The 126,028-nt window shown below is 40.3% G+C and overlaps 4 protein-coding genes across 10 annotated transcripts; 2 read left to right on the forward strand and 2 right to left on the reverse strand.

Moving 5' to 3' along the window:
* Window positions 1-462: 462 nt before the first annotated feature.
* Window positions 463-3,006, reverse strand: SMIM8 (small integral membrane protein 8). 2 transcript variants are annotated; one of them, XM_053974823.1, is made up of 3 exons: window positions 2,948-3,006; window positions 1,767-1,908; window positions 463-814 (listed from the first exon to the last, which is right to left on the reverse strand). In XM_053974823.1, the coding sequence occupies exons 2-3, from the start codon at window positions 1,884-1,886 to the stop codon at window positions 656-658; spliced, it is 279 nt and encodes a 92-aa protein (XP_053830798.1). In that variant the 5' UTR covers window positions 1,887-1,908; window positions 2,948-3,006; the 3' UTR covers window positions 463-655. The 2 variants fall into 2 exon arrangements, with proteins under 2 accessions (XP_053830798.1, XP_053830796.1); XM_053974821.1 differs by lacking the exon at window positions 2,948-3,006 and adding an exon at window positions 2,387-2,480.
* A 3,732-nt stretch (window positions 3,007-6,738) lies between these two features.
* On the forward strand, window positions 6,739-19,689 carry GJB7 (gap junction protein beta 7). Of its 3 annotated transcripts, none has more exons than XM_053974818.1 (3): window positions 6,739-6,811; window positions 13,037-13,093; window positions 18,468-19,689. In XM_053974818.1, the coding sequence occupies exon 3, from the start codon at window positions 18,486-18,488 to the stop codon at window positions 19,287-19,289; it is 804 nt and encodes a 267-aa protein (XP_053830793.1). In that variant the 5' UTR covers window positions 6,739-6,811; window positions 13,037-13,093; window positions 18,468-18,485; the 3' UTR covers window positions 19,290-19,689. The 3 variants fall into 3 exon arrangements, 2 of the variants coding, with proteins under 2 accessions (XP_053830793.1, XP_053830794.1); XM_053974819.1 differs by lacking the exon at window positions 6,739-6,811 and adding an exon at window positions 11,263-11,342; XR_008436600.1 differs by lacking the exons at window positions 6,739-6,811; window positions 18,468-19,689 and adding an exon at window positions 13,205-13,556 and having other exon boundaries at window positions 12,501-13,093.
* Window positions 19,690-24,444: 4,755 nt separating this feature from the next.
* Window positions 24,445-75,441, reverse strand: ZNF292 (zinc finger protein 292). Of its 4 annotated transcripts, none has more exons than XM_053974813.1 (8): window positions 75,236-75,441; window positions 48,484-48,638; window positions 47,931-48,009; window positions 46,451-46,586; window positions 39,130-39,332; window positions 36,244-36,380; window positions 34,923-35,064; window positions 24,445-33,181 (listed from the first exon to the last, which is right to left on the reverse strand). In XM_053974813.1, exons 1-8 carry the CDS (start codon window positions 75,293-75,295, stop codon window positions 26,009-26,011), a joined length of 8,085 nt encoding a protein of 2,694 aa, XP_053830788.1. In that variant the 5' UTR covers window positions 75,296-75,441; the 3' UTR covers window positions 24,445-26,008. The 4 variants fall into 4 exon arrangements, with proteins under 4 accessions (XP_053830788.1, XP_053830786.1, XP_053830789.1 ...); XM_053974811.1 differs by lacking the exon at window positions 75,236-75,441 and adding an exon at window positions 74,534-74,695; XM_053974814.1 differs by lacking the exons at window positions 39,130-39,332; window positions 46,451-46,586; window positions 47,931-48,009; window positions 48,484-48,638; window positions 75,236-75,441 and adding an exon at window positions 38,055-38,144.
* A 17,841-nt stretch (window positions 75,442-93,282) lies between these two features.
* On the forward strand, window positions 93,283-98,337 carry CGA (glycoprotein hormones, alpha polypeptide). Its single transcript, XM_053974820.1, has 4 exons — window positions 93,283-93,347; window positions 95,247-95,353; window positions 96,276-96,460; window positions 97,903-98,337. The coding sequence occupies exons 2-4, from the start codon at window positions 95,254-95,256 to the stop codon at window positions 97,978-97,980; spliced, it is 363 nt and encodes a 120-aa protein (XP_053830795.1). The 5' UTR covers window positions 93,283-93,347; window positions 95,247-95,253; the 3' UTR covers window positions 97,981-98,337.
* The last annotated feature ends 27,691 nt before the right edge of the window (window positions 98,338-126,028 follow it).

A 126,028-nucleotide genomic window follows, 5' to 3' on the forward strand; every position in this document is an offset into this window, starting at 1 on the left:
GTGTGCTCACTGATCTGTCATATAATACCAAACAGGAAAGACAATGGCTGAGCTCTTCCTACCTTTCTCTTAACAGAAGCACTTGGTTCACTTTTTCTCCTCTATGTGGTACCGATTCACCTTTTTTTATTTGTAAGGAAGAGTATATTACACATCCAAGGATTATTTTGGCCAGTATTTCACAGTTACCTTTATGAAATAAAACCCTTCACCAATTGTTTTATCAGATCTTCCTTGCCTTAAAATTAGTTTACTTGCACCACTGTTATCAACAGTACTTTTCTTTTCACAGACAATATATTACTCATTCTGTTTAAAAAAATATATATATATATAAACCCCTGACTTCATTTAATGAAAGCAAAGAGAAAGCTGAACCATCATATCAGTTTTTAAGGCATTTACCAGTACTGACTGGAGGTCCAAAGAGATTTTTTCTGACAATGATCTCTGTGAAGATCATAGAGGGCAATTCTTAAAATCACTTTTATTTTCTTTACTGCAGTTTATTTGTACAGGCACAGCATTTTATAAAGGAACTTGGATTAAATAGCAAGAGAGACATTTATCCATTATTTCAAAGGAAAGAGGAAAAAAAGCAGTAGTTGCCTTGAAAGGTTCTGTGAGTAATTTACTGATCTCCTTTCTTACATTCTCAGTCCCACTTGGAAGTTTTCCTCCTCATGTATCTGGACCCCTCACTGTCGATTGCTTCGTAGAGGTCCTTTTTATTCTCTGCTGTTGCATGCAAATAACCAAGGTAAGCCACACAGAGGCTAATTGCTATCAGTCCAAATGCCATCACAGGTTTGTTCTGACAAGAAAAAAATGTGGTAAATGTTTTTAGTCAAAATAGTTTTCATTAAACTCAAACATCGCATTCGTCTATCTTAGCTTAGAAACTGAACAGTAAACTACTGTGATATCTGCAAAAAATCATTACTGCCGTCTTGTAGACTGAATTTTCTGACAGCAAAAGGAATTCCCTCTGGAAAAGAAGATTCCTTCTGGAGACAGAACAGCACATTGCCCAGCACTCTCTATTTTGCTGGTTGGAAATGCTGATTATGAATAAACCAGACAAAACCAATTACTGAAGGTCTCCACTTCAAACTTTTAACAGAATTCATCTGGATACACTACTGGGACAATGCACTCTGGTCCTGCTTGATTACAATCCTCTAAACCACATTTTGTATTCTTATCACAAAATCTACTTTTATTATATTAAATCTATACTTATTATATACACAAAATTTCAATCATTGTTGGGTTCTGCAAATGCAAATAAAACCTGAGTATCATCAACTTAATTATAAAAGCAAGAAAAAGGAAAATTCAAAATATTGAAAAGCTGCCAAAAATCAATTCACTTCATACCAATAAAATTTGCATTCTGTGATTTGTTCCCTTCTAAATATTAAAAACAACTCCTGTTGTTTTTATTACTCAATATTATTTAACCTGTCAAGTTACATGGGTAATATACCTCTAAACAGGTCTTTCTGAAAACAACTTGGCTAGGTACAAAAGAATCAGACAGTATAGCAATGAAATAAAAGCTGCAATAAGCAATGTAATGTTCTGCACTCTCCACAATCAAGAGCGGAAAAAAGTAAAAATATTTTTAAACCATTTTTAAAACATTTCTGTTTGGTTTGCATAACAAGAGGTGATTATATAATGCAGAGAGAATTGTAATGATCACTTTAAAGCAACCGTATCTCTTCAAGCATATTTAGTTTCTCTCAGAACGACTGTCTTACAGGTTTAATGAAAAGCTCTGGGTTCACAGCTCGGAAAAGCATAGTTGTCTGAACACTCCTCAGTCCTGGTTTTCTCTCTTTGGGTGTTTCATTTTCATTTGGAGGTTTGGTGGAAGACATGTTACTTAATGTTGAGTATTTCCTAGAAGTAGAATGAAAATCAGGTGTAATTTCTGTAAAAAAAACTGGAAGAGCTATATTCACTGAATGCAAATTCACACTCAGTTTGTCTTACAACATCAACTTTAGCTAGTGTAAATATTACTGATTACCTCCAGTGTCACCTAACATTCCCAGCTTAAGCACAGTGATTTTCAATCTTGTTAATTTTGTGCATCCTAAAATTAACTTTAGGAGATTCACATCTTCATATAGCAAATCTAAATCTTCTGTTGATGGGCTTAGGGTTTTTAACTTGCCTTTGGCTAATGCTTTAGCTACCTGTGGACCAAACACCATCAGTCTTCAGACCACTGGCTAAAAAGACAATCCTAGGAAAACATTTTATTTTTTTAAAACTTCTACATGACAGGCCAGCCCAAGCACCACTGTAATGCAGTCACTTTAGCCACCCACCCCAGGCCCAGCACTCGGGTCTCACTTTTGCACTCACAAGACACATTGCAAATGCCTTGTGTTCAAAATGAAAGAGCGGAAATTTAAGCTACTTAGAATATGCAAGAAAATCTTTCTTCTGGGGGTAGTGAGGCACTGGAACAGGATGCTCAGAGAAGCTGTGGATTCCCCATCCCTGGAAGTGTTCAAGGCCAGGCTGAATGGGGCTTATGAGCACCCTGGTCTTGTGGAAGGTGTCCCTGCCCCTGGCAGGGGCACTGCAACGAGATGATTTTTAAGGTCCTTTCAAACCCAAACCATTCTATGAGCACATGAGCAAAAGTGGAAAAACACGCCCTTGGCTACCCCTGATTACTGAGGGGCAGAGGAGACACGGTGCTGGGAATCCCCTGGGAAGGGAAGGGCAGCGCAAGGGCAGTCGCACAACCCCATTCCGGGCGGCGTGGGGCTCCTGGCGGGACGAAGGGGGCAGTTTGGCCCCAGTTTGGAAGAGCCCAGCAGGAGCTCCCGGGACACCGGAGACCCCCGGGACCCCCTCACGGCGCGGCGCGGCGGAGGTGAGGGGGGGACCGACACCGCGCGCGCCACCCGCCCCCGCCACTCACCGCTCGCAGCCAGCGGCGCCTCCCGGCGGGGCGGGGCGGGGCGGGGCTGCGCCTGCGCGCTGGCGCCCCCTCGCGGGCGGAGGCCGGCGGCGCGGGCCCTGCCGCGCCGCTCCCCTCATAGGTGTGGCGGCGGGAGGAGCGCGGTCTCCTCGGCAGGGGCTGTGGAGCTGTCTGCCCGAGCCATAGAGCTGTCAAGGCTGGGAGAGACTTTTAAGGTCATGCAGTACAACCGCCCACCCGACTCTACCGCTGTAACCTGTAACCACTAAATCACCCAGCGCTAGATCCAGAGGCCTCTTGTACGCCTGCAGTGGTGGTGACTCCACCACTTCCCTGGGAAATATTTCAACACCTGACCACCCTAACAGTGAAAAAATATTTTTCTAATGTCTAATCTAAACGTCCCCTTTCTCAGTTCAAGGCTATTCCCTCTAGTCCAGTCACTGCAGGAACGGCAGAAGAGACCGGCTCCAAAAACTTTCTTCCAGGGAGTTGTGGAGAGGGATAAAAGTCCCCTCAGCCTCCTTGAGAATAAACAACCCCAGCTCCCTCAGCTGTTCCTCCTAAGACACGTTTACTAGACCTTTCAAGAGCCTTCTTGCCGTTTGCTGGCCACATTCCAGCGCCTCAATGTGCTTTATAAAGTGAAGAGCACAGAAGACAGTGCAGTATTCAACAATAATAAGTGGGAGACGGGGGCAGGAGCTGGCTGCATCAGATGGGCCCTTCACCGCTGAGCCCGCTCCTAGCACCCGGGCATGGTCACAGCCAGCCCGGCTCCATCTCTCCGCAGCGTCCCTTCGGATACTGGCAGGTGCTGTTGAAGCCCCCTTTTAGTGTTTCATCTCCAGGCTGAACAGGCCCTGCTCCCTCAGCCTTTTCTTGTAAGAGAGATGCTGAAGTCCCTTAATACTCTTTGTTTCCTTCCACCGGACCCGTTCCAGGAGCTCCATGTCTCTGCTGTACTGAGGATCCCAGAACTGTCTGGTTGATCCCAAGTGCTGGAATGAGGAAGGGGTGATTAATGTGGGGACGGTCTCTGGAGTACAGTCGGCTGAGCAGGGAAATATGCTACAATTTAAGTGTGCAACTTCTGTTGTGTAGGTCCAAATCTAAGATTTTTGGGTGTCTGGAAACTCCTGGTTACGTAAATGCTGCTGTGGGGTGATGTTTTGTTTCCTTTTAATTCTGAACAGTAAAATTAATAAAATTGCTTGAAGTCCAGAGGAAAGAAAGCCGATGTGGTTGCCTCTGACTGCTTGTGCCTCCCTTTTTACCTTCACTGACTTCAATGCCACTGGGCAGTTTCAGCCGCATTATAAAATATGGGAGAAAATTGAAATTTTGGAAAAAATAATACCTGGAGGACACAGATCAGTGCTTCCTTAGGTAACTGGCAGGCAGAACTGAGATGTGATGGATGGTATTACACTTTTAGCAGCAGTGAGCTGCTGGATTAGCACATGTAGCTCTGGACTCACCAGCCCCAGCTCACACTTTTCGGTACCTGGAGGGTGAGTGAGAGGACTTTGGTGGAGTGCCTGGTTATTGCAGCCAGGGAGGCAGGAGAGAACAAACAAAAGTCTTGGCCAACAGTGGCTGAGCACAAGCTGGCAGTGTGCCCAAGTGGCCAAGAAAGCCAGTGGCATCCTGGCTTGGATCAGCAATAGTGTGGCCAACAGGACCAGAGCAGTGATTGTTTCCCTGTGCTCGGCACTGGTGAGGCCACACCACAAGTGCTGTCTCCAGTTCTGGGTCTCCTCACTACAAGACAGTCATTGAGGTGCTGGAGTGTGTCCAGAGAAGGGCAACAAAGCTGCTGAAGGGTCTGGAGCACAAGTCCCATGAGGAGACACTGAGGGAGCTGGGGTTTTTCAGCCTGGAGAACAAGTGGCTCAGGGGGGACCTTATTGTCCTGTACAGCTACCTGAAAGGAGGTTGTAGTGAGGTGAGGGTTGATCTCTTCTCCTAAGTATCAACTGACAAGACAAGAGGAAATGGTCTCACGTTGCACTGGGGAGGTTTGGATTGGGAAAAATTTCTTCATTGAAAGGGTAGTCTGGCATTAGAACAAGCTGCCCAGGAATGACTCAAAAGGCATGTGGATGTGGCAGTTGTGGATGTGGTTTAGTGCTGAAAAGTGACCCTAGGTGTGCAGTGGGACTTGGTAATCTTAGAAGTCATTTCCAACCTTAACCATTCTATGATTCTATGAAATGTAGAGGTATCTGGGCTCACAGAGCTTCCTGTTCCTTGTCTTTATTCTGCAATAATCAAACTGCTTTTTTTTTTTTTTTTTTTTTTTTTTGAAAGACAGCAGAGTAATAATAAATTGCAGGTTAACTTTTCATGTCTAAATCCAGATGGAGTATCAATTTTTTTTTTTTTTTCTTGTTGTAAGCAAATAAAATGAGGTGAGAAAAATAATAGGGAAATAGGTTTAGGTGTCAAGAGAGGATTGAGTGGTATGTCTGGGGTTTGTGTCAACAATTAATTCACAACATACCATCTGCTAATCTGGTAGCTATTGTTTTGGTGGCATATGCCACGCAGCTGGTTTTGTTTAGAAACTATTGAGTAGAAAATCTGAGTGAAGCTGCTTTCATTTGTTTTCATGTTTGTCTAATTGAAAGAAGCCAATACGAGGTTTTTGCAAGAACTTGGTTTATGGGAAGGTAGCTTGGTTTTCTTGACGGGAAGGGGAATTTTTTTACTGTAATATAGGAGATGTTCTGCATACGGCTCCCAAGCAATTTTTTTCCCCCACATTTTGGAAACCAAAAGAATTACATCAACAGAGAGAAAGTGCACTCACTTATTGGCTGATGTACCCCTTCCCAGCAGTTACAGCACCCATGCAGATAAAACTTCTGATCCAAAGTCAGCCAGGGTCATGACAGTTTTTTCCAGATTTTGGTAGGATGGGTTTATGCCAGAACAGATTTGCAATATATTGGTGGCAAGGACTGTTAGGTTGCTGCTTGTTCTCTAGCACTTCCCATCTTATAAAGGACGGGCATCACTGATAGGGAAGATCCTACACTGTACAAAAAACACCACTGGCTGAAGAGAATATACTCTCCATATGAAGAGCTGCGGGAAAAGGCTTTGTGTGTAAAAAGAGAAGCAGAGAGGGATGTAGAAACGGGCTTAGGCTTTGATGTGAATGCTGGTACTTGGCATATGTTAAGCATGTGCCAAGTAACCCGATTAACTGTGCAGTGATGAAAGGCTTGGACTGCTTGCTGTTTCTAGTTTTGCTTTATGACTGTGGGAAAGTGTTGTATGTTATCTTTAATGTGAATATTATGTTGCTATCATCCGACCCAAAAGGGTGTTGAAACATTCAATCCATTAAGGCTTATGAAGTTGTTTGGTCTATTTTATAGGACAGGCTCTATAAAAGTGTAGAATAGTAAACATCTGTGGCATTTCTGAGTCACCCATCCTCTTAATATCTGAGTCTCTCTCCTGAAAAGAAATCACACAAAACCCCCTTCCTTTTCTAAACCTGAGCCTGTTACTCAGATTTATTTTCCTTTCAACTAAATTCCTTTGGGATTCTGCATTCAGTATTGTGCTTTGTGCCCTAGCCATTCACAGCCTAACAGCAATTTCTGCTTTTCTTGAGACTCGCATGCCCTTATCATTTGAGCTGCAGAAGAGCCTCTGTAGAGAACAGAGCAAAGGCGGTGCTGTGCCCTGCAGACATGGTTAGCATGTGACAACCAGCCTGGCACGGTCTGGGGAGCAGCACCGTGCCTCCTGCCCTTGCTGACTGACCTCACAGCTCCTGCTTATTTCAAGTACTGCACAAGAACAGAGCTTCACATTGTCTTCAGAATAAAGACAGGGTGCCTCAAGGTACTGATAAGCTTATCCTTGCTTTAGAGACATAGTTACAGAGCTGTTGTGGGCAGAAAAAAAATCTTTTTGCAGCTACACTGGCACTTCAGCACTGGTACGACTTGTTGTGAGAGGGGCAACTACCATCACATGTTTGTTAGAGTTTTGATACATGAATGTGAATTTCACCTTTTAAAATTATTTTTAAATGTTTTCGGCACCATGAGTTTCACAACATTTTAATTGGAGTTGAAAACTGGGACTTTTTTTTGTTTTGTTTTGTGCTGAACAAATCTGGGGGAGAAGAAAAAGCAAAAATTAGTAATTAGAAGTACTTTTTTCCTCCTTGCTCAAAGCTAATGATGAGAGTAATCATTGTTGCACTGAGGCATGTGAAACAGTATGGCCATATTAAGGACATAAATGCATAAGAAACAAACAGACCAGTTAGAAAGGGGTGGCATTGAGGGTATTGAGGGTTTTCTGTGTGGTTGTTGCTCTGCTCGTGTCAGTCTCAAGAGTCCTTATGCTGATTTTCAGCAGCTTTTGCTCCTTTGTGTTGTTCCCGTTGAAAGAAAGCTGTTTTCAGACAGCAGCATGCGCTGTTTGGGACCCTACCACTGACAATCCAAAACAGTTTTAAGGCAATATGCATTTTAAAACCAGGACTCTTCCATGTTTCATAACATAGTGTGTATGTCTTCTATAATATTTGTTAGCCAGCTGTGTCTCTGTGAGACAAAACAAATCATCCAGCCGTGCTTTCCAGCAAAGATTAAAGCAGTTGTTATTCTTCAAACACTGATCAAGCTTATAAATCTTTTTCAATTTAATTCAGTATGGAAGGAAAAAAGCACTTTATTTGGTTCTACTTTCATTTTGAGTGGGTAAATTGGTTCTGACTGGGAACAGAATATAAAAACTCAAAGCATCCCCTCTAGAAAGAAAAAAGTGATTTCTACTACAAAAGAAGAGCAAAGAAACATGTGCAGCACTGAATTTTCTCACTACAACAATATACAGCCAGATACCTTACAGTGTGATTTAAAGACAATTTGAGCTAAGATTGCACCTCCAAAAAGGAAGGGCAAGGGGAGACCTTTTTTCACTTGTAATTGCTCTGGACTTCTTTGCATGCAATGTCATCATTGCTCAGCCTTGCAGTATGCCAATTTTGTTCCCTGGTCCATTGCCAGAAAAGAAAAAAGAATAAAGTTTGTTTTTCAGTTGGATGAGCAATACAGTCTAATGTAAGCAGGGCAATGCAGTTGGGAAGGCAGTTGGAAGTGGAGGCACAGACCAGGACTAACCTCTGCCTCTGACATCAGGACTCCCAATCAGTTTAAGGTCTGAGAATTTTAAATCCTTTCTAATGTAGGCACCCTTTCTAATCTCAGGCAGGGAACACAGCTCCTAAGAAGACTACAGAGGGTAGAAATTTTACCATTTCAACAGAACAATCTCTGCTGTAAGGGAATCTGACACACAGTATTCTGGAACTCTTCAGATTTTCTGCACCTTACAGTTGTCTTTCAATATATAAATACCACCACATAGAATAATAGAATCATTAAGGTTAGAAAAGACCTCCAGATCATTGACCCTGAGAGGAGCTCAGCTGGTTAGAATGTGGTGCTGATAACACAGAAGTTGTGGCTTCAATCCCTGTATGGGCCAATTACTTAAGAGTTGGACTTGATGATCCTTGTGGTCCTTTCTGGTTTCTGTGATATGTGAATTCAATGTTTGACTGAACACTGCCATGCCAATTAAACCATAGCACTAAGTGCCATGTCCAGTCATTTCTTTAACACTTCCAGGGATGGAAGTGTTGATTGTTGAACCTTATAAAATTTGCCTTATTGGCCAGCTCGTCCAGATTCCTCTGCAGATCCTCCCTGCCCTCAAGTGGACTCAGGGGTCCACTTGTTCTCTCCTGCCTCAACACTCCCACCCAACTTAATGTCATCCACAACCTTACTGAGGGTGCATTCTATCCCCTTGTTCAAATCATTAATGAAGAGGCTAAGCAGGACTGACCCCGGTACTGATCCCTGTGGGACACCATTAGTGACTGGATGCCAAATGGATGCAGCACCATTCACCACCATTCTCTGGAATTGGCTGCTCAGCCACTTTTAAAACTGGAGAGGAGTGTGCCTGTCCAAGCCATGGGCTGCCAGCTTTTCCAGGAGAATGCCCTGGGAAATGGTTTCAAAGGCTATGCTGAAGGTCAGATAGGCAACATCCACAGCCTTTCCCTCATCCACTGTGTGGGTCATAAAAGGAAATGAAGTTGGTCAGGTTGAACCTGTCTTCCCTACCCCCAGGCTGGCTGGGTCTAATCCCCTGGTTGTCCTGTACATGCTACATGATGGCATTCAAAATGTTCTGTTCCATTACCTTCTCCAGCACTGAGATCAAGCTGATTGGCCTGTAGTTTCCTGGATCCCCCTTCCAACTGTTCTTGTAGATGAGTCACACTGGCCAACCTCCATCTCACTGAGACCTCCCTAATTAGCCAGGGCTCGTGATAAATGATGGAGAGGGCCTTGGCAAGCTCTTCAGCTCCCTCACTATCTTTGGATAAATTCCATCTGGTCCCACAGACCTGTGAGCCAAATGGCTCAGCAGTCCACCAGCTACTTCCTCTTGGAGTGCAGGGGGTCTACTCTGCTCCCTGTCCCTGACTACTAGCTCAGGGGGCTGGTTGCCCTGAGGATCATTGGTCTTTCTGTTGAAGACTGAAGCAAAGGCATCAAGTACTACAGCCTTCTCCTCATCTTTGGTTATAGTGTTCCCCTCCACAATCAATAAGAGATGGATATTCTTTTTGGCCCTTCTTATGTTGTTAATGTATTTATAAAACCACTTTTTATCATCTTTCACAGCAGTGGCCAAATCAAATTCTAGATGAGCTTTTGCCTTTCTTATTTCACTCTTCATGACCTAATGACATTGTTGTGCACTACCTGAGTTTCCTGCCCCTTCTTCCAAAGGTCATAAACTCTGTTTTGCCTTGAGTAAAAGCTTCCTATTCAGTCAGGCTAGTTTTCTTCCACACCTGCTCATCTTCCAGCACATGGCAATGGCCTGCTCCTATACCTTTAAGATTTCTTTCTTAAAGTATGTCCAGCCTTCATGGATCCCTTTGTTTTTAAGGGCTGTTTCCCAAGGGACTCTGTGAACAAGTGTCCTGAACAGACTGAAGTCCGTGCTCTGGAAATCCAAAGTAGAAGCTTTGCTGATCTCCCTTCCTTACTTCACCAAGGATCAGAAATTATTATTTTGTGGTTGCTGTGCCCAAGATGGCCATGGACCACCACACCTCCCACCAGCCCTTCTCTGTCAGCAAGCAGCAAGTCTAGCAGAGCACTGCCCCAGCAGGCTCCCTTCCCAGCTGTGTCAGGGAGTTACCTTCCACACACTCAGAACTTCCTAGACTGCCTGCTCTCCACCATGGTGAGCTGCCAGCAGATATCTGGGAAGCTTTGCATTACCTGCAGTCCAGCTCCAAGCTTTGGCATCTTCAGTGCCTCTGAAGGCATCAGCTTCTCTGGGGAGAGAGAGTACCAAGGTGTAGGTTCTGGCACATGTGTAAGTCTCTGTGATTGCTTCCTCTCTATAGAACTACTAAACATTCACATGTAATTCCCAGATAAAAGCCATAGTAAGTTTGAGCTAATTAAATTATACTATGAACAAATTATAGTGTGAATAATTCATTTAAGAGGCAAGGAGTTCGGTATTTCTGCCTATTTTGTAATGTTACTCAGCAGCTTTCTGCCTATTTTGTAATGTTACTCAGCAGAACAGCCACATCCCAGGTAAAATTGTCACCAAAGCCCTGATACGAGATGCATAAGGCAGGACATAAACACTTATTCCATTGCTTAGTTATTGAAAATAAGGTTATAGGCTTCCTGCTGGGGAGTAATTCAGCTGCATAGGCCAGTATGGGAACTGATTAGCATGTGCAGTAAACAAAATACATTTCAATAACAAAATCCAGGCTTCACTTGCTTGGGAAAACCACTGTATGTTAAAATTCTAAGAGAAAGGCTTTTCTGAGTATTTGTGTAATGTATTGTTGGGACTCACGTGTGCCTGAAAGAATATGTGTGTTTTGTGGACAGCTGACTTGCCCAGGAGAACACAAAATGCAAATCTGATGTAAAATGCCAAAGGGCAAAAGGTGTGAGTTAAGGCTCACAGCACATGTCTTCAGGCTGTGCTACTGTGAAAACACGGAGTGCAGCATCTGAGCTGATGCCAATGAGTGCTCAAAAGATGAAAATAAATCCTACATCTTCAAATAAATGCCAGTTTCCTCATATCTTTCTGATGATACAAGATGTTTTATGGTTCTGGTTTGAGCAGTGTGCCAGCAGAGAGGATCAGGTTGCACTAATTTAGTTTGTATTACCTAGGAGATAAGCAGTTCCCATTTTCCAAACATAAAACAGTAACTCCCTTTCTCAGAAATGAACTGTTGATTCTTAATTCCACTAGAGAGCTGGGATTCAGCTGTAATCATTCACTGAGACAGGTAAGTTAGATTTTCTTGTTATAAAATACAGTTTCATTGAATGAGAAATTGATTTTCTAATATTAAATAGGATTGATAGTAGCCTCATGCAAGTGTCCCATCAGCCAACATAAACCATGGACATAATCCTGTTTGTTGCATTATTGCAGGACTTCATAATATTACAGACTTATAATCTCTGTGATGTGGCCAGTGACAATTTCTTGTCCAAGTGGAAATCTTTTGACTTAATCAATTCCTTGTATTATTTTCCAAGTTGACTAAGGTGTGAAAATAGCAACAGTAGCCTGAATGGAGCAATAATATTTATTAATATTGAAGATCATTTGCTGTGGAGGGAGATTTTTGTTTACATCAGGAGAGTATGGTAGAGATAGGTTATCTGTTTGGCACAAAGGTGATGAGAAATGAAATTGTAGTCGTAAAGGTGAGATAAGGATATCATCACTTTAAAAGAATTAAGTAATTTTGGCTACTTCTGAGCTTAATTTTTTAAAAAGACATCATTAACAAAGTAACAAAGAAAACAGTGAACTGTTTCTGCCCTCTCAAAACCCATTCATTGCTGCAGAGAAGAGACCACAGCAATTAGCAGCTGGCAAAGCATCACACTCAGCAGCTGCTGGTTTTTTAAGTGATGCTTGTGGTTTCCCTGAACACAAAACAAGATGGGATTTTGCCATAGTTTAGAAGTTGTATTTTCAGGAAAGTGAATGTTTGGCAACTAAGATCCTGAAGCACAGGGAAAAAAGGAGTTTTACCCCAAGCTACTGCAGAAACCCATGTGGGAGTCAGATGTAAAAGCCAAATCAACCAGCTCCAGCATTGTGCTAAATGACCAGCTAAGCCCTCTTCCATCTAGTGTTTCCTTCTCCTTCCTGTAGTTGGTTGACAAATAAGTATCTAGGCTAATGTCTTTACATACCACATATCTATTTTAAGCCCTATTTGTTTCTGCTTTTAATATCACAGCAGTTAGAGCTTTATCTTCCAGTGGACCAAAGAGCTTTTTTCTTGCTCCAAAGAGTTAAAAGTAAAAAAAGGCATGGAACAGTGAGAGATTAGAATCAGCAAGCTAAGTCAGGTGAAAGAAAGAGACTGGGCTATGAAAGACCATGGTTCTTTTCTTAGCTCTGCCTCTGCTGTGCTGAGTGATGCTGGATAAACCACATCTGCCCCTTGACAGCACGTTTTCTCTGTCTAGATTGACAGTGTTTGTAGGAGAGGATGCCCTTTCTCATTACATGTTAATGAAGGGTTCAATTCAATGTATTTCATTCTAAAGTGTCTATAGTGTCTACTTTTTGTCTGTGCATGAGAAGAGCACGCTATTGCCAGGTTACCTCTGCCATTTGAGGGCCTCTCCTTCCTCTGGAAGCACCTGAAGGATGAACTAGGTGGGAAAATTTTGGCTCACATCAGCCTTAGAGCCATGGGCTTTGCTGCACTACCAACGACTAGCAGTGGTCATGGCAGAAGTGAACAGCTTGGCCAGGACACAGACCCGGCAGGGCTGTGTTTGCTCATGGGTTTTCAGGCTCTACTAGGCTTGTTTTTGCAGAGCCTTAAAAGACAAGTGTCACTACTACATTAATGTTATAGCTTTACTTATTTTATAAAAAGAGGTGAGTTGTCTGAAGAAGGCAAAGTTAATTTTTATGTCTTCTGTTTTCTCTTGCTGACTCTCTCATAAGGACGTGGAGATCACCGAGGCACTCTCACCATTTAACAAGAAGCAAAGTCATTGCAAGGTTAGTGACTTGTAGCAAGAGTTTTTCAGCTCCTATTGCAGATATGCAATAGTTTGCACAGCTTGGTAATGTGACTCTGAATCAAGTGATACTGTTCCTTGGTGTTCCCAGGAGGTTTCCTGATCCCTCCTCTTCTCTAGCAGAGCAATAGAATAGATGCAGCATGCTGAGGGGACTAGTGGAGCAGCCATCAACTTAAGAATAGACTGAACTGCCAGGAACAGTTTCTGCACAGCTAAGCCTTTTCAGGGCCAGAGAGCAAAGCAAATCAGTGTTGCTCGGCGTGTGGACATCACACCTCTGGTAGTCAGTAAGGAAGCAGTAGGCAGTCCATGAAACAGACTCAGCAACCAGAAAATGGATGCATTGCCTACTTATATCAACAAATAGAAAAGATGAGGGCAAAATGCAGTTACTAAATGAACACCTGAAGATAAGCTTCATTATTTGTTTGGCTGTTTATGGAAACCATTGTGCCAGTACTTGTTTTTTCTTTTCCTCATAACACTGGGAGGATCCTCGGTGTTTGGGAAAAAAAAAAAAAAAAGGGCTGTGGTGATGTTTTGATTAAAATGCAAAAAATAAAGGAGATAATGGGCTTAAAGATTGTTACCAGCTCTGCTTTTTTATGGTCCTGTATCCTCTGTGGTTTCTACTTCTGCTCTCTTCTTTATCATTTTTGTCACTATTTATGGTTCTCTTTCTTCCTGTTATTAATAAATAAATAAAGATAAGTTGTAGGTGAAGCAAACACTCCCCAGCAATGTTTAGATCAGAAAAAGGAGCTCTTCCATCTCTCAAACTGTGAGGATAATTTAGCTTGCTTGTATTAGAATTGATAGATCAACTGTTCAGAGGCTTGTGTTCTTTCTCTTATTTCTCACTATTCCATCTCCATTTCCCAAACTACTGTGCCTTCTTTCTGTAATTTGCCAGCTCTTTGAGCTCCAAGTTGTCTGCCCTTTGTGCCTCTAACACTTAGGATGCTTCCCCACTTCCTCTCCAGTTATTCAGTTTGTTCTTGCATTTTCTTACTTTCCTGTCACTGTCTTCTGCCTGCCATTTTCCTCCACACAAAAATACCTTTTCTGCTTTTAAAATAATTGAATTAGCAGAGCTGATTGAAATCTAGGTGAAGTAATTCTCTGAGCACTGTGCTTTTCAATGGATGCATTACTCAATGCACATTAGCCAACCTCTTGTAGGCGTCAGTGAATGACAGAAATTAATATTTGATGAATATATTCCACAACAATGGCATTATTCAATCACTTTACTCAATAAAGTACATTCAGCACACTCACAAGTTAATGGTGCATTCAGGTTACTCTGTTTGCTCAGCAGAACACGTGCCCAACCCCAAGAGGGAAAATCAAGTCACTGATACATGTGAGGGAAACAGGGTGGAAGCCTCTTCTGGTCATTTGTGCCTTTCATGAGCAGGACAAAGTGTATGTGTATGTTGATGGGGGTGTTTAAATCCCATATAGGGAATAAAGGATGTATGTGATGAGGAAGAGAGATTATGTGCTCTATTTCCTAACTGGCAGATCTTGTTTTCATGCTTATCACTCTCACTTCAGCTAGAAATGAGGAAAACAAATCAACATATTTCCAATCTGCAGTTTTGATCAAACTGCAGTGTGCATGTGTTTATTGAGCAGAGGGTTGAAGTAAATCTAACCACAAATCCCTGCTTTTCACTTCTTGCTCCATTTAATGTTTCCTTGAGTACTTGGTGCAAATAACTTATCTTCTACTGTTTAAGACTCTCTAATGCCTCCTTGGTAATTTCCAGTAGAGACCAAGTCTCTTTTGTGGTCTTTATGTCCACAGTGCCAAAGAGATCCCACTTTAATGCTTTTGTAACTTTTTTTAAACTTTGAGTAATTTCATTTTTAGCTTCAGCATTGGACATTACCCTGACACAAATTGATGTCATCTACATTTCCCACAATCTACTCAATTTTTTTAGCTAGCTTCTCTTCGTGACTCCCTTTGTTTCTTTCTGCACAAAATGAACCTTCTCCAGATTCTAAGGCTGAAATCTCTCCTCGGCTGCAAGGATTTGGATCACACTTTTCCTCTCTTGTCCTTAGATTAGCCAGAATATAATTTTGCTAAAGCATCATGTCCTGACACTACTCAGCATCTGCTGCCATGTGTGCTGCCACTTCTTTAAGCGTTACAAAATACCACTGCCATATTTTTCCTACTGCCCAGCTATGTGCTCACTAGATGATTTTTCTTTTTTTTGTTGTCTGAATCCTCACCTTCCTCTGAATTTCATACAGCCCACTTAATGTGTCCTCTCTAGCCTGAGCTACTTTGACCTCTCATCAGTCTTGTGCCTGTGCTGTCCCATAAATCATTTTTCTCTTGTTTACCTGTTGAGTAACTCCTTGTCTTTGAAGTCTGTTTTATTTTTTCCATTCCATATGTTCTTTGCAATGCTTCAGTGATTTAATTGTATCTTCAAAGGATGCAAAAGCATTAGTTAACATCCACATCTATAGCAACAGTGGTCATAAAGCAAACAACCTTTCCAAAGCACACTTGCAGCTCCTTTGAACAGGGGAGCTATGCTAGTTACAAACAATGCTACAAAAGAGGTTCTGTGGCCCTTTAGGTTTGAAGCTGAAGGTTGTTTTCTACAGCCATTTCTCATTATCAAGTTAAGGCTGCAACTGGAAAAAAAATAACCAAAGTTCTGCAGACCTCTGGCTACAGAAGCACTGTGGGCCACAAGACCTACCCTGCAGTCCTTCAATAAATTTCAGTTTCTCTTCAACAGAGCACACAGGCCAGGAACCACTTTCAGTTCTGTGGAATCCCTGATGCCTCATTACTAAACATCTAGGTAACAGAATGTGTTGCTCTCTTTCAAATTAGCTTTGCAGGAATTTCATCCATCCAATCTGCTGTCTGGTTAGAATTTGTCCCTTGCTCAGGATCTGCTGACTTTAGTCAAATTTTTGATCCCTGTTGTCTTTGGTCAGGACTTCTTATTCTCCTTTACATTGTTCTTGACAATGTGGGATTGGCAAAGAAAGTGTAAAGTTGTTATTTTCCAATCCTTCTTGCTGCTCAGTTAAGGAAGTAGCAGCTCAGCTTTGGGAAAAAGAGACCTTGAGGTAAATTTCTCAATCTATATTTAGGTATAACCATGGCCTGATTTCCACCAGTGTTGGTTCCCACTGATTTTTGTGCCTTGCTGGTGACCCAGCATGTCTTTCGTTTCTGTTCACCAGGAGGCTCAGAACTGGTGTAACTCCAACCATGGACTGATAGGTGAAATCAGACTTTTTACATTAAAAAGGGATGGTGCACTTATAGTGGCCATCAGCAAAAGTCTCCTTGCACTTGTTTTCCATGGAATAACAAAATTCAGATTTCTCTCCAACAGTCCTTGTGCACATCTTAAAGCCTTAGAAGAGGTCTCTTGAGGTTTTCTTTCAAATCTCCAGAGCTCAGCTAATCCACAAGATACACATGAATGTGCTAACATTGCTCAGTGAATGCTTTGTTTCCTTGCCTGTGATTTATTACATAGTGGTGTGTTCATGTTTGCTCTTCAGCTCCTTTGAGACTGTTGTGACTGTGTGTTGCTTATTTAGAAAGCATCAAAGCCCTGAAGCTCGTGTCTTCAAAAGTTTGATTTAAACTTCTGCTTGAACTCTCTTTGCAGACGTGGAAGACAGAAATAGCTCTATAATGAAAAAGTAACCACGTTGCCAAACATATTTAAAAGCATAGGAGCATATGTCTGAAAGGAGATAAGCTGGTATTTCCCTGTTATCTTTTTTATCTGCAGCATAAAGGAGTAGCTTGGTAACCATTCTTGGCAGTATAAATCAGGAATATATTAATTTCTGCAGCTGTCCTTCAGCTCCTCAAGCTAGTGCTCAGCTCTAATGGTAGCAATGCAGGAATATCCAAATAACTTTGCTTCCCAGTGAAAGCCTGACCTTAGGCAGAGGTCATGAAGGGCTGAAGAACTGAGGGACAGCAAAAGAAGCACTGAGCTTTCCATCTCTGTTGAGCCTTACAGAATCACAGAATCATTTAGGTCAAAAAAGACCTCCAAGATCGAGTCCAACCTTTGACCAGTGTTCCACCTCATCAACTAGACCATGGCACTAAATTCCCCATCCAATCATTTCTAGAACACCTTGAAGTGATGGTGACCCCACCATCGCCCTGCACAGCCCATTCCAATGCCTGAATACCTTTTCCATGAAGCTTTGTGATGCTCTGGCCTGATTACTCCTCAAACTTGCAAGCAGATGAACTTGTTCATTCCATCAGCAGTACCTGCAGCTACAGCAGTGTCAGTGGGATTTGCATGCCACTGCAGCCACAGAGGGGTACATTTCTCTCCTGCTAGGCAAAGCTTGCAGGAACAGAAGATGGGATGAGGACATTAAATGACATAACACACAGAAACTTCTGATTTCCCTTCTCACCTCATGTCTCCCAGCCATTCTGTGTGCTGGGAATACGTCCACTCTTTGCTCTTACAGAACAAAGCAGCCTGATACCCCCAAAGATCCAGTCAGACCTGGAGATGGGGCCAGGTGCAAAGGTGACTGTATATTCTTGGTGGATACATCAGGTCTTCTTTTGACTGTGATAAGTCTCACTGCCAGTGGCTCCTTAGGCAGCTTTTCCAAAAGAAGTATTCTAGAGTTAGGACAGGGGAAGACTTGTGCAGATAAAAAACTGTAACACACACACACACACACACACACACACAACATATGCACACATATTTTGGAATAATGATAAGAAATACAACAAATAAAATCCAGTGAAGCAGGAAAATATTTAAAATATTGCACAAGTTTACCCAAAAGTTAGACCACAGACAAAAAGCAATCTATTTGAATTTTTGTAGTCAGCTTAGTATGGGATGCTTGGCTCCTATGCATAAATTTGAAAGTGAAATATAGCTTGACTGTGTGTAGTATTTGCATAACTGACAGGGCTAAGTTGAGTGTAATTCAGTGGTAGTGTTGGCCTGAACTTGCCAGAGAAAGCCCTACCTGACAGTCAGGAGACCCTCAGGGAGAGCAGGCACATTTCTTACAAAGGACAGCTTAACAGAATGATTAGACTTCAGCCTAATTGACAAAATGTATTTAAAGAGCAAATAAATTTTGTTAAATAGCCTCAGAATGTATCAGAATTATTAAATTATCAGAAATAAGAACGGCTTGTTCTTATTTAAATGCTCAATAATATTAAATTACTTCTAAATGCTTAATAATTTAAAATTGTTTCAGCTACTGGTTATATTTTTTGTTGAATGAATGTCTCATTTGTCTTCGCCCAAGAGGATGCATCTCTCTGACCTTGTGTTTCTTTGATACAGCATTTCCTTCTTTCCTTGATGAGAAAAATGAGCTGGGTGCTCCTACGTGATCTGCTGAGTGGAGTGAATAAATACTCAACAGGAATTGGAAGAATTTGGGTAGCTGTTGTGTTCCTGTTCCGCTTACTGGTTTATGTTGCTGCCGCAGAAAACATCTGGAAACATGAACATGATGAATTTGAGTGCAATATCAAGCAGCCTGGTTGTGAAAATGTCTGCTTTGACCATTTTTTCCCCGTCTCTCACATCAGACTTTGGGCTCTGCAATTAATCATGGTCTCCACCCCTTCACTCTTGGTTGTCTTTCATGTTGCTTACAGAGAGAACAGAGAGAAACACCACAACCAGAAACTTTACAAAAATCCAGGAAAGACAGATGGTGGATTGCTGTGCACTTACCTTATCAGCCTCATTTTAAAAACAGGACTTGAAATATTTTTTCTTGTTCTGTTCTATAAATTGTACAACGGATTCAAAATACCACGCCTTGTGAAATGTAACATAAAACCATGTCCCAATACTGTAGACTGTTATATTTCCAAACCCACAGAGAAGATGATTTTCCTCTATTTTCTGGTGGCAACTTCATGCCTATGCATCGTATTAAATGTAAGTGAACTGAGTTATCTGGTGTTCAAATACTCCATAAAATGTTATCTGAAGAGACACGTGAAGAACGAGCAAGGCTCAAAAAGCAATTGCTGTGAATCAGAACTCATCAGGCACAACAGAGCAGCAGCTGCAGGACGACTCCACAACAGCTCATCATCTTTGCCTCTGAATATGCAAGATGAACATGAAAAACATTCCCCGCTGACTTGAAAGAAGGCTGGAGATCACCCTCCCATAGCACAAGCTGGTTTTGACAAATTGCTTTTCCAATCAGTGCTTTGCAGAACTATCCTTTGAAAGGACAGTTACATAGGAAGTGCTGTTTCTCTGTTAGTTCCCCATTACTTGAGCTGATAAATTCGGTTACGTTATGTATGTCGAACATAGAATCACTGAGACCTTTTCATGTTCAAATAAGAAATGCAAAAGTTCTGAGAATTCCATGAAGCTTTAATATAAACACAGATGCTTATGATAAATCATGCTGAAACAATTGCTCAAACAGTTGTGTACTGAATATTACACAGAATTGCTTTGGTACAAGCAAAAATAGGCTTTTTATTTGCAGAGATAGGAAGAACCTGGGATTGATTAAGATGAACAGCAAGGGGTGTACAGGATTTGTCAGGTGGGTGGATCAGACCTGGTAACTGCTGAAATGGCAATGGGAAAGTGCTGGCATAGAGTGATTGCTGTGCCTTGAGGTGAGCTGGATACTCACGAGTCCATTCCATTGTACTATAAAACATCTCAAAAAAAATAAAAAAACAAGAAGAGGTAGACACATCTAGTTTAGCCCATGTGATAAAGACAGATTTGGTTATTTAGCTGTTTGTGGAGCACCTCCAGGAATTATTTGTGCCCTTAAAGCTGTTAGAGTGTTAATCATCAAAAAGCATCCTTTAAGAAAGGCACTTGCTCAAACTTGTGCAAGCAGCACGTACCAGGGTATAGAGTTAACTCCTGGTCACCTGCACCAAGCAGCTCCCATGTCATTAGACTCATCTTCTGCTCTGTGGTAGTGGCATTTAAGTGAACAGATCATTCCCTCTTCCCTAGGATCTGAATAGAGAAATGCAGACCACACAATTCAGCAGAACAGTAGCCAGTAGTCCCTAGTATTAATTAGCCCACAATCTGGTCCCTTTAGTAAGGCTGAAAATATGCTACTCCTTCAGTAAATTTCTCTGCTGCAGAAGAACACATGAAATCTAAAAATATGAAAAGCCTCCAGCAGAAACAAAGTGAAAAAGAATCACCTGTTCCCTCCCCCAAATTTCAAAGTATCTCATAAACACCACACACCTCTGCTTTTTGTTATCTGTGTTGTTTGGGCTAACAGGAAAGGGACAGAAGTCAGCTAAGACATGTCTTCTGTTGAATCTAGGCTTCTAAGACAATGGAAAGCAGTGCCTTAAAAAACTTCCTTTGGGGTAGTGTTCTCTTTCTGTTGCTGGAATGAAAGACCTTTGGACATACATCTGGTACTGAGCCTGATCAAAATGCACTGTTTAGAGAAAAACACCAGCTGAAGTGGAGCTGCCGGAATGGTGAACTAATTTTATTGTTTGTGTCAAGATAAGGAGGAAGAAACAGTGGCAAAAGCAGGTTAACTATTTTTTTTCTCTGAGGCCCCCTCTGGCCCGTGGCTTTGGTTACAAAGCATTACATTTAACGAGTGGCAGTTACAGAGCAAAACTTAGCAACTAATGAACAAGCTATGAACTTTTGATGGTGATTTTCCGGGTAGGGTTTGTTGTTGTTGTTTGGTTTTTTCCCCCCTAAAATAAACCTACTTTTATAAAATATGGGAAGACATTTGGTGCTGCTGAAATTAGCAGCAACAGCAGTCCCTCAGATACCAGCTTGCCAACTTGTGGCCAGTAAAGTTTTAAATCTTGACTGATGCTGAATCAGTGCTTATATAGAGACAGGGTGTTTTATACAAATCAGAACATTTTCTGTTAAACCTCTACATACACAGAAGGTGGCTCATGACAGAAATGCAGTTAGAAAGTCTTTTCCTGGACAAAACCCATCAAAAATTCCGAAGGGAAACCGCCCGTGAACCCTGTGAAACTGCAACTGCCGCAGCTTAAGTAACTGAGAACAAACCCCAAAATTATCTTGGCCCATCTGGACCCTCATGCATCATTTTATTAAGACAAGGGCAACACTGTCAAAGAAAAAAATGTTTCTGAAATATCTGGGTTTTCATAACTGCAGACAGATATTTAAGAGCACATTAATGAAAAAATATTTATTCATTGTTTTTAAAGTAAGGTTTATTTGATAGAAAATGAAGAGAAGCAAATAGAAAATGAAAAGAAGCAAACACAGTTTAGCCAGCACAGGTTTCTGATAAAATCAGTGCATTAGCAGCTCTCTAATAAAAAAGTTAAGTCAGGGCTTGAAGGGTTTTAGAGACCCCCTAAAGCTCTGTGGCTGGTCAGAGATTACCACTTAGACGAAAAATTTTCCCATCAGACAAGAACTCTAATTCTTTGGAATGGATATTCAAAGTTTTATTTTTAATTCTATCTTCCAACAGCCAAGAAATTGTAAATAAACTCCAAAATCGATGTTTCGAGTCTTGGAGGATACTTCAGATTTGACAAAGCCAGTACCTTACATGAGAAGTATTTTGAAATATTATTATGGACAAACTCCACATAACCCAACTCACTCACAGCAAACTGCCAAGTAGCCTTCACATCATGTGCTGCAAAATTTGAGTGTTTGACATGGCTACTAATGAAAAGGAAATGAGCAACACTTAACCTGAGAGAACAGAAACCAATTCATCCGCTTTCTGAACCCTTGCTCTTGGCAACCATTTGGTCTTCTACTGACTCCTTCCCCACTTTTATATGCCTTTGTTCTCCAGTTTAAGTTTTGCTCATCCATGCACCCCTGAAGGCATTTGCTATTACATTTTTGGTTCAAATGAGTTTACAGGTTTGATCCCTAAACTTCTGAATCACTCAGACTAACATTTTAAAAAACTGAACTCAAGTGCTATGTTCTGCAAGGATATAAGCAATTGATAGGAAGCTGATCTGAGCCCATACTGTAATGGAGAAACAACATAATCACTGCATGCACATTCATACAAAAATATTTACCTCATTAGTATTTCAAAACATCCCTGCAAACATCAAAAGATCTGTGTCTTACATAGACTCTCATTTTCCTTAAAATCCAAGTAAGCTTCTTGCCTTGGGACAGAAGAGGTTTGAAAAAAAGACACAGACAAAATATTTCCCTATTTGCTGATAGCTTCTTTCCTCTAACTCCCTTCTCCAGTACCAGTGGCACCATTTCCTATCCCTTTAATTGTATCATCTCTGTACCAAGTCTCCAGGCAGGGCTGAGCAGTGCATGAGCAGGAGCTTCTACAGCTCGAGGACCTAAACCCCAGTGCAGCCTGTCCCTGCCCCTGTCCCTCTCTCCCCTGCACACAGGTGGGAGCCCCAGCCAACCAATTCTTTGGCACAGAAATTAAGTGAAACAATTAGCCAACTAGCCTCTCACCTGACCCAACAACTGATTCCAGTGTTATCTGTACAAGCATTGCCCACTTACTATCCAGCATCCTAGACCAAATGTGCCAGCATAATGCTCTAGAACCAACAGTCCCCCCATCTTGCTGAGAAGGCCCACCCTGAAACATGTGGGGACAATCCCACTAATCTTATTTACACTGAATTAGGGCTCAGGTAATAGCAGATTTCTTTACAAACATAGTTGAGCACCAGAGAAGCTGACTGTCACTTTAAAGGTGTCTTTTGATGACAAAACAGTCCATGCTCTGCATTCAGACAGACCCCTCAATTTGGTTGCTTCCCCATCAGCAACACCTGCTGCTTTAGTCAGCACATTCCTAATGGCAACAAGGGGCTTCAAAGAAAGCACCTTTGCTTGAATGCTCCACAGTTAATGGGTGACAATTCTGGAAGGCAGAGACATAAAGGAAGGAGAAAGAAAAGGCAGAAGACAGAGGACTGGGCAGTGGGGCCAAGAGCACCTTTGGGGCACCCCACAGGCTGAAGTGCTGCTGGTACATCTGGCTTGGCCGCCTCGGAGCCCCATCCCACCCAGCAGCCCCAAGGGCAGGGGTGTTGCTTCAGGCCCCAGAGAAGCTGCCCATCCAGCTGTGCTACAACTGCTAGGGTGGGAAGTTTTCTGTATCACCCAAGGTAAAACATCTGAATGCAAACACCACATTTATTTCTTTGGGTGTTTCTGTAGGTGGCTTTACAAACCAGAGTGCCCTCTGCAGTCTGTGACATTTTAAATCAGACCCTGCCTCTGGTACCCCATTTTAAGTTCAAAATACTTCTGTTTGTTTTTTAAAAAGGAAACAACAAACCCCATACTAGCTTACCTGTTGGACAGGCCTTCAGTAACCACCTAAAAGGGAGTGTACTAACTATATGGGTACAGCATCTGCTTTAATTGGATTGATTGGGATGAGACAGTATTAAATATTTTATTCTCAGAAATTCAGATCCAAATCAGAAATTGCTTCCTGGATATTTATGGCATTGGATTTTTTAATCAGTTTCTCTTTTTTTAAATAGCATTCTAGTATAACACTGTGTAGCTAAATAGTTGTATGCTATTCTCAGTCCACGAACTGCAAATGATACAGTATCAATCATTTGGAATGTTGAAACTATTCAACTTACACAACACAAACATTCTTCTAAAGACTAACAGTTGCGAGGTCTGTTGATAGTGACTGAAGTGGTTAGGTACAGCTGAAAACAAGAGAACTCAGGTGAGCTTTGAGGATCCTCTCCAGAGGATCTCTGCCCTCTTCTCCCCTGCAGAAGTTCCCTCTACAATCACCGTGGCTGGTATCCAACAGCAGCTCCATCCAGGGGGACCAGCGGCCTCTGGCAGGTAGAAAATGGCACTGTGTACTTGTAATGATTACAATGATCGCTCTTAGAGTCAAAATGCAAGGGTTTGTTTTGGTTTTATCATTCTCAGACTGCACCTTTGATTTACTAACGTGGCATAATAAGAGTTTGGTCACTTGGGAGGGATGGAAAGCGAGAGGAGCTGACGGGCTCTGTTCAAATGGAAGCACAGGCTTTCTGCGAAGGTAAGCAATTTAGCACCATGTAGCAAACCAAGGGCTGGGCCCGAGGTCAAATGATGTTGCTGTTAACACAAAATCCTCACTCTCGCAACAAGTCATTTCATTTGGTTGTAGGAAGGTGCCCTCTGCACTGATATTCAGGAAAACTATCAGAGATTCCAGGTGAATAGCTTACAAGCAGTCAAATCTAGCATTTAATGCAAAAGCTTTCCACAGCAAGACAAGTTTATAGAAAAAAAAAAAATCAAGCCAATCTCACCCAAGATAAAGACTGTTTTATATTACTGAAGGTAGGTCACATCCAGTAACGATAATAATCTAAGAAAAGTTTTTGGTACCACACAATCCAGCTAGCTGAGTCAAACATAACCACGCATGAAAACCAACACTGAAGATTCCTGGGTACTGACAGCTCCCACCAATGCATTCACACTTTTGGTTACTCAACAAATGGGATACCTGTCATTTCAGTTAGCAGCATACAGAGGAATTGCTCCAATCCCGGGCTCTACAAGCAGCACCACTTCTGAGGCTCATTCCAGTGTGGAAAAGAGAGGTTGTGACTGGTGCCACGAACAGTCAGCGAGAGGCAGAGGAGCGCAAAGGGAGCCTATGCCACCAACAGAGCACAACCACCGAGTTTATCTGTAAGATCACCATCTCACTTCCCTTTCAGAAAGTGCCTTGTTTATTTAGTTTTTAATGGTATGGCATAAGGACTCGTGTATTTTATAGATAGATACCAAACCGGTATTATCAAAATAAACCCATCTGTTTTATAAACCCACTATTTACAAAAAACGGTTTCTGAAGTTTTTTTGTTTTGTTTTGTTTTTTTAACAAAAATTAAACTATACACCAATCTAAGTTACAGAAACAAAAATAACCTTTATAAGATCACATGTATAAAACAAGAAATGAAATGTGTTTTTATTTAAGGCAATACTGGGCTACTTCACAAATCACCACCTCAAATATATACACTGCTCCACACTACTAATTTTCTATCACATTCACAACGGATTCTTTAATACCAAATATTGTTTTAAATCTTCAATTTAGCAAACTATTTTTATTCACATTTCCATTTTTATTATGGAATCATAAATGCTTTGTAACCAATTAAAAGCAATGAAAAATGTAGCTATAAGAAAACTATTATATTTATGTGTTAACTACATATGAATATCATCCATAGATACTGGATGTTAAAATTTACAAAAATGAGAGTGTGTCAGTACGTTTAACCTATGAAATGTGATCTTATCCAGCTTTTCTTCTGTAAATAAATGTTTTATGCAAAATAAACTGGATATGATAGACTTAGCTAGCTTTAGTTCAAAAGTTCTTAATTTAAAATGATTAAAGGACAGTTTTAAAAACTTGCTCACTTAGTTACAAATTAAAATTCCGAATATAAATGTGTCATTTAATAGTTTAGACTTACAGACTGCTGGTGGCAGCAAATGATTTACAATAATAAATATATACAAAAAAATGTATCTACAAATAAAGAAAACTGTTATACATGAGAAGTAACCTGGTGAAAGATACCAATCACAGACAACTCACAAAGATTTAGTTTATGGAAAAGGACAATCTGATAGAAAGTTGAGGTCTTGATCAAGTATTTACAAAACTGAAGCAATTACTTTCTTCAAGTCCCATAGGGATAAAAACAAATAAGACATTTACATGACTAATGTCATGTTTTTTGCTAGATTAAATCACTTCAAAATAAAAGAGCTCCACAGTTACTAGCATGCTTGATGGCTTCCTATTCAAAATAAATTCTATTATGGTTAAACACATTAGGTTTTCAGGACTTTGATTCCCCTTCCTCAGTACCCAAAACAATTACTTTTGCAGCTATAACCTCTGGATCATCCTCCCAACGTCCTTCGAGCTTTCTCAAACTGACAACAGGTTTCATTTCCTGAAGCTGCTTCAACACACGCTCAGTGCAGTCTTTAAGAGTCTTGTCTAACACTATCTTTACATTATCACCACATGGAAGCTGTGATGGGTTGGCAAATAGTACCAGGGTTTCAGTTTCAGAACACGACCAGGAGACGTTATCGCTTGCTACAGGGGCCTTCTCGCTGGCTTTCCGAGAGTTTGAATGGGATCCTTTTTTGGTTCCACCGCTATGGTATTCTCTTTCAGAGTTCTTCTTTTGCTTCACAGCAGATTCTTCAAGGAACTTGAGGAACGACACTTCAAAACCCATTGGCTTGAATGAGCTCCAGTCAAAAGCTGCAGGTTGCTCCTCGGCCGTTTGAATGGCGACAGCAGTCTCTTCCTCCTTGTGCAGGCTACTCACGCCACTGGGCAGAGCTTCCTCTGTTTTCTCAGCTCTCTTTCTCTTACTCTGAGAAACATTTTTTTCTTTATTTGCTCTTTTCAGGTTATTTGATTTTTGCTTCTCTGAGGGGCAGGAGCTGGTCTCCTGCAAATCACTATTTACATTGGAAGAGATTTTTGCTTGATTTTCAACAGTTGAAGAATCCTCATTAATTAGTTTAGTAATGAATAGTTCTGTCAGTTCATCCACTTCATCCTTCTCACCTTTTTCAGTTTCCTTTTGTGATAAGGTAGTTGTGCTTGAATCATTATTGCTCGCTGTCACACTCGGTTCAGGCTCTTTCACATCAGTTTTTTGATCAGTTTCCTCCGGCTCACAAGAGGCTTCTTTTACTTGGGTGACAGAGTGTTTTTTAGATACAATAAGAAGATTCCTGTGTTGGGAAGTAAAAGCTTTGGACAGTTTGTGACATTTATAATGCCTTATTATGTTACTTTCACTTGTGACTACGGATGAACACCCTTTTATCATACATGGATACTGAGTTATGAACCTGCTTGTACATTCCGACAAGGCATCGTTTCTGGCCTTTATAAAATACACGTACTTGCCACGTTTCAGTGAATAACCCTTATTTTCCTGAACCTGTATTCCTTTTGAGTTTTTGTTTTCCAAGTTCACATTTTTCTTTCGTTTTGTTTTCACTGAAAGCCTGTTACCCTCTTTTCCTGATCTGTTTTTGAGTCCTCTCTGTTTAGACTTCAAAGGTTTCTCCTGATTTGCTTTGCTCGAAATATTTTCCTGGCCTGGTGTCAGTCTCCTGGGTCTTATTAGATGATCTTTATGCCTGTCATTATGTTTGTTAAAAATATGCCTCAAGAGGTTAGACCTAGTAGCATAAATACGGTCACAGCCTTCACAGTCACACTTGAACATGCCATCATCTTCTACTTTGTTTGGCTTTATATCAACACTGTGCTCCGTCTCAAGATGCACAACATAATTAAGATATGCTGTAAATGAGGACTTACACTGAGACTGGTCACAGAAAAACCTTCCCACCTCTGGAGCGGATTTCATGCTTCCAATTTGCTCTGGGGTCATGTCATGAAGCTTCATATAATGCTGTATCAAGCTGGTAACCTCCTGGAAGATGCGAGAGCAGTCACTCACCTCACACCTGAACTCTCTGACAGCAGGTTTGGTTTCCACCTCCTCACGTTCCTCTTTGCCTTGCTCATTCTCCTCCTCCACTTCAGCAGAGAAAGCAGGGAGGTCTGATTTGTGCACAGCTTGGTAATGAAGAATTAGGTTTTGTTGTATTGTGAAAGCTGCAAAGCAGCCCTGATGGACACACCGGTATGGTCTGTAAGGGCTGTACCTAGTGGGAAACTCCAGAGATTTTGTTACGGGCTTCCTACCATTCCTCTCCTCTTTCTCCTTCCTGTGCTTCCTAGCCTTGCGTACTTTGGTTTGTTCCGGTGTACTATCAAAAGATGCTGGATTGTGCTGCTCCAGTGGAACAGAAACCACCTGTGGAGGTTTTTCCAGTCTTTCAGGAATATTATTTTCTGGCAGAAGTTTTTCCAATACTTTTACGGGCTCTACAACTTCCTTTATCTGAGTTTCTTTGACCAATGGAGCTACAGTTTTGTTTTCTATTACTAGTGTCTGCACAGTTTTTATTTCAACAGGTTGTGGGGCTGTGTTTACAGTTTCATTTTGAGACCTTCTGCCATAAGGCCTCTTAATTTTTAATTTTACCATCTCCTCTGTTGTAAAATGATGTACAAGCTGACAGTGTGCTCGGAGATTAGAGTTTCTTGTGAATGTTTTTGGACAGGTAGCTACAACACATTTGAATGGGGCATACTTCAGTTGGTGTTTCTTTATTTCTAGTATCATTTCTGCAGTGTACTGATGGATCTTGCCATAGTGTTTAAACAATGCGTCTTTAGTCATAGCACTGTAACTGCAGCCAGGATTCTGACATACAAAAGGTTTATTAACTCTATCACTAAACTGAATGTTACTTGCCTCTGCAGATAGCTGGATGAGAGGTTTATTTTCAATTGATACAACAGGAACTGCTGGTGCTAGCTTATCTGCTGGAGGACACTGAGAAACAGTCTCAGAGATGGGAATGGGAGAATCATCTTCTAGCTTCAGTTTTTGCAAGCCTTCCAAAATTTCTGACATTTGGGTATCATCCTTTTGAGATATCTCATACTGAGCAGAGCTACCCTTTGCAGCAGCAACCTTCCCTGTGTGCACAGCAAACTGTGTAGAAGTGGGTAGTTTTACACTGTGTGCAGAATTTTCTGAAGCAGCCTGGGCATTATTTACTTGCAAGTTGTGTCCTGAAGCAGCAACAGTATCCTGAATTTCAGTTTTCACGTCAAGCACCTGTGAATTCATAGCAGTTTTAATTATTTCCAGGGTTTTTTCAAAGTTCTGCATAACACTGTCCTGTGAAATCTGTTCTTCCGAATTTGCCTGCACACAAGAATTTGCAGCCATCATTTGGGAATCCCCATTTTCAGTTTTTACTGTTAAAGGAGGCAGAACTGTATGAGCCTCAAGATTTGTTTTGAAATTCTCTTTGATACTGGCCATGAATAACTGATTGTCAACATTACTGAGTTTCTGTGCAAGGTTTTCCACCACTGTTTGAGAGCCACAATTTGCCAGCAAGTTGGACTGAAAATTTTCTCCCTGTATTTGCATGTTTCCTTCAGTGCTTTTGGTTAGAAGTCCCATTACTGTTGCATTGTTTACTGCTAATTTCTGTGATGTATTGGGCACAAGCAGGGGTGTAGGTGTTTTTCTCTTCCTCTTTGAAGAGCTGGTTCCCTTCTTATTCAAGTTACTTGATCCCGAATTCTTGGGACTACTGATAACTGAAACTCGTGAACTGTTCCCTGCAAAGTTTTGTGCTGCTGCAACAGTGTTAGAATATGAGCTAGGACACAAGCCATTTTCAATGGTCTTTAGCATTAAGTTCTCTGTTGCAAAAACAGGCAAAGTCTTGCATTCGTTTAGTGGAGGAATTTTGGCATTGAGGGTCCTGTTTTGGTCTGTCAGCAGGGTACTGGGGTTACAGACTGTCTGCAGCAGAGAGGGCGTGGCTGAGCTGGGGAGAACAGCTGCATTTATCTGAGTTGTTCCGGAGACACAGCTTGTAACCACACGTGGAAGTGCTTCTGTATTATCAAAGCTACTTGGGATGCCTGCAGTTTCCAAGGCTTGCTTTATAATTTGATTACCTTCCTCATTCCCACTGGTATTAAAGTTAGTCACATTGGCCCGTGGAAACATAGGCTGCAGTGCAGAACGATTTTCAGCTGCAAGTAACTGGAGGAATGATGGATCTTTAAAACAAGTCTCTGGATTGAAGGCAGACTCCTGAGGTTGCTGCAAGTTTAATGAATTTGAAGAAAGAATCATACTGGCAAGCAAAGACTGTCCATTAGCCTGTAGAGCTTCTGGAGAAATTTCTGATCCTTCAAGAGGCTTACAGTAAGACCTCTTAGATAAGTGACCACCAAGTGATCTAGGATTAGTAAAAACTCTGAAACACCTGCTACAGATAAATTTGCCATCTCTAATTATTGCTGGCCACTTTGCTCGCTTGTTATGTTTTGGCTTCCTTTCTTTCCCATTTGAGCCCCTGCCACGATCTTTTTTCACCTTTTCTGAAGCTGGGTGCTGAGAACTAGTTTCACTGAAGTTATTTTCAGTACTCAATTGTGAGGGAAATATTTGATCAACACTTTCCTCTTTTGGGAAGGCAGAACTAGTGTTTCCTTCTAGTTGCAAAGAAAAGCTATTTGTGTTATTTTCCTGTTGTGAGAAGACTGAATTTGGAGGATTCTCTGCTGATGAAGGAAAGAGAGACATTGGACCATTTTCCGCAGGCAAAGGAAGAAAAGGATCTGAACCACCATCAATATTCAAAGGCATAACTGTTTTTGCCAGATCATCCAACTGGGAAGGTAAGGTTGTAGCAGACAAATTTTCCATTTGTGAACACAAAACACTCTCCGGCTCGCTTTTAATACGAGTAGACAAATTTGGATTTATGACGCTTTCCACTATAGGCAACATAGGATTCGCCAGATTTTCTAGGTGGGTTGGGAAAAGAGTACTTGAGACATGCTGCACTTGACTGGAACAGGTGGGATTCAAATTTGATTTGTTCTGTGCAGTAAAAGCAGCATCACTGGGATTGCCCACTTGTGATGGCGTAAGATATACAATCTTCTCATCATTCGGCACATTTTGCAGATTGCTGGATTTTCGCGGTTTCTTATTCTTACGCTGCATTTTAAAAGCAGCATATTCATCAGGGTGTGCTGCCTTCATGTGTTTGCCAATGCTCTGTGACGAATTGTACGTTCGAGTACACCCCTCAACCTGACAATTAAATTTCTGAACTGGGGCTGCTGGTGACACAGCTGGAACTAAAGAGCTATTTATGTTAGGCTGTGATGGAATAAATGTAATACTTTCTAAAGTTTTTAAAGGCAGGTTGTATAGATTAGCTGCAGCTTTAATACTGTCTTCAATTTCAAGTTTGGAAATGGGTACACCGTTTCGATACCCTGTCTGATTCTGCATGCTGAATGGATTTACAATGCTCACTTGTCTTTCTAAGCTTTTTGATTCAAGGGCTTCTGGTTTTAATGTGTCTGAGGTCACAGAAACAGTTTGAATATTCTGAGTCTGACTGAGACAGCCTTCCTCCTTTCTCTCTTGGAAAACTGGAAGACAAGAGTCAACTGATGGGCACAACTGCTGGACTCCAGGTTTAGTAGTATCTACTTTACTAGCAGTAGCAGCCAATTTACCTCTTTTCATGAAGTTATCTCGGATCTTCTGGTTAACAACAGACAGCTTAATGCTGCCTGCTGGAACTGTTTCTTCTGTTTTTATTGAACCCACAGGAGACTGCTCTGAACCAGCATTAGGCAAGGAATTACTTTGCTGCAGTACACTCACCGATGCATTTACACTTTCATTCCCTACTGGCTCTGATTTGATTTGGTTCCAGACGTTTTCTCCTTCAATGAAACTGCTTCGGTTTTCAGCTGGAGGAGATGTCAATTCCTCTTTAACTGCAACTCCATCAGTACTTTCATTAGCTTTAGAAGGCTGACTAAGATCAGGCTGATTAGTTTGGTTTTCAGGCTGCTCTTCTTTCTCAGTCTGCTTGTTGTGATCCTCAACATGCTTCTCCAGTTCGTTCTGTGAGCGGTACACCTTCCCACAGCCTGTGACTCTGCAGGTATAGGTATTATAGTGTTGTGCTTCGTGATCATAGAGTAAATAGGCTTCAGAAAACACTCTGCCACATTTGGGAAACATACACTTAGCTCTGAAGACTTGATGCTCTCTCCTATGGGTCAGCAGCTCAGCATAACTGTTAAAGCCAGCCTTACATTTCATCTGTATGCAGATATAAGGCTTGCTGCCACAGTGCATTTGTAAATGATCGTTCAGGTGAGTAACACTTACAAAATGTCGTCTACAGTACTGGCAAATCACTTTTTTGCTCTGCATTTCAAGGAAACGTTTAGCTTCTTCATTATCTTTATGGCCCTTTGCATGTGCTATTAGATTTTTAAAATATTTAAAGCCTTTTTTACAAAGTGTTACAGGGCAGGTGAATTCATTAACAGGGGGTGGCTTTTGAACTGGCACTATCTCTGGTATGTAAGGTTTATCTTTGTCATCGTTTTCATCATCTGAGCCATCATTATCATTAAACACAATGAAGTCTGTTGAATAGAGGCTGTTCTTCTTAATGGGTCGTTGCTCCTGTTTGGATACAGAATTTGTTTTCTGATTCTCATTGGCAGTTGCTATTTTAGGAGGTCTTCCCAGTCGCCTCAGTGGTTTCATAGCAGCCAATCTCTCCTTGCTAGATTTTTTCACATGCAAAGTTACATGGGGAACAAAGTTTTCTTTAGAACTAAAATTTTGGGCACAAATAGGGCAACTGTAAATTCCATCTTTGTAATGTTTCTGTGCATGCCTAACTATTCTATGACCTAGGAATTCCTTGTCACATAACACACAATACTGCATGTAAGCTTGCCAGTTCCTAAATCTAGCTGATATGAACCCTCTCTCTCTGAGTTTTTTGATTTCTCTTTTTTTCTGCTTTTCATCTCTGATACCCCTAAGAAGGCTGGTAGCCTCATCAATGCCAGCAAGCCCATTCAGAGAAGTTTCTTTACTATCTTCTTGGCCATCCTCAACCTTCTCATAAACTTCACTATCATTTAGTTCGTCTATGGATGACACGATGGATGCCTCCTCTCCCATAAGTGCCAGACACTGACGCTTTAGAGTTTTCCAGTCCCAGAACTCTGGATCAAAAGGCCACTGAGTTTTCAGTACAAGTAAGAGCTCACAGCGCAAAGAATTTGGTATTGGAAGATTCTCTTCATCATACTTCTGGTCAGGCTGATTATATAGCATTTCAACAGCATAATATGCATCCACAGTGGGTTCCAGAAGAAATTCACTCAGCTGACAAGCACGTTTCACCTCCAAATCATCTGGAAGTAAGCAGGAGATAGTCTTGCAAATAGATATCTTGACATCTGCATTTTCACTGGATTCCAAGCGCAATGCTTTCACACACAGTTCAATGCACGTCGCAAGTCCAGCACCATCAATCTGTAAAGCAAGACTAATTTTAGTAAGCCATTTTATCTACCTCTTTCTATACTTTTAAGTAAAAGATGTCATTATTCAATCATAAGTGTCAGAAAAGCACCTGGGATTCACAGTAATACTTTTTACCACAAGAAACAGAATGGATTGTCTTCAGATGCTATTCCTTAAGTTGCATAATTTGTCTTCATGCTACTAAGAAAATGTTGAAGTTTACATTCAAAGACCAATTAATTATATGTTCTGTCTAGTTTGAGGACTTTTGGACTGTATGTTAGAGGTGTTCAGTTTATATTAGAGTAATATTGAGCCTTTTCCTTGGAATAAAGCCTATCAGTTGTGCCACAGGTATTTGAGATGAGCTTCTATGAAACATCAACTTAACACTGGGTAGAATTCAAATGGTAAAAATTGCTGCAGTTAAAGAAAAACACGTGATCATCAGAAAGATCTATAATTTGAAGATCACTTAAGGTAAAAGCTCTACTTTTATTTTTAAAAATTATGTCACTTCAAAGTCAACTGACCTCAAATGAACGCATGGCTTCAGTCCAACTGAAAGCAGTAAGTATAGTTAGGTTTTGTTAAATATTCCATCATTTGAATGTTCTAAAGGTCATGTGGCCTTTACTCATTCATACCCTAAGGAAACACCATTTACATTTACATTGACTTTACAAGCTCTTTATGCTGCCAGGGATGCACGAGAAGAGACTGTGGCATACACGAGAATAAAGTTCAGCAAATTTATGAATGTACAAGTCTACTACCTACATGGTCTCCAATTTCTGCCAACAAGTAAATGCTCAAATGCTCACTGGAGAAAAATCAATATGGCACAGAGCAGAGATCTTACTATCACAAGACTCTGTGAAAGTTATTTTCCTCCCCCTCTCTAATTCCAATTTATTTCACATCTGACAGAGGTGGGGGGGGGGGGGGGAAATCCTTGAATTTAGAAGCCCATGATTAGCCATACCAGAACACTGAAAAACAAAACCAGGAATTTTTATGCTTAGAATTAATTTCCCAACTTAAAGAAATCTTCACAAGAGCTCAATTTAGCTATCAATATTAAATATTGCAACTACTAAAGAAACTAAGAAAACTAGATGACAAGGTTAGCTGAGAAAGATGAGCAGGGTTTTAATGTAACATTGGATCTAAGCCCACAAGAGACAAGTATTTAATTTATCAAAATAAACTGCATTCATAAGTGGCAGTTCAAAAGATTTTGAGTTGTAGTTTTGGGGTTTTTTTGTGTAGTTTCTTCTTTTCTTTCTAATTTCCTGTAATTTTACTTTTCTTATATATTAACATACACCCTTAATTTCCTTTCCTCATAAGCTGGTCGTCTCAATTTTCTGTAATTTTTGAAATATGGAAAATAATAGTGAGGAATGTTAGGGCTTGCTTACAGAAAATACCATATTTAGGGACACAGGCAAATCTAGAGGCCATAACCTCACCTTTAGTAATTTTTTTCATCTCAGTTGTGGCATCCAGCTTTTCTGTTTAATCCCACTCTTTTTTTGCAAAGGAACCAAAGTTTTAATGATTCAAAATAAATCAAATTATAATTTACCTGCAGAAGGAAGTTGCTATGGCCTTTCCTAAAACCAATTAGGATTGCCCTGAAACTGATACTATACAGAAAGACAGGATGTCAAAGAAGTTTTCATAAATTTTCCTGATTACAGTTCCATTGAAAGTCCCAAAAATATTCTTTCAGGAGTATCCTTACCTCTGAATTAATTACTTTAATCAGGAAGAAAATGTGATAAACAGTCTTAGTTAACACAGAAAGTTGACGACATCTCTCTAGATACACTTGAATAGAAGGCTCTACCCTTTGCTGCAGTTTACTCCAGAAAAGAGTCAGTTCCCTAGAACAAGAGAACAATATTTCAGGGCCATCAATGCAACCACTAGTCTTATAACAAGAAATGCAAGGCTAAGAACAGTTTCCATTTTGACTTTGGGAAAGGAAAAAGCCTGAAATTTATTTACACCTTATCTTTTATTAAAATACCCACACTATTAAGTGTCTAAATTTCAAAATTATGACAAATCCAGAAGGACAGTTCAGAATAAATCCTGTATTACCACAATTCATACTACATATTTTACTCATTATGTGGCCTTGAAAAAAAGAAGTGTCCTGCACAGTAGTTTACTATTCACAGACTGGAACTGTATACTTCTGAACTCTTAGTAATTACTCACACCTACAGAAGATTGGCTTTTCTCTGTGGTAGATACACTTTTTCTAAAGCTACTCTTCTTTAAGAGCTGAATCTTACTGTGATTTAGCAAGAAATGAATCCCCAAAGCCAAAGAATATCACAGTATCTACATTATCTTATTTGTTCATTCCTCCTCAGGTGCAAAGAGCCAAGAGTAGCTAGTACCTTGTGGAATGCTATAACACCCAAAACTTTACCAGAATCTCTTAAAGCAAAATCCTGCATAAGCAGTTTTCTCCTGCTGCTGCACATAAAACAGAGATGCACACACAAAGCAAATCCTTTAGGAATTATACAAGTTTGCTAGTTAGCATGAGGAAATTAAAACTCTAACAGCTCAAATATCTGCCAACAAAGACCAGTTACTTGTTCCCACATTAATGACAGCAAGCCCTAAACAATAAGTATCTTCATCTAGCTTATTATTGTAGTTATAGTAGTAGTAAAGAGCTTCTTCCTTTCTAAGTTTGTTAGAAAGAGAAACACTGTGTTATTACAGGACAGAAAGAACAGTACTTACTCATTAAATGCTGACATAATGCTGACCAGTTGCCTGCAGTTATTGAATTTCTTATTTCTACAGAAAAATTATTAACCAGCTATTGGCATTTGCCTCATCATACAGACACCCTTCAAATTCCTGTAATGGATTCTTATCTTCCAAAATACATTTCTTTTCTTTTTCAGCTTTCCAAGAGTCTTATCTCCTTTCTGTTTAGCTCACAGATTTTATCAGCTAAACAAAAGTTAACTTATGGCTTATGTATCTTCCCCAGACTAAATTTTTGTTCTTAGATAGAAAACAAGATTCAAACTCACCAGGCACAGTACATCTCCCCTTGCTGCAGCTGGCGAGATAGAAATGCTGCACATAGAATTAGAGCACTTTTTTCATCTCCATCAGATTCCAGGTTACAGATCATTTCTAGTGCATCCTTGCAATCTACTTCTGCAATCTAGAAGAGAAGAAAGAGAAGAACAAGACTCAGAAAGTGGTTGTATTTTCAGACACACAGTCACATTAGCCTTTGCAAGACAATAATTCAGAACTTTAATTTAACAGTTGGATAGAGATGAGCTTGAAAGCATATTAGTATATTTCTAGACAGTATCAAAACTCATCATGCCACCAGAAAAACTGTTCTATTAGAGTGAACATAAACCTTTTTCTTAGACATGACTTATTTGTATCTAGTGTCCCAGTCACCAAAGAATTTTAAAGTATATTAATTATTCACATATACCACATACATATGGTAATAGTGATATGAAGACTTATAACTTTAAAATGCAGCTTAACACAAAAAAGAAAATTACTTGTAATTCTAATCCAGAATTGCTACTGCTTTAATACAATGAGCTGGGGGGTTAATGAATCTGGGGTTTAAAATGACTGTTCTAGTACTTTTTAAAAAATCAAAGATATAAAGAAAAGGAAAGCTGTACAGTAAGAAGCAGGTCATCTGAATGCTGATCTAGAAAAATGCTACAGTCTGTACAATATAAATTATTTGTCAAGTACCAATTGAAGTACTTAGTTTTATGGCAAATCACAGTTGCCCAGTACTACTAGACAGCTATATCAGTACTGAAGCAGTGCCCTTGCTGTAACAACTACTGTCTAATTTGATTCTCAGTAGACTGGTTTGATTACCTCAATTAGTGTATCTTGCAGGACATGCTGGTATTTATTCTTTGACACCAGCAGCTGAAGAGTAGCTTGACTATGACAACAACACTGTTGGAAGTCTCTCTTGAGAAATCACAAGACCACCCAAAGCAAGAAACAGAAGTGCTCACCCAAACACCCAGCTGGTCCGGCACTCTGGGTAAGGCAGCAGCACAGCTGGGTTGGGCACCACGGTATCCAGCAATCAAACTACAATTTTGAATAGTACAACTACTTATTTTCACACCTCTAAATTGACACTTTGTAAATATACTAATAGCCCTTCACTGAATGTCACTGGATGTTTAATAACCTCAAAGTTATCTTCTAAAGAAAACGGCATTTCTTAATATGGAACAGTATAAATGTAATAGCAATTTAGACTGAAGATCTGCTTTGCTCAGTGCCCCATCTCAGATAGGGACCATCAATGAAAAGCTTAGAGAAGAATACAGTGAACTGAACTTATTATAAGAGAACTTTCTTCATTAAAAGCTTTTCCAGCCTGTCACACTTCCTAAGGGACCCTGTTTCTAACAAAGGTTTGTAACATCATGTTTGTCAGCATAGCATTTCACATACTGCAGGTTTGAATTCTTCCATTATTGAAGGAAACTATTAAACTAATCCATGCTGAGAACTTGCTTAAATGTTACTTTCCTGCCTAGTCTGAACAGATATAAAAATTTCCACACTGATAATATACTTTTTTAGACCTTTTTTTTTTTCTTTTACTATTTTCCTGCCGTTCTCACAATACAAAATGACTGTCCTTCTCAGTTTGTAAGTCCACCCTGACATGTTAAAGCTTATCTGCCTTCTCTTGGGGTAAGACATGATCTTTCCAAAATGGTTAGCAATACTGCAAACAGTTAGCTGAAGCTGCTAATCTAAGCAATCCAAAGATCAGAAATACCTGAATTAGGTTCTCGCTGATAACCCAGTATGAACTTATCTGTACCTTATGGCATCCAAAGAAACAAGGTTAACCCATTCCTTTTGTCCAGGGGATTCACAGTTCATTCACTGAACCAGCCCATTCTGTTTTAGGGCTGAGTAAGGAAGGAAGTATGTTTGCAGGGTCAGAAATTCCAAGTTCCATTGCGTGTCTCCAGCAAACAAAGGTAAGATTGCACAGCCCTGTCACAGCCCCTCCTAAGCCTGTTCTGACAGAGTCTGCAGCAGCCAGGGCTGGGAGGAGAGCAAGACTGATCCAATTCTACTGAGTATCTGAAGAACATGCTCAGTGAGAAGCTGTCATCTTAAAATTTCACCTGTATCTAGAGCAGGAAAGTTTTCCAGCTCTATTCAATGCACAGCTCTTATCCCTTTATGTTCAATTGCAATATGCTTAATATTTAACATAAAAAGATGACAGCAACAAAAAGACAGCAGAGACATTGGCAGACAAGAAAAGTGACATTTGCAGTTAGTTTGCCTTCAAGGAGGGAAAAGGCTCAGCTAAAACTTTGGAGTGGGATGAGAAATGAAGATGCCACCCAAAAGAATGCAAAAGAGCAAAGCTGTCATCTCCCCTCTGACTTCTGTATTTAAATTAGAAGGATTTTCTATTACAAAGCAGATCAAACATCTGATTTCACCTTCAATTGCACCCAGGAATTTGGGTGAAGTTACATTTATTCTCTGAATTGCAAGCAGCATCTAAAGGGCCCCATTCTATGTACTAGAAAAAAAGCAATATAGTTCAAGTAATAAGAGTGGGAAAATTATTAACTTCACTTTACTAAGGAGATCCGAGGCACAGTTTTAAAATAGTTCAAGCAAAATCAAACACAAAGCTGTGGCACAGCCAGAAAATGCCTATTAATGACCTAATAATACACTTCCATGAGTGTTTTGAGTCACTACTACTCAGTTTAAAAGTGTCATGAATGAAAAGAAAAAAATACCAAAAATATTTTAGATCATATTTTAAAAGAAAAACCTCTTCTATAGAACACCAGATTATGATTAGTGACTTTACTATCATTAAAGAAATAAGTCTAAGAAAAAAAAAATCTGCATTATTTACTTACTTCTTCCATTAGCCTTTCATTTGGTGATCCTGAACAAAGACAGACCAGGTAGGTTTGTTTGAAATTGCCTTTCGCACAGATTTCTGGATGGTCAGAGCAGAGTTTTGCCAGGGCAGTAGCTTGCACTAATTGCTTTGTTTTCATTAGGTGCTTAATACGCATATCCAGCAGGACAGGGCCTTCTGACATTAAAAATTCATTCACTTAAAAAAAAAAAAAAAAAAGAAAAAAAAAAAAAAAGAAAAAAAAAAAAGCCAAAACATTATATGCATGTTACAGAGTTAAGAGACTGCATTTACTCATCATGGTTAACCCCTACAATTTACACAAATCAAAACAGATATAAAAGATACAAAGCAAAGATGAGGGAAAAGTTTCTTGGTGAACTGCACTTCTTTATAATAAAGATTCCCTGTCACAGACCTTTTATACACTCGCAGGTTTTAATTCATTCTAATTTCTTGGCTAAACAGCTGCACACAAAACAGACTGAGAGACCATATAAATATTAACATATTTAGATACCATTTAATTTTAGTTCTACAGAAAGACAACACAAAGCCACTACTCTCGCATCCTTTGTACGCTTGTGCTACACCTTTGCTACTGTTGCCTTTTAAAGATTTTGCTATTGAAGTATATATGTGACAAGTGCAAAAGTTTCTGAACCCTTTTTTATTGGTGTGAAATGTTTCATGGAGTCAAACACTTTATGGTTCTTCAACCAAAACAAGCTTCCTTATTTGAAAAAAAGAGGCATATCTTGTATACATTTGACTGTGCATAGTTTAAAACTCAAAAGAGATGGGTACTGGATATTTCAAACATGCTCCCACCAGAGCTAAACTTTGTCTACACTAACAACTCAACTCTTAAGTTCCTCAGTGGAAGGCATAAGAATTCTACAAAAAGGGGTAATACACATTAATCATCCAAATCTTAAATATGCATCTCTGGTCTCATCCAGATCTTCAAGATCAAAATTATTCCAGCTTTGAAGCATGAAATTTTATTTCTACCTCTAGAACATTTAAAGCCAATTATCAAAACTAGACACATAGACAACCAATTTTCTCTAATCCTTTTGATATCATCCCCTCCCTGTTTCCACGTGGTAGAAACATACTGCATAAAAAAATCAACATGGTTTTCAACTGCTCTCACTTTAATTTCATAACATACTCTCACATTTTTTAAAAAAGCGGATTTTTTCTACTGATTTTTGTTTCTTTTGTGAAAACCAGCACATTCATTATATGTTTTCAGTATTAGGAGTAAAATCTTGATCATTTCTGAATGAGATTTTTTCCAGCCTTTGAGTATTCCCAAAACCTTCTGGTCATCTGCAGTTCTGGTCATTTCTGACACATCTTGATAGGAATGTTCATCATATTCCTTTTAATTGCCTCATCCTGAATTTCACCTGAATCATGTTGCCCATTCACTTAATTTATATTTTCTTGACTTTTCAAATTCTGTTATGATTTGATGAAATAAGTATGTAAATATGTAAATGTAATACATTTACATATGTAAATATTTGCATTTACATATGTAAATGTATTACATTTCAATATGTTAAAAATTAATTCTCTCTGTAATACTTGAACTATTAGAATACGAAACATGGTTTACTTAAAAAAAAAAAAGCTCATCTCATTCTTTACTTCTTCTCTTACTACTTATTGTATGTATTACTGTATGTATTTATATACTATTCTTCCCATACTATCTATTATTTGACTCACTACTGTCTTCATTTCATGATTTCTCCTTCTTCAAGCTGCTTATATAGAACATTACTAAAAGTCCATCTTGAAATTGAAATCAGGTCAACTGTTTTCTTTACCACTTTAGTGCACAAGGCGTTAAGGCAGAAAATACTGCCTTTGCAGAAATTGGGCCTGTTAAACCCCATCATTATCTTTCATGCATTTTCAGATTTATGGTTGAATTATCATTTCAACCAACCTCTCAGTTATTTGTCCATATCCTTGTACCCTGTTACAAATGATCAGCAATGGCTAACTGATGTGTAAGAATATTCAAATCAAATGAGCTCCTTCTTCCTTTCCCCATGGCGATGAAGCTACAACCAGATTTGTATTTATGCAGGAGCAAAGGAAAATCAGAGCACACTAACAGACAATGGGTAGCCAGTAAACATTTTTTGTATTTATTAGAGGCCATTCTAAGCAGCAGATAAATGTTCCTTTAATGTCATTACCAGTGCATTATAAAAGATGCTCATACTCCTGCCAACCCACAAATGACCCTGTGACTAACCACATTCAGTAGCGTAGCCTTGCTCTTCCTCTACCAGGTACCAATAATCCCTTCGCCCACAACATTTACTCCTGGATAATCTGCCTGGAATAACATTGGAACATTTTACCTTATTTCTGTAACAAGATACAGGAAGACCTCAGACTTTAAGATATATTGGTAACCCAAGATGTTTCACTCTGATTTATTACTATAATTGCTGTATTTAATATTGTAAACACTACATTCTATCTGCTAGTTCTCCATAATCCCCTTCCTTTAGCATTTACTGCTTCAGCCAGCCTACCTTGCATAAGCATCAGCACATTTTCTGTTATCTTCTCAACAAGACACAGGAAGACCTCAGGGTTACCAGTTACATATTAGCTCTTCAGCCTTTATTCTAATCCCAGTGATTATAACCATTATGTTTAACATCTGAAAGCTCATTCAAAACATGAATTTTAATACATTTGTTTTGTAACTGAATTAAAGCCAATATTTTAAGACAAAAACCAGTACTGGGGTTACAGGACTAAGTTTATGGTGTAGAACAGTCTTAAAGACAAGATTTTGAGGTTCCTGAGGTTTTGTTTATTTTTAAAATACTTGATAAATGTATTTTATTGTGCAATGTCAATTTCAGAAGTATTGTGGACAAATTGCTAGCCTACCATAACAATTGTAATTTATAAAAATGCTTTGAGACACAAGTGCTTTTCTAGAACAAATCACTTAACCTTTATGAGTGTAAACCCTGACATTTAATGGGAACAATTATTGGAAAAAATATTAAATGTCATTTTTGTGCAATGCTCCCTCATCTACTAAAATTCACAAACATGTTTGTGCAAGGCATGCATAAAATTCATATAAAATTACAGAACATGAGGGAAAATAAAGATGTGCAGATAGCATCTGACAGGTGGTACTACAATCTACTAAATCTAGCAAATTAACTTGGACAGACTGTGATCTAACCTTTTCGACAGTTTCCCTCTTATTCTCTTGAATTCCATAGCTGGCATATCAGGTCCTACTACCAAGTGATTCCCCACCAAGTTCTCAAGAAGGAGTATGAACTTTTATTATGGGTATTACTTGTACCATATATGGGCTAAATCAGAGAAAATGTAATCCACAGATTAGCGGCACATGAGAGCAGGAATAAGCTCCAGGCACTAACAGGTTCTCTGTAGAAACCAGTCCAGATTAATGCCACGTTTTAGCAGACTAGAAGGCTTAAAGAGAACAAAGAATATTTGCCTTACAAAGCACTCATAATCCTACTACCAGACCCCTCATCAGATGTAGTATAGGTACAGATTAATCCACCACCTTTATGTCTTATCAACCTTGCTTCAGCCAGGGACGATGAATCCAGGAGGTGAATATACACATGAACAATCCATCTACAAGAACTTCAGTTGCTAGTCAGGAAACTAATGTACTGGGTTTGACTGGGGTAGGGTTAATTTTCTTCACAGCAGCTGGTACAGGGCTGTGTTTTGGATTTGTGCTGAACACAGTGATGACCATGTGGAAATGTTTTTGTTATTGCTGGGCAGGGCTTACACAGAGCCAAGGCCTTTTCTGAATTTTGTGCTGCCATGCTGGGGAGGGGGCTGGGGGAGCTTGGGAGGAGACACAGCTGGGACAGGTGACCCCAACTGACCAAAGGGACATTCCAGACCATGGAACATCATGCTTGGTATATAAGGCAGAGGAAGAAGGAGGAAGGGGAGGATGTTTGCAGCGATGGATTTGTCTTCCCAAGTCATCGTGAGGTGTGATGGGGCCCTGCTCTCCTGGGGATGGCTGAGCACCCGCCTGCCCACGGGAAGCAGTGAATTCATCCCTTGTTTTGCTTGTGTGCGCGGCTTTTGCTTTCCCTATGGTACTGTATGGTACTGCATGTGAGATTTCTACCTTTGCCCTTCCTATTCTCTCCCCAATGCTGCTGGGGGGGCATGAGAGAGTGGCTGAGTGGGGCTTGGCTGGGGTTGAGCCATGACACCTCTTTAGTCATCTTCAAATGTTAGTCTACATGTGCATTCACACTATGGGTGACTCTGAACTGACTTGATGCTTTCCATATCTACCAGGAGCTGGGACATAGAATCCTTCATGCAAACATCTCAGCACAACTCTGCTGAATGCAGCATCAATCCTGGATGCCTCTGTGGTGGCACAGTGTCTGGAGAAAGGGTAAAAGAAGTTCCAGACGGCTGCTTTGAATATATCCAGGATGAAAACACATTTTTCTCCTCTCAAAACTGAGGCTGCTGGTGTTCTTCAATTTGTGGTGACAGGTGCTCTAATTACTGAAAATAGATCCACGTTGGCTGTTACATTCTGCCTGTTACATATCCACCTTGCCAGTCTCTGGATAGTGATGGTTATATCCAGATCCTCTTTTCAGTGAGATATTCTTTAGATGCCTCCCTACTACATTTAAATTTACGAAAAACTCAAGAACCTAACTCTTGGCATGCAGGTTTAAATCTCTAAGGATAATTAGAATTAGACACCAAAAAAGCAAGAGCAGCCTGGCTTTTTGTAAGGTTATCGAAGATCCTTTTCCTCTAGACAGTTCCTCTACTCCCCCTCAGTATCAGCTGAGGAGATACCAGTGACAGCTTTGAAGGATTATACCATCACTACAAAAAAAGGGTAACCTTGAGGATGGAAAAGCAGGTTTATGTTAAAGAGCACAAGCCACACTGATAGAAATTGAGGATGGAAGTGCAGTGTTTTAACATTGCATAGGCTATGGCATAACCTTAAACACTTTGGTGTACTTCAACTTTCAGTCTTTGGCACACTGAGCAATAAGGCTGCACAGACACATGACTTCAGGAAACCTAATTTTCAGTTGTTATTAATTCAGATCAGCTTCAATTCTAGATTAATATCAGCCCTGATCTCACATTAAGCTATCTGGCAGTTCAGGAGGAGGCAGTATGACAAAAGACCCACTATGTTGTGAGAAAATTAAGACAACATTACTAAAGTTTCCTTCTGTAACCAATTAATGAAGTGGAGAAATGTAGAAAATTCCTCTCTCCAATACAAGTGCTTCTTGTCTATCATATGCAATCCTGAGAAAAAAAATGTCATGCAGGTGAAACCTGAAGTATAATAGCAGGTCCAGTCACCATGTAAATGCAATGCAATGTCTGATAGCAGTGCAGGACCTGTTCCCATGGGACTCTTACAAGAAATTCCTTAAAGATGCTAAAGTTAGCTCTCCTGAAGTCCATGGTCACAATCTTACTTACTGTTCTGTGTCCTCCTTGCCCAATACTGAATTCATGAGCAAGTTCTTAAAAAGACTCAACTATAAGGCAATTAAATATTAATTAAACCTCTCTCTTACAAGTACCTTACTGTTACAATGGCTGCAGTGTGGTTGAGAAGAAGCTAGTAAAGGAGTACTCTGTGGGACTCTGAGGACTACATACAAATCCAAAGTTTGTATTAGGTGTATAATAAGTAATTAAAAGAAGCAACAAAATGCAAATCTTGGGGAAGAGTAAGCCCAACTTCTAAAAAAAAAAATTGAAAATCATATTTTACATTTATTGGACTTATCCAAGGGAGCTGTAGTAATTTGAATAAAAGGATATTCAACTTATTTTCTAAAAGCACTAAAAGAAGTCTATCAAATCCCTAAAGATACCACGCTCTCTTGGCAGTAAAAAGAAGAATCTTGTACAGATAAATTATCAGTTAATAGAAAAAGAAAAAAAAAACCAAACAAACAGCGGGTTTCTGTAGGATCTGTACCAGGGACAGCCTACATCCAGCACTTTTATAAATACCTGGAAAAGGGCAGAGAACCATGATAAAATACGCTGACAAAAGTAGGGTAGTAAAAACATGCCAACAGTCCATAAAACAGCGTAACAGATAAAATTAAAATGTTGATAAAACCCCCAAAATTATTTTCATGGAGGAAAAAAATACAAGCCTAAGTGCACGTACAGGCATGATGGGGGGAAATCCTAACATTTAAATAGGTACTAGTCCTCAAGAAAATGTCTTGTTTAGTTCTGATTTAAGAAAACATTGGTTCAATACTCAGTCAAGAGAAGCAAGGCTAATGTTATGAAAGGAATATTATTATTATATATTAAATATTATGAAAGGAATGCTGAAGGAAGCAGAAAATCATATTGACTGCTGAATAAACCTTTAGTTTCCCATACAAGGAATGGGACAGTAAATTTGAAAGACATGTAAGACAGTACAGAAGAGATATGACAGCAGTCTGTCGAATCAGGTCTTGTGACGCATTCATTAAAAGACGTGAGAATAGTTAACTTGTTAATAGATAGAAAATATCATAGGAAATAAGCAGGCACCAGGATAAAAGGGGCAGACACTAAGAGAAACTACTTCATTTGATGTAAGAACTGTGCAACTTTGCCACAGATGCTTATGTGTGATGCTTTATACAGATTCTAAAACCATTTAGGCAAAGAATCAAAAAAACAACTAAGATTTATTCACACAAGGATACCATTTCTGGATTGCAATCACCAAAACAAAAATAACATATCAGGGCACTATCCTTGTAAGCCTCTGCTGATCATATACTCTTCCCTATGCAACTCTGTTAGCCATTCTCAGAACTCAGGTCTAAATGAATATTCAGTAAAGGTCCTCTTGGCATTTCATAACTGAGTAAATGATATTCCCATTTAAAAATAGATATGCAGTTTTTATTTTTTTGGGTTTGTCTAATAAATTTTGCATATTAGTATTGAACTTACCCCATCAAAAATTACCTGTATGTAAACTCCTTTTACATAGCTTATAAAGAAAATGGCAAGAGAATTTGAGGCATGATTATGTTTTATGCAAAATACCAACATTCAGTTATTTGCATGTTACCATGAACATACTATCTTAATAGTTCAGAAAATGCTACATGCATATTTATTAATACAGTTTATAAATTACCAGAAACTATATAGAACAAAAAACTTCCACTGATCATAATAATATTTCAATGTATCATAAAATTGAAGTAAATAACTTTAAATTTTACCTTTATCTGGGTCCAACTGTTCCTGGGACAGAATACCACACAATATTGGGTTCTTCCACACTCCTTTCTCTTGTGTAAGTGTTGTTAAAATGTGCAGTTCCTGGCTGCCATTTTCCATCAAGTTTTTATGAGCCACCTGAATAATATATTTTACAAAACAAGGTATTGTTTAAAAAAGACATAAATAATGTGTCTTTCATACTCCTTTATAACTTATGTTATCAAATCAATGCCTTACCAGATAGAGAGTTAAATGTATAATAAAACAATCTTAACATTCAGCCTATATAGGTTTTACTTCTGCCTCTGTTGCCTAATATATAAGCTGAGAAACCAAAACAACTGAGTACTTCAAATTCACCTTGAGATTTATTAACAGGGCTACTTCTGAAATTTCTGAAACTAAATTTTGAAATAGGCCTCTCTTTTAAAAATGGATGAGCAATTTCTCTAGTCCACATATTGTACTGGTACCAGTACAAAACCATCTTCTCAAACTCTTCAGCAGCTCAATTTCTATGTACTGAAGACACTGAAAAAAATATTTTTATAATGTCGAAAGATTTTAGCTGTTAAGATCTCTCTGCATAGTTCTCTGCAAATGTGATGAAACAGTCTGGAGTCTTAAAATCAATTAAAATATCATCCACTGCACTTATATACTAGAAAAAATTCTGTGAGCAGACCTACACTTGGGAGCAAACTAAATACCTAAAAAATCTGTGGCTTAAGTAGCAATGTACAACTTACACTGGTCCTTAAAATAATCAAAACACTAAAACAACAAGAAATAGCTAATTTTTCTTTTATTTTTCCATCTGCTCTCACAGCTGTGGAACCCCTCAGCATTAAACATATCTCTTCAGAATTGATTTATATAAGGCAATTACTAGTCAAAATTCACTCTAAAAATAATCAGCCTTTCATCTTCCTACATTATTTAGGCTGTGAATCCTGAGGTAACTCTATCTGGTCTTTTCATTATTATTCTTTTCTCCTCTCCCCTTCTTACTTTTTTTAAAACTGTAGACTGGACCTCCCACTACATATTCCTGATAAATACAAAGAAGCACAACTTGTTCCAACACTCTCCTTTAATGCAGTGCTCTAACCTTAACCAGCCAGTGCCCTGTGAGAGATCTAAAAACCCTTCCGTATCAACTGGCTTTCGTTCATAAGTTTCAAACATACAACCATATATAGTAAAGAATGACTTATATGGTAATATTTCATTTCTAAGTGTGTTACTATTCAACCATATTTTAAAACATGAATTTTCTTTCAATAATCTGTAACTAGTTTTTTTCTCCACAGCTCCTGCATGCAGACAAATGATATTACCTTGAGCAATTACTGCAGAGTACGTAGGATTTCCAGCTGAAGGCCTTGCTTCTGACAGACAGGCTACATACTTAATATCCCTAGATTTCCAAACCATTCTGAAAAGCTATTCAGTCTTTATTTTATGAATTAAACTCACCTGTACAAAAGCCTGAAATTCTTCCCATTTATTTTCAGGTAAGTCCAGAGGCAGACACAGCAGAAGTTCAATACAGCTTCTGGAAGTCAAAGAGAAATATTATTTGAAGACATTTTTAATGTTGAAATTGTATAATCAACAATTCCTTATTCTAATATCAAAATAGTTGTTTGAAACACCAGCCACAAAACAGCGTGCTTCCTTGAACACATAAAGAAAAAGAGGTCATGAACATGCTTGCAGAAACTGTAAAAGCAAGTTTTCTACGAGACACCATAAAAAAAAAAAAATCACTGCATCCAACTCTGTGCAAATTGATGCACTTTCAGATAATATGCAGATCAATAATAGCAAAGCATTTCAAGCCAGGAATGTTGGCTTGTCCTAGGTCAGGAATCCTTCTTGCCTCAATTCCAACAACCAGATATTCTCCCTTATATACAACGTCTACCATGAGGAAGGCAGGTGCTGAGAACTGGATTAGGAAAACATTTAGGCAATGAAAAGTTAATACCATACGGACTGGGTTTAGTAACCAAAAAAGCATACTCACAGTGCTAAACGTTCAAGCACAAAGGCTACGTTTTCACACTCAGAGGTAAGGTAAGGTCGTGCTTTAACGTAACTTCGGATAGCCACCGTGTACACCTCCAGCAGAGGCAGAGGATCTTCTGATGTCTTCCACTTTTCTGCATATTCCAACAAAGTCTATTTAGGAAAAGGAAAAAACCAATCCAAAAATCAGGAACAAATATAAGTTTAAAATTTTTTATTTCTCACTTGTAGATCCCTTAATATGAATTACATATTCTCAAAGCATACTTTTTTGCCTTAAAATTAACTGTTTCATTAACAACTGACACTTAAGACTCCATACACAATCATTCTCTGACCATATAAAAACGTTATGATGGACACTTCCTCCCTGTCGTAACATCATATGATTCATTTTACATTCCTATTTTCCAAATCCAGAAGCCTGAAGAGCATATCATAGTTAAGGGACTGAAAACTCATTTTTAGACATTCATCTCTACAGTTCAGCTTCTAAAGCAAGTAAATTTGAAAGTATTAGTCTTTATTTTAACTTTTCTACTTCCAGGAACAATTTTACTTTTCCCCTGCCTTGTCACCTTGAAGACACAGGTGTCTTCAGGACATTGATTTTTACATGGCTCTGAAAGGAGTATGTTCTATGCATTTTAAAGATACCATTTGTACATCAAAAACACATTAGTAAAAAATTTGTTTTCCTACTTGCCAGATGAATACCTACAAACAATGATTTTAAACTAAAACTCATGAGAGTGATGAAATAAACATCAGCAACCAAAGTGCAGAAGACTTCTATTCATTTCAGTCAATGCCAGGAGACTCAGAGACACATTTAGGCAGAGTATCCAGTCAACATCCCAACCACATCTCCCATGGATCTCTGCTATCATGCCTAGGGTAACTTGATGGATTGCAAACTAATTCCTACACCATGGCAGGTTGCATGGAGTCTGTCATATTACAATGACCAATTTTGCTGTTTGCTTCTTGAGGGGCACAACACACAGAAAGTTGAGAGTGAGAGAGAGCAGTTTTGGCTGAAAGCAGGGCCATTATAATATACTGTTTGGAGGAATATGTTCATGGAGCTGTGTGTATCCTGAAGAACAGACTCTACAGCCTTTCTGGGCAACCTGTTTCTGAGTGTTTAGAATTCCATTTATTAGGATTTTCCTCCACCAGTAACTAGAGAAGCAGTCTCACAGGTTCTCAACAGAGGGATTAATCCCACTCACACTGGTGCTTGCACAGCTGAGGGTGTAGCAGGTGCTCAGCCAGGGCACACTGGAGCTGCTGAGGAGAACAGCTGGGCTGCTGTCCCAGAGCTGGTCCCAAGCTTCTGCTGGTACATGAGGCTACACTCCCTCCCACCCCTCCAGCTTTGTGCTCACCTTAGCCAAACTACATGTCAGTGCATTCCCCCTGGATGCTGAGCTCCCTCCCAACAGTCTCTCTGACCTCTCTCTTACCTTGCTTGCTCCCACCAAATCACTATCATCCACAAAAGTGCTGAAGATGCACTCTGTCCCCTCATTCACTTACTAATAAAGGAGAGAATATTTGCTCCAATATTGAGCTTTGATAGGAAGCCACAAGTAGCTGGCTGTCATCTGGGCTTTGTACTACTAAGTCTTTGGGACCCACACTTCAGTCAGTGGACTATTTCATAGTTTTGTTTATAAGAATACTATGGGAGATGATGATACTAGGACCTGATGTCTGGCAGAAAAACATCTGCTGAACCTTGTCTGCAAAACCACCTACTTCATGGAAGGAAACCAGGTTTGTCAGCGTGAAAGCATGTTACAGAGCTCATTCTGTCAAGGACATTTAGCAAAAGTCATAGTTCTCCTTTTTATTAAGGTCAGCTGTAAGTAAACTAATTTTGACAACATTGTTTCAATTCTGACAAGGTTTGTTCTGGTAAGGAAAATCAGAGCCCTCTGAGCAACAAAGCTCTTCTGCTACAGAGTCCTCCACATACCTGAATAAGAAACAGAACAAAGTGCTTCTCAGCTCATTTAACATCTAATGTTGAAATTTTGTTTAATTTCTAACATACTAGTACGACTATCTGAAAGAACTTGCTATGTTTGGGATACAGTGAAACTCAAATGATAAAATGGAACTTGGTGCAAGTTTATGTATCGCAAAGTAAGAAAACCAAATGTTAACTATTGTGGAAATGCAAGCCATCTTATTAAAACCAAGACAAAACAAAACTAGGTTTATTCCTGTCTTCAAATCTGCTAAGCTAAGCTTAAGTAAAATTCAGCATTGTCTATGTTAGCTGCCTGTACTGAGTTAGACAGTGGTAATATTAAGAACATACTTAAAATTCTTATATTTCACAATATCCAAATAAATCCTCTCAATAAAGAATGTCAGCTATACTGAACTGAATCAGAAATCTGTTTCATGTGGTCGTTTGCAATTACAATACCATCACATTATATATCATTATATATATTCACCCAAAACCAAGACCCAAAGGTATCTCATTCAAGGACATAACAGGTAAGAAATACGCAAGTTTTGGCAAAGTTCTGCATTAAAGCCTGGTTTGGTTTTAAAGGAGATCTTACTACACAATCAATATGTAAAGAAGTTACATAGTCTCTCTCTTGCAGCAGAAGATGCTTCTGAGCATCTAGTGCATCCTCCTTGGACCTTGAACCTGACTGGAATATTGTCTGTTTTACTCTAACACTCAATTTGATGCTCTCCTAAGAGCAGCCAAAAAGCACCACAGATCATGGCAGAGAAATCAAGGAAGAGCAAAACAGAGATGAAGCACGTAAGAAAAACAGAGGAGGACTGGATAAACAAGATGACGATATTAGCAAACGTGATTTCAGTACCACTTGGCAATTTTGCTCAATGCACTAGAATAATCAGATCAGAACAAAGGAGTTGCCTTCAAAGAATCTTGACAGAAACTCCAGCGAAAAGCCTCCCTTTGTCCTGATACTCTCATAACCAGAAGTACTGTGATTTCCATTATTGACTTGTCACATGCAACATGTTTAAGGATGCTCGTGGCAAAACAGCAAAGCTGAACAAAAAACAGCCCAGGAAAGTATACTTTATATTCTTCACTTTTTGGGTCTTGGAGCAGTGTTTTGGATAGAAAAGGCAATAACTTCTTCACTTTGTCCAGCTGATATAAGTAGTCACATTAAAAGAGTGAATAGCATAACCTTCAGTTTATGTGAATGCCACAGACCTGTAAAAGTAACCTCTCTCCTCAAACTGATGCTGTTTCTTGTTAAGAATTCACTAGAGCAATCAATACTGCACCTTTCACGGTACAGTACTTGCAGAAAATTTAAAATAAAAAGCACGGTGATATAATTCTTTTTCCTTATGGAGTAAACTTTTTCTTCTTTTAAGTGCTTTGGAATGACTTGCATTTTTGTACTAGAAAAAACACCACATAAGTGCTTTTTGTTAAAAGAGTATTACAATGTAACCAATTACACACTTGCTTAGAAGATAATTCTCCCTGTAAAGGGAAAATGTGAAAACAAGTTGCTGGGGAGACTGAATAAAAGAAGGTCAAACATGGTAATCTAAAATTCAGCATAGCTACTGTTCATATTGATTCATAGATATGCTGGGAAATTTATTTGCATTAGTCTGGAATGCTACTTAGCTCAGACAATTAGCTTTGTAATTGGCGATAAAGAGTTAAAACAACACTGTCACACAAAATTACTTCCCTTTCTGATTAATTTGAAAAAATGTACTTCTCTTTTTAGACAAAATATTTATTTAAAAACCCCAAACCAAACCACAACAATAACCAATCTCCCAAGTGGTAGCTAACATGTAAGACCAAGGCAGTAACAGCATAAACTACCATTCAGTTTTATGCAGCTTTTATCCAGGTTGTCCAAACTTGCTACAGCTAGCCTATAAATAGCCAAATCTGGCCAAGCAACTGGTCAGTAAGGTAAGTTGATATTTAGGAAGTTGATCTATGAAGTCATGAATCCTGACTTTAATACCTGAAACACCATGTTATTAGTTGATGCAAATTTCATTTTGAATATGGCCCACCTACTTTTACTCATCTCCTCTTAAAAAGACCACAGCAAACAAGATTAATGTAAGCTTTGGTAAATGAAGGACATTTCCAACTAAGTACCAAGCCAGGACAACATATCCTGGAAGTGTCTCAAAGTGTTGAGGAAGCAGAGGAAGAAGAAGGGGTAAGAGAAAAGGAGGCATGAAAATATAACTAAACAATTGGTCATCTAAGAAGTGTGACTAAAGAGTATCAAGAATATTTTCACCTGCCAGTGCAAATACGAGAACCTAAGGAAGAAACCAACAGGCTCAGTAGAGAGACACTGATTCATAACAGGACAAATGACCTCTGAGACCTGTAACAACAAGATCAGGAGATCCCAAGTTTCATGGTAAGTGGTCAGCATGCTAAAGAACCACCAGCTAGGCAGTATCACCATCCAATCTGCACATGGGGGGATACTAAAGACTGCTGACCCAATATGACAGAACCAAGCAGGAATTCTCCCAGACAAATAGGAATTTTGCAGAAATACCGTGTAGTCATTAATACCAGAAAATTGGATGAGAGAAGAATTATAAAAACACTGGCAGATACTATGACAGTCCAATGAAGACCACTACAATCCACATTCAGATTATTAAGAATAAATTGAAGCAAATAAAATCTCATTTTTAAGACATGAAGTTTATTAGCAGTTAGTCAAAATAGATGTAATCAACAGATTATTAGCAAATTCTGAGAATACACCATCTAACAAAAAGCATTCAGAGTGTTGGTGACTTGTTACTACCATCTTTTAAAAGCAGCAAACGCACTGTAAAAATGAAGAAGTTCACACTATAACATAGTGGCACTAATTTCAGCATTAAATAGTGCTATTTTTATCTCATATATATAGATCAGCCACTTCCAAGCCATTACATGAACTACATTAAGGACGTACACCCACCACACCCTTCAAAAACATTTGTTACTATGACAGATTTCCTTGTCTGAATGTCTCTAGACTGTACAGCACATTATACAAAGAAAATCAAATTCATTCTGCTTTGCTTAATGAATCAGTGTTGTGCTCTGCTTACAACCATAAAAAGAAAGAATTTTATCCCCAGCCCTGGGCCTCATTAAGTTATTTATCTCCCTAGTTGGGACATGCTTGTTAATCAAGCCAAGTACTGTATTCCAAGCACAGCAGCAAAAGTTTTGTTCCTCTTTGAGACTGAAGCAGGCATTTTATTTTAGCAGCAGCTTACATAGTCAAGAATCCTCCAAAAGTGGAATAATCTTGACCTCTACAATAAAAAAATGCACTATACTTGTGATTTAAACTGCAGAAAATGTATAACCACAGGTAAGATTCAGACAATTTTCAATCTTTATCAGAACCCTTACAAGACTGTTGCTGTAGCAACCCACCCACCAGAGGATGTTTTTACTGAACAATCTTCTTTGCTAAAACTAGCCCTACAACAGCAAAGCAGTGGTAAAATATGTTTCATATTAAAAGGCAGCATTACCTGTTACCAGGAGTTACACGTGTATGGTCCACACTTACATGTTTCTTCAGCTCTGAAGAAGAGATTCTTACCCTGAACATACCTGAATAAGGGTAAGCTTACTTAAATTTATGTAAGGACATGCCTGGGACTGTTGTTTTCATTCCCTGCTACACCCAAAGGACTAAGAGGCTGGGAAAGTGACAGAGAGTGGTCACACAGGTAAGCTGCACCTCTCAAGCAACTGCAGTAAGTAGCAAAACCTTTATTTCAGTGACTTTCTCCAAGCACATCCACACAGGAGGAAGTCCAAACAACAAGCTTGACACAACTGTATTATGTGGAGATGAGTCTTAGGGAGCTGCACATAAGGAGTGGCTGAAGGAACTCCCTCCATGAAATAAACTCCACAGGTAGCAAAGCAATGACAGAGCTCCATGCACACAGGCAGGTGCAGGAGCTGCAGTACTTCTCAGTGAGATCACTCTGCCACTTGCTGTTCCCATGGAGCATTCCCACAGAGGCAGGGCTCCCCTTGTACCTGCCAACAACCAACTGATACAAAAGAGCAGCTGCTTTCAGAGGAACTACCAATGGCCTGATTCAAGAAAACAGGTCAAGCTTTATTCAAAGCTGGTGAAAAATAGCTACAGTTCTGCTATCATGAACAAAAATTTCAAAAGAAGGTGAGGGTTCCAGTCAAGAAAGGGTAACTGAAGAAAACCAGTGAAGCAAGTCTCCCATATGAACCATGCACATGATTTAAGATTTTTTTTTTTTTTACTTAAGATTCTTCCCTGTAAAGGTGACAGGTATGTTCTAACAACCAGACACAGCTTGTGCCACTAGATTATGGATCATGAGGAAATGAAAATGAATTGGAGATCCTGAGTTTGGTAACATCATACAGAGGAAGATGCACTGTAATGAGCCTGATAACATAACCACTTGAATCAAATAAAGTTCCACTGATTGCTCTGGACTGGTTTAGAATTGGATGCTTAGGATTAAAGGTACTGAAAGGAAGAAGACATATAATATATAGAAGTGTCCCTGAGGGCTTTATCTTGGGACCAGTGCTTTTCAGTATCTTCATCCATGACCCAGACACTGAGATCAACTGTACCCTCAGCAAGTTTGCAGATGATACAAAGCTGAATGTTGTAGCTGACATGAGAGAAGAAAGGGATTCTATCCAGAGTGACTTGGACAAGCTTGAGAACTGTGTATACAAGAACATGATGAAGTTCAACAAGTCCAAGTGCAAGGTGCTGCCCATGGGTCAGGGTAACCCCAGATGTGAGTACAAACTGCAAGAACTCATTAAGACCAGCTCTGAGGAAAAGGACTTGCTTGTTCTCATGCATAAAAAACTGAACAAAAGCCAACAAGGTGTGCTCACAGCCCAGAGAGCCAACTGCATCCTGGGTTGCACCATAAGAGGGGTGGCCATCTGGTCAAGGGAGGGGATTCTCCCCCTCTACTCTGTCCTTGTCAGACCCAACCTGGAGTGCTGCATCTGCAGTCCTCAGCACAAGACAGACATGGACCTGACCTGGTTGAGCAGCTCCAGAGGAGGCCACATAGATGATCACAGGAATGGAGCAGTACTCCTATGAATAAAGGCTGAGAGCTGAGGTTGATCAGTATACAGAAGAAAAGACTTTGGAGAGACCTCACTGTGACCTTCCAAGTATCTTAAATGCACTTATAAAATGGAAGGGGCGAGAAATTTTGTATGGGCAGATAGCAACAGGACAAGGGGCAATGGTTTTAACTGAAAGCAGTTGAGTTTAGGTTAGATGTTAGAAAGAAATTCTTTACTCAGGAGGTGGTGAAGATAGATGTCTCATCCCAGGCACTGCTCAAGGCTGGGCTGGATGGGTCCTGTGCAACCTGATCTACTGAACAGCATCCCTGTCCGTGGCCTGGAACTAGATGATCTTTAAGGTCCCTTCCAACTCAAACCATGCTATGATTCAATGAATTTTGTACAGTCAGGTTCCTCAGGTGGTCAGGAATCTGACCTTCACTTAAGAGCAATTTTGACCTCCCAGTCCCTGACATATGGTCAGACAATACATAAAAATGATTTGTGGTATTTTCTTCTTCCTTACAAGATTATAACCTAGAGAAATTAAAAAGCAGGGGAAGAGATATGATTTCTTTCAGTATTTGAATATCTGAAGTTTGTCTGTTTAAGCCTGCAAGTTTACTAGACTAAAAAGGAAAGATCTCACACAATTATTCTTGCCAAAGCTAGTTCAAAAACATCAACTGCCAAAATCTTTAGCTGTCCTTTTCCAAAAAGTGCATGAAAGTACACGTTTCTTGTCAAAATCATATTTAATTTTTCAGATACTTTTAAAACCAGGCAATTCTCTAAATTTAGTCTGTAACAACAGATACACACATCATAATGAATTAAGTCAATGGTCAGTTCATAACCTGAAAGACATGGACTTAGGTTTTTTGAAGGAATAAATCAGCTTACCATGGCAACACTATTATCTGACAATAAGACTTGGGGAGTGAGATATGATTTAAATGGATGTTCTTTGTGAAAAGTTGTCTTCTACATTAGATCATGTTAGAAAATCAGATCTAGTGCCAGATATTGTCTGTTAAATACATATAACAAAAGTGAAAGGAACTATTTTATAGTACCACATACTGTTTCTACCACATATGTACTGTTGAAGTACTACTTATCATCTAGAAGATGTTTTCTTTTTCCATGCAAACTGAGGAAAAACAAGGCTGTATGTATTTCCCTCAGGTCATTAAATATAGTGCCTGTGGTCAGCTAAAGAACAGCACAAAAAGAGAATGGTAATTCTAATACTGACCTTTAAAAGCTCCACACTACTGCCTGCTTGCAATTATTTAAACGCTTGCTTCCTCCAATTTCTTGTGTAATACTACACATGAGCAAGAACTACCTTTCAAATATAGACAGCTGTATTTTAAGAATGTAATGCACAGTAATAGTCTTACTCTTGCTTGTCAATGTGCAAGTTACTAAAACATGCAATGATGAGCCATGAGAAGCAGGCAAAGCATGACACTGGAGCAGTAATGCTATGAAAATACTGATTGTGTCTATTGAAAGTCTTCCTATGCTATTTGACTGCTGCTGAATGTGAAGAACACCAACAAAGCAGCCATGCTGACCTGTGAAGAAAACAGAACAGAAGATGCCTCCTGGTTTTGTATTACCAGCACAATCCTCTCTTTGTATTACAAAACTAAGTGTAGCCCTGAAGGTAAGCTATAAGACTCTTACCATTTAAAACTAAACTGAAATTAAAATGGAAATGTGTCCCAATATTCTGTACCCTATGCAGTTACTTGTTCCTGAACTGCCATCTTTCTGCTTTTGACACTTTAAAAGTTTTTTTACTGAAGCTTAGACAAGTGAGATTTACTAATCTCTACCAAAAAATGTTTTCCCCTTCATGATTCTGTACTTCATTTTGTATGGTCACCTTTTGTATTGATCTCCCCACCTTGAAGATAATCACTAAATGAAGATATGGATTTAAAATCCTGACTAGTAGAGGCCCAGATAATTTCTGTCTGCTGCATTTCTTCTCCAAAGGAGCTGTCTACTATTCAATTACCAAAATAACCCAATTAGTAAGATTAAATACACCTCCCCAAATCCTAACGCCAAAGGTCTATAATCTTAGGTTGCAGTTTTGGAAGTGAAAACTGACTTATCTGCTTCTCTCTGAAAAAGTATTTCCCACGCATGCTCTCCACATTGTTGACCTTTCAGGTATGGTAGTAACAAGCAACAACTATCTGCTTACGTTTAACTATTACTCAAAAGAAAACAGAACCAGATTTGAAACTGCTGGTTGAACTTGCCTTTCCCAGTAGAGTTAAGAGCACCATGAAACATTCAATAAAGTTCTCGCAGTATCCATAGTTCCACAAGGACTGCTCAGCAGTACTGGAATGTGCACACAGACACAACTCTCTGCTCGACCTTGAGAATCTCCACCAGTCACATATTGCCAGTAGATAAGCTCACTGACAACCCTTGTGTCCATGACCAATATCTTAGAGGAAATCCTGAGGAATCTCAGATGTGCAGCACTCCATTGCAGAAGCACGCAAGGCAGCCGTGCACAAGCACAGTTCCCAGATGGTGTCACATTAAGGGTGTGCATGCATCCTTATACAAAGGCTAACCAAGTATTTTGAGGTCTCACTACAATTTGGGCCATCAGACACAGAAACTTCCAAAAACACTTCATAAATATAAAGGTTTATGCAGTTGCTTTGAGATATCCAAGATGAACACATTTCTTTAAAAAAAATGAATATGCTGGTGCTTTTTAATACCAATAAATTCAATGCTGAAATACCTACATATACAAATATATATACAAATCTACACATATACAAATCTACATATATACAAATATAGATGAACAAAAAGTTTTTTGAAAAAATCTGTGAATTATATTGTCTAATTGCAATGTAAAAATAAAGCTGTTATAAATAAATTTATTGTACATGCATAAATTCCTCAGACCAAGAACAGAACAATATATTGAGAAATAAAACACCTCTAAAAAAAGCAGTCAAAAAATGCTGAACAGCCACTAAAACACTGCTCTCAAGGAATAAAAACAGAATGAAATGCTCTCTAGTCTTTTTAGGATAGCCAGGAAAAGAATTCTCAAATTGCATACAGAGGTAACAAGCCCTTGAATGGCAACAGATCATGGGTATTGGAGAAAGTGCTAGACATTGCAAGACAGCTTAGTCCCTGACAAAGGCCCTGAATCCTAAGAGATGAAACACAAGAAACATGCTGACTTGATGTGGATTCCTGATCAAGCAGCTAGGTATAATCATGGTATTGATGCTATCTTCTGACCCTTACAAAAACAGAATAAAAAGTTTTGGTTTGTTTGGGTTGTTTTCTAGGAAACAAACCTATTACACTGAGTCTTGGGCTGAGACTATACAATAATCTCATTCAAGATAAGTTCATTTTTGAAAGCTGTATTTTTCAGAGTAAAGCTGTGAGCCTGAAGCATAACCTCACTGACTGCTACAACCATTAAAGAACTGAGCATAAGATGAAGACAGCATTGTTCAAATTCCTGGAAAGCTGATAACAGTCTACTTTTAAGGTCAATTTATGATAGTTTACAAACTATGCCAGGCTGCTGGCCTTGAGTCTTTTGTGTAATTCAGGCCCTGCGCTAGTGTCATTACCGAATCACATGAAAAGTCACAGAACTGAACTGGTAAAATAGAAATGAACCTGTAAATAAGTGAATGGATCTCTCCCTTCCATGTGGAGCATCAGTCCTGGTTTGCAATAGTAAAATCATCCCACCCCAAGAATTCAATGTAAAAGAACTCAATTAGAAGATGACTAGGATGATAGCAAGCATGACCAGTGAGCACAAGACCATGTACTGGGCAATTGTCCTCACAGCTTCTAAAAAGGAATTGCTTCAAGAAGCATTTCAAGACCATCAGAATTTAAGTGAACACAGCAACATTGCCTGTGATGCATCTCTCCTGTAAGGAAAATAAACAGACTAATTCAGAATAGCTTTATAACATTTGCTCTTTTTAACTAAGTATTTGAGACACTAAAAATAAATGAGAAATCCAAATTTAGACATATCCAAAGTCAAGAAGATTTCCTACCAATACCTTAGTACCAGATGATGTCTTTGTGAAGTCTCACAGCAAAGTTACATCTTAAAGGGACACAAAAAAAAAAATCTTTACAGTGTTACACTACAATTATTCTCAGCTTTGATGATCTAAAGCTTCTAGAGATGAAAACTATCTTTTGTGATTTCTCTCCTCCTTGTTGTTCAGTGTTTTACCAGAAGATGGAGAACAAGCCCTTCACCACATAAAATGCCAACTGCTGCAACTCCTTTTTTTTTTTTTAAACTGTGAGGTTAAGGTTCCTATGGAAGGTTCCCACCTTATTTGAGGAAAGTGGAGGCAGCTAAGGAACCACTGGGGTGCAATCAGCATTTACATTCACTTTGTATAAGGACAAACTACCCAGCTAAGATGTCAAATGAACAAAGTATTCAAGCAAAAAGTTGAACATCTCTTGAACTAGTTCTGCATGTCAAAAACCCCTTACTTCTATGTCTAATTTAAACCAAGTCTACCTCAGATTGCCCATGACACTTTACCATTAGTCATTAGAAATAAATACTGTAACAGATGATTTTTAAAGCATTTAAGAGTAAACTAAATAGTATAAACCCCATCTCTTGCCTATATAAAAATACACAGGGGAAAATGAGGGAAGAAAAAAATATGAGTATCTATTGCTTTTGTTGTGGTATGACAACCTTCTGATCAAGACATTCTCCACATCACCATGATCATAATCAATCTCTATTTTCCTTTCACCTTTGTGTCCAACAGAAAAGCTCAAACATAAATTACTTGTTTCCATTTTGTTTTTCAGTTGAGATACCCTACAGGCTATTCTACAGATTTTTAGGTTGGAACAAAACTTGCATAGAAAAACACAGGTATTTTAAATCTGTCCACAAGCATCAGACAGAACCGCACCCATCTGAAATACTGCTATGACAGATTTGCCATAATAAAATCAACAAAAGCAATTTTTATTTATTTAGAACTGTACACAGAGAGGCCATTTTACATCAAAACAACACAGCACTGTACTTCTAAATAATTTCCAAAGCAGTTTAATGATGCAAATTAAAAGTGGCACTACTTAACTGATTCAGTATTTGTTTACCAAGGCTTAGCACTGTTACCTTGATTCTGTAGTTAAACAAGTGCTGCAAGAATATTAGCTCTTACGTGTTTGTTATTATAATACAAAACAATCCAGAATCAAACAGCAAAACTCCAGCAGGCACACAGTATCAGACTGCATATACAAAACTGTGGATGACATAATCTAATGCAACTGTATTTTCCACAGGACAAGTACTATTTAAATTATGGTTCTGATCAAAGAACATCAATCTCAGTTTGTACTCAATTTTCATTTCTAAAACCTATCAAGATTTTAAGTTGATGATATGCTGTTTTTACCTGAATGCGTCTTCTGAATTATTTCACAATAAAGTTGTTAAGCAAAGTATAGATCTAGAAAGTCAAAACTCCTTTGGCTGAAGAATCAGATGATGACGTTTTAATTCTAATGGAGATATTGACTTGTGCCCAGAAGAGAGAACTGAAGCCAGACTCTTAATTCCATCACTTAACACAAGATTGTATTTAAGCAATTGTTTTCACTCTCAATTTCTGCAGGCATGGTGCAGAGCTATCCAATTTTTTCCCTATTACACTCCTCCACTGACAGGCTGCAGTTTCAATCTTTTCTGTTTCTCTCCCTTCAAACAGAAAACTCCAGCTCCTTTCACACTTTGCAAAGCCATCCTAACATCACTGGCTTCTGTACCCTCCAGCTGAAAGCAAGGGAAAGTCATGTCAAGATTAGCAAGTACTGAATCAGCGAGTCAAGACAGACTCATTCAGAGATGAAGCTCAAAACCAGGATCTGAGTTTGCCAATTAGGCTCTGGTCCACAAAAAGCTCACAATGACTATACCATTGCACATGCACAAGGAGTGGATAATACAGAAGAGGGTTCTGAGAACCCAAGTCTCCAGTGAACCCACCACTAGTGGTCGTATTTCAGACTGGCATTCAGCTGGCTCCACTAACGGGATACCCATTAGCAGCTGAAGTAGACTTCTGGAGCACTGCTTCTGGTTTAGTTTCATCCAAAAGACATTACAATTTCCACACTACAAAGCTGTTCCACAATGTAGAAAGAAGTGTGCTAACAGGGATGATCAGATCACTTTCAAAGCAAACCCTGTGTCTGATCCAGAGTATTAACATATAGGAACTCACTCTTTTGGTTCACACATATCTTCTGAAACTGTTCTTTCAACCACTATCTCATTCATCTACTGAAGAGAGAATTTTAGAACACTAAAAGCAAGTTTTGTTAGACTCTATGAGCAGCTGTTTTCATACTCTTGTCTGTATAACAGTGTTTCTCCTTCCACAGGCATAAAAAAGTCCACCTATGAAGGAAAATATAAAAAGATTCCTACCTGACTCACCCATGTATTTGAAGTACCACCTACAAGGTAGCACTGTTTTTTATAACTGGTGCCTTCAGAATTCAGATACACAGGTGTGCACTCTGTGATGTAGATACCCTTCACTTAGCAAGCACTGATTTTTTGCTGTTATCTAAACAAAGAAAACATGAACTCAAATACCTTCAAGTACTAGTTTCCTGAACAGTTCTAAAGGTAATCTGTAAAAATGTTACAAAACTCTATCCATCTACAAGCCTGTTTTTAATAAACATTCTCCCCCCACCATCCTCTTAATTTTTTTATCAGACTAATCAAGTAAATCTAAAATCTTGTCTATGAAACCAGAAAACAAAGAAATAACTGCTGTATAACTGAACTTTTTTTTTTTTGTAGCAAAACTGGAAAAATTAACTGGAAAAATTAATACACATCTAGGTTTTATGCTCAAGCTCCACCAGAAAAGGAGCTTCACAGAATCAGCAAAAAATCAAAACATGCAGTAACTTATTCCTGTGTTCATACTTAAGGAAAGCTATACTCCCTGGAGACTTTTTAGAGACAACAGTTAAGTTCAGAACACAAAGAGAGAACAGATAATTGTTAAAGAACTGATACTACTTGCTGACTAATTTTGATTTGTTAGAAAGAATTAGAATACTTTTGAAATAAATGTAACAAACTACCCTGCAATGAATGATTCATTTTCTCGGCCTGTTCAACCACTACACATTCATACATATATCCAGTAGCTTATAACATAACTACATATTATGTGCTTTATCGTTCCACAAAAATTAGAAAATATGAAAGCTGAACAAAGATAAAAAGTTAGTAAGAATTACCATTAGCTGCTTTTTAACTCTTGCCTAAAGAGATTCTCCTCAAATAACCACTTAGGTCACTTCTGTGGATTTTTTTTTTTCATATAAAACTCATTGCGGCTCTAGTTACCATTAATATGCAATTACTAAACAGATTTCAACAATTCTGAAAATGCAAGAGTGCACCGAGTATTTGATCTTCCCTCTCCCTACATATATTTCACCCCCTGACCTTGATGATTTCTTACAACTCCTTGCAGCAACTCTCAGGGCTGTATGTCTCTACCCGAGTTAAGATGAATTGTGCAAAGAATCCATGTCATAATCTTAAGGGTAAGTTTCTTCATTGACTTCTTGAGGATTTTTTTAACTATTGTTATAATTCAATTTTTAGGAACATTAGCACCCCAACTCTTTGGCACACAAACATAAAAAGTTAACCATGCCTCTAATCCAACTATTTATACATCACTAGGCAGATAACATAACAACAACAAAAAAAATCTCAGGTTTGTTCTCTAATGCATATAACAGAGTAGAGGGGAAGTACCCACCACCCTCATTTTATAGATACAAAACCAAGAGACGTAACTATGCTGTTGGAAAATGTATTTATATTTTTAAGGCAAAGTCTGTCCTGGAGGAAGGTTTGAAAAAAAGCACCTCAGCAGCTATAGAAGCAGAAATAGAAGAACAGCTTGAGGGGCTCTACTACAACTCTCATAGTAATTATGTCATACACCATCACCCAGAAAGTTAAAAAAAAAAAAAAAACACAGGAAGGGGAGACAACTGAAAGTTAATTACTAAACACAGAACCTTCTCTCAATTGACAGAGAGATGTTTCTCTCCCCAAATATAAGTTAAAAGGCACAGGCAATTTGCATGTTTTTCATCTGGGCATGCTGAACACATACTGAAGGAGCTCAGCTTGCTAATTATTAAACTGGAAGAGGCAAAACAAAAGCGAAATTACCTTGGTGTTATTTGTCCCATTATTTTTTAGGCACTATTTTTCTTAGAATTAACCCCAGCTAGTTCTAGAAAAAGACCTAGAAAAACCTAGGAAATTAATGGAGAACCTCTAGTTACATCCATAAACTATTTTAGAACAAATAACTTATTTAAAACACCAGTAAATCATTTCATTAAGCCTCATGCTTTATCACATACAGTACCAGAAATTACCATTTTTTAGGCTTGCCTTTAATCTTTCAACATTTTGCATTTAACAGGCTCTTTCTGATCTGGCTATTGGTATCTAATTTCTCTCTTGCATCTTAACATAAGTGAATTTGCTATAGTTCTAGGCTACATTTCTCTCTATTCAGATATTCAATCATGTCTCAATTCAACGTTGTCATCCCAACATTCATATTTTAGTCTGTTTACTTAAAAAGAGCATTCAGCAGTTGGCTATTAAACAAGCATTTCATGAATGTGGCAGGATGTTCATTACAGTAAACTTTCATCCACTGCCAGGAAATCTAATTTACCTATTCTTTTAATTATCAGACTGGCATATGGGCAGATTAAAAATAGGAAGACAGCCAGAAATAACTGTGTCTAATCTGGAAATATGTATATTTCCTGCAGCATAGGTGACTTAAACTTGCTCTCTCATCAAGTGAAATGAGACATTACAATATTTCTATAGTTCAACTACATTACATTTTTGTATTAGCTGTCTACATCAGACGAATGCAACTTCTCCCACTGCTACTTCTGATGATAATGTAATTGATAATCTTCATCTTCAGTAGAAAGGTTACTCAATTGCCATTTTAAACTTGTCTACTCAGCACAGTCAAATTGGCATCCCAAAGGATGCCTTCCATCTGATTAATGTTTCTGGTGAAAGAACAAGACAACATCTACCATGTGTTTAATAACCACCAGTGTCCTTTTACCAGTGTCAAAGTACTGCCACTGTGTCCACGCGTGGGAAGGGAGAGGAGCCAAGGCCATACTTTCTCCTGAATATACTGGCAGACCTGAGCAGAACTCTTGAGTTCCTGCTGTCACACTGACATGATGACCAACTCTGGCTGGGTATCCAAAAGCAGGGTTCAGTCGCTGCACAAGTTTCAACGAAAACATTATGCAAGTTCCCAATCTGTAGAATGGGGATTATGAAGTTTTATCATCTTAACTATTACAGAGTCATCAACAAAAGTTACTTTTTATCCCTGCAATTCTCTTCATAAGACCAATCCTCCAATGATAAAAAAAAAAAAAAAATAGTTCAGTTTGTGTCTTTTGTGATTCTGAACATGTAATCTCTTCTTGTACCCATCCTTGTGTTCCCTGTGTTATAAACGAGTATATTTTAAGAGGCTCCTGAAACACACGGTCTGTTACAGGACCAGCATTGGTGGATAGTGTTTGATGCTCTGCTGCACTGACACGCTTGTCTCCAAATTGGAGAGGCTTGAATTTGATGGATGGATCACATTGTGGATAAAGAACTGGCTGATGGCCACATGCAAAGAGTTGTGGTTACCAGCTCATTGTCCACACAGAGACTAGTGGTGCCCCTCAGGGGTCAGTACTGGGGCTGATTCAACATCTTTGCTGGTGACATGGAGAGTGGGACCAAGCGCACCCTCAGCAAATTTGCTGACGACACCAAGCTGTGTGGTGCAGTCAACATGCTGGAGGGAAGGGATGCCACCCAGAAGGACCCTGACAGGATGGAGATGAGGGCTGTGCAAACCTCATGGAGTTCAGCAAAGAGGTGCTATTGGTGCAAGGTTCTACCTGGGTCGGGGCAATCCCAGACACACCAACAGGCTGGGCAGAGAAGCGACTGGGAGAAGCCCTGCAGAGAAAGACTTGGGTGCGATGGTTGAAGAAAGACAACATGAGGCAGCAGTGTGAGCTCACAGCCCAGAAAGCCAGAGGGAATCCTGGGCTGCATCAAAAGGAGCATAGCCAGCAGGTCAAAGGAGGTGATTCTTCCCCTTTATTCTGCTCTTGTGGAACCCCATCCACAGTACTGCATCCAATTCTGGGTCCCAAGCATAAGAAGGACATGGAATTGTTAGAGCAAGTTCAGAGAAGGGCCATGAAGTTGACAAGAGGACTGGAGCACCTTCCCTATGAACACAGGCGGAGAAAGTTGGGGTTGTTCAGGCTGGAGAAGAGAAGGTTGTGTGGAAACCTCATAGCAACCTTCCAGTATCTGAAGGGGCCTACAGGGAATCCAGAGAGACTCATCATCAGGAACTGTAGTGACAGCACAAGGAATAATGGGTACAAACTGAAATCAGGGAAGGTTAGGTTAAATATTAGGAAGAAATTCTTTTCTGTGAGGGTAATCAGACACTGGAACAGGCTGCCCAGGAAGGCTGTGGATGCCAAAAACCTGGCACTGTTCAAAGCCAGGCTGAATAAGGCCTTGAGCAACCTCTTCTAGTAGGAGGTGTCCCTGTCCATGGCAAGTGGGGGTTAGGGCTAGATGATCTTTAAGTTTCATTCCAATCCCTTAACATTCTATGATTCTATGAATCACAAGACTGAGGAACTCCTTATTCATGATTTAATGCCCAATCACTGAATGCACTTTACTAATTCACCAAAACAATATTTGGTCTGTTAGATATACAAATACCAAACAGGATTTTTCTATTCGACAGAACCCATTCACTCCATCATTCTGAAAAGCAGAAAAGGAATCCTTCCAGATTCTGGGGTGGTTTTTTTTGATAAACAGAACACTGAGTATGCTACACCAGCTCAAATGAAAACTGCTCTATTCAGCCAAAAGACAACAGAGAGTTACAAATAAAGACTGGTCTTTATCCTAAAGAATTTTACTTCAGGGAGTTAAGGTTCTCAAAGCAACAAATGCACCTGTCCAGCAGTTACGAGAGAATGAAAGCCAGGAGTCAGTGTTTGAAGATGGATGGAGCTTTGGTAGCTGTCCATGTAATATAAGAACAAAGAACTATATGACTAGTTCAGAATGAGTAACAATCAAGTGAGAGTTACATTAGTTAGCATAGGATTTACCTATTTCTCTGATGAATGTTTAATTTACTTTACCTACATACAGGAAATCATAAAGCTAGAAATATTGTATACCAGAAAACTGTACAACAGTTACAGAAGAGGAGATGGAAAAGACATTTGATCAAACTATTTTTACCAAAAACATGCACACATTTTTGCAATTTTGGTCCAATTACCTACTGGATCAGGTCTACTTTCAGACAATAATTTTATAAAGCTCCACTGCCTTTTTGACATTCCATATATCTTCTTTCTGAAAGTCTTTGTTCTGCCAAATACCAGGTGTTATTAGATTAACTCTTCACAAATTAAAGCAGTGTACTTCATCCTTAGAGATGAAAGACCTGAGAAATAATACCATGGAGTTGTCTTTAATGCATATTTGGAAAGATAAACAGAAAAAAATATTTCATACCTCAAAAAAAAGACTTTCATACTTCCTAAAACATGACACATTAAGTTGTTAACCAGTGCAAAAGCACAGACCTAATAAAATGGGAAATGCTATCTCAAAAGACAGTTTCAAGCCATACTGTTTACCCGTTATTTAAACTAAAATTGTTGTACATCATCATTGTAAAGAAGCTGGCGGCCTAAGAACCTCATGCTAATTTCCCTCATGAAAACTACAGAAATAAACACACTGTATTATAATTGCACAAGGATACGCATGGAGGCCTTTTAAAAACACCTATTTAAAATTTTTGACCTGTGAGTATTAACTTTTCACTAGAAGTGTTTCCTAGAGAAATGCTGGTTTGCTGATAGAAGGGGTTTTCCCTGTAACTTCAGTAAAAGCATCAAGAAACTTAACTCTGCAAAATACATGCATCAGGGTAACTATGAAACTAAGTATCTATTTGCTGAAGTTATATGGAAAGAAATTACTTACAAAACTTACATTTTGTCATCTTCTTAACTGCCTTAATTTGTAAGCTTCAGAGAACTACCACTTTTCTCTTGAATACTTGCACTTGGAAGGAGAAATGTTTTAAGTTAAATTCTAAGTCTTACATAGACTGTCACCTTCTTATCAGATTGCTACCTTCCCTGCAATTAAGAACTCCAAAAATCCCATACATTTGAAGGATATAGCAACAAAGCAAAAAGGAAGGGGGGAAATAGGAAAAAATTAACATCAAGAACTGCAAAAACTGTTCTGAAAAGTAAAAAGTAGAAAAGAGCTGAAAATAGCATTGAAAATATAAGAGGTACTTCCAACAGAAAGAGAATATGCTACTTTTCATTATCTACAAGGGATACAATAAATCACAATAGTCTTAACCTGCAACAAGGTATTAAGTTGTTCTGCAAGGGCAGGCAGAAGAAATTATCGAAGGCAAAGAAAACTGAACTGAGATGTATTATGCAGAGTTTTTTTGAATCTTTTTCAATGGATAGTTTTGAGAACAGACTAAACAAGCATTCATAGCTATAGCCTACCAATAATCAATGCTGCTTTGGAATCATAGTCTACCTGGCTTACTTCAATACAGGAAAATTTATTAATAAAACCTTATAGTACACATCTCAAAAGTTCTAACAAAGACCAGCTCCAATCTAGTATGATGCTGGGGCTTGATGCCATTATTGAGGACAAGGATTAGAACATTTATGCTCACTCATTACATTTACCCTAAACAGCAAGAGCGCTTTCTTCTAAAGATTTTTGATGCACATTTTAACTGGATAGGTACACACACTGTTTTATTTGACAGCAAGACCACTTCCCCAACTCCATGTAGCTTAGCTAAAAAAAAAAAAAATCAGAGGGTTTTGCTTCTATCCACCTCCCCAAAGAGATAATGTGACTGTTTGACATGGAAGGTCTCACAGTGATGAAGTAGCACAAAAATGCCTGAGGCAGCTGAAAGTCTGCATGACAACACAGTGATGGCAGGTGTTTCTCTTTATGCACTTGGGAATCTGTGTGGTGTACTATATTTTAGCAGATTCCTTGCAATTTCTGGCAGCTGCACATCTCTCCCCGAATAGCAGAACATCTGGAGGTCACAAGTATGAAAGTAAAATTAAAAGTATTAGAAGTTATGATGGGAATCTTGCACTCATGGTAATGTATTTATAAAAAAATAGGAACTGTGAGACCAGAAGCAACACAGAATGGTAGAGCCAAATGTGTAGAGACAGAAATATCGTAACAGAAACTTTTAAGTGTTACCTCAGTGTAAAAATCATTCACTGGATTCAACAGAAAACACTTTTTACTCAAAGAAGTAGAAGCTATGGAATCCATGCATACCCAAAAGAAGAGAGACAGACTTGATTAGACAGGGCATAATTGAACTGAAAGCTCAAAAAATATCAACTTACCAACAATTACATTCCACCAGTTTGTGCCTGTATTATGTAAACATCACTGCTAGCTGTTGAGCTAAAGAAAAATCTAAGATGAACATCTACCTATTCACTCAGTGAAGAGTTTGACAAAAGTTGTCTGGAGTAAGAAATCAGGTGTGATATTAAGAAAACAGGAAATGTCTTCTTACTTCTATTAAAAAGGCACCTGACATTTTGCTGGTGGTGTTTCTCACCATCAGTGAACGCTAATCTTATGGTCACATCACAACTGCAGGTGTTCAATGAAATAGCAAAAAAACATCCTTCATAGGCTGTTGAGGTCTTTAGACACAGAATTACTCCTGGCAAGGGATCACACTCTAACTCCTGCAGGAAAAAATAAAGCAGCCTACTGAAACACTTCCTTGTCATTAGATCAAGACAGACTCTGGGTTTGGATAAATCCAGAACATATAAGTAACAAGTTTAAGAAACGTTTTATTTCAAATTTTATGGATAGAACTGAAGATTATTTCTGTCATTTTGGGTCTGAAGAGGAAGTTGCGAATACAGAGATTAAAAGTGAGGAAGGCAATGACAGTTGAAGAGGGTGACAGCACCAGAAAGTTGTCAAGTCTGTGAGGTATAAAAACTGAATGCCAATTAAAGTAAGACTAATAGGAGAATCTGTAAGAGAAAACATAAGACTAATCTCCAACAGAGACAAATAATTACCAAAACCTTGTACTATACAGTGATTACAAATATGTAATAATAATAAAAATATTTTTATGTAGAGACATGCAGGTCTGCTTTTAGGAGGGATGTCTTAGATTATATATCCCTGAATATTACCAAGATCTGCTCTAGCATGACAGCACAACCTAAAAAAATAGGGTAAGACCATAAGGTCCTAATATTTCACTAGAACCTCAACACATGGTAAAAACCAGCTTAAAACAGTAAGAACAAACTGTACAGCCAGAGCAGTTAAAACCGATTTTTCTTTATAAGAAGCTTTGGGGCATCTTTTGAAATGCCCAAAAATTTTCATTCTCTCCACTGCGTTTTTCTATCACCATTTCACCTTTTCTGCTACTAGTGTTAAGAAGATGCTGGGTAAACTGCCAACACTAGAAGGATATTAATGTGTCTACTAACAGCTAAGCACAGTTTTAATACATGATCTTTCTCATAACAGGCGGACATGACAAGACAATCAAGAAATGAACCAGAAGTGCAGACAAAGTCATTGAGGAAAGGCCACACAACCATCCAAATACTATCTTATGCTTCTAACACAGGCCACTTTATGCTCACAATTTGTACATTAGTAGAACAAACCTAACTGCTTTACACTTTTGGAGAATTTGTACCACAAAGTACAGCAGGAGAGGAAACAAAACAACCCTTAGAAGCAGATTTGGGAAAGAGATGATGTGTCAAAATAACAAAGGAGGGAAGACTCAAAACATGTCAACTACAGAAAAACAGTCAGAAGAGGTAGAAGCACCACAAAGATTTCACAACCACCTAGTGACAACAGAAAATCTGTTACCAGTCTGCAATCTGTTTTTATTTCTACAAAACAAATTTTAAAAAACGGGGTACACTGCGCAATGACAACTAGAAGGGAACACAGCCCCTAGTGAGGAGCTCTGATATACCCAACAGCAGCACATTCACCTAGCTCCCAAGCACAACAACCTGAACATACATTTTGGTCTTCTCCAACTGAATACAAACAACTGGTCACCTTTAAGAGCCAAGTCTGAAAATAATCTAATCAGCCACCACATGGTGACAGGAACAGCAATCTTCTTCAGATCATTCTGACTTCTTGCAAAATTTACACTTGCAATTTTTAGGCACTACAGTTGAAGATACTTGTTTTGTCTGCCACAGTCTGCACTCTTATAGTTGGTGAAAACATAACCGTTTGTCAAGGATTTGCTCATTACTGAATTACAACGGAAGATTACAAATCACAATTAAAAAAACATTTTACATATACCCATATGGACGTGAATTCCACTTGATAACAATAAAAATAATGCTCTCTATTGCAGGCTGACAATGGAGAACAGAACTACAATCACACAGATCTGGTACAGATTAAGGTCCAGTCTATAATCCCCTCAAAATTTAAGAATAATTGCACTGTTCCACAGAGCAATCAGCAGCAACACATAAACATATTTATAGCTAATGAAATGCTGCATATAAAATACATCAAAGTAAACTTCATTCTTACAAGAGAAGAAAACAGGTCTACAACATTTTCCATCAAGGTACAATAGTCTTGTTTTTCTGTGTTTTTAACAGTTGTTCTATACTGCTGGGTTATAAACAATAAAATATTTCAAACTGAGGTATTTCAAAACCAGATAAAGGACTTGGCTGTACAGCTCCCACTTCATTTAATAAGAACAGAATACTTAAATCCTTTATTTGCCTTTGAACATAAGGATCTTTCCACGCTTTACTCCACATTCTTTAGCTTCCATCAGTTTGAAAATAAGCTTATTTCTTGAATACTGTTACCCACTCCATTAAAAAAAATAAAAGTTAATTTATGGCAGCAAGTTAGGTGGTTGCTGCGCTCCAGAGTAACTACCTGGCAAAACAAAACAAGGACACCAGACCTTTCAAGATCTGTGCAATTATTACATGAATAGAAACTAAGCGTGAAGGGAAAAAAAAAATCAGGTGAAATCATACTGAGAGAAATACTAAGACATTACTTCATTACTGAGTTTCTAGACCCAAGATATAAATAAGTGATATATATTCAATTTTTATATATATAATAAATAACTCTCAGTTTCATACATTTGCCCAAATCCTTCTTTCATGCATATATTTTCAAAGATTTCATTCTAGAAAGCATGGCAGATACCTTTAAACTGTTATTTGAAAGAGATTTCTGAGATGGCTTTTATATTACATGGTTTTTCTACAACCTGTGTCATGCAGTGCAAACTAAGTAGCTAAACCTACTCTCTGAATCATGAATACTATTTTGTGTTAGCCCAAATAAAGGATTAAAACTGCAGAAGAGGCTGGATAAGTATTCTGGCACCACAAGCACAGGTGAACAGATTTTAAAAAACGCCTGCTGAACCAGTACAAAAATACTTGCCTACCAACACTTTTTAATATGTTAAGCATCAGTTTAGACGTCTGTTCAAAATTTGAAAAAGCAGACTCTTTCAGTGCTGAATAGTGCGTCTCAACCCTCAGTGTTACACATCAACCTGCAAAAACCGATACGGCTGTACTATAAATCTTGGTATGGAAGGAACAGTAACTCATTTCAAAACAGCATGATTTCTAAGTCAGTTTCTACACAACTGATTTGCTCAGTGAAACTTGTTTTGAAAAAGGGCATGGTTAAAAAAACCTAGTAAACTTGGGCCTTGCAAAAGACTTTTGTAACAGTCATTGAAGTAATAAGAAGAATATTCCTATTTGTTAAACTTTAAATCAATCAATCAACTCATGAAGCCACTCACTAAGAACATGTAACCATGATTTCAGTGATAAATCTGCTTTAGACATCAGTAATCTACTCTGTACATGTCAAGGATGGTGTCTTCATTCCCACCTACCCAACACTACTTCAGTTCAATGAACAGCTCATTCACAAGTCGAGCCGGAGCCAGGAAAGGCAGATTTCCACCTCTCAGTGTAAGAAGTTAAGAAAGTAGGCACAAAGATAAAATAGACTGAGAACACACTGATCTGAACCAACATAAACCAATCTCCCTGTGCTTAAACCAATGTTTCTGTGCATCGACATGGACATCTAACCAGGCACAATATGATAAATTTTGACCAGAGAAAAAGGAACGTGACATATGAATTCTGTATATACAAAATAAAACTATGCTTAAAACATTTAGTAGCAAATCTTCCTGGTTAGTAAGAAGTAGAGACCAGTTTAATCCAGAAGCGACAGATGTGAAATTAGCATGCTACAATGGCCATCAAGAATCAACTCCTTAAGAAACCAAATACAAAATCATAAATAAAACATATTTCAAACCAACCATGTGAATTCACTCTTATCCATTCCACCTCTTAACAATTTGCCTGATTGTCCATGAATGGGCGACAGCAATGTGTAAACAGACACTATCACTTGTATCACCCAGACTATTAAACAAAGTAAAGCTACAGAAGTAGCGGTTTAGAACATGTGGCCTAAAATTTGAGAACTTGTTTTATACGTTGGGCTGCACCTAATGCTGTCCAAGAAAGGATATCTAAGAGAAATCAAGGCCAGGTATAGACATAGATATGACTAAAATTGTCTGCTTTTTTAGCAGTCTGTGGAGCTAGTACCACAAAGTTTGTTTAGGAACGAATACTCAGCAGGTTCACCAGCTCAGAAGAAACACCTGCAAACAAACCCTGCCTTAGGACCAGCCCAAGCTCCGGGAAGCGGGCCTTTTCCCGACGGCTGAATAATTACACACAATGGTGCTTCAAACAGTGCCGGCTCTCCCGAGGTGGGATCGCGCTCCCTGGATAGGGCAAGAAAACGGGGAGCAACACCACAGACCTGCCATCACCACCGGCGACTCTGTATAGTCCACCACCACCTCCACCTTCCCAGCATGGCAGAAACTCCACTATCCCTCCAGTGTACGAGATAGGGAAGGGAGCAGCGGGGAGGAAGAGGGCATGGAGCAGGAGCCCCGCGCCGAGGGATCCGGGACGGACTTCCAGCTCCTGCCCGTCCCCTCGGAGGAGCGGCGGAGCCCCCACCTCCCGGACCGCCGCCTCCCTCCCTTCGCCCCCAGGGGAGGAGGGGTGTCGGAGCGACGGGGACGGGGGGGGCCCCCGGTCCGCCACCGCCAGGAACAAAGGGCCCTTCGATAAGCCGAGCCGCAGAGCACAACAAAGGGGCCTGGAGACCGCGAGAACCGGGGCGGGGGGAGGCGAAGCGGGGGATGGGGATTACGGGCCGGGCCGGAGCGGCAGCGGGCGCCGCTCCGCCTCAGCCCCACAACGAGCGGCGGCGGCGTCGATCGCCCGGCCGGGTCCCGAGCACCGAGTCCCCGCTCCCCCCCTCCCGCTCCGACCGCAGCACCGGGCCGCCGGCTGCGGGTTCCCCGCGGCGGGGGCGGCGCTGGTCCCTCCCGGCGCCCGCGCTCCGGCCTGGCCAAGCTCACACACACACACACACACACATACACACACCCTGCCGGGGAGGGGAGGGAGCGGGCGGGGGCAGGGCACGGAGGAAGGGAAGGGAAAAGGGAAGAGGCGGCCTGACCTGGCAGAGCTGCTTGCAGTACTCGGTGGCCGCCTGCACGGCCGGCTCGCGGCTCTCCCGCAGCCCCTTCTCCAGCTCCAGCAGCCGCTCCCGCAGGCGCCGCAGCTCCAGGAGGTCGCCGCCCGGGCCGCCGCTCTCCCGCTCGGCCTCCTCGTCCGCCATCTTCGCACCCCGCTCCGTCGCGTACGCAGCCCCCCCCCGCCCCCCTTTCCTCCCTGCCTGCCTCCCCCGGCTCCCCCCGCTCCGCTCCCGGGTCACGTGATTACACAATGCCACGTTCCAGGGACGGGGGGTCACGTGCGGAGGAGACGGAGACGCGCGGGAGCGCGCGGGGCGCGCGCGCGCGCGCACCGCCCGCCGTCCCCCCGCGGCGCAAAGGACCGGGGCCGGGGAGGGGGGCGGGGCCTCGCCGCCTCACGTGACGCGACGCCACGCGCGCCGGGGCGCGCGCCCCCGCGCGGCCACGCGACGGGGCCCTCCCCCGCCCGCGCGGCGACGCGTTTTTGGCGGCAAAGCGGCAGCAAATGGCGGCGGCCTCGGCGACGGTGAGGGCGGGTCGGATCGGTCAGTTTCTGCCGCTGTCCCAAGAGTTCAGAATCGTGGAATCAATTCGGTTGGAAAAGACCTCTCAGATCATTGAATCCCACCTATGACGTCAACTAGACCATGGCACTAAGGGTCACATCTGACCCTTCCTCCCACCTGAGAGCGCCATGTGGCACGAGCTGCTGCTGGACGGGCCATGGCCGACACCACTGACATTTTGTGGCTTGTTGATTGCCTCGCCTTTCTTCCTCTGCCAGAAATGTGTTAGCCTCAAGGGTGCCACTGAGGTGTCTTCACGCCTAGATCATCCTGCTTTCATAATTGGAAATGGGAAGTGCGGCTTGGCTGTTCAAATGAAGCAGGTGAGATCTAGAGGTTCTGGAGGGCTTTGTTGCCCTTGCTTGCTGGGCCAAACACGCTCCAGTGATGGACATTGTACTTCCCTGCATCTACTAAATTAGCTGAGGAGACTCCTTCATCGGTCAAAGGTGTTGGAAGTACTGGAGATGGGCCTGAGGCATTGATTCTGGTGAGAAGGAAAACATGGATCTGATGGGCACTGAATTGGCATGGATACATGTTTTGCAGTCTTATAGGCTGCACAGGTCGACGTGTGTTGATGGCTTCACATTCTTCATGTTGCCATTGAGGAAGAGTCCTCCTCATTGCGGAATTGAGGAGGAAATGTGGTACAGCAGCGAGAGCCCTGCCTGAACTGAACTGAATCATTTCTCATAGCCAGCCAACACTGTCTTAAGCTGGGCATTTCACATCATCTGAAAAATGAGGAGCACTGATACTTTACACAAACTTGAATTGGGTGTAACGGTCTTTTGACTAGAAGAGACTACCAGCAGACCCCTAAATATGCCTTTCAGTCTTGCACTGACCCAGGTGCAACTCAATATCCCATACCCACTACCTTATCTTGTATGACCATGGGATTGATTTGATGTTCTCTTATTTTTTGTCACAAAAGACAAATGCCACTACCTACTTCTTGCATGCAGTTCAAAGCTGAGGTGTATGGTGAAATGAACACTTAATCAGAGCTGGGGAGAAAAGAGCTTCTTCCAGGACTGCACCAGTGTTAGTGTGCAAGTGTAGACATTCACAGTGATAGCCCTGAATATGCAATGTTTTGGAGACAGATCTGGGAATCTGGTCCAAAAATAACCACATTTTGGGTCATAGCAGTGAAGCCAAAGTGATATGTTTCTTGTTTCCATACAAGCATCCAAGTAGATATCTTATTTGCAACTTGTAAGCCCGAAACATTTTAAGTTTCTTGACTTTTATTGCACAGGAAATCCATTCTGTTACAAGCAGAAGACTTTCAGCTTTTCCATTTAAGGTTAATATAGTACTGGCTAAATCTGGTTTCTATATGTCCCTCGCTACTAAACCACCTATGACACCAGTACTAGTCAGTCATGCAAATGCTAGAAACAGTGGCATGAAGACTTATTTATTCTTCCTCAATCACTTAATATATTTACAGGATCTAAAATACCTTCTTCTCTGGATAACCCTGTCCTATACTGTGCCGTTTGCAATTATTTTCACTTAAGGGTGAGCCACAATACCCCAGCTGATAGTCTGTCCTTGCTTTAGCTTGCTGTATTGTTTCTGCCTTGCCCAGGGGGTGTTCTGAATTGAGCCCAGGCCAGGAAGGAAGGAAGGAGAAAGGGAGTGTGGGTTTCTCGATCATGCCAAAGGTTAGCACTTGGAGAGGGTAGAGTAAGTGTTGTTTGTTTTGTTCTCCTCAGGGTCAAGAGGAAAATAGTCTGTCCTTCAGTTGTGCTGCCCTGAAGAGGACTAGCACTTAAGCCTCCAGGGGCCTTGTGCAAGGGAGGAACTCCTGTCTTTAATCATGACTCACAGGCAGTGAATTGCAAATCTTATATCTAAGAGACCCAGAAAATAATTATTAAGAGAAGGAATGACCACAAACAGTGGTGAATAACAAAGGAGTTATTTTTTTTCTTTACAACAGTGAGAATGTGATGACAACAACTGATTCAAGCGTGGCAATGGCCTGAGAAAGGGGAAAAGAATAAAGAGCAACTACGAGGCCTTGTTGTTCATCCTGTATTTGACTCCTGGCAGAAGCTACACTGTGGTGGATAGAGCTCATGGAAGAGAAGAGCTGTTGCTTAATGTTGACAGGAGAAAGAGATTGTGCAGAGAAGAGGTTCTTTTCAGATACCTGTTTTCTTCATGGACATGTGGGGCAGGCTATGTGACAGTGGAAGAATGTGAATATAAGAGAGAGGAGGCTTACATTGCAAAAGAAGAATCATTGACTATAAATGTAAATATAGTCAAGTAATTCACTTGCTGTTAGAAGGGAAAATACAGAGAAGAGAGAAGCAGATGAGGAGGATGCATGTATTAGGAAGGACAGTTAAAAGGAGGGATGAAAAAAATGAACTCAACCAAAACAGTCCAAGAACAAAGACTGTGAAGATGGTGAGAAAGAGCAAAAAAAGGATGGAAGACTGGAAGGGAAAGGGACTTTTACACCAGTTCAAAGATAGAATTTTTTGTCAAGAGGACCTGAAAGTCCTTGACTTGAGTGTGCTAGAAATAAAGATTTAAGATAAGGGCTTATAGCAGTAAATATTCCTCACCATCAGAAATTTATTTTCAATTACACTCTTCCCTGTTCTCTTATTCTTCAATTACACTCTTCCCTGTTCTCTTATTCTTGCTGCTTCCTTGACTGATTCATTATTTCCACAGTGTGGTGTTTTCCTAGCTCCATACTTTGATTCTCATGTCCCAAAGCTGTCATTTAGAGGAGGCACATCACATACTCTTTATGTTTTGGGATGCAGGGCCTGGTTAGAAAGGCGCAAGAGATAAAGGAGTCTTCATGACCTAAACTCCCCTGTATGTGGGTTATTTACCTATCAGTTGTTTGAAATAGCTTTAAATATAGAATAAAATTAGCCTCCCACCATTTGATTTTAGGTAGTGGAAGAGGGAAATTGAGCAAGTAGCCCAAGAAGTATCAGAGGTTAGAATGGTGACAGCGAAGAGAAAGGGTTGGAATAGTGATGACAGTGTAGCTTAAACTGTATGTAGCCAGGAGTTGGGAAGAGGACTAACTCTTCCAGGGAGAATGTCATGTTAGCAAGAAACAGCTGTGATATTTGTATATCACTGGAGCCCTGGCAACAAAACTAGATCTTGTAGGGATAACAGAAGATATGACAGAATAAAGATTAGGATGGGATCACACAAATATTAAAACACTCATGGTGTTTGGGAAGTTAAGGGGATTAATGGAGGATTAGAATTTGCAGCGTGGTAGATATTTAAGAAACAAACAGTGACAGGACAAATAAAGTAGAACTTGTTTGAGTTGGTATTGGGAAAATGTGTCAAAGAACTTCTCATAGAGAGTGTGAAGATGTGCTGGAGATGTTTGGCTTCAAGTCTGGAGAGAAATAGTTTTTGGAAGAATAGTTAGGAAAAATACTACTTGGAACAAAAGTAGGTTGATAACTAAGATTCTTAATTTCAAAGGTCAAACTTCAAGAAATTAAGGGAATGAGCTGGTGATAACAAGTGCATTGAAGTGGTTGAGGGCTTGCTTGTGGAAAAAGTTTGGCAGCTGCCAAATCTCTCTGAAAAAACATATCTGTAATTCAAATCTCAAACAAGAGTGACAGTCAGTCCCAGCTTGATAAATAGCCACTTCAAAAGGGTTATTTGGAACAATCAAAAGCTTGAAAGAAATGGAACAATATGATTACTTGAAAAATATTAAGAAGGGTAAGAATAAAGTGAGAATTTTGAGACGCTCAGCTTCCTTTACAAAGGAAATTAAAGCAGGGGCTAATGAGAAAGAAGATATGAAAATGAATGTTTCCACATTTGAGATGAAAGAAAAAAAAACTATCACATACCCATCTAAAACATCAGAAGATCTTTATTCATCCAGAAATCTCCATTAATGGTGTAGGGGGGAAAAAAAGAGCTATAATAAAGAAATGTGCTGATGATACAAAATACTGAGACAATTTCAATATGAGAAGGATCAAGACTAGATGACCTTCCGAACCTTAATAACAGAATGGATTAATTTTAATAACACAACATGCAAGGAGACTGATAGCAATGCTTTCTGCTGGGGAAGAACCTCATTAGCTGGAAGTAACAGTGGGTAGGAAGTGCTCATTGCATTAGTTGAGGATGGCCAACTCATAAATATAATCCAGCTGCAAAAAAAGTTACTAAAATCACATGACATGCCAGGTCAGCTATTTCCATTAGATACTGCAGATAAAAAACATTGGTCTCACCTCATCTGAAATGATTTATGCAATTCTGGTCACTATTATTCAGAGAAGATGAAATCGCACCGCAGGAGGTACAGGGAAGGACTCAAAGAAAGATCAGTAAAATAGAGAATCTGTTTCATGCGAGGAGAGAAAAATGGTTCATTTAGCCTAGAGAAACAAAAGGTGAAAAGAAGTGTAATTTCAGTCTGGAAACAGTAAAAGTAAGCATCAGTTAGGACAAAAGCTTTTCAAGCTGAAGGATGGTAGTGTGTGAAGGAAAATGGGTTAACTGATTATTGAATATGTTGAAACAGACGTAGCTATCATGTTAGACAATAAATAGTGCCATTTCTGAGGCATGTAAGTGTTTCTTCACAAGGTTACAAAAGAAACTTCATGAAAATGGTAGAATGGTAGATTTGTGCAAAGCGATCTGATAATGAAAATTAATTGCAAATAAAACATAAACTCCAAAGGAGGCAAGAAAATTAATCTTGTTTAGTCACATCTTCCTTAATGATGCTGCTGTCTTCTGTCAAGGCTGGGCTCACATTCACCTGTATTCAAAATCACTGATATAGGTCTATATATTACTCAGTAATCAACATAACCTATATGTCTAACAGCAAGAATAAAACCAACTGAGCAGAGCCTGGTCTTAGGTTGTCTTTGCATAAGCTGGGGGAAGAAATGGAACAAGTTTTTGCAATATCCATTTTCAGGTTGCAGAAAGGAGCAAATTAATGATGAAGGAGAACAGCACATTTGAAAATACAGCCTGGGTTATGGCTTGAGCTGTTTTTTTCAGAAGGAAATATTACAAAATATTTTCAGAGCTATTTTAAAAGCAAGGGAGTGGATATGTTCTCATTTACATAATTTAATACAAACCACAGTGCTAATACCTGTAATTAATGGTGCTTTTCTACTTTTCTAATTGTGTTTTCTGTTTATCATTTTCCTTTGTTCACTTTCCAGTGCACACTGCCCAAATCCTCAATAGTTTAGTTCTCATTAAGAGAATCTAGCAGAGTTCTAGCTATACCTTTAAAAATTATTAAGAGAAAGAAATTGTGTCCTGGAGATGGATGTGTTTTCCCATCATTGCATTATTTTCTTCATTCTCTTCCCCATTTGGCAAGATTTGGCTTTTCAGTTAGGAGGAGTCCACAGAAACACTAGAAACACTTTCCTTTTTTGTGTCTAAGAACTGAATCTTTTTCATGAGTATGGAAGAAAGGGATTGGACGCTAGGATAGGGCAGTTCTTGTAAAACAAGTTGGGGAGGAAGAGGAGAGAGTATAATTTAAAAACTGATTATCCTGCTAATAGGCAAAGGAAGAATTTACTTGTAGGTGTAAGGTCAGTTAAAAGAACATTTTGTTTTTCCTGTTGATCTGCATTCTGCATGATTCCTGATTCTTCATTATTTAGCTGTTTTATAACCAGTTAATTACTTAGTGTAGTAACCAGTTAATTACTAGTGACACCCATCTCTTTGCTATGATAAAGCAAAGACTGCTTCTCAAGAACATGTTTTACAGCAACACATTTATTTTTTAAAAACATATTTCATTGCATTTTTCAGCAAATTAATATTGAAAATCTTTGGTAAAATATAGATCCCTGTGTCAATAGACAGAAAAAATGGTACAACCTGCAAATGGTAGGAGGATGAGGTACAGGGATGGACTTTAAGAAGAGGTAGTATAAATGTTCTGTAATCTCTTATCATTCTCTGACTGGTGATGAACTACATATACTGCCTGTTACAGCAATATTGATTGCAATCAGATGATAAAATCATTGCACAGAAAAAGAAACCACTGCAGTGAAAATGAAAAGATGGAAATTTAATGAATTCTTGATTAAAAAATGATTTCTTGGAATTAAAACCTCATTCTTATAGCTGAGAGTTAGTCATGGGAATAACAAAATGCTGAAAAAAATGTAACCAGTTAAGAATTTGTTTCAAATTACGTATTTATCTTCAACAGCCATCCCACACTTTTCATCTACGTTCCTTATGCTACAAATTTTCCTCACTCAGAGCCTTAGATTTACTTACAATTAATCCACTGGTATAGTGATGGAGATTCTTGCTGGAATGCATTAACTTCCTCTGTTAAATCCTCCCTCAGGCAAACCTCTTGAAAAATATTTCCTTTGTCTAGTACACATAGTTTAGTAACTCCTGTCTTATAGTGAGATAGCAATTCTTTTGCAGTGATTTATGCATACCATCCAAATACAAAACCTGCATTAAATTATGTTACATTAAAAGATCTGAGACGTGCATGCCATTACTTAGGCACCATTGTGCAAGGAAAAATGTGGGTCTGATCCTGTTGCAGCTCAAGCCCATGCTTACAGAAACAGCAAATCAGTGTGACGTGGACTTGCAATGATGTAGCAATACTCAGTAACTTTTGGCTTACAGAGACCAAACAGCCTTTCAAACTCACTGATGACCATGTACACCTTTAGTATTTTTATTAAGCATACAAACAAAGTTGTGTGGCATTTCAAAAGAAGCAGGCTCAGGACTTCTGGAGGGAAGATTTTACAGCCTCTAACATAGCTTGTTTAAATGCTTCTCAGTCTGAACTGTTTGATTGGATTCATAGTATTCTACTTAAATCCCTGCTGGAAATTCATCTGATCTTTGTTCTTTCTCTAGTTGTCACAGTGGAACAATAGCCACCAAATCTTCTATAGCAGCTTACTACATTTTTGAGTGCCACTATAATACCTCTCCTTGAGCTCTTTATTTCACAACTTACTGCCATATTTCTAAGCCACATAAACCTCATTCCTTTAGCTCTCCTCACAGCTGGTATTTCCTACTTTCCTTGCTGTCATATGTGTACCTCACCCGCAGTGATGGAGTGCAGTTTTTATTTCTTGGGGCACAGTGTCCAGTGCCCAACTCAGTTCTCATTTGCTGGGACTTTGCCAGAGCTAAGTGGAATGATTACTCTTTGTGTCATCTATTACATTGTTTGCTCTAGTTTGTGATCTCCCTGATTGTTTTCTGCCTACACAGTCGTTTCCTATTCTATATTTAAATTTCTGCCCTCATTTGATTTCTCTTTCCAAAGTGTTGTCTGGTTTGTATTTTCTCTGATTGATTTTAGGCTGACTCTTCAAGACCCATTTTTAGTGCTATTTGCATCCTTCACAGCACTTTGCCACTTTACCCAAGCTGATATCACTGCCAAACTGTGTCAGTGCACCCACATGCCATCACCCAGGCTGTTAAATGGATGTGGGGTATAAAACTGTTCCCAGGATGACGTACTGTGGGACTTCTCCTGAGAAAGCTTCCCAGAATGACAACAAACCATCAATTACTGCACTTTGAGAGCAATTTTACAAATGTTGTGCACCTACAGGGTTGCTACTTATCTCTGGAATGCACTGATGTGGCTTACTTGGTAAAATGCTGTGTGGAACAATGTCAAAAGCTTGTCATTGTCATGATGCATCATATCTGCTATTTGCACTTATTTGTTAAAGCAATTATCCTGTCAGAGAATGAGATTAGTATCAATTGATACAATTTTTCTCATGACTAACCCATTTCAACTGGTTTTTAATAATTATCATAATCTTCCATGTATTTACCGATTTTTTATTTAATAATTTGTTCCATTTCAGGGGATAAAAGTTAGGTTGACAATATAAAATGCTCTATGTTCTCTATTCTCTCTTCTAAAAATAAGTATTTCATTTATACTTTTCTACAGTTTGAACCTTCCTTGCTTGCTGTTATTTCTTGAAAATCGTCATTAATGATTCAAACACTACTTCACTTAGCTCTCTGAACATTCATAGTTAATTTCTTCAAAGCCCACTAATTTAGCCACCTCTAACTTCCCCACAAAACCCTCCCCCGCCCCGCTAAGTATTAAAGAGTTGGACTCTCTAAGCCTGTACTTGACAATCCCAATACCGTTCTGCAACATGTTGCTTAGTGTCAAAAAATTGTTGTAATCAGCAAAGCGTGTGTGCTTGTTTACACCCCGCTCGGCCAACGTGTAAGTACATGATTAAATGCCTCTGAAATCTCTGGGACTTGCGACATTACCGAACTTAATGAGACTTCACAGCGGCGCCTGCTCTGCAAACAATGCAGACTGCTCTCTTGGGGACCTGGCGTGCTCCCCTGCCCTGAGCTGTGTTTGAATGTCTGCTGGCTGTTGGATATTATCTCTGAGCACCCCGGGATCCCGTGTTGCTCGGGCGGCAGCGCAGAGCTGAGCGGGGCCACCGCTGGCTGCTGCGAGGTGTTGAGCCCGGGCGTGTGCCAGCCTCGCCTCAAGCGCCGAGTCTCGGCTGTGGCCGCGGGCAGATCGATCGTGTCAGCTCCACCCCGAGCAGGGAAACCTGTGCAGAGGCGCCTGGAACGTGCTGATCCTGAGTACAGCAGCAATCCAGCATCGGGTCTTGCTGTGACTCCCATGACAAGCCTCGCTTCTCAGCTGAACACAGTCATTCAGATGTGGCAGCGCGCTGCCGTGTCTCTGCTGCTTTTGTGACGGAACCCGTGTGTTGATATGGGGCCGTATGACAGCCTGGATATCCTGGGGACATTTGGTGCCTGCAGAATGCCTCTGGATCCTCTGTCGATACCTGCCTTGGCGTTTTTAAACCTGTTTTCAGAACCTCGGTGTCTGTAGTGGTGCTCTGACAAATAGGGAGTAGATAGAGTAAATTTAGGTGGGCTGCTAAAAGGTGAGGTTTTGGTTTTTTGGGGCTTATTTTGAGCCTTATCTGCTCAAATATAAGAATCTGAAGTGCAGCTGTACATGTTTACATCTGAGATAGATGTCTAGCTTTCCCTTATAACCAAGGAGAGTGGCCAATTTGTCTTGGCCTGAGATAGTTGTCACAAATAGGTCTAAAAGTGCCCTTTCCCCTGCTTTTGATTCTGAGGGAATCTAGAAAGTCAGTTCAGCTGTCTGTCTGGAATTACAGTTGCTTCTGTCTGATGAGGCAAATCTCAGGCTCATTCATTCAAGTAAACTTTGCAGAATATGTGTAGCCATACCTTCAAAGATGCATTCCAAATATGGTAAATAATGAAAGTATCAGTTCATATCCACGCATGCTTTTTTCCCCCCCCTAATTTCCTTCCCCGCTCGTTCCTCTGCATTAAATTTTATTTTGTTAGACTTTAATTTGCTAGACTGGTGAATCACTTACTCCATGGTTAGCGCTTGCTCATTCCTCATTTGTAACTGGCACTGATCACAACTTTGTATGTAGGATTTGGTTGAGTGGGAGGGAAGGCATGTGCGTAGGATTCATATTTCTTCTTGGAAACATTTGCTAGACCACCACCCAGAAACTTGTGACCCAGTACTTGTTCACAGGCAGCAAGATGAGTAATTCCAATATAAACTGATGGTAATCACAGAGGACTCTCTTGTAAACCCCAGGAAACTGAACCCATCACTCACTACATCCCCTGTCCTCCCTGTTTGCACTGAGCAATTCTGCAAGGTGTGTTCTGAGAATACTAATCATATGTTTGTGAGTACTAATTCATTATTTGCTTAATATAGGTTTTTAAAGCATAGTGCTATGGATGTCAGTCTGAAAAAGTTCCCAAGAATGTTTCTTCCTCTGTTTTCACTGCACATTAAAGCAGCATTGGTGGAAGACTTAAAGCAAACAGCCAGGAAACTGTTAAAACACAAAGATATTGGCACCGAGCTTTACTTTTCTCTGTCAGAGTGAGCTGATTTCACACACACGACCCTTTAAACCAATAAATCAATGGTAAACTTGTGACCTTATTTGCTGTAATGAATCACTTGTATTGCCCTTTCTGCAGCATATCAAACAGCAGCAAATCTGGTTTCACTGGCCAGTGCACTCTGCCTGGTTCAGTGCTGCAGTGAAGCTCTGTTTAAATTAAAAATGTATGTTTGAGTTTGACAAGGCATATCAAATGTTAACATTTGTTCCCTAGTCATACTTCTTCTTGGTAGTATTTGGTCCTAGCCAGTAGAAGTAGCAAAGCTGTACTATCTCTGAATTCCCTACCTAACATCTAGATATGGCTTTTTAAATGTTTTTTTTTTTAAACTACCAAAAAAAACTGTAAAGGATATTAGCAGGGAAAAAAAATACAGTCAATTAACAAGTGGTGACACTGAAATGTTTTTATTAGCTTGCTAGTCAAAAGGTCTGACTGCCTTCTTAAAGTAGCATGTAGTGCACTCTCAGATATCAACATTATGAAGCTGGAGCTGAAGGTTTATTTTAAAGATTTTGTATGGCACTTGCCAGCATGACTTTTTGCCAGTCTGTAAGTATCTGCCTCTACCAAGGACTCTACAAGCTGACAATCCTCAATGCGTATTTCTATGATTTCAAACCTGATATTGTTAAATGCATTTTGTGTTAGTCTGTGGACTTCTCTACACCTATCAGACTCTAGGTCCTGGTGAAGTTACTCCTACCTGTGAATAGCTCTGGGAAGGTGATTATGTTCCTGAAAGTCTGCTGCTCTTGCAGCATCATCCTTTCAAAGGATACAGGGCATTCCCTTCTCAGTATCAAGCAAGCAGAGTGTTGGTCTGTAGTTGTTATATTGTCTAGGACCATACATCATGGATAAAAATAATTTGGATAGAAGGATAGCCTTTACTTCAGAGAATTTTCAAGCTCAATACCCACTAAAAGAGTTTACAAAGAACAGAGACAAAGAAAAAGAATGTGGGAGGCAATTAGCAGATAAGATAAATCCTCATTTTCCTCCCCTTTTTAACCTCCTGGATATGTTGTGGGAAGTTACAGAGAACTTCTACTTACAGCATGTCTCTTAGGTTTTCTAAATGCAAAAGAAAAAAACATGATTATATTCATTCCAGCATATTAGACAAAACATTAATGATGCTTTGCACTGGATTCATCTAGTTCATTGTGAATATTTTTTAAAAAATTGATATGATTGATAAGCCAGCTTTCTTGACCTGTCTGTAAGCAGTGGAGAGAAGCAAGCAGTTGTAGGGCATCACTCATTTTATTCTAAGGCGAGAGCTAAGACAGACCATGCCTGTGTCTTTCAGCTGACTGCCAGAGCAACCAGCATGGACACTGGCTGTCTGTACTGCACATGTCCAAAGCTGAGGGGATTTGAATCCCACTGGGGTAGCTTTTTTTCCTTCTGTGCACTTGTGCAAGGGTAAAATACCAATAATCTATACTTCTTGACAGCTTACTACTGAAGTGTGCGCAGAATGTTGCACAAAGTAATTCCTGAGTATTGAAGCAGGGAGTGATCCTCTGAAGCATTTCCTACTGTATTTTTCATGTCTGAAAAGAGGACACACACACACCATCTAGATCATCTGAACAGGAGACTATTCAGTCATTTCTCAGATCTTTCATTTTGTGTTCTAAACTTACCTTAAGAAATAGTGTGGATCAAAAAGTAATGTAAAATAGCAGTGTTACATTTTTTCCTGGTTTTCAGACTGCCTTCCCTTGCCTTCTCCCTCCTCCAAAACTTACAGCTTAGACCTTTATAGTCTACTTATATAGGCATTTAGCCTAAAATTGAGATGTAAATTTAATGGATTGCTGGCCCCTGAAGACAGCCATGTAATATTGTTGGCAGCATATGCTTACTGTTCTGCTGTGTGAGAATGGCTACATTTCAACAATGTGGGAAATTAAATATCCAGTATTCAAAGCACTGTAAGTTCCACTTTGAAGTGTTATTATGTAAATGTAAGCCCTTTTTATTTCTGATAGACAACAATACAGAGGTGGGCAACACTGGCTCACTTTGCTTTCCAACATGGCATTAATTATAACACTCTAGCCCATTTTCCATGTGCTGACTCACACCAATAGCCAAATACCATGTCTAATTTCCTTTATTAGTTGCTCTGATAGTCTCTGGCAAATGTGAAACAAATGCTGTGCACAGTTCCTCCAAAGGGCAGGTGGCTGTATGAAGGGATGGCTTAGATATGATTAGAATAGACCACTGTGAGTGAGGGAAATGACCTGCTGCACTACGTAGACCTAAAAATTTTGGTGAAGCCCAGAATATTAGTTTGACATCTGATGGCTTAAGAAAAATGCCCAAGTGGGTTGAACTGAAGGAGTTTAGGGGAACAACTTTAGTCCCCCAAAGCCAGTATGAGATGGTGAGCTCTCCAGGGCAGGGGACCATTATCTGCTTGTTCTCTGTGTGGGTTTCTTAGGTGCTGCTGCAATATGGAACTTAGGAATGGTGAATTTTTTATTCAGCCAGATTACCTGGCAGCCAGTTTTCTCTGTGCAGTGACAGTAAGAGAGGGTAACAGCAACCTGGTAATGATCCTCTTGGTGATGTGATAGAAATAACCTGTTTTTTTCAGGAAACTTTTCCCAGCTAAGTTTCTATGTCAGTGCATTTTTAAAATTATCAGCAATGTAGGCTACTTCTTGCTTCATGCAATTTGATTGGAATTTGAGGTACTTGAGCATTTTTTCTGCTTTTGTTTGTAAATCAAGAAATACAGTTCTATGAAATGTAAAAGCAATTAATAATATAAACCTCTACTGATATAAGAGGTGATACAGTGAGATTATGAAAGCATTCAGATTTGGGGCTAGAAAAGGATAATAGCTAATTGACTGAGTAATTATTACTGTATAAGATAATGAGGGTTGCTGAAATAGCTAGTTGTATAAATGAGACATCCTGCATTATTGATCAGACTTCTTTGTTTTAGCTGCACAAGAGATGTACATTTCACTTTTACATGGCTATTTATCAAGTCTAAACCTCACATGCAATGATGCATTCATATGGTTTGAGGGTGTGTGTGTGTGTGTTTTGTGGGGTTTTTTTTCAAGAAAAGGGATAAAAGTTGAAATATGTTTTTTTTTTAAGGCAGCATTATCCATCTCTCATGGGCTACCCTTGTGGGGCTACCCTTGTGGTGCAGGAACATATTCATTGACATAATTGGTTTGATCCATAGTCTATGCAGTCCAGTGGTTTACCTCTGTCTGATAATAAATAAATTAATAATATTTACTGTTTCAGGAGTCTAACAACTCAACTTCAACTCAGCAGCATTATACAGCACAGGAACGGACCTTCCTGACCTTGTAATCTTGTTTAGTCATCTTATGAGGTGTAGTTACTTTTATTAATTAAAAGTAGAGAATAAGAATATTGAAATGCAATCTCTAAAGCCCTTGAAGTTAAACCTACATGTTAATGACATTTTGTTTGCTGTCCCACAATGCTGTGAGAATTGTAATATTATCTATTCTAAATTTGCTCAAAGGAATTGGATTTCAAATAAACCTATTAATAAAAGAAGCATGAAAACAGAGCTAAACAGGAGTCATCATCCTATTAGCACTGTAAGTTGCCTAATAACAAGCAATGATTAAACATTTTGACTTTGAAAATCACAGTAAGAAAGGGGAAGAAATATATCTATTCCTTATAATCTTTCTGATTTTCTTCAGTGGCACTGTTTTTACTTATCTTGCATGAAGTAATGTTCATTGCACATATTTCTGAAGTGCCATAGTCCATAATATTAATTCCATTAAAAACAAACAAAAAAAAATGTATTAGTGAGCCCGCTTTACACTATGATTTTAGAATAGGAGAGGCTTTTCAGTCAATTATTTATGTGCAATAAGTACTGAAAGACTTATTGTCTCAGAATAATCAATGTTTGGCTGAAGCTTGAGAACACTAATAGCTAATCTTAAAAGTCTTGATCCAGTGTCATTTGAAATAATGGCAGAACTTCTGTCAATTTTAAACAAAGGAGGCTGAGGCCAAGAAGTATTTCTTTGAGAGATTATTTCAGATAATCAGTTGAAACCATCTGTAAAAGAATAGAAAATCTGACTTTCACTCTTTGCATAATACAGTATGAAGTATTTCAGCAGAAGGGAGCTCCTAATGGTGTGTATTTTCTGGGGGGGTGGGGTCTTTTTTACAGATATATATATATATGTACACACACATGTACATGTAACACATGCACTGAGCTGGTGTTACTGTCTCTGTGAATAAACTGATGGCAGCTAAAAAAATTAAGATCAAAATGAGAAGGAGTAGGGAGACTCTGTGGAATACTGAAATACCTGCATATCTCTGTATTTAATACTCAAGTTACTTCTTTTGTTCCTTTGAATCCCCAGCAATTTTTTTTTTCTCTCCAGGATATGCTCTCACTCATTCTGGTTGTTCTCTCTCTTCAGCCATCCTGATAATTTGCTTAAGTCAGTGCAGAGCAGCTTGGGATATGTGGGATCCTCTCTCCTCCTAGGAACATCTGGAAGATAGCATAAGAAATTAAGGAAGTGACACCCAAAATGCAGAAGATAGTACCACTGCTACAGGATGCCTTCTGGTGCAGGGTCTGGTGCAGGCTCTCACTTGTGGCTGCTGTGTCAGCCTGTAGGGCAGGGCTGGACAAAGATATCAAGGAAGCATTTGAAGATTGCAAGGGAGAAGGAAAGAGGAGTTTCTGGCATTTAGTGAGCATTCCATTCTCTCAGATGGAGTACTGCTCTTTTCTGATTTTGCACAAATGATGAAGAGTGGATTTTGGCTGTATTTGGAGGAAGTTCTGAAATGTAATTTAATTATTATTTAAAAAAAATCCTCCAAAGCTCAACCTGCTCATCCATCCAAGCCAAAAATGCTATCCAAACTTCATTTTAAAGGTTTTTCCTCCTCATTTACTTGTCAGCAGGGATTAGGGAGATCAATAAAGAAGGCAGGGGTGAACACAGTAGTAATTAAAAAAAACAAAAGTTAGGTGTGCTCTCTACAGTCTTTTCTGCTGGAGTATGGTATAGTAAACCTTGTCTTACCCTTATTAAAAGAGGCAGATTCTGTTTAACAGTGCTAATATGTAAACACACTTGGAGGGTGTGTTTCTGTTTATGGATAGAGTGGACTTATTTTTGAACACAAGCATTTGTTTTCTGAAGCAAGAGAGCCCTTCCCCAGTCTTTTACAGACAGTGCTGGGTGGCAAAGTAGAAAAGCTTTCCTCTAGCAAGGAAGAGGCATCATCAGGAAGCAGCCTGCAGATAAGCAGATATCTCTAAGTAGGGAAGTAGGACAGATACCCTGAGACAGCATCTGGCAGAGCTACGGAGGAGACGTGAGCTCTCCTTTCCAGAGACAGCCAGAGAAGGAGCTGTAGGGACCCAGCTCCTAGAAAAGAGCCAAAAGTTCTGCAGCTTCATAATATTTAGGTTCTGAGCTCACGCTGATTTCAGCCTTAACAAATGCTATATTTAGTGTCACATATGTTCCTTAATAGAGTCCCAATCCAATTTAGGAACGTACTGCCCCAAAGAAACTTGGAAATTTTAGCAATTCATTGCATTTTTCTAATGCAGAATGGCAAAATACTGATCTTGGCAAAGCATATTCGATGGTCCAGTTTGGGGTACATATTTAACCTATATTTTTATCCATATGCTTGTACTGACCATAAAATCATTATATCAATGTGGCAAAAATACTTGTGAGAGTATCGCTCTAGTTAATAAACTAGAAGGTGCCCTCTCCCCCTCCAAAACAGTGAGCCACGTTCTCTCATTTCTCATTCAGTCACACATTAAGACAGATTTGACCAAGTATTTTTAGTTGGAGATTTGGAGCGGCTAAAGTAAGAAATCCTCTTAATAAATATAGGAGCTTTTTTTAAACTATCTTTTATACCAGTGTAATTCCATTGACTTCACAAGATTTTTTCCTAATACATTCTGATAGGGAAAGAGTAGCAGGTTGTGGGCTTTTTTTTTTTTTTCCACTGTGGGGATAACATTGTCACTGTGCTTAAATCCTTCTGATGAAATAAACGTTTTGCATAGCTTTTGCTTTTTACTAGTAGATGATTTGCTACAATACATGGGAAAGTATCAAATATACAATACAAATTTTACTTATTTTCATTGTTATGAAAACAATTTTCTAGCTTTTGTGAAGCATTACAAACCATCCTGGCTTTCCCAAAGGACTGCAAGCTGAGGTGAGTATAAAATGGGCAGGACAGAGGCACTTTATAAACTTCAGCAATTTTCATCGATTTGCTTTGAATGACAAGAAATATTAAGTTTCTGTCTTCCAGGGAAACACTTCTCAATAAACTATGTTTACCAATAGCTCTCAAATTTCAACTGTATGCTTTTATTATTAAATTAAGCAAAAATTGTGGGGAGAGAGACTTTTTTAAAATTTATTTATCTTTTATTAGACCAGCACACATTTTTGAAAAAAAAAGCCAGACAAACTTACACGTGCAGAAATCCATCTTCAGTTGTGAAACAGGAGCCAATTTCAAGCCAAGCGTAGGCTGGGGACAATTGTCTTGAGTTTAACTTCGTTACAGTGATGAGTTGAACAAATGGAAGAGAAAAAGGTGTCTGACACCTTGAAGCAGACGAGGTTGTTAGTGAAGGTAGAGGTGATAAAGGTTGCGATAAATGTGTCTGAAGTAGCAAATGGAGTCTGGGGGTGTTGCTGTGATTAAGAAGAGAGTCAGAGCAAGGGAGAAGAAAACTGAAGATCAGAAATCGACAGAGGTGCAATTCACCAAGTCCAACTATACAATAAATTTTTGGTAAGAGACTGATTGTTTTGTGAATAAAAGCCTCATTTTCATAGGAACACGAGAAGCTGCAGGGGGTCTCTTTCAATATCCTGTCTCCATCAGTGTGTGACACAAAGCAGGTCCTTAAAAGATAATTTTAAGCCTTTGGGTGTTTAAGAATTTTTTTAAGCTATAAAACATTAGTAAATCTCTCTGGGTGGAACAGTGAGCAGTCCAAGGTAGCTACGCTGGGCTCTCAATGATGAAAAATAGGCACACGGTAAAAGTGGCTTAATCTTGTGCTGAAATAGATGTTTAGGGCTGTTTCTCTCCATTGTCTGTAAGGCAATCCAGAGTGAGTAACTAGGCTTTAGGCACTTCACTTCTGCAGTGAGCTTTTACACCTGAAGTGAACTCTCCAGGACATGGAAACACAGCAGGGTCTTGAGCTCCGACCCAAGGCTGTCTGCACTGCCAGGGGCTGTTCCCAAAAGGTGTTTGAATGTTGGCCTCCCCTTGAAAAGAGGAAGGGAAACCTCCAGTGGATGAAAGCCTGGCTGTACCTCTTGGCCTCGTTGCCAGAAGGCAGAGTAGGACCCGTCCTATTTAGCCAGCATCTACACAGACTCTGTCACTTGAAATTGAGGGCTCTAAGAGTCTCTAAGCTGCCCTCTGATGCAGTTTTCAGAAGTGCCTCCATTGCATTAGCTTTATTCTAAAAACAAGATAAGATCCTGCCAAAAATCTTACCTTTATAAAGGTATTCCTTCTGTGTTTATCCATGCATTCATTTTCTGGACATTAAATTCAAATGGAGAATTTACAAACTAGTATTTCTTCTAAATGTTTGTATCAATCACTGTTGCTCTGTTTTTTATTCTCTGTTAAAACAATGCCATTTCTATAGCAGTGTTTTAGAATATATTTTTAAATAATATTCCCCAGTTTAAAAAGAAGTGTTAGAAAACATTAATTTGTTCTTTTTTAAAAATGACCTTCTGTTCACTGAAAACTGTAGCCAAAAAATGGATGTTCAGTGTTTGAGTTCCCCAGGAAACTCATACAGCACTGACTTTGTGCTCTCAATCTGACCTTTTTTTCATTATATAAGAAAAAAAAAATAATGCTTATGAAAGGTTGAAGATAAGATCAGCATGGTGGGCTGGTAATTACATAAAGTGATGTTCAGTCATTAGAGAAAATGTACAGTTGATCCAATGGCTTAGATGTGGGCGAGGAATATGATCTAGCTGTTACTGGTATAAAAGAAAGATGCAACTTTTTCATACATCAGTTTTGGGAACTTACCACCAAGCGTTGAGGACAGCTCATCTTCAAACACCATCCTGCATTTTCTCTGATTTATTCTTATCGAACAAGGGAGGTAATATATTTTTATTTTTTTAATTACTGTTACAGAGGAACATTTGCATATGTTTTGACATTCTCTTTCCCTCCTTTTCCAAAAGTTTCCTTCTCCTTCCATTCTGTCAAAGTTTTTGCTTTGAACATTAACTTAAAAGTTACTTTGGGACTAAAACATCAATGCTTAGAGTTAAGCTAACTTTGTAAGTAAGAGAAAAGGAGGCTCTAGAATTTAGAATTAGATTGCAGCTTAACATTAATAATTTTTGATTTCGGATTGGGTCTCAAACTTCTTCATTAGTAACTTTGTGGTGGCAATTGCTGTCAAATATCAAATAAGACAAGATATTGTAAATAATGAATTGAGAATTAATCTGCTGGGAAAGATTTAAAATGACCACCTTTCTAAAGAGCTCCTGAAATTCAGGCATTATATATTGTTCCAGTAGCTTAAGAAAAATAATATTTAATAGAACAAAGTAGAAGCTTCCTTGGATTTGACGGTGAGATTAAATAAGTGGTGAGAGCATTAACTGGGTTAACAGCATGGGGGCAGTCAGAAAATTCAAGTAAGACCATCAGACTAAACAGCTATTGCTCTGGAAAAGTCAAGAAGATCACATCTGTGGTTTATTGACAGGTCTCTGGTGGTTTTGGTATGAGCCTGACAATCTGACTCAATAGAGGAAGTGCAAAACTGCAATTTCAATTCCCCTTTTGGTTAATATAATGTAAAAAAAGTCCCTCTGGGATTCTCTCAAGCCATGTCAATGTACCAAATTATAGCATAATATCTTCTTGGAAAAATTAAGGTGAAGGATGCCACAGTGCCTTTAGCAAAAACATGAAAAACAGGATAATCTGTCTAGGGTTGTGGTGTTATTCCTGTGGCTGGCTTCCTTTACTGGAGCCATTGAAGCATTTAGGCTATCAAAAAGCTCAGGATGATGTAGCAACAGATAATTTGGAAAAGTCTGTCTGTCTTCTGCTGCTGCATGAGACCCTCCAGCTGACTTCTTGCACTCTAGGGAAAGTTTCCTTGGATGGAGCATGGCTTTACACTAAACTGTGGAATTGTGTTCCAGTGCAGGCAAGTCTGCCAGCAGTCACACCCCCTCTGAGGGTGTATATCCTCTAAAGAGGATATACAGAAAACAACCTTAAAAAAAAGTGCTTTATTTCTGGAGGGAAGGATCCAGCCAATCCACTCTGTGTGGCTCCATAGATGCTGTTGAGCACAATTCAGTTCCCAAAATGTTTGGCAGGACCATAAGCAGACCATAAGTGTGAAGGAGCACCTTTCTCCTGCAGACACAGCTTACTCTTGCTGAAGGAACAGCTCACAGAGGGCTGGCAGCTGCCTCTCAGGAGCCTAACAGCCACGTTCAACATTTCCAAAGCTTTCAGGAGAAGTCCAAGCAGAGAAGGAAAACCACAGATTGCATAGAGCCTGTATGCATACCTACATGCATACACTGATCTGGCTTTTGGATACCTCTTCTAAATGTTTCTTTCTAGTGCTTCCAAAATTGTTGCCAATGTTTTTTCTTCCTGGTCATTATTGGCTGCTTTTAATTCCTTTATCCTGTTTTCTGCCAGCGTGAACTGACTCACTGGGAAGGTGGGAGGGGGGAGGTGAAGTTACCTGTACCCAGCACCCAGCCTTGCCACCTGGTAACTGCCACGTCATCAGCCTCTGAGCCATTCTGCTTAGCTGGGCTTCAGATCATTCTCTTTCCTCTATTTTTTTTTTTCCCCTGTCTTTATTAGGAAGATGGTTGTTTCCACTGCCCTCATTCATTGCACTGGAAAGCACTACATATCACTTTTGCTCATAAACTTTGTCAGGGAGGAGCCATGTTCTTTTCATGCTGCCTTTGGTCTCAGCCTTCAAAAACGTGTGTATTTGTATTTCCAGACAGATCATGGATTGCTATGGGAAGTATGCAGCTGTCACATTGACCATTTTGTCTGTATTTCTACATCTTCTTCATACTTTCCCAGATGGAGAGTTTCTCATGCAGGGTAAGCTGCTTTCAGCATTTAGAAATAGAACAATTATAAAGAATATTAATTAAATTTTCACATTTTATAAAGGTGGTCATAAATTTTATCATTCAGTTGCATTTATTGACAATGAGGGTATGTATAATAAATCAAGATAACTTCACTATGAGCATGCTTCCTATTTCTTCCCTAAATTTAATTTCTGCAGGTCAACGATGTCCCAGATGACCATGTCCTCAAGTTGATGTGGGTAACCTTAATCCTTGAAACACTATTGAATAGAAATGTTTGGTTTCTTGTACTCCTGTGAACTAAATGAAAATATAACATTAGGAACAGCAGAACCACAGCTTTTCCCCATAATATACAGAATATTTTTCCTATGTAGATCCCATAATATGGTGTAGCATTATGTGAAAGACACGTATTAGATTTTAAGGGTACTTTGCAGGTTGCAGGGGTTTTTTTATGTAGCCTTAAATAAAATATAAAAAAAAAGTGATGTACAAAAATCTTGGTACATTTAATAAGTGCTCTATAACAAAACCTTACCTGAAAATAAGCAATGTTTAAGAAGCACTACAAATCCTACTGGTGCTTTTAACTATCTACAGCTAGTAGGAAGTTTTCTAGAGATAGCTAGTGCTGTAGACAGAAACAAACCTTCACAAGTATCAACAAAATTGAAAAGAAAACCAGAAAAGATCCAGCAGTGCTTGTGGTTTACCTAGAAAGCCACAGCCTAGCTTTACAGCTGGTGCATGTTGCAGAGTTGAAAAAACCTAAAGAGGAGAGCTTTGGTGGCTGTGCTTTTCTGCTCTGCAGACATCAAGCAGCAGAATGTGGCTTGTGCTTCCTCTTATGGCCTGCACTTTCCCTTTCTTTTTGAAAATACAGCTGGAAACCAAGTAAAATTCTCTTCCTTATATTTTTATGGCAGGTTGTCCAGAGTGCAAGCTAGGGGAGAACAGATTCTTTTCCAAGCCAGGAGCACCCATTTACCAGTGCACTGGGTGCTGTTTCTCCCGTGCCTATCCCACTCCAATGAGGTCCAAGAAGACCATGCTTGTTCCAAAGAACATTACATCAGAAGCAACATGCTGCGTAGCAAAGGCTTTTACCAAGGTGAGGCTGAGAATGAGGTCTGCTTTAGCTTCTTTTAGAATGCAATATTAAGCTGAAGCAGTGAATAGTAAAGAATATGGTTTTGCTGGAGGACGCTGGAGAGCAGTTTGATGGAAGAATCCTTGGCATTTATGTTTTTTATGCCCTGGTTCTTTCTTTTTTTTTAAAGAAGAAATTATCAATCAGTAGCAAGTCTGATATTCAGCTGGGATGAGGAAATTGGTGCAGTGCCACTGGATTTTATGAAACTGCTTTGTCTCATGACACCTGCAGCTCTGGTGATGGACTTGTCCCACTATTTTCAACTCTCCTGGATGTGCACACTTCCCTTAAATACTATGCAGTGTGTATTTGATTTTAATAAGTAAATTGCCTCGTGTCTTTCCTGCATAGACAGGTGTTCTCTGGGAAAGTGTCTGATCAATACTATCAATTACATGTAGGGGAATGAGGGACCAAAACCATCTGTGCTGATTAGATTGAGATGGTGTTTTACTTTTTCATAGTATAACCAAGAGGGAACTGTAAATGTGTGCAAGTACTGTGAGCATTTAACATTCATCTGGAAGGTTCTTCTAAATCCAGTTATTTTGGGAGTGATTCTGCTCCAAGTGAAGAAACTTTACATTTTATGTAATAAATGGTGAGCTTGTTTCAACTAGCTGTGTCTATCCTGTGGTGACCTGAATCAGGCTCATTAAATGTGTCAGCTAGAGGTTCAGCTAAGTTACCTGCTCACATATTTGGTGCATTTGAAATACCTTAGGGTACTGAAGTCATATGGGGATGGTTGGCAGACACAGAACCCATGAAAGTGTTTCTAGAGTGACAGCTGGAGGCTTGGTGAGATCCCCTCTGAGCCCTCAAATGGCAATTGACAGCTCAGTGGGTGCAGCTGAGGAGAGCGCTGGGCCCCCACTGGATGTGAGAGCCAGATACCTGATTTTAAACTATGCTGAACCAATCCTGGCTCTTCACCTGAGGAGAACATAGATCTTATTCTACACTGACAATGCTATACTTGCCCTGAGGCAGCAGCTAGAATTTGGTTGAGATTAAATATAAAGGTGACTCCTGCGTTTGTTGCCTTTGTTTTTGTAATTCCCATGCGATGTATTTTAAGGACACTTTCTGATTTTCTATACATTAGTTACTTGACACTTTTGGAAAATTAGACACTTTAAGGAATGTCCAAGTTAAAGAGCAGCATATTATGTCACTATGCATGTCACTACTGAAAACCTTCACGTTACAGCTCCAAAAACAGTGGTGATGCAGCTTCATAGGTTGGTGTTGAGGTCATTCTAGTACATGTACCCCAGAGGGCCTGTGTACTTTGTAATTAAGAAAAAGTTTTCAGACATATGTTACTTGACAGTGATGTTTTTACTGCACAGCTAATCCTAATTATTTGTTATATGTGTGTGTTTTCTTTTTTTAAGATTACCCTTAAGGACAATGTGAAGATAGAGAACCATACAGATTGTCACTGCAGTACCTGCTACTATCATAAATCCTAAAGCCTGTCCCTTTGTTAATGGTCAAGGACAACGGTGAACAGAACATTTGTTTTTCAGCTTTTATAGCACCACAGTGTAAAACCTTATGTTTTCTGGTAAAGACTCTGGGTAGACCTCTGGATAAGATAGATGGCTATTTTATTTCCTCCTTGCTTCTTCATGCATTTCAGTAAGTGTAATTATTTCCATTAGGGATAAAATACAGCACTTGCATGACCAAATGCTTGATCTATTTTTAAAATAAACTGTCAGTTAAATCATCAATGTTTATTGAGGAAAATGGTGATTTATTAGCTTAACAGACAAAAATAGATTCTGATACAATTTAAATTTCTAGATTTTTTTAAATGGGAGAGAGAGGGGGAAAGGAAGAGAGGGATGGGAAACTGAACAGAAGAAGAATTATTTCCCCTTATTCACTTAATGATTAAATTTTTTGAAGTTGCAATGTATCGTTCCTCCTGCTTTTCTTCCATTTTTATTTTACCTAATGGACAGAAAGTATAATAGTATATCATCTATGCATAGTACTTTTTCTGTGCCATCTTTTCTATTTCTCTGAATTTATTCTCCTCCCATATAGATAGGCAAATGATTCAAAATCGAATCAAATATGGAATTTTTGTACATTTTCATGTAGCAATGGTGGAATAGAGTAGTCATACAAGAGTATTAGCTGTTTAAGCTGCTTACCTCTTGCTTGTCTTCATCAAAGCATAGGGCTTTAGTAATTCCCAAATGCCTTGTGCTAGACCCAGGAATACAAATGGAAAAGGTAGGGAATGTGTTAGGTGAGAAGAGGAGCACAGAATATGGACTCCTAACACCTGACATTAGTATCAAAAACTTGTTCAGTTGTTGTGGGTTGCATCGGGGGCTCTGGAGGAACCGCTCACAGGTCTGAAGCCTGCCCATGGGAACTGAAGTGAATTAATTTCTTTGCTCTTCATCCTAATGAATTATGGGGTGAGAACATCATCCTTGCTTCGGTCACTGGCTGCAAGGGTTTAAATGTGCTAACTCAAAAAGCCTCAGATACACTTGTGGGGGATTTCCCTGCAGTTGAAGCTGTGAGGATAGCAGTAAGAGATTCCAATGGGGATAGGGAAGATTTCCTGGAGTGAGGCTGCGAGGGTGGCTGCTCTGTCCCGGGCCATGGCCGTGGCTCTTACCTGTGCCGATGCCAAATGACTGAAGTAGTTTAGACAGGCCCCCAGGGCTAAGCTGTGATGGGGAACTTGAGGAGCTGAAGATCGGCTTGTGATGATCGTACAAATCCACCAATCACCCCCCCCCCCCCCCCTTCTGTCTATTGGAGTGCAAATTCAGTGCTATTTGCTAAGAATACAATCATGGGGCTTTGTGGAGAAGAAAAGGCTTTTCGTATGTAGAGGAGATGAGGTTCTTAGAGAAGCATTTTTCAGTGTACGTTCAATAAACCTTACTAACCTGATCTCCACACCTTAACCCCTCAACCCCCTCACATGTGCTAACTTCACCGTGCCATTCCTGGGAGATGTTTTGCCTGACTTGCTCTTGAAAAAACCCGATTTTGTGAAGGAGACTGATCTCGTTGCTTCACTGTTCTTACTATTCTGGAAAATTTCAATATTCTGGATAGCTTTTCCCTTAGTGTTTTATCTAAGTCTCAGTTGCTTCCACTTTACTTTTGGTCAGAGGAGAGAAAGTTGAGTGGGATGGTCTTTAGGATTAGCTTAGTAACACCAGCAGCACAGGTTTTCAGGATGAGGAGTCTAATTTCTCATTCCGGATCATTGCTCAAACATTGTGGGAATACATGTCAAGCAGCTGCTGTAGCTGACTCACGATTCCAAGCCGCCGTACAATTTTATTAAACGTGATTGATGTGGCTATTTTTGCAGGAAAGCCAGGTCCTACCTGGGATTCCTGGGCAACGAGAGAGGAGTGATTTGGGCTGCAGCATGATTACCTTCGGGAATGGTATCGCATTTTCTCATAACTTTGACAGGACTGAAAAGGAGAGCAGGGAAACAAATTCCCTGAAGTTTGCTTGCAGGAGTGACGTGCCTTTTTGTGTTGCCAGCCTTCTTGGATGACGTCTTACTCAAATCATCTCCTTGTCTACCTATGCTTGTGCTGCCCACAGCAGCCGCACAATAAACTTTTGTTTGCAACTTCTGAATCAACTTCCATATTTTGGGTTGTAAAACCATAGAAATACCATAGCATGAAACCCATGCCTTATAAAAAGAGAGAAAAAAAAAAAAAAAAAAAAAAAAAGAGGTACTCTAGCCCTGTGTTCTGCTAGGATGCCTGGTGTTTTTTCAGCGGCTTTTCCCCTTTTGCTTGTACCAAGCCTTTTAGTCGTGACCTCCTCAACTCACGGATCCCTCTCCCCCTCAGGCAGCCTCAGGCACCAAGAGCTTGCAGAGTGTGTATTGTGAGGCTGTGTGGAATGGGGGAGCACCGGCCTCTTTAAGTTCTCTGGCTCTAACTTTTCAGTTCAAAAGTAGCAACACATAGCAAGGAAAGGGATGGAATAAGCATGCAGATACACAAACTGCTGAGCAGGTGGTAAGAGAAACAAGAAGACAGACCAGAGCCCTTCAGCCCTGGCTGACGGCAGTGAGGGGCATCCTGGGCTTCCTAAGCAGTGGGAAGGGGGAATGAGACTCCTGTCATGAGGTGCCGTGGGTGCTTGGGGAATGGGCAAAACTTTGTATCCCACGTGTGTGCTGCAAGGCCCAAGTGAACTGGAGAAGGGACCCATAGATCTTGGTGACAGCAACTAGCGAGACCAATATGCCAGCACAAGGTCGGGGCAGACCTTACCAACCTCTACAACTCCCTAAACAGATGGTGGAGCCAGGTGAGGCTCTGTCTCTTTCCCCAAGCAACAGGTGAGAGGACGTGAGGTAGCCTCAAGTTGCAGCCCGGGAGGTTTAGACTGAATACTAGGAAACATTTTTTCACAGAGAAGCTTGTTAAGCGCTGGAACAGGCTGCCCAGGGAGTGGTGGAGTCACCAAAGCTGGAGGTATTTAATTTAAAAGACGTGTAAACGCGGCAGTTAGGGACACGATTAAGTAGGGGACTTGGCAGGGCTGGGTTAATGGTTAGACTAGATGATCTTAAAGGTCTACTCCATCTGAAATGATTCTATCATTCTAGAAGAGAGCACTCATCATCTGGGATGAAATTATTTTCTTCTAGACACCAGGGTTGTCCCAGTTGGAGGGACACTGGGTAGGTCAAGTTGTCAGCAATTGGAGGGACCAGGGTGTATATTTATGTGGGAGACGTTTAAATATTAGCACATGTAAATAACAAAATATGCTTCTTTTTCCCCTAGTTAATTTAATCCTGTATGTACGTGTGTGTGTAATTGTATGACAAATTTTAAGCTGGACTAATTGATGAGCAGGAGGAAGCCTGAACCTGGAAGGACTCAAGGTCTGAGGTCATGCTGAATAAGGGGACACAGGGTCAGGGCATGGGTGGACAGAGAAGCTGTGCTAAATTCAAGGAATCCATGACTGTGGAGAGGCTTGTGAGATGAATGTGTGGTCCATAAATTTTCTTGCTAGCAAACTTCAAGCTGGACTGTCTGGAGAGTAGGAGGAGACCCGCTTGGTTTGGGTAAGGGAGCCCAGGCATGGGTTTTAAAGCTTTACAAGCTGAGCTGATATTCAAGGATCTGTGAATGTAACTGCACTCATGAATCTCAAAAGTGAGGACACATATGTTTTCACACAGGATTTCGATCCTTATCAGCTGGAGTGGAGGAGGGTGAGGGTTGCTTGTGTTTATGTGAATGTGGCTGAAGGCAGTGGTCTGCTGGGTATTCTCTGTGCAGTTTCCTTGGTGCCTCTCTGGGACAAATGCTCATCTTTTCTGCTGGACAAACCAGCACACAAGGACAGGAGCTGTGTCCAACATACTGGATGGAGAGTCCCTGTGTGCCCACAGCTGGGCTGCCCCAGTCAGCCCAGAGAGATCCCCGAGTCCTGAAGTCCGCAGGATTCAGCAGCCAGCCTTTACATCTTTAACACATATTATTTGAATGCATTTTCTTTGGCCATTGTAGCTGTCAGAATGAGGTCAGAATGTGTTTCTTTACATTTGAAAGTGAGAGTGAAAATCCAGGCCATGGTTGGAAGAGTGGCAATGGTAGATCAGTGGGCCCACTTACAGTCAGGACTAGGAAAAACAATGCTACGTGTTATCAGGAAGCTAATACAGTGGACCATAATAGAGAATAAATGGCATATGAGTACTACTCTGGAAGACTATCTAGACTTATATGTGTAGGGATTAAATACCATATTTGCAGTAAAAAAAAAGAAAAACAGAAATAAAGCAAAATACAGTTTCATTGCATTATAAAATGGCTAAAATAGAGGCTCAGTTGGTCATATATATTCAAGAGGGCACAGACAGACAATGTCATAAAATCAGAAGAAAAACTAATCCCTTGTTTATGTAGATAGCCAATGTACATCTTCTGCATTTTAGGAACAGGGTATTTGTGCATGGAGATAAAATGAAGTGTTTCTCAGTGTGGTTTATAAGTAACAATGAATCAGTCAGACTGATACTGTGGATTAAAAATGCTGAAGATCAAGCAGACTGAGGATAAAAATTATATATTTTTGCTGTCACAGTGACCTATATAAACTTACATCACCACAGTCCTACTAACGAATTCATTCTGTGAGCAGAGGGGCTAGTGAAGCTTGATTTCCTGAGTATCTGTGCCATGTCTCATTGAAAATCCATGTTGCCATGTCCTCAGCAAACCCTCTTCCTCCTGCCTGGTGGTCCTGTCAGATGCTCTCCCGAGCTGCTGCAGAACCATTAGCCAGAGCCAGGGCTGCTGTTTGTCCATCCAGCATGTTTTCTTAGGGGTGCTACCAACTTCTTTTCGGTCGGATCCCAATTTTTATATTTTGCCATTAGTAGGTGTTTATTTTCGCAGAGCTGCTAAGACCTTCTGAGGGCTGAGGTCAATACCCTTTATCCAAAAAATATTCAAAGCTGACCAGAGACTTAAACATTTGCTGAGGAGCAGCTGTCGGACACCTGTGTGGACAGACAGAGAGTGTGAGAACCTCACTGCTTCCAGGTGCCAGGCTGAAAAACCTTTCAATTTCCAGTCCATAGCTGGTGAGAACAGGAAGGGCATCTTCTTGGCAGAAAGATAAAGCTCTCAAGCTGTAGGGATTTTAATGAATTGACATTTCAGACCAGACCTCTTACTCCTAGCAAGACTGAGAAGCTCCAAGTGAGCAGTCCTTTTCCCTCCCTTTAACCCTGCCTAAACAGTGTTTTTTTAATAGTGATGAGGGGGAAAGAGGTTATCCCAGGGCTTGTTCTGGAAAAGTATAGGCTGTTTCCCTTTTACAGCTGGGAAAAAGCTCCTTACTGAATTGTAATTCCCTTAAAAATGTGCATACATAGCAAGAGTCTCTTGCAGCGGAGGGAAGGGCATCAATGAAGATTGCCATGAAAAAAGATTGATTTGAAGATGGTGCCAGGAAACTTGTGAACTCACTTGGTGATGAAATAAAGCTAACAGTTAATCAGGTGTCTGTTATAACAGGTGTCTGGAGGATTTCACCATTTAAGGGGTTTCCCTGTTGCTCTGCAGTTTCCCATGTCTCTGACATATGTTAACCCAGCACTTGTCCTGCTGTCAGGTTGGAGCAAGATGCCATCTCATTATCTGCACACATGTGTAAGCAGTAAATCTAACAGCTACTGCTCTGCCAAACTGTTCTGGGTCTGGGGGTATGAGAGAAACCACTATTCTTTTGACTGAGGGAAACAAAAGGCCAGGAAATTTGCTCTGGGAGAGGACTTCAGCTCAGTGTTAATTTCTTGAGAATTCAGGGTTTATTGAGTTTATACTTTTTTTAAAAAATAATCTTTCTTCATAATTTTGATGATCTAAAATCATAAGAAACATCTTTCAGGTCATATCAATCATCCTTCTAGTCCAAGCACTCGGTTTCTGACTCGGGCAGTATCAGATGCTGTTTATGGGATCACAAGACTCTGGCCATTTCTTGCAGTTGGTTTCCCTTGTGCCACTCCCACACTATCACAGAATCACTCCCTCATGTGCCAGTATCCACACTGGTTTACTGGGGGCTGCTAGGGATTACATCTCTGCCTTGTTCTTTTTCTATCTACCCATGTGCTTCTTTTGTATTAATTTATCCACTCTGGTTTGAACCTGCTGGTATTACGTGCTTTCATAACTTCCTGTCACAATAACTTACAGAAAGTAAGTATAAAATTACTTACTATATTTTAAACTAATTTCCTAGATACTCCCTTAATTATTTTGTAATACTCAACTCTTCCTGTTCTTAGCATTGTTCTCTCTATCACAAAGACCCCAGCATTTTTAGGGTTTTCCTTGTAAGGCATCTGCTTGATCATTTTGGTTGTTTTTCCCCATACCTGCTTTAACTCTCTCTACTTCACCCTTCCTGAGATGCAGAGAGCAGACCTGTACTCCAATGTGGTAATACCAAAGTTACTTGTAGCAGCAAATTGAGGCCCTCTGTCTTGTTCTGGTACCCTTATCATGAAATAGTATCTGGTTTCATGATACTGTTTTAGCTTATATTGTTGCCCAGAGACTAGTACATAATGACTCTTTAAGAACTTTTTTCTGACGTGTCGCTTCCAGTTCTGCATTTGGCATCACCTGTAGTTTGGCTTATTTTTCCCTAAATGCATTAACTTATATGCTCTGAAGTTTATCTGATATCTGTTTGACCATTTTGGTTTGTCTGGTCTTTCTGGGGTTCTTCACCTTCAGCATAAGTGTTGGCTGCCTGAGCAAGGGTTTAGTACAGTTTATGAATCTGAAAATGTCACAGAGGATTTCCTTCTCTAGTTTTCTGATTAATATGTTGAGTAAAACTGATTCTTGAAAGTAAAAGGTCCAAGTTAGCCTTACCTTTGTTTCCTATCCTTTAGCTAGCTTTTACTTTGTAAAAGAAACTTTTTCTCCAACCTTGTGGGAACTTAAGCTTCTCTAAAAGACTATTTAGGCATTATTTTGGCATGTCTCCATTTTCTGCAGTATTATAATAATAAAGCACCCCAAGTCTTAGTATCCAGTTCAAGCTGTCTCAAGCTGCTGCTTGGTAGAGATTGAACAATCCCCTGGTGATTAGCAATCTAAGACTGCCTTTACCCTGCTGCAGGGTTTGGAGTCAGGCTTCCTTACAGCAGAGTCAGTTTTCATTTCTTGAAAATTTTATTAGGATATTTTCTTTTGGAGCAAGACCAGCCATAGTTTGGCTCAGTGACAGCAAGGTTTGAACTTCCTACACCTCTACATGGAGACAGCCTAGAGAAGGGTCAGTCCAGAAACAAAACCACCACTCCAAACAAGATTCCTATGCCTGTTTCTCCTACTTCCAGGAATGACTGCAGTAAGTCACTGCTAGCCTGTATGAACACAGTAACTTCTACCATGCAGTCACAGCTAAGGGAATCAGTGTTCAAAGAGGAAAAGCCAACGTGCTCTATTTTTCTATTTGTTTTTTTTGTTTTATTTTTAATCTCCATTTTATTCCCCATCATTATTTTCTGCCCATCTTCTTCATAGTGATACTCTAGTGAGTGCCAAGGTGTCATCTTCAGCAGACAGGGATAATGTTATTCCTTGCTCCCACACCTTAACACAAGTATACTCATATTAATTTAAGTAAGATAAGGCAGATGAAGGCATGAAGGGAGAATGATTTTTCTTTCCCCTGCAGGTTTTTGAATTAGCTTGATTTGGAATAACTATGTTTGTACATGTGTTTGTCATTTCACTTCTTTTAAGTCTTTATACTAAGAGGTTCGTAATGTTCCTTTCATGTAAATATATTCCCAGAGGAGGACACAACAGCAAAGCAATTCTGAAAAGTCACAAAATAAACAAAAGGACAAAACACTGAGCCATGCATTATTGGAAGACATAAGGGTGCACAGTTCCCTGAGAGCCCAGGGGAAATAGCTCCAGCTGATGGGGCCTCCAAGCACAGAGCTGGGGGTAGAAGTCTGAAAGAGCTCCAAGTTAATGCTTAAAAGAGATGGGTAATTGCATAGCCATTAGTAACACTGACAACCATAAATGCAAAGATAATGGCAAGCATAAACAAATCCATTGCTCAAGATCTTGGCCCTGCAGGCATTAGAAGGAATAGAGTCTTTTTATTGCTTTTTGGTCAGATGAAATACTTGTTTCTGATAGGTTTTATTAATTTTTTTTTTCCTTTTCTTGGGCATGAGGCATTAACCATTGCTGGGGCAATGACACAGGGTTTCATAGTGCAACAGTATTCCTAATAAAGATCTCTTCTAGTTTCCTAGCATTACTGAATAATTTCTGTCCCAAGCAGAAGAGAAAACATAATTTTGCTCTAGACGTGTGGTCTAGCAGTGGGGAGACTGAAAACCAGCAGAGTGTTCAGAACAATAAACATGGAGACAGCATGATGCTATTTACTGTAACAACTTGCCTTTCTGTGTTATTCATTTTCTCCATCCTTGGGCAGCATCAGCCCAGGGGCTTTTTGCTGGTGCCATGGATGCAGTAGATTTCTGTGAAGTGCTTGGGAAGAGAAAGCTGGTGACAATACAAATGAGTCCAGTGGTTATGCTCTGGATCCACCCAGCGGTTGTGCTGCAGATCACCTCAAGGACGAATTGAGTTCCGGGCTGGGTACAAAGGCTCTACAGGCATGAGGTGATGAGCATAGAACAACTGATCTCAGTGGCTGATGTGACTCTGGATGTCCATGTGGCTGTGAGTGTAGGTAATGAGGAAGATTTGCTCCTTTTTAGCTGCTTGATTAGAGAATGGCCATGAGGCAAAGATAATGCTGGGATTCTTACATGAGGAACGTGTCAGATAGAACACAATGCCTTTGTTGTATGCATAATCTCTGTTGAGAAATTACTATGTATTTGAACTGTGCTTTGTCGTTTCTAAAACCCAATTCAGAGGCAGTGTTTTGATAAGTAGAGTTAAAACTCTGCCCTTGATGTTTCCTATTTATTCTGTTTTACCTTACACTGTACTACTAAGTGTCAAAAACAGTGTTACTGTTTTCTTCCACAGGAAGGAACAAAAGTTGTTCTGCTTCTGTTACTGTAAAACCTCGTTTCAATGGGCTGGTTAGACAATCTTGTGCGTGGTCGATAGTAGTTTAAGACTGAAAACCACTCCACCCGCTTCCACCTCTTCAAGTAAGATAAAATAGGCCTTACAGGAAGAGGGTTTGGACAAGATCTGTATCTGATAAGAGTCTTCTGAGCAGACTGCTATGAAAGAGGAGCAGAAGATTGCTCCCTGGGAGCAGCTCCCTGCCCTCAAGCCTTGGTTTGAACAACAGTGCCTGGGCTGGGAGAACAAGGTTGTACAGGCAGGACTGCTATAACTCCTCTATTTTCTTTTTAGGCCTCATAAACTACATTAGAGAGATAATGACACGTTATCATATCAGATCCAGGGACCCACGTGAGCCTCTCCAGACAACCAGCAACCAAGCACCCCTAAAAGCTGTCTGTAGCTGGGTGCTAAGATTCCACCAGGCTGTTGTGAGGACTTTACCCCACATGCCATTGGGGATCTTCTCTGAACAAAGGACATGAATATTTAAATATATAACATATAATATACAAATATATAGCACCATATACATTTATATGTTTATTAAATACTATATAATGTATTTATTATAGAGTATATATATATATTTATGAGATGCTTGAATACTACAGACATATTCACTGCAATAGGAAGATTAAGCCACATCAACTTCTTTTGGCTGTGAAACGTCTTGTATAACAGCTAGAGAAGGTCACAATTTAACTTAGGGATCCTTAGACCTCCTCCCTTTTTACCTGCAGGCGCCTGTCCCCGAGTTAAATCCTCACTAGAAGGAAACATATCCTGTTGCCATCATACCACAAATGGAACTAAACTGCAGCAAAGAGCCCTGAGCACATCACCACAAACACCGTGACCGTGACTCCGGGCAGCACAGCCTGAGAAACACCAACACCTCTAGGCAAGGGAGGCCAGAACGCCACCACCGACCACACTCTCAGCAACGCTCGTTTCCCAAAGGCAGACTTAAAAAAATTAAAGAGGGAACAAAAATTCATAGCTAGACTTCATAGCAAAACCTACAGACTTGGCAGCCCAGAATATCACACATTCTGATGAGTGTTTTGCTGCTCGTACTCCGTCTTTCCACAGCAGAGGCCGTGGCTCTGTCGTCTCTCCTCTTCCAAACTTTCCTCTGTACCGCAGAGGTGCGAGCTGCCCGTTCCTTTAAAGGCGTTAGGCGGTCAAACGCAGCGAGCGCTGCCTGCCTGAAGCGCGCTGCGCTCTGCCAGACCCGTGGGCTCACTCGGCTGCTGCAGCGCTCAGCGCTCAGCCCTCTCTCCCGAGCTGTCTCCCTGCAAACCCGACCCTACTCGCACTCCCAGACCCTTACGGCTACACCCCAACAAACACCGCTACCGCTGTGGGAGGCTCTTCTCATCTGTGAGAAATGTCAGTCTGTCTTTATTCTTAATGAGGGGCTGGAAGTGCAGGGCGGCTCAGGTGGGAAGGGGCCCCGGGGGGTCTCCAGCCCAGCCTCCTCTCAGCCGCTCAGCTGTGAGATGGGGTGGATTTAATGATGCTGCCTGGCGCTAGGACGGGCTGAGCTTTAAATGAGGAATACAAAAGCAGAAATGCTTTAAAGATCTTTTTTTGTGTGTGCAGGTGTTGCACGACCAGGGCATTGTGTCTGTGTAGACCCAAGGTCAAAGCAATACTTTTTCCTTTTTCTCTCCCTGTTGGGTCCATATTGGGTAGGAAAAACACAAGACACATCGAATTGTTTCCTGCCAACCTGTATTAATGTTGATGTAGACTGAGATGCCGAGCTATGACTGTTGGATTCTCCTAATTGGAATGCTGCTTTCAGATCTCCTGTCCCACATCCTACATGCATATTCAATTTTGTCTCAGAGGAAAGCTCCTTTCTCCTCCGAAACCGTTTTTTTTATCTTTCCAGATTTATTTCCTAGGAACCTTGAAAGCATGAATATATAACAGAATCATTACCAAGAATCCAAAGGCTTGGACTCTTTGTGTTTTAATTTTCTTTTGCTGCAGTTCCCAGTGTGAGTATTTATGGCCCTTGAATGCCATCCAGTGGTGGAAAAGCAGGGCATCTCCCAGCCTGCTGAGAAACTGCCTCCAGACACGGCAAGTTCACACGGCAAATTATTTTTACATTAACAGCTTATCGTTCTCATGCCCTATTTGTAGTGAGATCAGAAACCATAAAAATATATTTTATATGGCAGGGCACAGCGACAGAAAAGCCATCTGGCGTTTCACAGTTCTTTAAAATGTGAGGCAGAAATAGACTGTATTTATAATTTGAATTATAATTGGCTTTAAAGCTCAGGCTTCAAACAACTGGAAGGGCTGACTTTTTCATCTTCATCATGATTTTTTAAGGCAGAATTTTCTCTTGGGATTTGCTTGCTCCAGAGAGCTAAAATGTGAGCTGCCATGGAGGGAGACAGCTTTGTTAACTATTTCCATGCAGGACTTTGGAATAGCTGGGTGTTTTGGAAACTTTAACACGCAGAGATTGCAAGGTATGCCTTGTTGAGAGTACGTTGTTACTTAAGTGATAGCACTTTCTGCCTTTCCTGTTATGGGAATTCATTAAGTATTTGATTCTATGCAATTACAAAAACACAGACTGCAGATAACAACAAAAGCAGTTCAGCCTATCAAATAAACACCAAGTTTGTTTGGAAGTGAGAAATATATTTTGAAGGTATTTTTTTTTAATTAAAAAGCCCAAAACAACAAACACATAGAATAAGTACAGTTCTTCAAATAGTTATCATGGCTCAGTTCTTAAACCACAATTTAAAGTCACATTTTCATTGTTTTCTCTCCTCACAGTTTCTGCTTTGTCTCCTCACTGCCATTTAATGATGTCAATATAGAATGAACAAAAAGGAAATGGCTGGAAAAACAGAAAAAATAGTTTCAAATAAAACAACAAGAAAGCCCCATCAAATCCTCATTTTCTTGTTTCTTCTAACATGGCATCTTCTTTTATCTATCTCCACAAAACTGAACTTTCATTCCTCTAAAATTCATTACATTTGGGGATTTTTTTTTTTATTTAAAACACTCTCTGCCCAGTCACTTCTGATTTTCAGTGAGATTACTGCCCAGATTTCTTGCCCTCCAGTGGGATTCCCCACTTACACTCCGAGTTGTGACCAGTGATGGTGCCTGGTGTTAAACCACCAATTCAGCAATGAGGGTCAGCCCTTGTTCTGAAGCCTCAGGCTTGTGTACCTTCCTCATGGATTGCCTTGCAAGGATTTGGGGTGCAGAGATGAATGGATATTCATGGTCTTCCACCTAACAATTCCCTTCTCCCTGGCTGCTATCAGATACTACCAGAGCAGATTCCATCTACTTGGAATTGATACTGGTGGCCTGTTGGCACACCCAGGACACTGAGTCAGTTCATGCCATATAGCACAAATACCTGATCTGGTTCAACAGAGAACACCTGTTCCAGTATGGTTTCTGTTTTGGAGGGAAAGTTTGGAGAGGGACAGAGAACTCCTGAGCTCACCTTAGGAGGTGGAAGCAAGGACCAGTGGTGTTAGATGGCTGAATGTCTGAGTATAGTACTCAAACATCTCCTGAATCCCAGACACTGTTTATAGTTATGTTTGGCACTGGCCTTAACGACTACTCAGTCCTTGTGCTTTGTAGTGAGGCACAAGATAAATTTTCATTTCATCCTGAGTGTTTAAAACAATTTGCATGTTTGTGAGGATTGCTGTGTTTTGGGGACTATGGGATCAGAAGTGCCACTGAATTCTCCAGGTAAAAATTTCAGGGAAACTATTGCAGCAACAGCAGCATACATTTTGGGATTCACACACACTCCAAGTATGCCTGTCACTGAACACTGAGCCCAGGAAAGAGGTATCACTCAGCTCTCTTGGTGTTACTTTTCCTTACTCTTTGCTCTAACAGACATATTCCCTACGCCTTTTCCATTAGGATATTGCATACACTTCTCTTGATGAGGCAAATTGCATCTCTCTTTTATCTGCCACATCTCTCAAGGAACAAAGTGTTCCTAGAAACCAGGACTCATAACCGTCCTCCAAGTGCTGAAAAATAAGCACAGATCAACCCTCAAAATTTAAGAACGTAGTGTAAAAGTAATCCAGTTCTTGACAGCAATAGTTTGTAAGTTTATTTGCTTGCTAGTTTTACAGCCCTTAGTGGTACCATGCTTTGAAGCTTCCCTGCCTTCCTTGTATCCTTGCACACAAGTGGAGAGAGACAAGCAGGGACTGGCAGGGCTGTGGTCCTTCCACCATCTCCCTTGGCTCCTCACTTCAGGCTGTCCAGGGGGTTCAGTATCTCACTCCAGTTTCAGGGTTAGCCACTAATTCCAAGCAGAAGGGTAAAGGAAAGTGATTCAGGAAGCAGGGAAGGAATGTGACTGCTACACTGAGTTAATCCTGAGGTTTAACAGGTTAATCCACAGGTACCATGTGTGTGGTGTTTGTGCCTGCTTGCACAGTCCTGTGATGCTCAGGATGGTGGCAATACCAGCAGGCAGCAGAGATCTCTGGTCCTAGCAGCTGGTGCCAAACAGGGGTTTTTCTGTCAGTCCTGCACAATCAGAGGCTGTGGTTCTCATGTCTGAAGAAGCTGACAGATACATTGTGCAGCCATATCGAGACCCACGCTATTCTACTGCCACACAGGTGTGTTTTCTGCCTTTCAGCTGGGCTTCAGCCTGGAGCCTCTCCTCAGATTTCTGACTCTGGGTAGTGTTGTGCTGCTGCAAGTGTTCCTCTTTGCATGTTAAAATCTTGTTTCCAGCAGCACAGAAACAACTTTGGGTGCTGGGTGGAGATAATTCCCTCACAAGACATCATGATTTTCACGAGGACCTCTCCTTTCAGTTGTGTCTTACTTTGGTTTTTGTCATGTATTCCTGTTGACCCTCTGTCTTGTCTGCTGGCTCCTCTCTGCTTTGCAGTGGCATTTGCAGTGTCTGCCAGCAGGTGCCATCAAAACTAATCAAACATCAGAAGCTACATAGAATCATAGAATCATAGAATATCCTGATTTGGAAAGGACCCACAAGAATCATCAAAGGCTGACTCCTGTCCCAGCACAGGACCACCCTGAAGAGTCACACCATGTACCTGAGAACATTCTCCAAATGTTTCCTGAACTCTGTCAGGAATGGTGCTGCGACCACCCTGAGGAGCTTGTTCTAGTGCCCAACCATGTTCTGAGTAACGAACCTTTTCCTAATACCCAGCCTAAACCTCCCCTGACACAGCTTCAGGCCTTTCCCTCATGTCCTTGTCACTGGTCACCAGAGAGAGATCAGTGCCTGCCCCTCCTCTTCCCCTCACAAAGAAGTACATAATTGTGGGGGGAGGACAGTCCTGATACTTTTGCAGTTTCTCTGCTTTTCTCCACATCAAGGTCAGAAAGGGGAAGAAGTGATCAAGGAGAGACTAAAAATAATGGAAAGAATGGGTAAAGAACATGTAAGTTTGATGTCAGGCTGAACATGTCTGAACAAGTAAGGAAAAAACTAGTCAAAGCCACCTCTGTGTAATTAACAACTACCTCAAATGAGAAGGAAGGGCTGTCACTATTGTACCAGTTAGTCCTAGACCTGCTGGACATCTGGATTGCCACCCATCTGCTAGCTGAACAGGGAGTTACTTGTGCTCTCCTTTCCTAATCAGCGCCTGCCTGGGATATTTGAGAATGCCACCTGAGGATAAATTGTTATTTTATGTGCAGGGCTTATGTACTTCACCAAAAAGCAACTTTTTCCTGCATATATGTGAGGCATATGAAAAACAATTGGCTGTAAAGCCTGGAGCTCAGATGTATGCCTCAGAGACTTCCCTTGCTGCTAAAGATTTTTTTTTCCTCCTCTGGTAAACACATCCTTTCTTAAGTAGTGTGCTTCCCATAATACTTATCTCCAGGAATAAGAGTTGTTGAAGAGTGCTCTGATAGTTAAGTGTAGGCTATATGGGGCATTTCAAACTTGTAAGTACTTCTTGTAATAGGCACCCAGCTGCAGAGGAATATTAAGAAAGCATGTCATTCTGAACTGTTTACTGAATGTAGGCTGGTTTCTTGTATTCTATTCCCATTGACCTGAGGTGAAGTTGATGATCTTTTTCACTTGCAATTAATGGGCCTCAGGCTCCCTGTGCACTGAGATCCACAGAAAAGCAGGCATCTGGAGAAAAAGTAAGTGTCTGTGCAGTGAAACTTTGATGCTGACCTTGACCCTTCCATTGTTAGGTGTGAGATAGTAGTATTTTCTTCAAACACTGCTTCTTGTTTGAATTTTGCTAGAAGCTGTGTGAAGTCCAATGGCTTTGGCACTGATGAAGGAAACTATTTCTCTTCAGTAGGAATGGAATTTTTAAAATCGCCTCTATAACAAGTACAGAGAGACATGTCCCTGTACAGGGAATCATTTGTGCCCTTGTGTTGTGAACAAGATTACATGAGTAGCTCATGTGCCTCTTTTCTGGGTGGCCAAAACTAGGTGAAATAAACCCCACCTGAGTGCTGGCCAGCTGGTGAGATGAGCTTGGAAGCTCACCACCATTACATATCATGTAGACGGTAGAGCATCATTTGCCCTCCTGAGCAGTGCTGAACTTGCTAGTTTGGCCTGTGTAGAGGCACTGCCTAAGGCAGACAGAAGGACACTGAAGAAGATGAGGTTGTTGATGGTGCCTCAAGGAGAAGGCTGATGGCTCAGGAAATGGAGATTAGTGAGAATCTCAGGAGGCAGACCTTGGATGAGGGTGTTGGTAGGAAGTGACAGTGAAGACTGCTGTTAAATACCATCTTTTGCACTGCATGGTTTCCTCCAGTGAACAGCAAGTGTTTGTCTACAGCCAACTTTTCTGGCTCGCTTTCCATATATTTTTGTGCAGCCAAAGTTCACTCAGCAATTATTAATATTAAGCAAATTTGAAGTTTGCTATCAGCAAACACTCTCAGCAGAGACTGGAGCATTAGTGCCTCCTTCCGTGGCTGAGCTGAAAAGAAGGTGTGTGAAGCAAATGCAGCAGAGCAGCAGTTTGCATAGTGGAAGTTTTTAAAATGTATGACATGTTGAGGGAAATTTTTCAGATTGTAATGTCCAAATAGCTGCAATCTGCTTATAGGCAAGACATAACCAGAATATGAAGGAAAATTTGTCAGATGGTAAGGGTTCAGAGGCTGTTGCAAAGAATAGGGCATTTTTTTTTCTCTTTGTTGGTGGTAGTTGGGATGAAAAACAACGTGACCCAGTTGTAGCAAATGAGTTGATTCAGGTTAGATAGTGAATAAAGCTTTCTGTTGCTGAAGGAAATGAAGCAGGGAAATTGGCTGTCTGAGGAAGATGAGGTATCTCCATCACTGGAGAACTCTGAGAACAGATTGAACAAATATTTGTCAGAAGTGACATAGCTGTAGGTGACCCTGCCTTGAGGCTAGGCAATGGATGAGGCCCTTCCAGCCTTATGATCTTCTCCTTCTGAGATGGATTATCTAATTCAGACAAGTTTATTGGAATAAACACCACAACAATGTGTTTGTCAGATTATTGGAACACTGTGACTACAAATAGTCAGCCTAACGGATATGAGTTTAATGCTTCAGATTTAATTGAAGTTTATTTCCTAAAATGAAGTGAGGGATGAAGGGATCTATGTAGGAAGCCTATTCTAAAAAGTCTGAGTGTAACACTTGCTGCTTCTAATATTGCAGACTGGTTCATACAGCACTACAGTCTTTAAAGAACTGAGCAGGAGAGAGGAGGGTTGGTTATTTTTCAGGTGTGGGTTACTCTTGATTCAGAATCTGAATGGTGTACAACAGATCTGTGTGAATTACAGCATCTTCCTGATACTGCTGGTGCACGATGCCTTTTCCCTGCATGCTCCATGTGCTTCCCTTGCTGTCTCTCCTTCTCTCCCTAGATTTTTGAACAGAGCCTAAGGTGACATGATGTATGTCTTTTACAGAAGCCACCTGGACCAAAGCTGTGTCCAGGGTGGTCAGCTGGCTGGGGAAGTACCATTCCCAGAATCCAGTCATCTTCCACCCACTCAGCATCTGCTCCCCACAGTTCCCCATGGTGTGTGTACTGCAGCTTGGTCACAGTGATCTAGGCAGCCTCCTCAGTTCTCTGTGGTTTTGTAGTTAGTGCCAGATGGCCTTTGGCCACCAAAATCTGTGCTTGACAGCATCAGCTGGGAGATGACAACAAGGCTGGTCTCCCGGGGAACATGATGATTGCTGGGATGACAGAAGTGGTGGTGAAATCGGCAAGTGTCATCATCACTACACCCTAGGTGTCACTATAGGTACACGTGTCGGAGAAAGAACGGGGTTCCAGAGTGTGCCAGCACTGTATCTCTGAAAGGTTTTGTGAGTGAATTTGGCAGCGACTGCTGAGGCCTCAGTCTAAGAAGAAATTGTGGTTGTGATAACCACTGCTTCACTTGGAGGGATGACCAGTCCCAAAAGCTCCAAACCAGTCAGACATACTGCTTACATGGGAGGGGGAGTGAGGCCTGGGCTGGGACAGGGAGAGCAAGCTGCAGAGGCAGCAGGTGACAGCATGACTTGTAGGCTTCTGTGGTAAGGATGGTTAGCACCTACATGGGGCAGTGGGGATGGGTTACTGACGTGAGCTTTCAGGAGAAAGCTTCTATCTGTATGGGGCTTGAGGCTGGCCATTGGTGAACTGACACTACAAAGCTGCTGGCTGCTCTGCTCTGGGCACAGGACCATGAAGATCCACATCCTCAGGTGAGTAGCCTGGCACTCTTCTGAATCAGGAGTACAGGGTATTCCCAACAGGGTGCTCGTGCTGTCTGTAGTGGTGAAGACACAGTAGATTTACAATTGATGGCTATAGCTCTCACCAATGGGCCATACTTCTGGTGTGTGAAAGACTGGCTGATGCTGGGGTTCCAGCTCCTAAAATGGCCCAGGGATATCTGCAGTGCAGATGACAGAGAATTTTGACATGCCCCCTGTGCCTGGGGTATGCAAGGAGCACCTGCTGCTTTTCTCTCCCTTTTTGAGCAGGTGGGGAGGCCAACACAGTAAGATCAGGAGTCTGTGGGTAGGCACAAGCCTCTGAATGGAGATGAGACAAAAGATGGGAACTAACTGGAATGTCAAAAACATCTGTGGGGATGTTCCTGTGACTGATATTACCCTGTCTGTGGTAGTGCATGATCACAGCATGCATTCATGACCACATCAGTGTTGATGCAGTCCTGAAGACCTGACAGAGCCAGGTGAAGCCTGGTGACAAATCCCCAAACCATGCTGCTCCCCAAAGCACTGGTGCTTCTCTCTTGTGCAGCTGAGGAAACTGGGCTGCCCTGGAGGGCAGCAGGCTGGAGTTCACACATGGATTCATGGCTGTTGTCAAGACAAGGAGCTTCCACCATGTTTGCATTTCCTGCCTCTGCCTATAGACCAAAAGATCATTAACAAATATTTCAACAACACTGATACACTATCAGATAAAAATACCCTCAATAAAATATCACATGAGCTTGTGAGCAGAGAAGCTGTACTGTCTTACCTTTCAAGAGTTATTTTTAAGCCTCTCTTTTTGTGTGTGTGTAGAAACTTATTCTTATCCCCAGGTTCTAGAATTAGGTGACCTGAAAGACTGGCCTTGTTTGCATCCCTTTTCTCCAGCATGTTCATGTATTCATTACAAAAAGGTGGCTACATATTTTTTCACCTTTATTTCCTTGGATAGCCTTGCTGTTCCCAGCACCTTGTTGATCTACGCATGACAAACTTGAAAATGTGCAGTAGAAAATTCATTTATGTGGTTCAAAGACAGACCAAGCAAGTGCTTAGTTGGAAAAAGAAGAGAACTATCTTTCCCTAAGAAATGGGCTTTTCACAGAGAGTGTGGGGTATTTTTAAAAGACTTTGTTTTTAAAAGGTCAAAGGAGAAAACTTATTCTTGCATGACCATGTTTCAGTGTTCAAGTGTAGTTGACGTGCAGTTGCCTGTAGGAGTCCAAGCTCCCTTTGGAGACATTGAAAATCTAGGGCTTAACTCCACTGCCCCAGGTAGGCATCTACTGACTCCTGAGGTGCCCTAAAGTGTCCTGCTACTGCTTTGCAGGTCTGTGAGGCCTGTGCCATGCCTGGATGCAGGTGTATCTTCTAGGATGAAGTGAATCACAGCCCTTGATTCCAAAGGCTGTGTTGGAGAAATCCCTCTCGGATGTAAAGGGAGCAGACAAAGCCAGCAGACATATAGGTGTTTCTGTGCATCTAAATTTTGTGTTTTCATAGGCAGCCATATCCTGTCCCATGTGCCTCCATTCCAGTCTCTGATATCCCTCTTGTGCTCCCAATCTCAGCCTCATTAAGCTGGGGGTATGATGCAGACTTGACGATTTGATATTTCAATACATTTTGTATCACTGGCAAAGAGCAACTGAGCTTTCTTCTTTTTAGGCAGAAGGGTAAAGGAAATGATCATAACTTTCCTTTTTTGCCTTTAGGAAACAAAGCATTCATGAACTAGACACCAAAAAGCTTTGAATCTCAAGAAAGCCAAGTACTACATTTCCTGTGCTAGCAGGAAAATAAGCTCCTTGTAAAGCAAAATGTAGCAATTATGTTGGCAGGAATTTGAAAGATAAGTGGCAAAGCTACTTTAGAGCCAAAGAGAGGTCTTACATCTATGGAAGTATTTGATTTTTGCTTTTAATTTATGTAGCTTCTCAAGATGCTTACTTGTCAATCACCTTGGAGATAATGGTAGATAGGTTAAAAGGATCATGAAATGGTGGGTTTCCAGGGAAAATGGAAAGACTTATGTGAAGAGCTGTGTGACTAGCAGACATGATGAGCTGTGGAAACGACTTGTGTTTTAAGTTGGTTAAAAGCCAGAAAACTACCATTGGAAAGTATTCAGTGTAAAGTAACAGGGAACAATAGAGCATGGAGGCAGTTCATCAGCCTCAGTGAAAGCCTGTAGGAAAGATTCATCTCCAGAGCACCCCTGGCTGTTTCCTTCTACTTAGCTCAAAATTCCCTTTAAAAATAATGATTTTCCGGATCTGTTTGATTATTAGGCTTGTGCATGTTCATTTATGATAACATTTTAGCAAGTTACATATCTAACAAATGATGTTTGAAGCCTGTTTGTGAAATACACCCTCCTAATAAACAGAACTCACTAGTTAACTTAATAAACAGTAGCTTTCCTTTTTCAGACACAGCTCCCCTCAGGGTACTGGAGCTCTGACACAGACACTTGTCTGTACTACAAAGCAGGCTGGGTGTTTAGGAGTGTCTCTGAAGATGGCTTATGGCCATCCTGAGAAATAGAAAAAAGAATATTTTCTGCAGGTGCAAGTGCTGGGCTTGAAGCTGCTGCCTTCCCACGGCCTGCCCCAGCTCAGGGAGGTGACATCCATGACACCAATGTGCACTGGGGGCTGGCAGCTGTGCTTTTCTACCCAGGGATTGTGCCTGGTGGGATTGGTTGCTGGCTGCCTCTTCAAATCAAACTCTTCAAGTGATGCTGTTAAAAATAGGTGATGTCAGTTGAAATGGGGAAAACAAAGTCAAACTCCATATAGGTAGAAGTGCTTTTTCTCTAGCTCATAGCCCATGAGACACCAGGATGCATTGACTCTATCCAACTTCCTTGGGATCCACAGCCCCATGGCAAAGTCTATCCCAGCTGGATGAATGTGGAACAGTCTTTGGCAGGAGGTTCACTTCCATACCTTTGTTCTCCCTGCAACGCGTTATCTCCACCCTGCAATCGCGCTCCTGTGCAGAGGAAGACAACACTCAGCAACTGTGAATGAAATGCAGACCTGAGCTGTGTCATTGTTCAGTGAGAGCATCCCCGGTGAGAGCCGTGGGGGTGGCAGTGCAGTGCAAGTCTGCTCCCTGACAGCCTAATTGCAGGGCTGGGGCCAGGGCCGGGCAGCTCTCCCTGCCTCCTGCGCTAAGGCTCTGTCTGGGGGTGTGACATTCCCTCTGCCTCCAGCTGCTGGCCTGCCAAGGAGGCAAGGCTTTTTATTGGGAAAGCACTCCTTTCAGCTCGGCTGACAGCAGCCTGTGGGTTTCATGCTGGTGATGGCAGTTCTGTCCCTCAATGGTGCACACATATATGTGAAAGCACAATACGTTTCACTTGTCACTTCAGCTTGCCTGGCGTTTTCCCCTGGCATTATGATGACAGCAGGGTTGATCTCAGAGTGCCACCAAGTGCAGAGTGCTTTGCAGAGATACAAAATTGTGGAGAAATTCAGTGTGGACATGTAAGGAGCATGTTAGAGGGCACATCAGCCCTCACCCAAGGTATGCCCTACCTCTGCTGCTGTTTAACATCCTGCTTCTCACGTTTGTTGTGGCTTTTTGGTGAAAGTTTGAGGAATGCACATTCCAATCTCTGTACTGCTGCCAAAGTCAAACTGACTGGAACAAAGATAATGATTCACAGTAAAATATTAATCCAACAGTATAATGGGGGAATGTGTGGAAGAGGGAGAAAATAGAGAGGATGAAGAAAAAGCCACTCATCTAAGGTAATCAGCATCCAGACAATACTGGTTATTGTAACTCCAAAATGCAGATTATAAGGCAAGTTTTCAAACAGCCTTCAAAAATAGCTCCCAATTTTGCACACCAAGAGACTCATTCAAAGGTAGTTGACGACAGTACTAGGTCTAACTTTTTTGACTTTGGATCCAGTTTCCAAAATTTTATGAGTGTACAATATATGAAACATAAACATGATGAACAGATCACCACACTCCAGAACTTCTTAGTACTTTGTCCTCTCAAAAGCATTCTCCTTTAGGAGACACTTTACAAGCTGTTTCTTTAGAATGGAGATAACTAATCTCCAAAGGGAGTGCAGCAGCCCCAGAGGACCTCCACACTTTGTGTGCTGTTAGTCATTGCCAGTGACTTGGGGTGTCAGTGTCAGACTGTTGTCCCAAATGTAGGCTCCTTACCTGATGCATGGCACCAATTCACACACCAAGGTGAGCTATTTCCATTTTTCATTCTAATTTGTGCAAAGTAGGGAGCTAGGTGAGCAAAAGGCTGGCTTACTGGGCATCAAAACTTTACATTATTTTGTTTTCATAGCATAGGCATCAGCATTCATTGGTTAGATATTACATATTTTTTTTTTTTGAAATTAGTACTCAAATCCCTATTTGCTAGTTAAATCTCTTGTTTCTCATGTTAATTAGCCTGCCTGTGCAGCTTTCCCCTCCATTTGAGTCTGGGGTCTGTTTTGAGTAGATGGTCAATGATTGCAATCTCCCACTGCCAGAATTACCTTTCCCTGAGTTAATGCTCAGTTCTGCTGACTTCACTCCTGGTGGTTCCCAGACAGACAGCCCATTCATCTGGGAATTGTCTTCCCTCTTCCTTAAAACAAAAGATTAGCCGAGCATACAATGTTCACAATGCAGCTGCTTAATCACAGCTGCCCTGCTATAGCTACTTTAAAAATATTGCAAAGTTTGATTCAAACCTTGAGGGGTTTGATATTAAGACTTATGTGTCAATGTCAGACTGTGCTGACTCTAGCAGGATCCATCAATAATGACTGCTTTTCAAAAGAGGGAGAGGAAAAGGAACAAACTTAGAGGTGGGAGGAGGTGGGAAGATGTCAATTAGGCAGGAGAGTCAGTGGGAGCTGCTCAGTCAGTGCTCTCTGTGCCCCATGAGCTTTTACATGCCTGACTGTTGCTGAGTGCCAAGGCTGCCCTTGGTGATTGCCACATGGCACACTTAAGGGCAAACTAAGCTATCAGTTTTGGGGACCAAAACTGCCTTATTCCATACTTGTGTCCATGCTGAGCAGCAAAGCCACAAGTTTGTGGTTGCTCTGGGGCTCCAGTGGCAGCAGCTTGTTGCTCCTCAGCGTGGGGCAAAAAAAAAAGGGCATTTGGTGTCTTCCATTGCATTTCCTCAGCTGTTCAAGCTTGGCACTGAACTGAGAGGTCGCTGTCACCTCAACAGGCTCTTGAACACCAGTAAGGCCTTGGCAGTGGTTGGTTTTGGGAACATTGGTGGCTGCTGTGCAAGGTGTCAGGAATCCCAGCCGTGGAGCTTGCGGGTTAATGCTGTCACTGGATGATGGGTTTTATCAGCCCTTCCCTGGATTTTTCCCACACAACCTTTCAGTTGTCTCGGTGTCTTTGTGTGCCTTGGCTGTCTTTGTGTGGGAGCTAGGTTTGGTCTCAGTACCACTGTCAGCACTGTCAGCCAGAGCAGTCACTGCAGTGCCTGTAGGAGAGACATGGCTCATTTCCAGCTGGGACCTCTGGATGTGGAGGACAGCAATGCTTCCTTTGATAGGAGGGTTGAATCTCCTGTTTGGGACTGTTTTGATCTGTAGACTGTCAGAACTTGTTAGTCTGCTTTAAGGAATGGAGAGGTTTAGAAACTGTCCCTTGTGTGGCTGTTTTACCCTGTGAGTTGTTCTGCTGTTGCACTAGGGGTGTGTGCCTGCCTGCCATACAAAGAAGGGTTTGGCAGTGGAAAGCAGCCCAGCTGAGCAAGGTGAAAGCATCCCTGTAACGTGTGATGTGTCCTTTCTGCTTTAACCAGGGTACTGCTGGTCAGGATGCTGCAGCCCAAGCTTTTGCAAGGCTGACACACAAGCACAACCCCACTGAGGGACAATGCTGAGCCCTGGCTGCTCAGTGCCTTGCTGTAATGTGCTGGAAGGGCTGAGGAACGTGGCAGCATGTGCTTGCTCCAGGCAGGTCTGCTCTCCTGGGAGTCCCTGCTGCAGGTCTGAACGGAGCTGCTGGCGTGGAGCACATTTGGTGTGCTGGACTGTGTTGCAGGGAGAGGGACAGTGACTGCTTTGGGGCAGTGCCTTGCTGAGAGGTGCCCAGGGTGTGGTGATTGTGCAGGTGGCTTATTTGCAGTCTGCCACTGTGCAGATGCTTGTCCTGCTCTCTCACGTGCCTGCTGGTTTGATGGTATTGAGGAACACAATTCCAGCCAAGTGTTTAGTGCACGGCCCAGGAGGAAGTGTGGGTCAGTCCTTACACTTTTCGTTTTTATTTGGTCAGAGGTGCCCTGAGTCCTCTGGGTGAAGGTGGAAGCCATGGTTTGTGTGGGGGAGGACTGGACTCTGAGGAGAGCAGGGAGCAGAGCTGACACCAGTGCACAGTCTAGGCCAGCCATGAAGCCCCAGGTCTCAGTCCCATTCCTGCCTGTGGGATCTGCATGCATGGTAGGAAAGGGTACAGCCTCCTGCTGATCCTAATTACAACCACAGATAACCTGCTCTTCAGCAAGTAGAGAAACTGCTGTACTGAAAAATGAAAAGATTTTGATCTGTGACTTGTGTGTATATGCAAGCAGCAGACCAAGACAACCACACTTAATTTTGCAATCCTAGATTAACTTCTGTGAATCTAATTGGATTAATTTTTTCTTTCTGCCAGCTTCAACATGGCTGTCCAGTCGTAGTACAGAAATGTTTTGAAAACCAGAAAAATATGAGAGTATTTTCTTGTTACTCTGAATTAAAAAAGTGATTATTTTAATTTCTCATATGCAGGCTTACCAATAAACAAATGAAGAATTGCACTGAAATATGTATGAACAAAAGGAAAACTCTAATTGATAGACTTTATTTTAGTGGTCAATTCAATTTAAAACTCTAAAGCTGGAGGTGTTAGCCTCATTTTCTATTTATTGAAGAAATAAGTTTGTTGAGGTTTAACCCAGCAGTCTAGCAGCTTGGTGGGCTGCTCCTCCTATAATGGATTGAGGTAATATTTCTCGTGGCATTACAAAGGTGAAAGTAGCAGCACAGGGTCTCCACATTTGTGTGGAACTTTCTATTCCCTTGGAAAGGTTGTTGTAGAAAGCTTTGGAGAGAAACAATTTTTTATTGTAAAATCCACTGAAGGGTCACTCTGCATATTGCAAGTTGTTCAGGCATGCACGTGTGATTTTTATGCTTTGTTTCTTGGTTCTCTTTTTTAAAACTAATATCCAGAAGTCATTTCAAATTGTACGCAAAACAATTTACAAATGAACAGGAGTTCTGTCCCCCCTTCTCCCAAAAGTTATGTTTTATTTCATAATTGAAAACATGCATCTTTTATAAAGTGTAGTTGCAAGGAGACAGTGCTTTATGCCTCACCTCGTAGGAGTGTGTGCCATTTGCAGTCGTGCGATGTACAAAATGATTATGGGAGATGCAGGACATTAGAAGATTTGAGTACCCCAGTGACAAGGGATCTTGCACCAAATAGAAACGAGGCTCAGAACTTGTCATGCAGGAAATTAACTCACAAAAACTTCAGAAAGCTGCTCTATGTGCTAATGTGTTTTAAGTATGCAGTGGAAGCAACTGGAAGACTGTGAAATATGAGGGGCAGTGGGAAGAGTGGAGTGGGCATTTCCAGGACCACTTATTGCATCTGGAAACCATGCTAGCTGTGGCTTTAGTTTTTGTTGATAGAAGTCCCATGGGTGAGGAGAAGAGAGGGGGAATTATTAAAAAGATGTCTTCAAAAATTTTGACATATGGGAAGAAACCATGGTTTGATACAAGCACCTTTCACTTGGAAGAATCTCGATGCATATTAGAAATATGATGTAGTAAAGCTGAAGCAGAGGCTGTGCAGAACAATGCCATAGAACAGAGCCTACAACCTGATTTCCTAAAACCAAGAGCAGATGCTTAAGTGATGTGTATCAACATAGCACAATGTGGCCTTGCTTCTTGCTAGTGGTTACTAGATGCCTCTGTGGTGCTGAGGAAGGCTGCCAAGGAAAAGAAGGAGAGAAAGATAAACACGGGGGAAAATTAACGAACAGGATTCACAGACCAGGAAATAGTGAAATGAGGAGGAAAGAAAAGTGATTAAGAAGGTAAAAAGTTGAAATGAGTCTCTCTCCCTTAGGTCTTTGAGAAGATGTTAATATAATTTTCTAATCGTGATTTTTTCCCCACAGCTCATTCATAGTTACATCTTCTACTCACAGCAGAAACATCAAAAATTTATATTTAAGCACTGATTCATAGAAGCATAGAAATTAGCTGAGTAGGAAGGAGTAATTGAATCATATATCATCATGTATAGGTGATCACCTGCATGGGAGTAATGAAGAAGTACAGATCCCCTGGCAGTGTGAGAGGAAGGGAGCAATGTTTGCAAATGTACATAGAGTAAAATAGAGAATGCTGAAGAATAATTGTACAGCTGATGAACCTGGAATTTATCCAAAGTCAGATAATTAAAAATAAAAAATTTGGCCCCCAGTGAAAAACAGATAGTAATTAGAAAGGGTGACTGTATATTGCATAGGACTCTTACGAAATCCTATTTGAACAATAAAAGATATCACAAGATTTACTGTGTCTACTTAAGCAATAAAGCAATTTGAATTTGAATAATTCTTCATAGAAATCATTTGGGTGTGTACAGGACGAACATAAACCAGCTTGTCTCTTATTGATATTTGCAATGGTTAAACAATACCCAGGCACAAGGACTATCTCTGCACTTAAGCTGGAAGCTTATATTTCCCCTCAACACTCTAATGCTCTTTACTTTTTGATAACTGGAATTCAAAACAGAGGAGTGGAAATAGAGTCCTTAGAAAAGATTCCTTTATTCTTTTAATATCTTGTCTTGGATAAACCAAATTTTTTTAAGTTGTTTTTTTTTTTTTTTTTTTTTTTTTTTTTTAGCTCTTAATGTGCTTTTGCTGTGTATGCTGTGTGCTAGAGAGAGATAGCTCACCTCAGAAGAGGATGTGATCTGTATGGGAAAGGTGGAGAAAAAAAGACAGGCAATACACACACACACACACACACACACACACAAATTCCTCCATGGTGACTGCTTTTCTTTCAGTTTTACCATATCAGAAGTGGTTTTGAGAAGGGAAAAAAACCCATCAGCTGCAAGGAACAGGAGAGATGTGGAAAGATCATGGAGGTGGTGAGGACAAAGCTTGCAGAGAAGAGAGTTGTGGCTGGCAAAGGCAGAAGAGCAGGAGCTGAGTGAAACCTGAATAACTTGTGCAGGGACAGGTCCCTAAAAGCAAAGATACAGGTCCATAAAAGACTAATACGAGGGTCAATTTTCTTGTGGAAGAAAGGGAACAAAAGGATAGGGTACAGAAGAAAGGCAACAAGATTAAAAAAATAGGTAAAATAACATTTGAAGAGTCTGTCTTTTGCAGGGGACAACTTGTTGATTGGTGCAATCTTCAGGGATGTATGAACTCACTCCAAAGCACTGGCTGCTTACAGAGAGTAAAAACCTTCTGCATATGGCCTGGATCCATGTAAGACAGTAACATTTTGCAGACTTGAGCAGCCACAATCATGGGAATTCTGATAACTGCAGAGAGAGGGGGAGAGAACAGGGGTTTGCTCTAGTAGGACCACAATAAATTTAGGGATTAGAGAGAGTCAGAAACCCAAAGGCAGGACAGGCAGGAAGTGAGGCTTGTAAATCAAGACACCTTTGCAAGGGCACTATTAGAAAAAATAAGGCTTTGAGGTTGCAGGATGGTTTAGAGAGGTTGAGGAAGATGGAGGTAGTTTGTAGGTCTTGAATAAGAGCTTGTCAGGAAGATCTTGTATTGCACAACATGGTGTGGGTGGGCCTGATCCAGGATAGATGTGAATGAGGAGTTGTCATGGACAGGTCAAGAAATATCTCCAAACCCATTGTAAAAGCAGCAAAAACTCAGCAGGAAAAAAAAAAAACAACTCAGAAAAAAAAAAAGGAAAAAAAAAAAAAAAAAAAGGTGTTGCCAAACAGTGGTGTCAGACTAGCAAAAGTTTTCATTTTCATGAGAAGACTGGTAATTTCTGATCAAGTTGAGTTGTTTTAAGTAGCCAATCCTTTATATTGTTCCTGACTTTGAT

This window comes from Vidua macroura, chromosome 3, assembly GCF_024509145.1.
Source record: "Vidua macroura isolate BioBank_ID:100142 chromosome 3, ASM2450914v1, whole genome shotgun sequence".
Classification (NCBI taxonomy): Eukaryota; Metazoa; Chordata; class Aves; order Passeriformes; family Viduidae; genus Vidua; species Vidua macroura.

Coding starts and splice junctions, on each gene's coding strand:
- SMIM8 (XM_053974821.1), bottom strand. Junction 815..1,766: donor CAGAGCTTTTCATTAAACCT/GTAAGACAGTCG, acceptor TTTTCTTGTCAG/AACAAACCTGTGATGGCATT.
- GJB7 (XM_053974818.1), top strand. CDS start 18,486: ATGAGAAAAATGAGCTGGGTGCTCCTACGTGATCTGCTGAGTGGAGTG.
- ZNF292 (XM_053974811.1), bottom strand. CDS start 74,695: ATGGCGGACGAGGAGGCCGAGCGGGAGAGCGGCGGCCCGGGCGGCGAC. Junction 46,587..47,930: donor AATTTCAGGCTTTTGTACAG/GTGAGTTTAATT, acceptor TATATTATTCAG/GTGGCTCATAAAAACTTGAT. Junction 35,065..36,243: donor GGGGAGATGTACTGTGCCTG/GTGAGTTTGAAT, acceptor CTCTTGTTCTAG/GGAACTGACTCTTTTCTGGA.
- CGA (XM_053974820.1), top strand. CDS start 95,254: ATGGATTGCTATGGGAAGTATGCAGCTGTCACATTGACCATTTTGTCT. Junction 95,354..96,275: donor TGGAGAGTTTCTCATGCAGG/GTAAGCTGCTTT, acceptor TTTTTATGGCAG/GTTGTCCAGAGTGCAAGCTA. Junction 96,461..97,902: donor TAGCAAAGGCTTTTACCAAG/GTGAGGCTGAGA, acceptor TCTTTTTTTAAG/ATTACCCTTAAGGACAATGT.